Genomic DNA, 109,475 nt, shown 5'->3' with positions numbered 1-109,475 from the left:
TTTAAATATTTTGTCACAGACCGCAATTACATCTTAGTTTATTTTAGAAATAATACAAGGCACGGCAACATTTTCTTAATCTTAAAAAAATAATTGTTTACCATACTGAAAAATGCGTACAGGATTATTTGGATAAACAAAAATACTATTGGACATCTAAAACCTATTTAGTAACATAGTTTCAACAGAACATCTGCGCTTTCGGGTCAATATACAAGCGAGTATAGCGCCACCAGTGTTCAAATCACATAAACTTTCGTTTCAAAGTAGCAATGTTCATACATATACCCAGAACATGTTTGTTTTTTTCAATACAACACAACATATATTTTCATGCCACATTTTTAAGAACTCGCTGACTATAAATATGAATGTTATATAAATAGAAGCACTTATAGAAGCAAAATTATGCCGACTAGCAAAATGATGGTCAGCTAATTTTACTGACTCACTCATAACTGATGGAAAAATTACAATATTGTGCATCTTCATATACAGTGGACCTTATTGCAACAAAATTATTTTTCACGTATTAAAAAGTATTTCTGCTGAGAAACATGTCTTTGTTAAAATACATTGTTGTTGTTGAAATATTAGACACAATGTAAGTAATCAAATTTATAAAAATAATTGGCAACAGTTCAAAATATAATAAATATAGAAATCAAGTTAATCTGCACTTACTAGAGAAATTTAAATTTAAAGCCAATTAAATTTACAAGTTTTTTTTTTCGTCCTGTTATCAACGTGTTGAAATCGATAATTATAGCACTTTTAAAACAAAAAATTGCACAAATTTGTTCACCTATTTCCTTGGTTGTTGATGGTAATGTACCTCAACCCAACCCTTAGAGATGAGGAAATGACCGACATGCAACAAATAACTTCCTCATTTTTCTATTTCATCAAATGATCTTAATCATTGACCCACCATGCAAGATACTCATACTAAATTGACTGGAATCTGCACAGGCATGCCTAAAAAACATTTAACCATATACAGTATAGTAGAAAGGACAAGCAACTCAAGTGATTCTACTGTAATAGGGTGGGCTGGAAAAAAATTAAGCTGATTAACTGACCATTAATATAAACTAAATATTTATTTCAATTTCTCATAAAAGGAATGTTGCAAAGTGCATGTTTTTGTTGATGCAAATCGACTAAGGTACAGTTGTACACTATACTGTCTATGAATTAACTTTGGGACAAAAGTAGCCACCAATTTGGCAACTTAAATAAAATCATAAGCAAATTAATGGGAAGATATAAACTATTCAAATTTGTACTTCAGCTAAATGTGAACAAAATTTGTCAAAGAATGTTCCAGAAATGATATTGGACAAATTGGTCACTATGAATTTTCACTGTGACCAGGGACTTAACAAGTTCAGTTGAATTACTTTCTTGATCCCCACCATTCTTGTATCAAATGTGCCTTTTCTATACATCATCTTTTGTTTCAATAATACAAGATGGTGAACTAAATATACACATCAACGGACAGCAGAAACTAAATTATGCATGTAGGACCCGGTTTTCAAATTATATTTGAAACATGGACCATTAAAGCGGGGGGGTCGTCACCTGCGCATGTGTCAAATGGTGATACATGTAGCATGTGAATGGACACAAACAAGCGTCTACCCATGAGCCTTTGCATTTTTAGCATGTGTTGTCATCGTCGTTTGGGTCTCAATTCTCACACAGATAATGACCCTCTCGCTTTAAATGAAACATTTTAACACAGTACATTTTGGGATTGTCTCAAAAGAAAGGTCACACCCCTGCGAGGATCCCACTATCACATACCAACATGCTTCCTAATATTCTCACAATTTTAAACACACAGACACATAATTTTTTTAAGTTTTTAAATATTTGCTGCAAGAACAATTTATTGAAAATAAAGAATATCCACTTTAGAAAATGGGAAGAATAGGAACTTCCCTAAAGTTTTAAGTAAACATCAATGAAATAAAGATATAGCTCTGTTGACACATGGCAGTACAGAGCGGATATATACGTTATGTCAATAAGATAAATACAATATACTTGTATTGTGGTCCAATGTAGTGAATAGTCGGTACATAAAGTGTCATCATTCCTCCCTTCATTCCCACAGTTGTCAAACATGGAGACGAATTCCTCTTATTTACAGGATACAAACATTACTAATTGTTGCAACAAAAAAACATTACAGCCACTCACGATTTGACTTTATACAATAGAATAATTTTGACCCAAAATAAAAGTTTTACCAGCTTGGCAACTTTTGTAAAGTGTATGCGTGCATTCCTATTGGTTTTATATTGGACACAATCAGTTTGAATATGCTAATTGTCCATCTCCATATTTGGCATATCTTTATATTTAGGCACATCTCCATATTTGGCACTTGTGGGGGTTGTCCATAGATATGCAAAATGTCTATATTATGATGCTACTGTAAATATAATAACCAAGCAATCGGTGATAGTTTGAAGAAAACTGAAGACTCTTGGTGAAACCCTGTCATTCCAACATAATAGTCCAAGTCATTTTCTATGGTTGAAAAAAATTATACAGACAACACAAAAACTGGCAACTGATATCTGCCCATGATTTACTGAGATACAATATATCATTCAGTAAGGTATAAACAAAATTGTAAACAGAAAGATATAGGAAAGTCATCAAAGTTTCTTTAACCTTTGAATTTTTTCATTATTTTGATCTTTGTTAATTTTATACCAAATTGAAATAATTTCCTCCTGGCTACACGCCTAAAGGTTTTTAAAAAATAATTTGAAAAAATTATTATTTTGTGAAGGGTGAAAGGATTTGAAATTTGACCTTTAAAGTGGATTTAGATGTTCATAAATACCCACCCTCATTTATTTTAGCACAATATGAGCATGACACAGAATTTTATTCTGATAAATATGAAAACTTTGTTTTCTAATTGTTGCTCCAAAATGACATTAAACTAGATTTGTCCATCTTTTATCAATTCCAGTTAAAGAATGATTCAGGTATTTCTAACAAAAATGGTAAAAAAAAATCCTGATGAACACAAATTATTTTGACTTTGTGTTTGGGAATTTGCACTAAAGCATCATAGCATATGTTTGCCAACTGATTCAAATAACCACAGCTTCCAAGTATAAGGGTAGAGGTGTGTATCATGGTATTACACAGAGAATGATGTTGGTATTTGCAGATGGGTGAATCGCTGGACTATCTGTACCGACTATTACAAGTCTCAATGTCTATAGACGCGACAATTGATGCCACAGTGTCGACGGCAACATGCTTTCAATCTTGTCGAGTAGGAAGTTGAATGGAGCAGAAATGGTAGACAAGAACTGAAAGTAAAATACAGAGATGCATTAATTAATTTTTGTTTGAGGCACACACTTTTGATTAAATAACTTTGTCAATTGGTAAAAGTTAATAATTTGTATTTTTGTCTAAATACTGTAAGTGTCCACAGCATGCATAATTGAAAATACAAAATGTCTTATCTGTGCCCTAGAGGGAAAAACAAGCAATTGCTAAAGAAATTAAACATTAACTCCTACTCCATCTCACAAACCAAATAAAACAGAAATCATGAAATTTTTTTTGCTATGACATCTGAAGTTTGATGCACATTCTGCGCAAACATTACTTGATACAATCATGTTAAGTCATTGTACAAATTATTTCAAATAAAATTAAACAACAAAACGATCTTACAACACTTCAATGAGAATGATAACAGAATATTTTATTTTGAATAAATTCCTCTCATAAATACACTTACAGTTTTAGCGATCATTCCCATAGGTTCTGGGAATTGGTGTGTCAATAAAGCCAGTAATGCTGTAAAGGAGCACAGTCCGGCAGTGAACAGGATAAAGAATGGCAGCTCCTTCTTTGGATAAACTGATAAATCATGGAAGGCTGAAAACAAACGACAATATTTCAATTTTTTATTTTTATTTGAGATATTGTTCATTAAACTGCTTGGGGATAGAGTACATTCTGGCATTCAGATTCAAATGTAGTATCATTTAAGGGAAGCAGTGTTATATTTCCCATCAACTCTTCTGTACTAGAGTTTATTGTTACAAATAAAGGAAAAACAAAATACATCCAACATCAGTCAATGTATGGGGCACTAATGAACATTAAACATGAATATTACACAAAATTGAATTATGAATGTATGTAATTGTTTAGAAATACTAATGGACAAACCATTATCGCATGCAAACATCAAAGTAAGGAATTACAATATGATTACAGATAGCAATAAGCGTCAAAACTTGCATGGTTTTGTTTCTAAGCTTCTGTTTCTGATTAATTTGAAAAGTAATAATCCAGATATCAACTGACAGGTCTATAACAAGCACGGTACAATTTGAAAATGGGAATTCGTGACTCACAAAAACAAATTTGACAAACGAACAATATAGTATATCAGCATGAAAAATGGCATGCAGTGTTAACTTACATGGAAGAAGTTCTCTGTCAGCACTCTCTGTACAGCTCGGGTATGGATAAAAGAGGTGTCCTTTCTCCAGAGGGTAGGGAATCATACGGAATGTACCCTCCCAAGTACAGTGGAGTAAATTTAATGCACCTTCAACTTTTTTCCAATGTGGTAAGTGGAAGAAGACGTAAGCAATGGCTTCACTATCGCCTCGTTTTAATATGTGTTCTGGTGGCAGTATTAAGCTCTTCATCTCTAAAAGGTACTGTAAACACAATAGTGAAAAGCATTCGTATGAAAAAAACAATTGTATCTTTATTATTATCTTTATTCTGACATGGCAACCAGTAAATAACACTGTCACCTTGCGAAAATGTGATGGACATTGCAAGGAAAGTTGAAAAACAATTTATTTTTTCGGTCACTTAAAATACAACCTGGTTATTGCTCATAACACATGTTCAATATTCCTCAAAACTATACTTAATAGTTTTGACATCAGATCGTCTCCAAATAAAATAAATTCAGTACCGATTCCACCATCCAGATAACCCACGTCTCCCCCATCAAGTTGAGAAACAAGTTAGTCAGCTTTTAAAAATATAGAAGAAATTGTCAATTGCAGCAACATGTATACAACAGAAGGGTAATACTAGTACTTTCACACAATTTTGGATTTTTCGCATATTAAATAACATATGGCACAACCTAGCATGAACAGTGAAAACAAATTAGCACTCAAGTTTATGAATCACTGTCATTGGATGCCTCGGAAAATCTAATCATTCTAGTGGTTCTGATTGGCTATAGACGTAAAAGCCAGAGATCACTTCTAATTCTTTTTTGACAGTCTTACCTTCGCAACATGTGGATTAAACTCCACAGCCCTGTGTATTGCTTCCACAGCATTCATCTCTGCTGTACTTAGCCCTCTTTTTGACGCTACTTCTGGAGAAAATCTATAAGAGACAGCATTGTAAATACATAATTATAACATTTATCATTAATGTTTATGTAGCATTTAAATATTTCGAATTTTCTAATATTATTACCAAAGTAAATATGGTAAAAATTATGCGAATTTATTTCGGAAAGTAGATGCCGTAATGTGTTTTTATGTTCAGCAAGAATTCAAGAAGGCTGCCCTCATGTTGAAAATAACAGTTCAATTCAATAACAATTGATTACAATTATATTACATAACAAAATTTACTCACTTATCGCACACAGCCCTTGCTTTGAGTAAAGCAGCCGTGTAGCAGATTGTAGCTGACTTAGGTAAGCTGATGTCATCATACTTTGCCAAGACAGCTTGCACATCGGCGTAAGCTTGTAACTCTAATAAAGCTTCTATTAGATTCTCATGTATATTCAATACGTTGAATAATGGAAATTCTTTCATTAACTGAAATATAGGATAAGTTGTTCACATTAAAGGTAAGGATAATGATGATATACTCCAATGATTGAGTGATGAGCTATCACATGGATAATGTGCATTACGCTGCGTACCTCCACAGTGCGACTATTACACGACAGATCAGTAATGCATATCACAGTTTGACGTCATATATGCTGAACTTTTTTTCAAATTGTACGTGCTACTAGATAGTTATTCCGAGTTTTCAGTTGTATGGTTTAATTAAAAATTGCTCATGTTGGCAAGCTCAAGCTTTATTTTCAGAATTAGTCACTCAAAACAAAATTGGTTGGAAAATATTCTAGTGTGTGAACTACATGTAAAACACCCATCACATGAACAAAATTAGCAGGATAAGCATACACATTGATATTTACCGTAAAATCTGTATTAGAAGCCGCACTCAATCATTTTGAACAATTGAGACTCAAAAATTAATCATTTCTCATATGTGTAGATGCTCTAATAGAAGCCGCATCCTCTCTGTTGCATTGTACCATTTTAATAGAAGCCGCGGCTTTTAATACAGAGTTTACAGTAGTACTTGGTGTTATTTGATCAATAGTTCCACATTCAACACGTTTACCTTTTTCAAAATGTAAAAATATGCCTATGATAAATAATCCCACAATATTTGCTTTTAGGTTGACGTAAGCAGACACGCAGGATTACCACCAGAGAAGCAACAATACAAAAGTCTGGCGGTAATCCCTTATGTCTACTGACGTCATGCTAAAAGAAAATATGGTGGAATTACATATAATTAGTACATTTTGTTTGATAGTGTGAAAATTGTTTTGCAGCAAATTTTCAACTATTATATAGTATCAACGATGAAGTAAGGTATTATAAGGTGTGTAGATATACAAGAAGACACCATAATGTTTGTCCCAATTATGAGCTCTTTAATCGATGTAACAGAAAGCTTCTCAGCACATGAAATGTGAACAATGTACATAGACAATTTCCACCCTAAGCAATACATTATTTTACTGTGACTTTTCTGTTATTTTTATTAATTACAAAAAAAAATATTGCATACAAAAGACCACGACAGTGTGAAATTCTTCAACATTTGACAGAATATATACAACATATTTGACAGTATATACACCACATTTGACAGAATATATATACCGCATTTGAAAGTATATATACAACATATTTGACAGTATATATACCACATCTGACAGTATATATACAACATATTTGACAGTATATATACAACATTTAGCAGTATATATACAACATTTGACAGTATATACACCACATTTGACAGTATATATACAACATTTAACAGTATATATACAACATTTGACAGTATATACACCACATTTGACAGTATATACACCACATTTGACAGTATATACACCACATTTGACAGTATATACACCACATTTGACAGTATATACACCACATTTGACAGAATATATATACCGCATTTGAAAGTATATATACAACATTTGACAGTATATACACCACATTTGACAGTATATATACAACATATTTGACAGTATATACACCACATTTGACAGAATATATATACCGCATTTGAAAGTATATATACAACATATTTGACAGTATATATACCACATCTGACAGTATATATACAACATATTTGACAGTATATATACAACATTTAGCAGTATATATACAACATTTGACAGTATATACACCACATTTGACAGTATATATACAACATTTAACAGTATATATACAACATTTGACAGTATATACACCACATTTGACAGTATATACACCACATTTGACAGTATATACACCACATTTGACAGTATATACACCACATTTGACAGTATATACACCACATTTGACAGAATATATATACCGCATTTGAAAGTATATATACAACATTTGACAGTATATACACCACATTTGACAGTATATATACAACATTTAACAGTATATATACAACATTTGACAGTATATACACCACATTTGACAGTATATACACCACATTTGACAGAATATATATACCGCATTTGAAAGTATATATACAACATTTGACAGTATATATACCACATTTGACAGTATATATACCACATTGGACAGTATATATACAACATTTGACAGTATATATATACAACATTTGACAGTATATATATACAACATTTGACAGTATATACACCACATTTGACAGTATATACACCACATTTGAAAGTATATAATTGACAGTATATATACATGTACCACATTTGACACTTTTCATTACCTAACTTCAAAGAATATAGCACACTTATACCATTAAAAGCACATGTAAATGTCCCGTTGAGAGCTGTGCAACTTTGGGGCACATAGTACTTTTATAAAAGTACTGAGTGTCTTGATATAACCACTCACTTATATTTACAACCTTCATCACACTTCTGGCCCCTGATAGTTGATTACAGTTCTCAACCTACCAGGTCAATTGAAAAGTGAAGGCCAACTCAGCAAACTCAGCTGATATAAATTAGCTAATAACTAGGTCGGGCATAGATGAAATGGCCTGTGGGTAGGTTATAATCAAACCTCAAAAGTACCGTACATAGGATAGATTTGAGAAATAAATACAGATTTTAACTTCCTTTTAAATCTCTCAACTGCACTGTATACATGACACTATCAGTGTAACATTAATTGAGACAGGACAATGATAGATTCTTGTTGAGAAAAGAATGTTGTTGATCACACAAGACATGTTTTGGGGCTAGTCACATGACCTCATTATATACACAACTCAGAGGTAATAATTCAGGATACTGTAACTGGAATGAGGCAACACTGGGTAGTGATTTTGGCAGCTTATAAGCAGACATGTGACTACATTAACCTTTTCACCACCAGACTTTCTTGCCTAAATTTTTCTGCACTTTTTCACATTTATTCTTCAATATTTCTAGCATCGAACCCTAATTTTGGAGCCAACATACAAGAATTGAGTCAATTTTCAGTTTTTACTCAAACAATTTGGCTATTTTTGTCCTAATCTTCTGAAGGAAAGTGCAGACTATAAACAGAACTATTTTGTGAATTCGTGATGAAAAGAGGAAACTGTTGGTGAAAAGGTTAATTTGTAGCTGAAAACCTTCATATATGTATAATGTAAAAAATATTTGATTACGGTATTTCACAATTTGTCTCTAGGTCAGAATTAACAAAATTTCAGAAAAAAACAAAAAGTATACTTACGTCTCTCATCATCTTAACAGATTCTTTCACACGTCCTAGTTTCCGAGCACACATAGCTAGGCGACGTTTTATGTACACCAAGACATTTGTATCTCTTCCTGAAGAGTGAAACAATATTCATAATTATTACACAAAAGAAATGTGGTTTGTCAAGATATACTTGGAGATGCATACAGGCACGTGTTTATTATTTGTAAATCACTCTTAGGAATATTTAGGATTTGATGTTTTAAGGGTATTCGTGAAAGTTGTTGACACGTTTGTCTCTTCAGAAATTGTAGTGATTTACAGTAGTTGATATATTCATAATATCTTAGCGACCACAGAGAAACTTTTCACTGCCATGAAAAGTATGATTTTCCCAGACTCACAATATTCACAAATATTTCTCTCTTGCGAAATTTATGTGGTTTATCCTTTTCATCACCAGTTCCCTCTTTTCATCACAAATTCACAAAATATTCCTGTCCTTCAGAAGATTGGGACAAAAATTTGAGCGACAAAATCTTGTGGTGAAAAGGTTGAAGTAATATCTGCCAACATGACCCTTCATAAAAAAATATATATGTATTAAACCAGCAGTCTAATTAACGTGCAGGAAATAAGAGCGATCTCAGTTGCTCCGGTGGCACTCCTGTAATGAACAGGAAATTGCTACAGGCTAATCTACTCTTTCATACGCAGTATGCCAATCAATCTCATCTCTGTATGCAAACTTTTTGATATACACAATTTTATAAACTGTTGCACGATTAATACACTGCTTAATGAATTTACCGTTTTATAAACTGCTGGATGGTAATTCACTGTTTAGGTGAATAATTAATGTTAGTGATATGAATAAACTGGTGAAAGCCAAGTTGTTTTTGTGAGACATTTAAAAACATAATGTTAGTTATATTATCAAAGCTTACAGCCGGTAAAACTGACTCAAATATTAACATTTAAAATTTTTAATTTGAAAAATTGTTCAATTTTAAATCGTCAGGAATGGTAATAAAATTAGTGGAGTCAATACTCCTGATAATTCTAACTACTTTTTTATGTAACACTTGCGGCGTTCAACCCTGATGTTAATCCAGTAGTATGTGCACAGTATGGCAATTTGTTCTAAGCATTCGACAGGGACTACCACTGGAATGTATGTATTCACATTATACAAACTAAAGCTAATTAAATCAGCAAAATACGGAGACTCTATAAGCTATGGAAATATGCAAATCACAGTTAAATATCACTGTATCCATACCATCTGGTGAGATTAAGTGATGTAGTATGAACATTGTAGTTGCTGAACTGTGCAGTCTTGGGATTCAACGATAATTGTGGGAAGGATAAAGGTGATCAAACCCTTGAGGTAGCCCATGTCTTTTAGAGACACACTACATGACTTGCATCCTAATATACTCACTGTGTAAAGCTTCATGTTGAGGAGTTTGGTGTTGTAACGACTGACTCTTCTTGTAATTCACTTCGCCAACTTTCAGAGCTTGTTTAAATAGTTTTTCGGCTTCCAATATAGTGGTGGATTCTTCTTCAGCCAGTAGTATATAAGCAGATGCACATCTGTTATGAGATGAAACGACAGAGAGAGGATAAAAGTGAAGTTATTATTTTACTTTAACTGCTACATCTATTTTAGACAATGTCAATCAGACATTGCGTCATGTTTTCCTTCGCAATACAAACAGTGGTTTGCTATTGCCAGATACTTTATTGTTATGGACACCATCTCTTGGGAGAAAGATCCAGCAATCACACCATAAATGGCTAATTATTGGAAATGAGAATTACCACAGGATAATTACAAAACTCAAAACCCACAATCTGATGCTGGGTATAACCATAATGCCACACATCAGTCTAAACAATAACAGTTTCAAATCAATTAAGTGTAAGTGATAATATCCAGTGTTTTTATTTTATTTATTCTTATTTATAATCTTATTTTTATCAATAATCAAAGTTTTACATTGTCAACGTCCATTAAACATATTTCAGAATTAGTAACCCACCAGACAGTTTTATTGCATCAGATCAGAACAATGCCCACCAGTCAGCTATCGTCGGGGGCGGACATCCGGGCATTTTCACCGCCTGGCAACCCGCGGCGGTGAAAACAAAGGCCCAAAACTCGCAGAAAACGGTACTTTGGGATGATTGTTGAGACTCCTCTGAACAGTGCAACAAGATTAGCCCTACGTGTGTAACATATATAAATTTGGTTGTTCGGAATTACTTCAAAGTTGAGTTTGTGTTGTTTTCTCGAATTTTCACCGGCTCGACCGGCGTTCCACAGCAGCGCGCACAGAGCCCATAGAAATGCACGGTACAGTGGTGCTCGTCTTAGCAACGTGGAACGTCTGTGACGTAGCTCCGCCCCCGAGGATACTGCCTCAGATCACAATGCCCACCAGTCAGCTATACTGCATCAGATCACAATGCCCACCAGTCAGCTATACTGCCTCAGATCACAATGCCCACCAGTCAGCTATACTGCCTCAGATCACAATGCCCACCAGTCAGCTATATTTTATCAGATCACAATGCCCACCAGTCAGCTATACTGCCTCAGATCACAATGCCCACCAGTCAGCTATACTGCCTCAGATCACAATGCCCACCAGTCAGCTATATTGCATCAGATCACAATGCCCACCAGTCAGCTATATTGCATCAGATCACAATGCCCACCAGTCAGCTATATTTTAACAGATCACAATGCCCACCAGTCAGCTATATTGCATCAGATCACAATGCCCACCAGTCAGCTATACTGCATCAGATCACAATGCCCACCAGTCAGCTATATTTTATCAGATCACAATGCCCACCAGTCAGCTATATTGCATCAGATCACAATGCCCACCAGTCAGCTATATTGCATCAGATCACAATGCCCACCAGTCAGCTATATTGCATCAGATCACAATGCCCACCAGTCAGCTATACTGCCTCAGATCACAATGCCCACCAGTCAGCTATATTTTATCAGATCACAATGCCCACCAGTCAGCTATATTGCATCAGATCACAATGCCCACCAGTCAGCTATATTTTATCAGATCACAAAATAATACACCAGACCAAACATGCATACATGCACCATTTATCATTAGCAGTTTCACACAAAATTACAAAAACAAAATAATCACTTGGAGACTGAACTGCACAGATAGAAAAATTATCCATCAGCTTGATTGGCCTAACTGTAGCAGAGTACTATAGGCAATCATGAATGCGAGGGTTAAAGTGGAACAGTACAGGAATGTCAGACAGACTGAATAGTAAAAGAGACTATTAGGTAATTATTTCCAATGGAGTGAAATTCACTGACAACAAGGAATATTGTGTTACAGTGAAGGAGAAAAGGTCATGCCTGAATGCAAACAGCCATCATATAAAATACATGACTGCATTATACTCATACCTATTTCTGCAGGGTTATTTAATACACAAGTGCACTGAAACCTCTTCAATTTTGCAAGAGATGCAAATTTCACAGGGCAGGGAAAATTACATTTCAGAGCAGTGAATATTTCACTTCAACAGAAGGAGATTACAGTGAATTTTTCACCAAGGTCTTTAAAAGGTCACAGTGACTTTCACAATTTCATCCTTGTAAAAGCCTTTAAAAAATCAAATTTCCTGAATTTCTAGCCACGAAAACTTAGTGGTTTTCCATCATTTGACATAAAAATTAAGGCTACTTACTCTGAGCTTTTATCTAGAGCTTCATGTGCTTTTGTGAGTCTTAGCTGGGGATTCCTTTCTCTCCACGCTCTCTGCATAACTTTGGAAGAAATTAGAATATTGTTTAATTTAAATGTTAGACAGTGAAATCTAAATCTCAATCGACCTATGCATAAACACATTTTTCCAGGTCCTTTTTTAAAACCTTGGCTTTATATAAATATCTTCTATATTAAAAAAAAAACATCACCACAAGACAAACCATTTTGTTTAATTCCCATTGCGTCAATTATATACAGGTTCCACCATAAGTATAATTTACATAACATTGCAAAATCTTTTAACAATATTTATAAAAACTGAAATTGATAGAAATATTTTTTTTCAAACAATATTTTAGGGAAAATATTTAGTTCATTTTTAAACACCTTGAAATCATGTTTTTATACACAGAAAAATAAACAGAGGCTTGCCGCAGGATAGCCTCATACAGGTAGTGTTTGGTATTACTTTACTTTTTGATTGAAATCAAAAAACCCATAAGTGTATTTGGTTCATATTCAACCTGGGTAATAACACAGGTCTTTTCATGCAGACATCATCAATTCTAACCAGTAACAGGGAACAACAGGCAATAAAGTTCACTCTGGATCACCATCAGGATGAACTAAACCTAACGTTTATCAAATCACACCTACTTACACCAAATATTCACATTATATACAAAGCTAGAACCAATCAAACCTCACTGCTTACTTTCATCTGCAGGTCTGCCTTGATCTGTATCACAAGTGAAAAAAGTCTGGTGATCCTGCGCTGATAAGTTCATATCATAGAACGTCAGCGGATCTTTGCCCGTCACCCACGTAAATCTGTTATACTCAGAACCACGGAGTAAATTCAGAGGATTTCTCCACACTTTACACTCTGTAATCATAAAAAAAAAAAAACTTTATGAGATTGATAAAATGATTAATTAACTGACCACCATATTTGCTCTATTAGTATAGAGTATCTTGTTATCTGGGAAATATGTACAAATTATTTATTTCTAACAAAAATAAAATAACGCCCAGGTTTTTATATTTGTAATGCTTCAGATTGCAGAGTAGTTTGCCGGTGAAACGTAGCGCTGTGTGCAACCTGCATGTCACGTTCTGGGTCGTTTTGTCATTAGAACTATGATTACTTGGAATGCTCTGCGAAACGCTGTGAATTACATCCAGTCACAACAATTTTTCCTCAAATAATTCACCAAATGAAACGTCCTTGCGAGAGAGTTTGACTTTTATTATCCTGTGTCAAATCTCTCCACTTCATGTTTAGTACATTGTAACAGCAGGGTTGAGTGAGTCCACATCTACCATTGGTTGACTGTCGGCATACCTTTGATGGTTCACACAATGTTTCAAAACTGTTTTCTATCTTCCACCGCAGCAATGCTCAACAATATAAATAAGCTATTTGTTTTATGTGTTCCTGTGAACTCTCAGTCGTCACTTTTTTTGCCATTGCAAATTCGCAATCACCTGTTTTTTCGCCATTGCAAACTCACAGCGACGCTCGCAATGGCTGTTTTCCCGTACATTTGCATACCTCTATTAGTATACAGCATTTTGAGTATAATCTGAAAACCGCTTACATCTTAGTCAGATGACATTTGTTTTAATACCAGTTATTCTAATATATTGAGTAATATGAAGCTAATTTGCAAACCAAATCAAAAAGTGTGTTTTTGTGAAAAGTGACACATAATACAATAATGCATCATTCAGACCTTCTAAGGACCATAGGTTTTCCCTCTTGGGGATAGCACACTTTATCCTGTTTCCAAGGTATTATACGAGATGCACAAATCTTATTAACTAAAGTGAAATCATTCAAGATACAAGTACACAAATAAAAACAGCGACATAGGTTCTGCACACACAAGCTGATACAATGTACCAATATCAATTATTCATTTTTGGGGTACTTTGAGTTGAATTCAAATTTTGTCACTACTGAGCAATTCACTGCACATACACGCAATGCATTGTGGGTGATAACTTCTCATTGTATGTATTAAACAAGCAGCCAGTAGGCTGAGATAGCTCCGCTGTTAGCAATGCACATTTCAATTAAAGAACAGAAGATATCATTAGAAAATGAACAATATGTATAGTATCAAAGCAATGGGACTTGCTGTTTTAACAAGAATTCAAAAATATCACTTTTGACCAAAAATAACAAAAATAATCATCAAAATTAGATAATTGAAGATATCACCACGAAATTAACAAATCTGAAAGAGGTCCACATGTGTAGTACCCATATATGTAATAAAACAGCAATCGGACTTGCGGTTTTCAACAAGAAGTCGAAAATATCACTTTTCACCAAAAATGACAAAAATAATCATCAAAATCAGATAATTGAAGATATCACCACGAAATTAACAAATCTGAAAGAGGTCCACATGTAGTACCCATATATGTAATAAAACAGCAATCGGACTTTTGACCAAAAATGACAAAAATAATCATCAAAATTAGATAATTGAAGATATCACCACGAAATTAACAAATCTGAAAGAGGTCCACATGTAGTACCCATATATGTAATAAAACAGCAATCGGACTTTTGACCAAAAATGACAAAAATAATCATCAAAATTAGATAATTGAAGATATCACCACGAAATTAACAAATCTGAAAGAGGTCCACATGTAGTACCCATATATGTAATAAAACAGCAATCGGACTTGCGGTTTTCAACAAGAAGTCGAAAATATCACTTTTCACCAAAAATGACAAAAATAATCATCAAAATTAGATAATTGAAGATATTACCACAAAATTAACAAATCTGAAAGAGGTCCATATGTAGTACCTATATATGTAATATAAAAGCAATTGGACTTGCGGTTTTCAACAAGAAATTGAAAATATCACTTTTTACCAAAAATGACAAAAATATTCATCAAAAATAGAGAATTTGAGATTTTGACATGAAATGAAATGAACAAATCTGAGAAAGAACCATTTAAGGTACTTGCATATCAAGTTGTTTTATTTTAAAAACATTTTTAAGCAATATTGAGAATTTTATCACCAATTCATGTCACCGTGCAAAATATTGAAATGTGAAGAAATAATTTAACTTTTAAAAACTCCTGTATCATAGAAAGTTGTCTGGAGATCCATTATCTTTTCATTTATGGTATCCTGATGGAATGAACACATAATAACCATCAAGTTGGCTTCCTATATGTTACATATTTTTGCAAGCTGAGCTACTTACATAACATTCTATGTTGCTTAGATGTTCACCACTGTACCATGTATTTTAATGAGGTCTGTGTGAGCTGCTGTGGAACGTGAGTCAAAGAGCCGATGAAATCATCTAAAGTCGAGGAGACAGCACAAATTCAACTTTGAAGTAATCCTGAACAACCAAATTTATATATGTTGCAAATTTAGGGGTAATCTTGTTCACTGTTCAGGCGAGTCAACAACTAGCTCAGTTTTCTAAGAGTTTTCGGGCTTTGTTTTCACTGTGATGGTTGCCAGGTGGTGAAAATGCCCGGATGTCTGCCCCTAAGAATAAGCTCAATAAGTTTTTCACTCATTAAGCACCTCATTGAAGGTTATACAGACCATTACCAGCACTACAGACATCTCATTTTATTTTAAAGTGATATACAGTACTGGAGTATCCTGATAGATTTCATGCCTGAAAACACTGCCCTATTAGTCAATTCATTACTGACCAGACATACAGATTGGTACAAGTCTGCACAGTCATCTCAGTCTTTCAAGCTATTAACAGGAAACAACTGAGAAAACATTCTGATAACACTCCTCTGGTATTACACGACATTACAAACTACCGGTATTTCAAAATTGGAATCATTTTGAAATTGAACCTAGGTTTAGAATTTGAATGCTTTGATGGATGAACCAAGCATAAACCTAAACTACTATAGTTTTGTTTTATTTTATTCCATTACATACAATATTTATTTATTATGCCATACTGAAAAAAAAACTGTCAATACAGAAAAGGTTAGCCTAATAAGTAATACAATATTGTAATTGCTCTAGTTAAACATCTCCAATAGAAGCACACGAAATCGAAAATTGCATGCATGGTACACTAGACGAGGGCACGAACTTAAGAGCAGCTCAAAGCGCACAGACTACTATCTCTTGATCCAGGACTACCTACTATTTTTCAAAATTTGTAGCTTAAGAAAACTTCTAGAAATGTTTTGTTACAGATACTAATCTGACCAATATGAGAACGGACTACCCAATATGAGAACGGACTACCCATGTGACAACGTATTACCCAATACGACAGCGGACTGCCCAATACGACAGTGGACTGCCCAATATGACAACAGAGTAGCCAATACGACAGAGGACTGCCCAATACGACAGAGGACTACCCAATATGCCATCAGACTACCCAATATGACAACAGACTGCCCAATATGACAACAGACTACCCAATATGACATCAGACTACCAAATATGCCATCAGACTACCAAATATGCCAAAAGACTACCCAATATGACAACAGACTACCCAATATGACAACAGACTACCCAATATGACATCAGACTACCCAACCTGACATCAGACTACCAAATATGCCATCAGACTACCCAATATGTCAACTTATTGCCAAAAATTACTCACCAATATGATAATGGATTACCAACTTTCCAATATGGCCCAGTCAGGCTACTGAGAATATTGTTTCATTTTGTGCCCTGTATTATTATTTTGACCATAAACATACTGTCATTTACTACATAGAATACTTTATTTTTGCTTGGAATTAATTTTCGCTATTTTCGCTGAAGGAATAATTCAGTGAAAATAAAATCCAGCAAATATACCATTTTTACTATATTTTACATTCAACATTCAACAACAACAATTCCAGCTAAAATTATTTAACAGTACACTAAAACGCATGCATTACTAATAGAGCAAATATGGTACGCGTATTAGAATTTGTTGTTCATACTTAAACAAAAATGATACTTATCCTGTTCTAGAGCACAATGTCTACTGATTACAATCAAAATTACACTCGAAATGAATACATGTAGGTGCATTTATGTGTAATACATTTAACCTGAAAATTGATCAAATTAGGATGGGTACATATCCATTTATCAGCATGGAAAATGTGAAAGTCATTGTGTTTCCATGGTTACATGCTAACTGTCAATTTTCAATGCTTAATTAACATCAGTAATGTTTCATTTACAATAAAAAAACAACTGAAAAAAACACCAAATTTTGGATGCATGTATCTCAAAAAACCTATACATATTATTTATGTAGAGGTTGTTATTTATCAAGACCTTACACTTATTGGATAAATTAATATTATATAAATGAATCACTTCTGAGACAGGATAAGATCAGTTTCATACTGTGTACACTAAACACCAGAAGATGAATTAATCCATGGTTATTACAGCTCACATTGATGCAGACACACACACACCAGACTCAAAATGAACTGGAAATATGCTCGTTATATTGAATTCACATTACTTATTACGTGACATTTTATGAGACATCTTGTAGTTTTCAACACAATGGTTTTAAAACGTACACAAGAGATGACTTGCGTGTGGAAAAAAAGAGAAAGCTGTGGATCACACACTGATATTACCGTACTCGACCGCGTTAGCGCCCAGGGGCCTCAACTCAGAAAATCATGATTTTTTAGGGGTGGGCGCTTACTCGAGCACCCCCCTCGAAAAAGAGTGCAAATGAAAAATTTGATTCATCAAGTAACAGATTACGTCTTTGAGGGAAATCAAATTACGAAATTAGTTGAGTCGTCATTGATTTTCACAATGAAGAAACAGAAATGATCACAAAAAATATGCACATTTTATTACAATAATAATTACGTGCCACCAGAATTTACGAAATTAAAAACATTTGAGTCTGTTGGAACACAGTCGAAGTCAAAGTTGTCATATTATCTCCACTGACGAAGTTGTTGAATCGTACGCAAACTTTCATCACAAATCACTTTCCGCCATGATGCATTTGCAGATTTCACCTGCAGTGGCGTCCTTTGACCTAATGGGTCAAGTTGGTTATTAACCAATCACAATGCTGTGTTGTACTGATGCAATTCTTCGGAAATTCCCGAAGACTTTCCGGTAACGCAATGCGGAAGTGAATTATCGATGTCGAAGTACGATCTGCTGAAATTGATTTCAGCGAATAAACGACATAGTTTTTCCAAAAAACTAGTAACTAGCCATTTTTGAGAGGTAAACTGAATATGGCATGAAATATTTACCGCATTTTACTTGTATTAACAGGTCATTGTCGAAGCGTAGTTTACGCACGGTTACCGTGTTCTACGCATTCACAACATGTTCACAACGGTCGATATCCACGCTGTATCATATAAAAACGATTATCAAGATTCGTTACGCAAGACCAAGTTTTAAATTAGTTGCATTTTGAAAGGGTGGGCGCTTTGCCGAATGTGACCCCGAATATAAAAATTGTGCAAAAGTGGGGGTGGGCGCTTGCCCGGGCATGGGCGCTAATGCGGTCGAGTACGGTAATGAAACATGGTGATTTGAAAGATTGTTTTTTACCTGGGGCAGTCTGCTGTGGTGTGTTGTTAGCGTTCCCGTTAGCACTGCTATTAGTGTCATTACCACCTAGCCATGGAGAGAGATGATTCAAAGATACCTGCTCAATAAACGATGTGCCATATTTACGAAAGTACCACCACTCAAATATCTGAAAAGTAATAGAAAGATACATTTCAGCCTCAATATGCCATGGATAATTACGTTCACTCCAGTAAACACCAGACAGGAAACCAATTACCGGTACACTTTCTTAATTTGCATGCAAGAGCGGAACATTGAACGGTCAAGGATTATCAGCTATGCTTGGTCTATCAACGACCAAATCTCAACTGCGCATTGGTTTATATTAGAAGCACATATTACTTTAATTTCTCAAGACAAATTTCACTAGTCAGACCAAATGCAAAATCGTTGTTAAATTCAGACCAAGTACACATAATTTCTCAGCGCTACATGCAAGATCAAAAGTTTAGAGAAATATGGAATAAATTGGGCAAGTTTATTTTGTAAATGGGGAAGTTCAAAGCACAACAACAAAATCCAATACAGCACAAAACAAACATTTCCAGCCATGGAGATGCAATTCTAACAGAGGAAATAAAATATTCAGATATACAAAACAGAGTACTAAGTAATTTAAAAAAAACACAGATCACATTAACACACCAATAATTTTAATGAAACTGAAATCAGATTTTACAAATTAATGTAGATAATTATATAATAATAAATTGATTGCATCTTTAGAAATAGTTCTCATTGGTTATGAAATGTTAGGTAAGGTGTGGCGAGTTATTGATATTGAAATCACTTACAGTCCCACATAATTCAATTTATTTCCTTAAAATAAAACAGTGCATAATTTTGTGTTCGCTTCTATTACACATGTCTTTGTGATTGAAAGTATCATTTCTAAAAGCCAGGCATGAATAGCAGTCCCCATGCTTAACTGCAATAACTTCATCTCATTTTTCATAATAATCTTATAAACTACTAAATTGGCAGATGAAAGAATCCAATATGAATAGTAGTAATAAACTGGAGTGCGAACAAGACAGCTGAGCTCCCAATTTATCTACACAGCTGCACATCAATACTGAAAACACATCCAAATTCACTCTTCCTTGGCAGTATTAGCTAGGTTCATTACACTTCACTAAAATATTAATAATCCGGAAATGGCGAATAATTGAAAAATTATAACGGTACATCAAATTTTAAGAAAGACAAAAAAAGCAAAACAAAAAAAAATTGATCAGGCCAACTACTAGTTTGAGAAATATATCGACAGGCTAATCTAAAATTGTGAAAATTCATATGTAAGGAGTTAATTGCTACAGGAAGAGATAATTTCATTTCATTTCCTCTTGGAAAGATAGGCGAGAAAGCAGAAACAAGCTTCAAATGACGAGTCCGATTAAGCTGTGACCTCAACGTAATATTTGCTAAACATGTAGGAAAGGCGCTACAAACATTGTATTCTCAAATATGAAATATCCGTTTACTTACCAATATCAATCCTGATATTAGAGATGACGTGCCAGTTAGCGCAACATAAAACTTAGGTGTTAAAGTATTCAGGAACATAGCCACTAAAAATAATAAAAAAATGTATTCATCAGAAAGTACAATATAAATATTGAAGAGAATCACAGCAAGAGCTGATGAATTCCTTTGTCCCGATCTTTCTGGTACCGGTAGTAGTCAATTAACTATTCTTGAGATAAAAAAGCAACAGGTCGATAGTTAATTAACAGCATACTGTCAAATTTTAGATATACCCAGTACATCTACTGTAAGATGCGATGTAGATACTGCACCTGAATCATAATCCCAAAATACGAGACTGAGTGAGAACAGCATGATGGGCGCCTTATATATCAGTCAATATAAAAACACCGACTATAGCATCAATGTAAAATATGGCACCAGAGTATACAGCATGCAGGCAGTACACAGTGTGAGTGTGCTATACCGTATCTTTATTGCACAAGATCTAAATGATCCTTTATCCTCCATATAGTTCCCTAGCAACTAGTGACATCAATTGAGAAACTATAACAATGAACAATGGGGGAGTGCAGATAATGAGGAACTAGTTTTCCTGCAATCATGGGTAATTGGATGGGCTATTGGTTTGAATGACAATATCCTTGTTAATGACTTTGTGTTTAAACACAGATGATGTACTCATTTATATTTTAGTAGCAAATCGTGATTGATAAACAGATGTGATGGTTTGTTTTTTTTTAAAAACGTAGGGAAAATTAAAAGACATCTGCTCATGATGACTTGCAACAATTAGTTTTGGTACACAAGAAGTAATCACCTACTCAGTTTGTCAATTTTTTTTTCTATTTTTTTTTTCCTCATTTCAAAGAATTTTCATCTTAGGCCACACTGATTTAATTTTATGGATGACATCCTCTGAAGACCCAAAAACTAATGCGAGAGGGCGGGGAAAAAAAAAAAATCGGCCAAAAAAAAAAAAATGCTGCTAAATCAACAGAATTACGGAGCTATTATTACGAATTTAACCACAGTGTATCAAAAAACAACAAATCTTTATTTGTAGGAGGCACATGTTGATGTACACATTTCGTACTGTATTACTGTCACAGGTATCATCACCTTTGATTTTGAAAAGGCAAGAAGATAAGGCAGATGTTAGCTTTGCCAAAGGCATACACATCAACTCAATAATAAAGAAAAACTTACTTGTATTGAAAAAAATAATTAATTAAAAATGAACAATAAGTTTGTCAACAGGAACCTGGAAATTAACTTCTTTGACATTCAAATTACAGCTTTTAAAGTGACACTTCAGATAGACTAAGTGTAGACACAAATGCTCTAGAACTACTTCAACTATGTAACAAATTATAAGAGGCTCGATATTGAAAAAATTGAAAAAAAAAAACACCAACGTCACCCCGTAAGGGGACTTCGGCCAAGGAGCTTCTGCTGCTTTCATTGCAGTTTTGTCGACTTCAATGCGGACAAAGCAACTGAACTGATTTGTCGCCTGACCGACTTTTAGGCCACCATACACCTCCACTCTTCTCCCATTTCTCTCATCATTGCAGAAGAAACGCGGGACAGCCACTCTGGACAATATGTTCTCAAAGTTGTCTGGGCGAAACTCGCTTGTCGCTACTACCTCTCGTATAGCTGTGTAAACGTCTCCCTGGCCAACGTCAATTGCGTACCAGTCTACAACAATCCCTCCGTTTCACCTCTGAACTTGTATGCTTACATATTTTGGTGGTGTGGTCGCCATGTTGGATCATTTATGGCAAAATTTGCACGTTTTGAGGCAATCTCTTTTCCATAGGTCTTTGCGCTTTACGTAACGCGCATCTAACTGTGCGGAGTTTGGTTTTGAGGTAGTCCAAAACGAGTTTTACAATAAGTCGGCGTTTTGCGACAATATGAGTCGGCAAGTTCCGGACAGAAAACCGATCTGTGGAGACTCGTCGTCGGAGAATTTTTTTTCTTCTTTTTTTGAGAACAGGCGAAAACTAATGCGCGCGCGGATGTCATCCATAAAATTAAATCGGTGTAGCCTTATTTTAATTTTCTTGGAATACAGGAAAACTCAATTTTGCAAAATTTAAAGATCAAACCAGGGTGACATACTTTTATTTTAAATGACTTAAGACAAATTATTTTAACAATTACATCTGTATTTTAAAAATGCTCATTTGTACGATTTCAGAATACATATATATGTATTTAAAATTAGCCCTGGATGAATCAACGTCAAAATTAAAATTAAAAAACATATCAAAAAACATTGTTGTCATCCCTAACTATACAATTTATAAATGCACATGAAAGAAAACCAATCATGTTCAGTATGATTTAATTATTAACTCCTAAAAAACCGACCGTATTTATTTGCTCTATTAGTAGTACTTACGGTAAATAAATGACAGAGGTACATCTATGGTCAAAATAAGTCACATTTTTTAATGGTCTACTTTACAATGCATGGTTTTTATTGGAGATGCACTTCTAATAGAGAAAACACAGTATTATATTGTTCAATGCAAAATGAGCCAAGAGCCAATGATGGGGAAACTGTTCTTTATTAGTCTGAGAATGATATTAACTAAGAGACGTTAAATTTTGCATAAATGTACATGTCTATGTATGTCGATAGGTGATAATCTATAACTTAGACCAATCAGGTTCACATATAGGTCATGGGGAGACGTTAAAATTTGCATAAACGTACATGTCTATGTACCTCGATAGGTGATAATCTACAACTTAGACCAATCAGGTTCACATATAGGTCATGGGGAGACATTTAAATTTGCATAAACATATATGTACATGTCTGTGTACCACAATATGCAATTATCTACAACTTAGACCAATCAGGTTCACATATAGGTCATGGGGAGACGTTAAAATTTGCATAAACGTACATGTCTGTGTACCACAATATGTGATAATCTACAACTTAGACCAATCAGGTTCACATATAGGTCATGGGCAGACGTTAAAATTTGCATAAACATACATGTCTGTGTACCACAATATGCGATTATCTACAACTTAGACCAATCAGGTTCACATATAGGTTATGGGGAGACGTTAAAATTTGCATAAACGTACACGTCTGTGTACCTCGATAGGTGATAATCTACAACTTAGACCAATCAGGTTCACATATAGGTCATGGGGAGACGTTAAAATTTGCATAAACGTACATGTCCATGTACCTCGATAGATGATAATCTACAACTTAGACCAATCAGGTTCACATATAGGTCATGGGGAGACGTTGAAATTTGCATAAACGTACATGTCTGTGTACCTCAATAGGTGATAATCTACAACTTAGACCAATCAGGTTCACATATAGGTTATGGGGAGACGTTAAAATTTGCATAAACGTACATGTCCATGTACCTCGATAGATGATAATCTACAACTTAGACCAATCAGGTTCACATATAGGTCATGGGGAGACGTTAACATTTGCAATCCTTCACCATTAAATTTTCCACAAATGCATCAACATGTGACCAATTTCGTATAAAATTTTTTTGTAAAATGTTGTTTTGCTGATGCACAATATTTTTGTGGCATATTGTAAGAATCAGCTTTTCACTGCAGTAAACTGGTTACGCATACTGTATTTACTGCAAGCACAAAGGTCATTATACCCATGTTCTTAATTCAATAATTATAAAAAAAATTATGCTACTATAGAATGCTATGCTACATACATGACAATATTTTTTGCAATTGTGTACATCCACTTTATTAAAGAGACGTGTATTCCAAATATAACCCACGCACACAGATAATCTGAATGCACATATGCACCAGCATTTTTTATTATTTCATCAAACGAATGTTGGCTGCCAAAAACATTTTTTATTTCACAATAAATCACATTGTATTATTCTCCTTAAGACCCACATTAACTTTTTATAAATGTCAAATTTAGTAATTATTGACCCATTTGAGAAACAATAGCGAAATCCTTCAAACTGAAGTTTTCACTTAGTTTTATACGATTGAGTTTCAAAATGAACATCATTCCTCATAAGAGAAACAATTCACAAAAATCATGAAAATTCATCATTTTTCATCATTTTTAATTTTTTCAGCTTCATACAAATAAAGGTCACCGAGGTTACCTGTAACAAAATAAATTAATACTACCTTCCACAGGTAGTATACTAATAGCTTTTCTAATAGCTTTTGGCACCTGATGATATTTAACGAGATCATGTGAATGAAAATGAATCTCCTACTACCGGATACATGAAAAGAGCATATGCATAATACAAACTAAATATTATAGAGAGAAACCTTTAGATCATAGTGCATGTAGGTAATAAATACATGACATTTATTCAAAGAATTTCTCCAAATAATTTTATGTTCATTGTAACGTTAAACTTGACATTTATATACGTTCACAGTAAATATCACATGACCTCTTAGTCTAACTACACAAAGGCCAACTGTAATCAGTAACATTTGGAAGTATTATCAACCCCTACTTCTGTATTTGTTATTGTGTATCAAATTGTTATGTCATTTCAATAATAGTGAAAACACAGGCACAACTCAGAGAGTTAAGGATTTTTTTTTCTTTTTAATTGATTCTTGCTGATGAAAAAGCACACAGTGTCTTCAAAGAGTCAGAGTGTGTACATAATATGCTTGAAAGATGATGAACGTCTAACAGACTACAAGAGATAACAATTTATCTCAGTCGTTATTGGATATTAAGGAAGCAGGTAAAATCATGTCAATTCTGAGACTGTTAAATAAATTAAATATAGCAATATCTGTACATCTAAAAGCACTGAAACAGGCGTTAAGATCAGCAATGGTGCTCAATTAGGAATTAGGATATTCTCAGCTTCATGGTTTAAATGAAGGCAATTGGAAATATTTTCGTTCACCTCACAAAAAAATGAAGTGGCGATAATAAGGGAATGTGTAATTATGACTTCTTATCAAATCAATAACACAATACCATGTATACATGGTGATGTGGATATTATTAAAACAAGCATTAAATAAATATACATATTATGATGATGGTGATGATATCAGAGAGGCAGCTAGCACACAAAATGGTATTGTTATATAATGACTACCATACTGCAAACAATGACAGCTTACGAACAAAAAATACGATGATACTAAATATTTACTGAAATTACAAGAATGGGTTCATTAAAAAAAATATAAAGAACAATTAAAAAATAGATTTTACCATTAATCATGATGATAGAAATGTCTCTTCAACCGCCAGTGTGAATAACAGCTTTCCAAATTGTACAGTCTAGAAATCACCTCTTGGAAGGATGAGAGCTACGCGAATTGTTAAAGGTTATTAGACGCACTCATATACAATATGGTGTAGCATAAAATAACCTGAACTGGGGGAAAATGGGGCACAGAAAAGGGAAATCCGAATACACTATGACGTGGATATTTCAATAACAAAAGCAGTAAGGCTGTGACTGAACCATTTGCATAACGGGGGTAGCAGGGTTTGAGATGATGGGCACGTTTACTATGGCCACAGAGTGAGCAGCTGTCTGCACACCATTGTTATATCCGGCAAAGGAAATTTCAAGATGTAAGCTTTACAATTTGTGTAAGTATATTAGCTGTAATAACTTAAAAACACTGTCCTGGCAAATCTAATAACTACAAAAGTTCAAACCTGAGTGAATGCATGTACGGGTCAACTAACCACAACAAATGATTTCTTTTTTCAATGTAGGGCTTCTTTCTGTTTTCTCAGCCGCAGATAGCCATGAAATACTCCTTTCAAATAGTAATAAAAACAAATCCTTGAACAAGACTTGAAACCTGTGAGTTTTTCGCCAGTGAGGGCAGTGTTTATACTTACTGCTGTAAACACTATTTTAGCTGGAATTAATTCATACTGATATTGGCAGTTTTGTATGAAGTTTATTTTCACTAATTTTTGATAGTTGAATATAACATTTAAGAAAAAAAATACTTCGACTGGATTCTATTTTATGCTGATTAACTTCAGCAAAAATAAATTCCAAGAAAAAATGAAGAACTGAGAAAATACAAGAAAGAAAGACTGGAGGGAAAATCATTAATCAAAAGCCTATGCAAAGTATAATGGCAAGAACACAATCCCATGTACTGTACGTGTAATGATACAAATATGAGAAATTTAAAAAAACAATCTTGAAACAAGATAAACTGAACAGAATAATTTTACTTGGTAGTTAATGTGTTCATATCAAAACTGCCTCAATACTTGACTACAATTACAATAAACAAGCAATTGCATTACAACCCTGTGAGTTTTTGTTTGAATAATTCATAGAGTTTGAATATGAACAACATGACCACCAGTCGGCCATTTTGTGTCTGACAGATTTGATTAGCCAATAAGTTCTCAGGTAGTTTTTCTCATTTGCTTTGATGCGGTTATCATTATTAACCTTAGTACGGTAGTCTGAGAGGAGCTGGAACAGGAAGTGTCTTCTTAGGGAGGGGCCCAATAAAACTGTGAAGCACTGCATGAACTTGTGATAGATGCTGGCAATGTTTATGGGCGAACAGTAATACATGTATAAGTCTTACCATGGAGGTACAGAGAGACCTCCAAGGTATTACAAAATTGGCACATGCTGAAGCTGTAGATCCATAGCTCTACTTGCGTCAATTTTTGTCCTTTTTCGCTTTTCTGCGAGATTTGGAAATTTTCACAGAAAAAAGTCTCGCAAATGGGCATAAAGTAGAACTTGCTAGCCACAGCTACACATACTGTTGTCTCGTCTACAATGTTGGACATCTGATAAAAAGGGTAGCCTACATTCTAATGTGATTAAAACAAGATCCCAGTTTGAGCTTTTTTTTAAATATGTTTTTAATATTTTTATCATACACTTTTTTTTTATTTTATTTTATTTCATTTGTATTTATTATTTATTTGCTGGAGTTTTTAAGAGGGAAACCCACAAGGCAATATCTAGCAATAATTACAAATACAAGAAATACAAATTAAGATAACATAATAATAATCAAAGAAAGCTTAGAAAGAACTCACGTGTGCTGAGAGTATTGAAGACACATTAAAAATTAATTAAAAATTACTTGTACTTGAGATATTGTTGGAATAGGTAATGATATGAACAGATTGAGTGATTGAGTATAAAACTAATAAAGCCTGCGTAATGTAATATCTATGTACCAAGTTTCATTGAAATGTGATTAGAACAAAAAAACTATGAATTATTAGAGAATTAATATGAACAAATTTCAACCCAAAATTAATCGGGCCTGTCTATTGTTCTAGAGCATTTATGTACCAAATTTTATTCAAATTATCAGTAGTTGAGATATCAGTGTTAATTAATTATTTTAATTAGGTGATTAATAAGCATAAATATTTACCAAAAACTAATTGGGTCTCTGCATAGTCCTAGGTTCATTGAAATGTGATGATGAATACTCTATAAAAGTTTCAATAAAATCCAATTAGTGGTTCTTTATATATCAGTGGAACATTCATGGAAAAAATTAACTAATTATGCAAATTAGGTAATTAATATCCACAACTATTTACCCTAAAACTAATCAGGTCTCTGCATAGTCCTAGAGGATCTATGTAGCAAGTCTCATTGAAATATGATGATCAGTACTTGAGTTATCAGGCAAAAAGCTGAAAATAACTAATTATGCTAATAAGGTGATTAATATGCACAAATATTTACCCCAAAACTAATCAGGTCTCTGCACAGTGTTTAAGTGTCATGACATCTATGTACCAAGTTTCATTGAAATGTGATGATTACTACTTGAAATATCAAAAGCTGAAAATTAATTAATTATGCAAATTAGGTAATTAATATGTACTGATATTACACTAAAACTATCAGGTCTGTGCAGTGTCCTATGACATCTATGTACCAAGTTTCATTGGAATGTGATGATTAGTACTTGAGATATCAGTGGAAAAGCCAAAAATTGATTAATCATTATGCAAATTAGGTAATTAATATTGCACAGATTTTTACCCAAAACTATCATCTATTTGTCAAGTTTCATCAAAATCCAATGAGTGGTTCTTTAGATATCAGTGGAACAATTATGGAACAGCAAAAAATCAGCTAATTATCATGCAAATTAGATAATTAATATACAAGGATTTTTACCAAAACCTAATCAAATCTGCGCATTGGCCCAGAGCATCTATGCAGCAAGTTTCATCAAAAATCAATGTATGGTTCTTGAGATATCAGTGGAACAGACACTCACACAGACACACTAACTGCAAAGACTCCCTTTTTGTGCTTCGCACACGGGAGTCAAAAATATCTAATAATCAAAGAAAGTTTAGAAAGAACTCTAATTCAAAATTAATTGAACTTGAGATATTGATGGAAATGCAGAAAACTAATTATGCAAATAAGGTAACTAATATGAACAGATTCAAGTGTAAAACTAATAAGGTCTGCACAATGTACCAAGTTTCATTGAAATGTGATTAGAATCAAACAAATTATTAATTATTATGCTAATTAGAGAATTAATATGAACAGATTTTAACCCAAAATTAATCAGGCTGTCTATTGTCCTAGAGCATTATGTACCAAGTTTTATTCAAATGTGATGATCAATACTTGAGATATCAGTATTAATTAATTATGTTAATTAGGTAATTAAGAAGCATAAATATTTACCAAAAACTAATATGGTGTATAGTCCTAGGTTCATTGAAATGTGATGGGTACTCTTTAAAAGTTTCATTAAAATCCAATGAGTGGTTTTTTAGACATCAGTGCAACAGCTATACAACAGCAAAAAATTAACTAATTATGCAAATTAGGTAATTAATATGCACAATTATTTATGCCAAAAATTAATCAGGGCTCTGCATAGTCCTAGAAGATCGATGTCGCAAGTCTCATTGAAATGTGATGATTAGTACTTGAGATATCAGGTGAAAAGCTGAAAATTAACTAATTATGCTAATAAGGTGATTTATATGCACAAATATTTACCCAAAAACTAATTAGGTCTCTGCACAGTCCTAAAGTAACTATGTCCCAAGTTTCATTGAAACGTGATCATTACTACTCGAAATATCAAAAGCTGAAAATTAATTAATTATGCAAATTAGGTAATTAATATGTACTGATATTACCCCAAAAGCATCCATGTGCCAAGCATCAAAATCCAATGAGTGGTTCTTCAAATATCAGTGGAACAGTCATAGAACAGCTTAAAATCAGTTAATTATCATGCAAATTAGGTAATTAATATTCATAGATTTTTACCCAAAAAACTAATCAAATCTGCGCATTAGCTCAGAGCATCCATGTGCCAAGTTTCATCAAAATCCAATGAGTGGTTCTTCAAATATCAGTGGAACAGTCATGGAACAGCCTTAAATCAGTTATTATCATGCAAATTAGGTAATTAATATTCATAGATTTTTACCCAAAACTAATCAAATCTGCGCACTAGTTAAGAGCATCCATGTGCCAAGTTTCATCAAAATCCAATGAGTGGTTCTTCAGATATCAATGGAACAGTCATGGAACAGCTAAAAATCAGCTAATTATCATGCAAATTAGGTAATTAATACTACCAAAACCTAATCAACTCTGCGCATTATTCCAGAGCATCTATGTACCAAGTTTCACCAAAATTTGATTAGTGGTTCTCGAGATAACGTTGGAACAAAAAAAGTGACATACATACATACATACATACAGACATACAGACATACATACATACAGACATACAGACAGGGTAACTGCAAAGACTTCCTTTTGTGCTTCGCACACGGGAGTCAAAAATAAAACAAAATATATATAAATTAAATGGCATACATCAGATTTTAATCAGATTGTCTACGTTTCAATGGTGTATATGTTTGAATAACAAAACAGCAAGTCATGTTGTTGTATGTAAGAAATGAAATGTGATTATGTCACTATGCCTGAAGGGTTTCATTAATAATGTTGAGTTTATGTGTGACATATTGATATAATTTCCCAAATGCTCGTTTAGTTATAATTACTGAGTGCAATCGATGTATAAATTATAAACATTGCAGTGACGACATCCTCTGCTCTGTATTTGAAAAAATAAGAATCCTGTAGTCTAGCATTCACACCAGCATTTCTTACAAGAGGCATAAATATGGCAGGCACTAGATAATGCGTACAATGGTGCTGACTAGTAGATATGCAATTTATCTGTTGACCAAACGTTTCTATCCTTTGTGAACTTTATCATTCAATAATTTCTGGGTATAAATTCATAGTAATATACATACTTGTAAACTTGGTGGACCCATGCATCACATTTCAAGTTTGACAACGTATACAGTTAAATATAACAATATTAACTGTCTGAAAATGACACAAATGCAGATACATATCTTTTGAAATGAGATAAATGTAAATACAGTTGACTATGGTACTCAAATGTAGTTTAGGACACCAACACACAAACACCTGCTGCCAGGGTTATAGCCAGAAAATACAAAGTGCCTGTCTGAAAACTTTATCAAAATAAAAAATAGCATTGCTGGTCTGCAGCCATAGACTTATTGTCTAGTTTTGGTTGATTATTTTGTAATTTATAGAAAACTTGTTAAGATTTTGCCTTTCAAATGACATTTTGTACCTGTCTAAAATATGGAGTGCCTGTCTAAAAATAACAAGCAAAAAGGTGGCTGGCTAAAACCCTGCCTGCTGTGAATGGTCGCTGGTGCTGCCTCCTTCTAGAGAAGCTTAAAATCCACCATATTTAAGCCCCTTTATGTCAGTATAACGTGATCATACTTTTTTCAAGTCAGCACGAGTATTGCGTAATAGATATGCCAGTTCTAATACCTCCTTCCAATGGGGGTTTAAACTTTGCCATATTTAAACCTGTTTATGGTGGTGTTATATGTTCACATCTGTTTCTCTCTTACATAGCCCAAAGAGAAACAAAAAACAGATGTGAACAAGATAAATGTACATTACTTTAGAAATAGAAGAATGTTTTAGAAAATGATTAATGATTATTAAAAGATAATAATAAGTAAACAGAGAAGGTCTGTTTTTTTTTTGTTAAGATGGATAGTTTCCGCCAGATGTTTATTTCACTTGGGCAGGATTTCAATGAAAAAGTCTGCTACACCAAGCATAAAATTTAGCATCAATAAGGAAGTCATTTTACTCAGAATTGTTGGTAGATCTTTCATATTTGAGTATTCTTTTGTTATATATTATTTGTTATACTGTAGAATACTTTATTTACGCTTGGAATTTATTTTCGCTATTTTCGCTGAAAGGATGATTCAGTGAAAATAAAATCCAGCGAATACACTTTTTTTCCTATATTTCAAATTAAACTCATCAAAAATCAGTGAAAATAAATTCCATAAAAAATTTCCAAAAAGGCTTTTCAGCGAAAACTAATTCCAGCAAAGATAAAGTATTCCACAGTATAAATTGTTATATATTCCTGTCTGGTACTTGATTTGAAAATGACAGTCGTCCATATATGAATATTAACAATGTACAAGCGTAGATGCACTGATGAACAGTTTATTATAACGGTGATTTCAATAATACTGGTATCTTACGTATACTTGAATACATTTCCAAAAATTATTACATCTATCATAAATAATCATAGAAAATACATAAATGCAAATAAAACGACAACAACCAAATTAAATTTTTCAACTTCTTGAAAACTACAAGTCTGAATGCTTTGATACTTGGTGTATATGTACCTTGGTTAGACCTCTCAGATTTGTTCATTTCATGATGATAACTTCAATTCTCTAATTTTGGTGAATATTTTTGTCATTTTTGGTAAAAAGTGATATTATTGACTTCATGTTAAAAAACGCAAATCCAATTGCATTGACATGTGGACCTCTCTCAGATTTGTTCATTTCATGATGATATCATCAATTCTCTAATTTATAGTGAATATTTTTTGTCATTTTCGGTAAAAAGTTATATTTTGACTTCTTGTTAAAAACCGCAAGTCCAATTGCTTTGATACTACAGTATATATATTGTTCATTTTCTAATGATATCTTGTTTTTTTATTGAAATGTGCATTGCTAACAGCGGAGCTATCTCAGCCGACAGGCTGCTTGTTTAATATTTATACTACACATAAGATAAAGATAAATCATTAACTAAAAAAGAAAACGAAAAAAAAAAAAACATGCCAAAATCAACTGCCTAAATTCAAGGCACGAGCCAAAATCATACTATCAACAGAGAAAATGTATTGATTATTGAAGTTGTCTATGAAGGCTATGTTGTCCTATGTTGGTAAAACCACAGACCACATCAGTAACCCACTATGACTGATGTCACACTGCCAAGATTAAATGAAATCGATGAATGTGGAAAATTTGATGTTTAACAATCCAAATATTACAAAGTTGACAAGAGAGCAAAGCAAAACCTGTGATGGACTTATTACACTGGAGGAGGCGTATAACGCTCTAAAATCACTTCCGTCAAACAAAACCCCAGGCAATGATGGCATATCAGCTGATTTTTACAAATTGTTTTGGCCAATTGTCGGTACCCAAGTACTCTATAAACTATGCTTTTGAGAAGGGCGAATTTTCAACATCACAGAGACAAGGGATAATAATCCTGTTAGAGAAAAAAGGCAAAGATAGAAGATTTATTAAAAACTGGAGGCAAATATTTTTACTCAATATTGACTATAAAATTGGGACAAAATGTCTTGCCAAGCGTATGGAAAGGGTGTTACCATCTATTATTAACGAGAGCCAGTCTACCTTTGTGAAAAATAGGAACATTGGAGACGTAGTGAGATTGATAGAATGTGTGATGGAATCCACAGACAAACTAAATTTGCCCGGCATTTTACTGACGATTGACTTTGAAAAGGCCTTTTACTCATTGGAGTGGAATTTCTTATTCAAGGCACTGGAGGCATTTAACTTTGGGGTAAATTTTATAAACTAGATCAAAACACTCTATACAAACATTACTAGCTGTGTTATGAACAAGGGCTTCAGCACTGGGTATTTCGCTTTGAATCGGGGGGTAAGGCAGGGTGACTGTGTTTCACCAATGTTGTTCATCCTAGCTCTAGAAATTCTACTTGTCTCGCTGCGCTCCAATGACAATGTAAAAGGGATTAAAATTGGCGACATTGAAGTGAAATATACGGCATTTGCTGCACAACATCTTTTCAAATCTATTAATAAGTTCACTCAAATTTCAGGTCTTAAAATTAATACAGAAAAAAGTGAAGGCATGTGGTTAGGTAAATGTAAGCATAACAAATCTAAACCGTTGGGTATTGTATGGCCAAATGACATAATTAAAATTGTTGGTGTGTTCTTCTCATACAACTCAGGTGCTTCATTGAAATTAAATCTGGCGAATATAACGGAAAATTTGAAGAAAACACTCAATTTCTGGAAATCTAGAACCTTACACTCTTGGGTAAGATCCAAATTATTAAAACTATGACAATTTCAAGACTTCAATACATTATTAACCTAGTGGACATCCCAACCAAATGTCTAAAAAAAATGAACACAATGTTATTTAAATTTCTGTGGAGGGGCCCAGATAAGATTGCAAGGAATACAGTTATAGGTGACATAGACAAAGGTGGTTTTTCAATGCCAGACATCTATGCCTTTTATGCAGCCCAAACAATTAACTGGTTGAGACGACTGAGTGACAATAAAGTGTCACATCCATGGAAAACAATCATTTTAGACAAATTTAAACCAATTGGTGGACTCTCAGTTTTATTGAATTGTAACTTTGACCCTAAACTCCTGCCAGTGCAAACTCCAATAAAAGTTTATAAATACAAAAAAAAAAATGAAATCGGTGAAGGCATGTCTAAGAAACGGTTGATGACATGTTTGAATTTTATGATTTTATTCGTTTTTGTCAAAAATGTGCTTTTCAGTTAAATTTTGATGAAAACAAAAAATAACTGATAACATTTAACTCTATATATCTTGTTTTTGTACAAAATTTAACCCAAAACTGTACAACCTTCTCTGTGAAATAAGCAGTACACTCGTAAAAAAAAAAAAATGGCCACCAGTCAGCCATTTTGAATCAAATCACGAAAAAAAATGACAAGCATCAGTAATCCACCATGACTGATGTCAATGCTAAGTTTGAATGAAATTGGTCAAGGCATGTCAAAGAAACGGTTGATGTCATGTGTAGAACATGCATATCATCTGCTATGTTTGGATAAACAGGGGTGCAATTTTAGTAATATATGCAAATTTGGGTAGCAGCTACCAGCGTGCAATATTATATTTTTTGTTAAAATGCTCCCTTTTGTCATATAGCAACAACCCTATTTATATAAATGATCTTGTCCATAATGTATGTGTAATGCGGTCAGAAAGAGTGGACCATTGGCAACTTCTATGTGTGGCTTGCTTCCATGTTACATGTATAATGAATTTTTTTTTTTTATTCATTACGTGTAGACTTATCAGAAGTTTTATTTGAGGTGTGGCAAATTTGCCAATACCAGTTGAAACATAGTCAATCTATGTGCACTTAGCCTACAGGTATAGTGTCATCTTTTGGATATCTATTGCAACATCGTTAAGCTTAACTTCACTTCATTAGTGAGCTTGTGGGGTTGTTATGGCTGAATTTGTGCAATTTATTTTTTTCACAGCCGTTTCTGATTGTTTTCCAATTGTTGTTGTAGCTGTAGTTAAGCATACAGTACAGTTCTCGCAAAAGCTAGGGCTTCACTTCAGCTTCGCTTCAGCATCGCATCATTATGGCATTGTTATGGCTTCAGCATTGCATCAATGTCGCGACATTAAAAAGTTAGACGATTATCGCTTCGCTTCATTGTGGCCTCATTATTTGTATAATTATTGTTATTTCCCCCAAGGAGAAGACAAGCCGAAGGACCATGAAGCTAAATAGAAGTCCCACGCATGGACTGAGTGAAAGAAAATATTTCTAAAGCTAAAATATAACCTAATATCTCTTTATGTATTTGTCAATTTTGCATATATTTGGTATGACAGTATGTTCGTAAATATCTGGAAAAATCATGTCTTTCGTTAATAATTTCATTTGTTTGAAATGACTATCGACTGTGTCCCAATAATTTGTTTCGAATATCGATCCCTGTTGGTTTCTCCAAACGGTCCCGACATCAGACGTCCGTCGCCCAACACAATCAGCATTTATTTATGGTAATTCATGGGGATCATGTCCCGTAATTTGCGGGCTGTCAAACCAAATAATTAAACAAATACTATTTACTATATATTTGTTTTATCTCGCGAAACACATCGTAGAGTTGTCACGGTGAAACAGTCGCCTTGAAATCGATGGAACTTCAATTATCCATTTCTCACCTTGAAATAAAATAAAAAAATTCGAAGAGCATCGGGGGATATATTATTAACCAGTCTACCAATTGCTAGCTTTATTTTATTCAAATCCATAAAATTCACAAGTTTTTCAACATTTATTGGCAACTTCCGCACTAAATATGGTTGAAAATGTGGGTGTGGTTCTCTCGCAAAGTCCCATTGATAATACGAACAAATACGGTTCTGTGACCCAGGTCGTGCTCCGATCAGGTGACTCTCAGCCAATCAATGATGTTGTAACAATGCATATTTGACGCTAATTTAAGGGTCGTCGTACCATCCAATCTCCGGTGTCGATTCACATAGTTTTTTTGTGCTGTGACAGGCTTCACAATTATTCACTGAAAAACATCGGTATATTTTGACAAACGGCTGGGATTTGACCTCAGTTCAAAAAAAGAAAAAAAAAAACTGGGTTGAGATACAAATCAGTTTTGCAAGTTGGGACATAAGGTAAACCAGATTGGGGTCGATGATATTCAGTATCGAAGGACTTCCGTGTGTATCGCGAGTTTCAAATTGTTCATCGACTGGTCACCAAATATTTACGGCTACAACTAAATGGACACGTTTTTTTCTGAAGCTCAATAAATTATTTCTGCATGTCAAGTGCTATTCAGTTTTTTACAGGGCATGTGGCTTGTTTTTATTCGAAAATTTTTTTGTGAGAATACTTTTAAAGTACGTATAGATCGAGCTCAGGTCACTGATCGTGACTTAATTTTGAAAATTGGATGTAAAATTTTACCAGACCGACGCCACCACAACCATCCAATCATAGTTGGAAATGTACGCACTTGTTTTGAAACTTTGTATCAAGATGGCAGGCGACAACGCCGACGCACCAGGCGGCGTATTAGTAGTCCGGGCATGGGATCGGACTCGGCTAAAACTAAACGAAACACAGAAAAATACCACCGAAATGAGGAATCTGAATCTGTTCTCTTACAAGCAAATAAAATGAACGAAAATAAGGTAATTTTATAACAAGAACAGTTTCATTTCGTATAGCAAATTGTGTTGTATTTGAGCGACGATTGCATCGTGTGATTTAAATTTATCACAATTTTCCTTGCAGTCAATATGACACTCGTCACCTTGCAGATTGCAATGTACTTCACAAAGTTTTTGGTACTCAATACTCGCAACATTAAATAATTAAACAAGATATCTTTTTAAAATGTCATTTTACTCTTGGACATATTATTTTATTCCCCTTACCGCCTTGAATTTCAAATCGATTACATATCGAACTTCTGTACATGTGTTTTTCTCTACTGCCTTTCCGTGTGAAAATAATGACGTCATACTCATGTCACAATACTTTGAAGCTGATGCCATGTTGATGCCATGAGACTGCGAAGCTGATAATGATGCCACAATATAAGCGAGGCAAACACAACTTCAATTTTCAATGACGCGAAGCTTATGCCACAATGATGCAATGCTGAGGCGACAATGAAGCCATGCGTAGACGACAATGATGCCACAAAAGCTTTCGCGAGAACTGTACTGTATGCTATGATGTTATCAATTTCTGTGCAGAAAGTGACATTAGTATTATTACCTGTGCTATATATCTATTGTAGTGCTTGTAGTGTAAACTCATTAGGGTACATTTCTTATATTGAGTTCGAGTAGTTGTGATATCGCTATCATTTTTAATTATGCAGTGTACCCATCTGGGTACTATTGACTGTGGTGTAGCCGTCAACTAATTGAATTTTGCCATGCATCCCTTCTTTCAATACACTGCTGTATGCTATTGTGTGTGAAAAGTTGCACCTCTAGTTGAGATTTTATTTCATTTAACCCTGTCACTCAGATTCTGTTGCATGTCGTCATTGCCTGTGAATACCCACAATCCTACGTGGTTTGTACATATATTTGGTCGGTATAAGCACAGAGACTGAGGTATAAATTTGCTAAATGTCACTCGTTCACAGGCATCTGTGAATAGGCTTTGTGCATTCTGAAATTGTACATATTTTGTTCAAAATGTTTTTCCTTTCTTTTTTTCTCTAAATTGCTGAATAGTTTTTCTAGAGTAAGAGTGTTTTTTATCAACTGTACATCAAACTTAGTTCATAATCATACTATATAATTCTTAGGTAACTAAAGAAAACAACACCTGACTGTCCTCAAATGGATGAAACAAAGAAAATTGCATATTAGCTGCCAGGTGATGAGAGGGAAGACTTACATCAGAGATTACATTAGTCAAAGTTTGAAAGCTTTTTGTAACAATTATATAAATTGTCTTTCACCAGAGTTTGAGGTAAATTTGACATTCTGATCACACATTGCAAAACGTACTTTAGAAAAACAAACACAGCAGACTCCTAAGGAATATTATAGAGTAAAAACAATCAATAACAAGTTTTAGAGAAATCAATGTCCAATGGTATGAATCAGATAATTCTGGATGTAGTGCTATGCGATTTTAGTAGGATAAACAATATTTGTGGGAAAATATTTGTTTTCAAAGTGTGATTATGACTGTCACAAAAGTAAAAAGTAGGTTTACCCATTTTTAAAAAAAATGGATGTACAATATCCAGCTACAACCTTGGGTTTGAAATGCCATTTCCAAATCGCCAAAATATCACATTGTCAATAGTGAAAATTACAGATTTTCCATCGACACAATGATTCATATTGTAATTTTACAAGAACATAGGAATTTTATTTAGCAGATTTCAGTTATCAGTTTTACATTTGAAGTACCGGTAGTTGCAGAAACTGATGTTGATGTCATCAAATGTAAAAAATTGTCATGTAATTCAGTTCATGATGAATATCAGTGAATTAAGTTAAAATGCTACTAGTCAGTTTTTCATGCATATTTTAGCACATATAGCAATGTTTTGTCAGTCTAAAATTAATCGTTTTATTATTAGTCAATAGTATGTGACTTTTTTGGGTCACTCTTAGTTTGTCTAAGAAAAACAGTAAAATAATATGTATAAAATCCTATTTTAGCAGCAGTGTCCATAAACCAGAATGAAAATACATTTCCTATTGTAAATTTTTATATGCAGTTTTCACTATTTTATTCATCGGTTTTCTACAGAGTATGGCGACATCATAAGTAATATTCGCAGAATCATTGTCTGTAACAGACTACTGCTTACTCTATTGGTGTTGACATTTTATTTTGATTCAAACACTGGGGGCGCTATACTCATTTGCATGCTTTCATTGATTTTCAAACTGGCTTATTGAAATAGTTAGCAATAACGTGAAATTTGCTAACCTTTTGAATCTTAGAATGGTTTGTTATATCTTTACTTTTACATGTATTACTTTTTAGTTTTTGTTACCCATATATTTATTGCTAACAATATGATCGAATATTATCTAAAGAAGCAATAAAATATTACTTTTATTATTACTACAGTATTGTATTAACCACAGGGTCAACTGTATATTTCATGGATGATATTTTTGTAGAAATAAAAGATAATAGGACTTACAATAATATTGGTTGTCAGTATCAGTACCCCTACCCATGTATACCAGGATATAATAGACATTATACACTGATTCAACCAGCGCCTTAATGGTTGAAATAGCTCTGTTGTCTGTTGTTTATTTGGTTGTTGTCTTAGCAATTACAATTGTTGTTGCAAATCTCATGGAGGTCAACCCATGGACATTAAGTGCCAAGCATTTGAGCTTGTAGTTTTCAAGGAGAAGTCGAAAATAGATTGTATATAAACAGCTCTGCCTTGTCATCTATGATGACAGCAGTGCTAATAAAGAAGGCACCCAGAATAATTTAAAAGACAAGACTTCATAAAAATGAAAATCATAGCTTGAGTAGTAGTACTGTAACATGTACCTGTATGTAAACATGTGGCCAATACCATGATCACACATTAGTAATGATTTCGAGCTCAATGAAAATCATAATTTATAATCAAATTTCATTAAGCTACATTTTGTATATTCATGAAAGACAAGAGAAAAATGTCTTGCCATCTCCAGATTTTTCTATTTTGAATAAAATTTTAATTTAAATCATAACACCGTGCATGGCAGCATACTGAATATTTGTTGAATCTTTTCCATCTCATTAACCTAGTTTATACGTGTTTGTTTAGGGAGGGCGTCCTATCCATACAAACTTTTGTACCACATACCACTTACCCACTAACTGACTAACAGTATATTCATAACGTAACTTAACATGTAGCTAGCTTTTAAAATCACCATATGCCATATTTATTTGATACCCCGCCTGGGGCAATGTTTAGGAGAATGGGTCATATTTCTGGGTGATCTTTTGGAGCATTTTTTAAACCGATATTTCCACCCATTATAGTCTAAATAAAATAACCATGACAGGGGTTGCAAGATATCAGGAATATTGCCGTCAGTTTTCTATTTTATGCAGCAGGCAAGAATGAAAGATTTCAATTTGTTCTAAAATGTACAAACAGATGGTATTTTAATCTAAAAATGTCGGCATTTCCTCATGATAAAAAATTTTGTTTTTATTGTATTAATATGCATTGGTTAGAAATTATATGAAATGAAATTATACTGTTAAAGACAAATAATGAATTTAAATTTTGCAGAGTAATCTACCTAAATAAAGTTGAATTTATTGATGAAAATTATACTCTTTAAATATTTTATGAGAAGGCATTGCCAGCTGATAGCCTGCTTGTAATGTACATACACAAATGTATAGAGACATAAATGAGGGGGGGGGGGGGTGATTTACACAGCACAAATCTGATATATTTAATTGCTTATTAATTGCAATGAACTAAAATGAAATGCACAATGTCTATTTCAATTAATACATATTATGAAATACATGTTTACTGTAAATGTAAATTAATTATTCAAAACAGTGAAAATAAATGGTTTTACAGCATTTCAGTTACTTATAAATTAATTACACAAAGTCTATTTCAATTAATTATGAAATACAAAAGCTCTTCTTTTAGTTACAGTTGCTAACAAACATCCACACATTAAAATATATTTTGAATACTGTAAATTATTTAATGTTTAATTTTTTATTATTTAAGGCATTCGTCGAGAACAAAATCAGTGGCTGCAATCCCATTCTTTTTAGGACCCCCCCAAAAAAGTTCACAGCTACAAAATGATATTTCCAAAATTAAAGTCATTTACGGCATATTGCTTTCAGCGTGTTCACTACAGGTCATTTTCAGATGACTTTTTGAGTTAAGTATAGCTTAGTTAGCATTTCTGCCTGCAGTGGCATTTTGGAATTACCACCATTGATATCAAAGATGAGCAAAATCATTTACCCAATCACGAGGAAACTTGTTAGATGTTGGAGATAAGTTTATATAAACAACCACTGCACATGTAATTTAATGACAGACATGGTACACAACAAATTCCTAAGGCAGTTTTCTGATTTTTCATACTCATATATCTATGATGCAATAAATAAATACTGTATCATCTTCCACAGTAAAATATTTTATGCCTGCACGAAATACAAGATGTGCAAGAGTTTGTAGGAATAGAAGCATGATTACCACTATACACATCACATGTAATAATTACAATTAAAAGGGAACGAGTCTTGTTCAATTATTTATGGTAGAGCTAGCAAAGAAGGCTGGTTTATCAACTTCTATGTTTTATGCTAATGAGGACATATACATTGGCCCAATCACAGTAAGAGTTTTAAAGTGGGTGATCATTAGCCAATCAGAAAAACCATATGACAAATAGGATCACTTATTCTAGGCTGCCAGAGCTAGCCGCTTTCACAACATTTTAGTTGTGTGGTTTTTGGAGGTTCCCATCATCTACCTCAAAGTTTTATTGCTAAGTGGGATTTAACAAGTAGGTTTAATAAATGTTACGTAATTTCACATTTGAATGACACTTTTACTACTACATCAGCATTATTGTGTACTTTGTTGGTTGCTTTCATAAATGACAATGGTGTATTGTGAATTACTGAATCATTCCTTTAGCGAAGTATTTAACAGTATAGATATATAGTCTATATATCTAGGGTAGGTGAATGGTGGTCTAAATTTTTGTGATCACAATTAGGTACCATCATGCTTGCCAGATTACATAAGCAATTCCTGTTGCAAAATTTCTTCATGAAACACATAAGGGCTAACACATTGTACTAAATGGGGTTGTGTAGACAAATTGGAGGCTATATACTGTCTAAAGTTCATTCTGACAACAGCTATAATATTTTTTGTTCTTCACATAAAACATGGTAGGGGTACACATATTCAGTTACAATTAAAACATGAGAGCGTAACTAAAACTTTCTGGCTACATATCATGTATTTGAAAATATTGCCCTCACGATTTCAAATGGTCAGCCCTTAAATCTGTTTCAAAAGAAATATTTGCTCGTTGTCTGATTCGGTGAACAACGTTTTGCTAACTTGCAAAATGCTTCTCACCAAATTGTGCTCAGCACTTATCCGACCTCAAGTTCTTCTTGTTAAATTAGAATCGTGAATTCGAATACAGAGCTGTTATGGTTGTGCGTATCGATGCGACTGGGACAGTTTGTTACAGTTGCAAAAACACAAACTTAAAAATAATTATTATTTTACAAAACGATGAATTGTTTACGCGTTCTGTCTAATTGAATAAGCTCCACTAATACTGTTATTTTCAAAAAATATTAGCTAACGAACGTTGACATAAATATCAAATTAAACTGTTGATATCATTATACCGCTCTTGAAGTTTGCAACTTTCGACAACTTGGCAAAAAAATAAAACTTCAAACGTAATGTGAATACTTACAGAAATTTACATTTTCAGTCATTTTCAGTGGGACTCTTAAAAAGTAAAGAAGAAAAATCACAAGTAAGAACCAGAAGAACCACAGGTAACTCCAAACCCACCAGACACAAGCCTTCAACTTGTTCATCAAACTAGTCAACAGACCCGCCATGTTGAATACTTTGCTTGCGCATGCGCAACTGCCCTACTTTCAATCAAACTATGAATGAATGACCTTGCTTGTGCTGCTCTGACCCTGGAAAAAACTTCCCAAATAATGGAATTCGATTTTACAAACCAACTATCTCTCGTAGCAGTACTATTTTTGTTTATTGATCTTAAATTTGTTTTTAAGATTGATGATGACAAAAAAGTCATGTATTTTTAGTAATTATAATTATTCATAATGCATCTTAGCCAATCAAAAGGGAGCTTCAAGTTTTTTATAGCCAGGTGCACCACATGACAGCTCACCCAATAACATCTCTGTGTAAAAACAAATGACACTTTATCCAGTTATATACATATATTTACTAAATGCAGGGTCCCATTAATAATGTTTTTAACCATACACTATACTGTCTATGGTTTAAAATGAATGCATTAAAGGATAGGCAATTAGTAATTCAGCACGGAGAAAACACAAAAACACAATTTGATATTCCAAATTGAGGAATGCAAAAAAAAATAATACCATTACATCATCCTCAAAGAAAAATCTAGCTAGGGGTTGACCATTAGAAAGAAGGGTGTGGGGATGTTAACTCGGAATTTGAATAAAAAATCAAAAAAAAATTCCTAGCATCATAAATGAGGAAGAGTAAATTTTTTTTTCACAGCAGCATCATCGTGAAAGATGTTCAAACTTGGGCTAGAATAATGTTTGTACAGTAGCCACCCCCCCCCCCCCACCTTCCACCATGAGTTTTAATGATCAACCAATCAAAACCAAGTGAAGGAAACAGATAATTTACAACATTTGCATAATGCCTTGGCAAGCAGGCTGTGCTGGACTCTCGCTTCAAAGGTAAAATAATTATAAAAATAATTGTGACACACCAATTTCAAGTAACTATTATTCTGAATTATTTTAATAATATAAAAAAATAAAATCATTCCGTCAGAAACCAGTCACTCAATCAAACCAGAATGTAAATACACAAATAAAGATTAATAAAACTTGTTTATTACCAATATATATATTACAAAAGGCACGACACCATCAGTATCTACATAATATTTGCAGTTAAAATCAATACAACCAACATGAAAGTATATCAGGAATGCAATACAAAATGTGATGATCTGCCACGCTGTCAATTTTTGTTAAAAATAATCAACTCTTATTTTAAAAGTGATATTTACATGTTTACGCATGTAAATTACATGTTTACGCATGTCTAATAAGCACATTTTTCAGAAGAATCAAAGTGATATCCTGTAAACTGTTTCATTTCTGCTGCTGGGAATTTTCCTGATTTGAGGATTTTAAATACTTCATGATGACAAATTTTGCAAAAGTTAGCAAAACTTTGTGCCATCTGACCCCAGATTAAAGCAGTTTACGGCAACTATAAAGTGTCACAGTCGCAGCATTTAACAAATCCCATGTGCAAAGGCTACACATGTGAGAATTATGGTACAGTACTTTCATATTCAATGTTTCTTTCCTCTAATGGCATCAGAAATCAAATACAAGTGCAAGTCATACAATGATGATTTTTTTTTAAAAGTTTCAAAATTAAACGTCTTGAAGCCACACATGTGAAAAATCCAAGAAATGGCAAGCATGATTCGTTTTCCCTCTCTCTAACAGAAGGTCAATCATGATCTCTGCATCAAATGCTTGTTTAAGACAGTATACCTATTAAAAGCACATCTCTAAGATATTAGAAGTACACATAAAAGCATATACATTTTTAAGAACATGCACCAATATTAGAGCAGATATAGTATTCCTTAGTTTTCAGTACATCAGACGATTCTTGATCTACTGTAAAGATTTAATGCTTAGATGTATCCCAAACAGTTTCACCATCATTCAGAAAGAAACAAAACGCATCATTGAGCGTATGTAAATGATCAACCCTAATTACCTCAAAATATTCACTTGTATTTCGTTATTATACTATTATCATATATTACATGATTGTACAAGTACAGAGTTGTCTGAAAAAAATTCAACATGAATAATGTATTACATCAAGAATACATCAAATTGCAGTTTGCAGAGAAAATAACGCAATTTTCAGTACAGCCCAAGGTTTCACAAGCTTACATAGGAACTCTGGCCATCAGTTCTAGCTTTCTCATTTCTAAAAAAATACTGTTCTATTACAAACTTATCTTCAACAGAAGCAGATTGCATATTTTATTGCATATACTGAATCATTGACAAGACCACGTGCGCAATAGAGAAAATACTGTAATGTTGTTGTCAATTTCTCATCAATTTAATTAACATACTTTTAGTAAAGATTTCACAATCAAAAACTTAAGACTTTATTTTCAATTGGATTACCTCCAAAACTATATACCAGTTACAAATTAAAGCGGGCGCTAAAAAAAGTATTCATTAAAAGTTCTCTTGCAACATCATAAAAATTGCAGTGCTGGTTGTCATTGTCAATTATACAGTGAAGCAATGTCTCATAATGTTCAACATCTTTCTTTCACTTTCTATCACAACATAAAACGTAGGCTACCATGAAATATTCAAATACTAATTGTACCCAGTATACACCAGTACTTAAATACATTTTGTTTTGGCAAAGTAACTTTCCCCTCATTCAAATGGTTGTGTGAAGGAGTATTTTCCCTTTCCACTAAGTGTCCTTGGGAAAAGTCTAATGGATACCAATATGCAGATAGCAGTTTTTTGCAAGTAGCTTTTACAGCATCTACTGTAATTAATTTTCACACACCACTGGTAGCATGTAATAAACTTAGGTGAGTTAGGTTTATATATTATAAATTCAAAGTTTCAAATATCAAACTTAACTCAATACATCATAATACGCTGTGTTCGAATGGGTAACGTGTACATAAGGTGGGAAATACACTGAGCACATGTTGAACCGTGACTGTAGTGGTGGTGGCTCCACCCTTATGTGGTCAAATCAATTTTAGGGTTAAAGGGCGGTGGTTGTCACATGTGTTCGAATTTCATGTAAATAAACAATGTATTTGACACGTGTTGCGTGTTGTATCGGTCGCTATGAGTCCCATACCGAACAGGACGCTGCGCGACTGCCACCCATTAACTGCTGCTTTTGTGGCAAACAACAAATATACTGGGTGAAATAGTTCAGTTTACAGAGGTGTTTACAGATCAGCTGTTTATGCGGCTCAATTGTAGACACATTATACTGTACATGAAAGACAAAAGCAGAATCAAAACTGTGCAATGACAGCAATCCAATCATAAATATGCAGCTGACACGTTATGTAATTTTCATAAAAATTCATTCAAGTATATACATCATTACATTTTTCATTTTTACATTCCCGAAAAATCATTTTTCAATGAACATCAAAGAGAAATTGAAAAACACAATAAAAATGAGAGGCAATAAAAATAAAATATTTACAGTATCCAACAATCTGCACATTTGTTGTATTTATTTATTTATTTATTTATAAATAAAAACAAACAAAACGTTAAATTATACGTAGGATAAACTACCGAATGATGCATGACATCAATATTTGTCTTCAGCATGTATGTAAAATATCATACATTAATATTAAAACCACTTGTTTGCCTTCTTTTTATATTATGTGTAGTAGCTAACAAGTGATGGCAGCGTGTGCGCAAGAGTCACAGTGGGTGTGTAAGTTTTCGAGGGTTATAATAGCAATCATCCACAGCCAGCCAACAGCCAGTACAAGCATGTTCATTTTAATACTGAACGATACCAGACTTGTACAAGTAACTTCACTTGTAACACAGCTCTTTTGCTCAGGCTGATTGGGTCACTGTTAGAGCATGGTTATTTTGCCAATATAATAATATTGAAAGATAAAATTGTGCACATGATAAACTGTGGATGTCATTTCATACATCGAATATTACAATGTTTATATCTGAAGACCATGGGGTAAAGAGCTTCAACAGCATCATAACTTTGTGTCTCTTATTCTTTAAAATATCAATTTGTCCCTCTAAATAAGGTAGCCTTTTAAGTCCATATAGCAAAGTGAAACGGCCAATTCTTCAATAATCGCATATTTTTACGACATAAGAAGATCGTCATCAATACTGCTCAGTTGGCTGTCCATTGGGGACGATGCTGACAATAATGGATCGTTAGAAATTGGCGACATACTGTCATCCATCATATCATCCAACGTCGAGTTCAAACCCAAGTCAAGGAAGGATGACGACGATGTACTCTCTCTCTCTGGCAGTTCCTCGTTAATTTCAAGATTTAAAGGCGGTTGTTGTTTCAGAAATTCCTGTGTGATATTGGCCGTTGAAGTGTCGTTGCTTAATGGAGTTGGGTTAATACCATGTGCTCTGCAGTGCATTTCCAATTCCTGTGCAAAAAAAAAAAATACATGTAATTATTTATTTATGGATTACCTCCAAAAGGCTAAAAGTATTGGGTTGAGAAAGCAACAACATATGGCACTCTCAAAATGCTCACAAACCTGTATTCTCAACAGCATTTTGCGGTTGATATTTTCTAAAGACCTTGATCGCTCCTGCTCCTGCTTCATCTTTGATGCATCTTTCCGAAGTCTTCGGATGTAGTCAACAGATGATTTGAGAATAGTTCCCTTGTTTATTCTTTGATCCCTAAAATAAGACGCATAACGTATAAATCAATCAATCCTTCAACACGCTAAGCAGCAATAGCAGTACACTAACAGAAATGACTTTAAAGATTACAGATTTACAAAGTGATATTTTTTGCTTTCCTTAAAAAATGTTTTTTTGCAGATTTAATAGTTGAGACAAGTCAGGCTAAGTATGTTGAAGCATTCACTAAGGGGAATTTGAAAACATCAGATTCATTCTAGTTTCACTACAGAAAATATGTATAAATAGGTCAGGGTTTTTCCCAGCACAGCTATATATGTTTTTTTTTTTATCTTCCCATATACAGAGCAGTGATGTGGAAATGAAGCTGACCATTGTACAACGATAAAGACAAAAGCTGTATAATTATTTTGTACTTTTCCATTGAAGCAACTTAAACTGTCTAACTGCCAGAGTATTTTTGAGTTCCAGCTTATCTCTACATTCATACATAATTACCAGATTTACAATCTAAAGAATACAGTAAAATATGTAATCTACACAAATAAATAGCAATATTGCAATACGTACGGGTCTCCATTTGTTGGCAGTAGTGTTCCCAGTTCCTTTATTCTGTCATTTATATTGAAACGCCTCCTTCTCTCAACTAAAGAAGAATGGAAACAATAAAACGTTAATATATTGGATTCACAGGCATATCATCCTATCACACAAGACATTGTGTCGGCATTGTGAAATAAAAAAACAAAAAAACATTAAAATATCAAAACCTGCTAACTTATTTCAAGAAGTAATAAATCACAAAATATTAATCATTCTCAGAAAGCAAAACAATTTATATTTTGGCAAATCATCAAGATTACTACTGTTGCATCAATACTGTTTTGCTTGGCTAGTTGAGTGACCTAACTAATAAACTGAGAGTGACAGCTGGTGAAATGCTGGCGTAAGCCGTGTCATACACAAAAACATACATGTCTGCCTCGTGAATTGACTGAAATAATCAAAACATAATCTGACCTTGAGCTAAATTGTACACAAATGTTTCAAGAAAGTTGGTAAAACAGCTTTAAAATGATGTTTACGTAAAAATAAATAAAATATACAATCAAACATAATTATTTTAAAATACTTACTCATATTGTGGTTATCTTTTTTTTGTCTGTCTTTGACAAAAGCTTTGGCTTGTTCCTCGGTCAAAACAAGTTCATCCCCATATAAGGACATATCTGTAGGACAGGACTGTGATGTTGTTGCTACGGCAATGGGTGTAACATTGCTTGGCGTCAGGTCTAAGAAATTGGTGGTGGGAAGCTGAAAAATATTTGGAACAGAGAGGTGAATAAAACTACATAATGGGAATAGATGAAGACGTGCAATAAAACTAGTTTATCAACTCTGGCTTACAGTATTGAATACAAGACAAACTAAACAACAATGGCCACAGGTTGAAATTTCCAATCAGGGGCCTAACATTTTAAATCATGGGGGTGACAAAAAAATTTGTTTAAAAAAAAAATTTGAAAGGTAGACCCCTAGGGGAAAGAAATGCCATCGCGGTGTTGCAAAGAACAAATGTTCACATATTCAACCAAAATATGTACAGATGAGACATGGCAAAAGAAAATGCACTGATCACACTCTACCACCCCACACCCCTGATTTCAAATGGTTGACTCTTTATACAGGTGATCACATTTTCATCCATTGATACAATGGTTGAGCTAGTTATACAACAGCTGAAAAATGTTATAAACAGTTTATTACTGGGTCTACTTTTCCCACAGTATTTTCTAAATCTATCTCACAACATAATGGCCACAGTACTTAATTGCATTTTATGTATCTCCACAGCAGTGTTTTTTACTTTCAATGACTTTCAGACTTCTCAGTGAAATTGGACAATCTAAGAAACATTCAATAATGTCTTTGTAGGATCACAGCCACACCAAGACAGGATATAACTCTATCTTTTCTCGGGCTCGTTCATTAGACACAACTAGCTGCAAAAATTGAGACCAGAATAGGTTGAAACGATGCTTATCATTTGTCCAAAAGAAAAATTCTCATAAATCCAAGATGATAAACACAGAATTAAGATGAGTAACTTACTGTTGCTGACAGATGTGCAGCTGGATCCAGTGTGTTCACTAGCATGTCATCGCCCAGACTTGATCCAAGACTCAGCACATCTTCCAAGAATTCATCCAACTGCAATGGAAGTGAGTGGGGTGTAAAATATTTGCTATTATGTTGAGCTATAACTGTATCTCATAAATAGATCAGATATCATTGCACTTTCTACATTACTGAACTTAGGCAGCTTGTAAACATATTAAATATCCGTACAAACACATTTACCAGTTTATATAGAAAGCTAATTTATGCTTTTATGGATCGATTACAAACATCAAACAATACGCTTGTGTGTGCCTTGCTCAATAGTGATGTGAGATGGAAGTCTACAAAGGTAGTCTACTGAGTTTAGTATAGTTTTCAAATCTGTATGGTTTGTAATTTTATCTTATTACATATTTGTTTGTATCTTTTTTCTTTATATATGGACTATGTCTGAAATAAAACCATAATAATAATAATTAAAATCGTACAGTTTGAATAATTCTAAAACAAATACTTACATCTGTACTCTGTGCTGACATGCTAAGATTTGTTGATGCTGGACTACCCAGTGGCTTGGTGTTATGAGAAGGAGATATTGGAGGTGTCATTCTGGAGGACTGTATTGTCAGTCGTTGCGGCGATCCCGTATGTGACTGGGATAAAAATTCTTTGACCTGTTGACGCTTTTTTTCTTCAACATGAAAACGAGTTGGATTCGCCAACCGAGTGTTCACCTGAAATGAATCAATGCCACGAATTATACATTTGTACTACCATTCTGCCAAGTATGCAACAATTTGTAAAATACCTCAAGCATGGTAGGGTTGGAAATGATAAAATGGCTATGATATGACTTGACTGGTGAAGATGGAGTATACATAGCAAAATGAACCTATCAATGAATGTTCTTCAAATGCTTAGGTACACTCGTATAGGGCAGTGATTTCAAAGCAAATTCTTGTCTTTATTTAGATAAGCAAATATTTAATGTAGGAATGCTTGCACTTTAATTTCCGCCATGTTATGCCATTAGCAGTAAGCAACTACCAGGTAGTAGTATCACATTTAAATGTTATACATTTCAATTAAATAAATACAAGGTTATCTACTAAATAGGCCCAATATGTACCAAATGTCATTGCACATAACAAGGTATACTGTATATGATGAAATATGCCATAGCACAGCTTGAAATCTATGTAGGTCACAGAGGGCATTGCCCAGATGACTCCAACCTGAAAGTCTTTATGACCTTCACAATATTAAGAAATGTCCTTTACAATATGGTATTTTTAGTTTTATTCTTTAAACAGCTAGGGTGACCTAATACCAGAGGATAAATTGCATCGTAGTTGTCAGGGGAAATTAACAACATGAATAAATCAGTACACGTTTATCTGGGGAACCATGTGGTCCCATTGCCTTGAAAACGTGGCAAGCCGAGTTGCAGGAAGGAAACTGAAAATGAAGATACCAATAGTCAAACAGTCAAACAGGCACTCACATGTAAGACTTGTGCCGGCACTTCTGGTATCGTGGCAAGTGTTGATGGAACTTCAACTGCATTTGTGTGTGATTTAGTTTCTGCAGCCGCTTTCAACACAGCTTGGCGTTCTCGCTCTTCCTGCTGCAGTTGCTGTTGTCGCATAAGCTGCTGCTTCAAATTTGTTCTTGACGTCATTGGATTAAGAGAGGGTTTATCTTCCTTTGGTGAACTGCAATAAAAAAAAAAAGAATAAATTCATTGTCAATAATTAATACATTAGTTTCAAGGTGTGGAAGGGAAACAAGGAATGCAAATTTTTTTGTAGTCCATTGATATACAAATGTACCTACAACCCACTAAGCAAAAAAAAAAAAGAAAAAACATTATGAAACTAAAACAAACTTACACAAGAGGCGAGGATAGATTTACACCCAATGCATGTGGATACAGGACTGTTTTTCGTTAACAACGGCGTTCAACACTACACAAGATTTTTATCTTAGGGAACCACCCACTTTAAGATCTGACAAACCTAAAAAACATACATGTGTCTAATTTTCATAAACTCTGTTCTGAAGTTTGAACAAACTGAACAACTATTTTGGTCTGTGTGTAACAGTTTTTTGCAGGAGATTTACAAATTAATTCTCTAGAAAGTATTTGAAATAAAAGCCATGTCTGCCCTCAGTGACAATATATTGGTCAAAGTCCACCTTGTCCCTAAAACAGTTGACACCATAAGGAGACCAGTACTTTGCAGACAAACAGACTTAGACTTTTACAAGGTTTTTTTTTTTTTGCACATTAACATGTATTGGTTCGTGGGGGATCATAGTTCTTTGACACATAGACGATTCCAGTAATTCTAGCGCGCGAAAGGGGAAGTATCATTTTATAGTTTCATATCGCAATACTCTGAAAAGTATTCGATTTTTCCAAATCTTCGTCACTTGCATAAAAACAAGTACAGTCGGCAACAGTGTATGTTATACTAGTATATGACTACTAGTATACACACGATCATGTACATCAATACTTATGTAATTTAACTTTCGAAAAGCGTGTGCTCCTTCAAATCTCGGTGGAACCGCAATCCCGACCCCCAGCGAGCAGTGTGTAAGTGCGCAAATAGGTGATCCGGTATATTCGTTGCTCAAAAATAAACTACCACAGTATTATTGTTAACCTGAGCACGCCGACAACAGCCGTACGTAGCGTCAGACGACGTGATTGAATAATTAATTCGTACACATACACACAGACAAACATACACGATAATTTCCCTCCCACAGAGATGAACAATTTCGTGGAAACACGTTAAATAGACGCATTGTTTCACTTTTAGAAAACTGAAAGTATGACGCAAGATCTAGAGACGTGCGGGGAATTGTGTACAGCAAACGGAGTCCTGATAGAACGTATGTATAGGGAGAGTCCCAGCCACACAACGACAACCAAATATGGACGGGCGATAAAGCTACAACCCTCATAAACGCATACGCATTTGTCGATGTTATGGCATCGCAAAACAGCGTTCTCGCGCTCAAACATTGCTCTTACAAAGAATGTGAATTTACCTAGGGATGTCTTCCACACTTCGGCTAATCAGTTGGTAAAAAGTGGGTTGCTTTGGCCGGGTAGAATCGGGATCCGAAACAAGCTCGACGTTGTCGGTTCCAGAAATATCCGAGTTCAGAAGGACCTCTATGTCTGACGGTAGTTCGAAGTCGAGGTCAATGCCCGATTCTAGCGTTGAGGCAGACATGAAGAAACAATAATTTAACGATTCTGGGAACAGTAAAACAATCCGCGATCCAGATATATTCTGCTGTTTTAGTCCAGAGACTTTACATTATCACACGAAATCAGAAGAGTGTAAGAGTACAGGCACACAACGAAAACACTTTGATGTAACGACAGATCGTATTGGCCAATGGTTATCACATGTCACAGCTCGTGTCTGGTGATTGGTTGAAGGGGGGGGGGATCTAAATCACATGACTGAAAAATATGACGTGCTGAACTATTTATAGAATGGGAAATAACGTCATTATCGCCGTCTCTATATGAAAGAGTGAGAGTCGTACCCTGGTACGAACAGTGGACAATCATTTCAGTAATGCAGTTGTAGATATCAATCTTGTTTTTTGCTTACTACCTGAAAGACGGTTACGTTTGTTTTACTATTTTGACATATGTGCATATTGTATAGGGGCATATACCAACAAAAACGGCTTAAAATAATTATTTAAATGTTTAAGCAAATCTCATTAGTATCAGGCTCAATGCAGTCTAGGAAAAAATATAAAATACTGTAAAACACTTTGAAATCGCAACATGCTATTATAGCGAATTTGACTCCAATATGCACGAAATTAAAGTGCCAACAACCTCATTGTGAGGACATACATGGACTTTCGTTTGAATTAGCTACATCTTTAATTAACGAAATTAGAGATTAGCTAAATTAGCTAAAATTATAACATACTGGCTAAAAAGACATATTTTACAGTAATATCATGCAACAAGTTGAAGCACTATGTCATGTATGAAAATAGTGAGATACTTTTTTTGCAAATGCTCCAACACTGACAAAACTATTGCCACTCTAGTAGGTGTTCATTTCCCCTGAGCGACCCTGACTGTGTGGCTTTCTTCGTAGATTTTTTTCGTAATAGTCTAGAGAATACACGTTTCCCACATTTTCTGGGAAAGGCGGAAGACTAGGCTCAATATGTCTTTTTTCATTTTGTCAGCGATTTTTTTTTTTTTCATATGTAGTCATAATACCAGTTCAATTAAAGGTTGGATGGATTAGGCTAAATCACTGCACATTTTGTAAAAAGATCAATTAAATTAAAGAAAAACAGATACAAATCGGATACACATGTATTTGTTTCCATGGAAAATGTTATTTTGCGATTTCCCTATAGCGTAAAAGTTTTGGCAGGTATTTTAGATTAAAAAATGAGTACAATTTCAGATTCTGTATAAGATGAAGTCGGTAGTACATATTTTAGTTTAGACAATGCATGTTTTGGGAAGTTTACCGCAAGTTGCGCACCGATTGAGAGCGCCGCCTGTGGCGACATAAGTGGTCTACGTGAGACTGGAAAAGCTCGCTAATAACAAATAAAAAGAGCGAAAAGCTATAATTTCGGGTGACAACAATATTGCTCAACGTAGGTGTTATTTACACTGGTTTCCCACTGAAAACCTTTCCACCATAGTGAGCGTGATCTAACATAGCTTCATTCGGTAAATTCACAATATATTGCAGCGAACTGGAATGTCACGTGTTCCTACTAATCTATCAGGTGGTCAAGGAACACCGAATAACTAGACTAGGTCACCACAGGATTCTAAAACGTTATGATATTATAATGGCTTATTATCATTATATATTTCACATAATCTGCGCAGAATTTAAACAAAATAAATACACATAACGTAACTGTTGCCACTGTGGGCGTTGTGTATGTAACACAAATAAGGGGATATTTATCAGGGAAGAGTTCACGGAGCAAACGACTTGGGTTCAAAGTCCTGAAACGTTGGGAAAAGGAAAAATCTAAATGGACAAAACATGTGTTTTCTACATGCATGATCTGCACTTTCTAAAACATTTTGAAGAAGTCTGGACTACTGTAAAACATGTCATTTTAGCTAATCAGGTAATCTGTAGTTTCGCTAATTTAAAATAAAGTATATTGTAGGCACTTCAGCAAAAGTAAAATTGTGTTAATTCATGCTTTGAGTTAAATTCGCTAAAATGGCAGGTAACTATTTCACCTTGTTTTACAGTATGCTCACGAAGCCAAAAAAGCACAAAAGATTCTTCGTGGAATATTGTGTTTAAGCGTTATAAGTTGCGGTGGCGGTATAATTGAAGTCAAAGCTCAACTCTACTAAGTATATAATATTCACCATACGTTAAATAACACGTAGTACAGTAACATAATAAATCGGCATCGGAACGTAGTACTTGTTATTTACTAGTTGGGATATAAATGAGTATTTACGAGAAACTATGCATGGAGACTAGACAAACCAGTCACAGTTGAAATCATCTGAAAACTATCTATATGTTGGTTAGATTGTGATGCCCCTTAGAAAATTATATTTCGTAACTTTAGCTTTTTCAGTTTTCGTTTTTGTTCAGTGTTCGAATAAATTTTCCTTTATCTCGTCTTGGTTAATACAAGTCTGGGATGTATTTTGAAATTTATTCATATAAGTTACTGTGTTCTCTGCATACTATGGGACAAGCTATAAGTTACTGTGTTCTCTGCATATGGGACAAGCTATAAGTTACTGTGTTCTCTGCATATGGGACAAGCTATAAGTTACTGTGTTCTCTGCATATGGGACAAGCTATAAGTTACTGTGTTCTCTGCATATGGGACAAGCTATAAGTTACTGTGTTCTCTGCATATGGGACAAGCTATAAGTTACTGTGTTCTCTGCATATGGGACAGGCTATAATGGAGTATAATTCATTTTATATTCCCTCTTTTTCACATAGTTCACAAATCATGTTTGCAGTAGGAGATTTGTATTGTGTGCCTACCTGTTTTTTTCAGTTTAAACAATGGTTGCCTTAGTAATCAGGCAATAATTTGGTAAGCTTATTTTCGAATTTCTTTTTCTGTCATATTTAAAATTTACATAGGTTCCTAATTCATTCATGCTATCAGAATATTTCGGTTTTTTATTGTCTATAGTTTTTCCCTATTTTGTGGCGAACTGTTTCTTTAGATTGGTATTTATCTGTCTTATCCCATTGTAATACTTTTTATAATACGAGCTTAATTAGTGTTTGTCAGTGCTTCCATTTAATTGTAGCATTCGGTGTTTATCTATTTGCTTTTTACAGGGTTGTTGACCAACGCCGTTCTATAGGTATGGTTTACACTTCGTAAAAGTTACACCAGCAGCAGCGGTCTCAACACTTAAGCCATGACTCAGGTACCCTTTGTTCGCATGTGACGTCAGTGATGACGTCAATGTGATGACCTTTGGTGCCTTATAGTGACCTAGATATATATACATGAATAGAAATTACCAGGTCAGTTTTGACAAACAGGGTGAAACGTCTCATGTACGGAGTTTTTTTTGTCATATATCATTCGCCATGTTGATATGTCAACAAGAGAAATACGTCATTCTTTATTCCAGACCTCCTCGAAATCAAGGTGTTGTTAGTTTGTCTTCAAATAACTACTGTGTTTGTGCAAACTGTTCTTCCTGTTTCGATCATATTTCGGATGCGGACAATTACGCAAGAATTATGTATGTGCTATTTGAAATCGAACAATGTGACCAACTGACCTCAGTCTGCGACGTATGAGGGGAAAATGAACCACTGACATATGATAACTTTTTTTACGTGGTGCCAACAAGGTATTCCACTCACCACGCCAAAATGACCGCTCGCAATGTTTTATGTCTAACAAAGATTCTATGTTATACAAATAAAACAGTGTAAACACAATAAATAACGTACTTATTTATTTACTTATTTCATAATACAAACAGTCATATTGTATAATTAACTAGCAACATGCTAAAACGGACTATACAACATGGAGTGTGTATTTCAAGTTGTAACGCGATCTTACTATGCACGGCGTCTACATTCGGCATGCTTTCTGTGTTACTGTCCGGTCGTGACCACCTTCGTGATTGCTACAAAACAGACTTGAATGACATTAAAATAGAACAAACAAGAATTCGACTATTGTATGTTCGAGTAACCCAATAATGTGTGACAGGCCCACTAATCATTGCACTGTGTCCCTTTTGTTCGCGTGACCGACGGAGGAACAACCCGCGCTATCGATTCATACTTTTAATGTGTAGGGATTTTCGTATATCATGGCAACTGCTCACATCACAGTTACATGCTAGACATTTAGAATGCAATAAGAGCAGTAGGCGCGGTTACCATGGATACAAACATAAACACAAGATGTGAACTTTGCTCGAGGTTAATGATGTATTTACTTAACTCATACATGCGTTGGTTGTGAGATATGAAACAGTCAACCACTTACTACGTATCAGTTGTACTCGAGAACACATCGTAATAGTATTATTCCCAGCGAGTGGACCAATTATATGCAATAAACTCAGTGTTTCCTTCTTTTGGTGTTTACAATAGCTCAAAACACTGACAGGTACATGTCCAAGTCGACATCAATTGCAAAATTGTTGTACAAAATGGCAAAGGGAATTCCCATCTTATATGTATAACACTGGCTCACCGTATTTTTTCCAGAAATTTGCAGAAATTCCGCAGTATTTGCTCACTTTCAACCATTGTTTTTGTCTCGTCTTCTTCTAGCAAAGCTCTTAGTTGTGGATATTTTTTACTTTGGATTTCTTCCGCATCTACGCGGCTGTTCCGCGAGATCGTGTAGTCGGCGTCGTTGCCTTTGCCGTTAGCGGCGTCGTCTGTAGTCGGCGAATCAACATCATCACTGTAAGGGGATCCATTTTTCATAACCTGTTGCTGTGCGAGTGGTGGTGGGAACCAGGCGGCTGTTTTCGAATTCAGGGGGTTTGGATTCGCCGCCGAATGGTTTGACTGGCTCGTTCTGAGTCACGGTCTTTGTGGGAAGTGACCAGTAGTAGTAAGATTCCGTAATTTCATTCACTAGAATGTTGATCAAAGATAACGAGGTAAATAAAACCGAGCTTTCTAATTGGTTGACTCAACGTTGACGTCAGTCCTTTGATAAGAACTGGCCGAAACCATCTCAGTGCCGAGGGGGAGATATACAATCCAAAGTATGAGATTTCTTTATTTACTACAACTTGCAACATACTTTTTATACCTGACGTCTAATCATTGACAGAGGACTCGGTCAGAAATTCGAATGTTTCAGAAACAGGAAACATTGTTGCCACATCTCCAATCAGTCAGACTATGTCCGTCTGAAGACACCCCCGATGTAATGTGATAATGTCCGGAAGGGAACTCCTTTGCCAGCGTCAAACCCACCAACAAACTACACATTTCAACCAAAATATTAATGTCGAACGTGATGGGTACCCTTGATGTACCAGTCATTATGTAAATATGTACCGTGAACTTCACGGTGTCGCGAAAACGTATCAAATGAAGTGCATACCCGTCTGGAATTTTCCTACTCATGTGCTATAAATAACTTTCACGATTGACGTCACTAGAATCTTGTGTTATGATTCTAAAAATAAGTTCTCCATGGTTTTGTCTGATTACTCATCGTCATATGAGTGCGAAATGCGCATGCGCAGTGTTTCACAATCTATCAGACTGCGAGAAAGGTAAACGACTCACCTTCGCCGAATGACCGGTATATGTTTGCATTCGCCAGGTGACTACACAGGTATTTGGGTCACATATATTTTCACATATCGCTACTGGGCATCTGAAGTAATGTAACAGATATAAACGACGATAAAATATATAATATTCCTGTCCGCTGAGTGGTGTACACGTTGCAAATAGTACACATTTGTGTGTTACTGTTTGAGTAAGCGAGTTGTCTACTAAAATTATACTTGTCACTATTCAGTATTGATTCATATGTTGTGCTCTTGAACTTGTTACAAATTTCGGATTCTTCTACACCATCAAGACAGAACTGACCAACGAGTAAGTTTTCCCTTTTGAATACGGTAGCCACTTTGTAGCCTACATAGTTTTTAGCGCTAGAGTCTATTGGCATTCTTCTCTTAGTTGTTGGACTTGGTTATTTTGAAATTTCCGGTATATCAGTTTGATATACTGTACTGCGCTCGCAATAAATTACCGATCTGATCTGTAGACTGAGTAGATGTATCGATTATGTATCGATCGCATATCCTACAAGTACTTCGATGAACACAAATTCACTATGGGGCTGATCATGATGATCATGCAGTAGAGACACTTCGCTGCGGTCTTTTTGAGTCCAAATACTGAGATACAAACTTTCGCACTCATCATTAATTAATGGTCGGTAATTAAATCACTCACCTCGCCACGAGCAGCATTCCAGTGGCATGCTCAGTAAAAACACTGCAAAAACCAATATTTCAATACTTCAAGCTGTCCGTCATATTTAACAAATCATTAGCATAAATGCCCACTTTCAAGTTTCCTCGCCACTGTGATTCGCTATCAGATCCTCATTTGACGCGGTGTGGTGAGCACTCTCATCGCCCCATACACTCCCGGTCACGGTGATGTCCATAATGGCAGAATTCACGGTGTTCACTGTGTTCATAATACTTGGCAGAATTCACTGTGTTCACTGTGACTCCCACACTGTGTTCTTGGCAATTTGTAGCATGTGACCATGACACAACATCGGGGGGGGGGGGGGCAGGTATCACGTCACTCGACATAATTAATTCAAGCGAGTTAACTATTTCTGACTATAGCAGTTTCTATTGGTAAACTCGTATCCGATTGCAATGCATGCAGCACTATTCATATTTGGATAGTATATCATGTATACTGTTGTACTATTAATTAGTAGCGACCAACAATCTACTGTGTGGTGACGCAACCTTTGACAATTGACCAGATATCATGCAAACAGTTTTCACAGAACACAATGATAAAGCACTGTTTTTAATTTTCGAATCCAGAATTTAAAAAAAAAATAAGACCCTGTCAGCAACACACACACTATATATTTCAAGCAATTTCAAATACTGATTAAATTGTGCTTATGTTGATTGGCCAACAGCAGACACTTAGACAATTCGGAAATCAAACATGTAAATATCTAACACGTGTATTTCTGTGGTGCAGTTCTCGTTTGAAAACTAAAATCATTTATGGTGGTTAAAAATTTAAAATGTATAACAATTTTTTTCCATTTGACATTTGTGAAACTGTCAAATATTGTAAACGTTTACAGTTTTTAAATTAACGTTTGTAATTTTTTAATCTTTTACATTCAACATCTTTTAAAAGCACGTTTGGCATTCTTGAAACCCGGCGTTTGGCTTCCTGGCAAGGGATTGTACGTTCAGTCTTTTTGTAAAATTTGTCATGCAATGCACGTTTGGCATTTTAAAAACCCGACATTGGGTATGGAAAGTCTTACACGTTTGTCATTTTAGGCACAGTGCGTTTGTCATTTTTGAACTTGAAAACCCGACAATACGTTTCGCATGTTAGGCACGTTTGCCATTTTTGAAGCGTTAATATTTTTGAAAATTGTTCATGCTTGAAAGGCACGTTTGGTATTTTTGAAGCCCGACATTGGGTGGAAAAGGCTTGCACGTTTGACCTTTTAGGTACGTTGGTCATTTTTGAAATATTTACATTTTTGAAACTTTAAGATTTTGTATTCAAGAAAATCAAGACAGCAGAATTATACCCTTTCAGCCATAACTCGGAGTAAAAACGTTCCAAAACTGACTAAATGATGCTATTGTTGATTTTGTTTACGTCAATATCCTTATTTATTTAGCTTTAAACACAATGAAACCTGGGTCACGGTATGTGACACTGTATATAGTATTTGTATTTTTGAGTAGCGTACTACCATTGTCGTAGTTTTCTTTTCTTTTTGATCTAGTTGTGTCCTATTCTCTACCCACATTTAAATGGGGTCAAAAAATCTAAAGGCCCGTCCTGGTATAAGAAACCCAGTTGTTAGTCCCAAGAAGGATTCACTGACATGCACCGTGACGACTTACCGGAGTCTTGCACAGCGCCACCAGCGCCAGGATGCCTACCGCATACAGAATATAAGTAGCTGAAATAATATTATAATATCCATAGCTACATTGAACTTGTATAAATATATATAAGGTTACTGTAAGAGTAGTACAAATCATAGAATTTTGCAATATTCGCTAGATCTGAGATGTTACTATTTATGATTGTTAACTAGCAGTTTCTTACGTCTGGAGTATGAAAGCCGTTACTCACAAAGTGTATAAAGCATAACGTATTTGCATCAATATTTTATTGTTTTGTCATAACCATTCTGGTTGGCAGATGAGTACTAAAACGGATAGAACAGGGTTTGGATTACAATTGGGACGAAACTGGGTCATGTTCCGGACCGTTTGAACGCACTTGTCAGACCCAAGTTGCTGCAGGCTAGCTTCCTCCCCTTCGCACATTGATCATCTCGCTGTTGATTGTTGATATAAGGACAACTTCCGAATCGGCAAATTGTGATGTAATGGAGAATTCCGTGGAAAGTTACCCCGACGTATGGGCGCACTTTACTTGGTGAATTGTCTATTCCGGCTCTGAATGACAGCAGAACTGTTGATCATTGCATTTTACAATGATGTATATTTAAAACATGACGATTTCCTGGTACACTGCATGCATGGACGAATTTTGTATGAATTCAATTAGTTTCGGAAAGCGTCATTCATATTAACGTACCTAAAACTGCAACTTGAATAGTCAAGTTGATGTTGGGCTAATTAACAGGGATTTATTCATGATGTTTACATACCAAACATTTATATATATTAGTATATGTAACTTGAAAACCTTGGCATACATGTTCCCCGTGTAACCATTTGGGGTCAAAGGTCACAGTCTCAGTATGAGTTTAATGAAAGTTAGACGACAACAGCTGGGCCTTGAAACTTTACACACATGGGGTATATGTTCGGGATGAAATATCGAAGTCGCAAAATGTGTTCATGTGTGTTCGTAAAAGGTAAAAGGGGAATAGCCAGTAACTTGGCATACGTATTCTGTGATCTTTAATATTTAGGTACATTTTGTGTTTATAGTGTATATACAATGTGTGTATAATTACAATATATCATCAAGGGAAAGATAGTAATTGCATTTAAACTCAAAACACGCGATCCTTACGTGATCCTAGAAATAAAGATTTTAGGTCAAGGGTTGAAGGTCACAGTATATCCGTGTATGCCTGCTCAGGATCAATCTGATTAAAATAAGATCCTGCAACATCAAAAAATAATTAAAATGAATAATAATTATAGTAATTATATAAAAAAAAATACAAAAAAAATTAAGCCAACCAAGATCTTATTTTAATCAGATTGGTTCGGGATATAACTACAAGAGAGCTAGCTCCTTTAAACTTGACACACATAATTTTTATGTGATTCCTAATATTTCAGTTACATTTTAAGATCTCAATTTCAAGGTCACAAAGTCGATGTATGCAGTATATCTCCTAGAGGAAAAATGTATACCACCTTCACGCTTGTATTTTATGATTGAAGAGAATGTCACAGGGTCTTAGAACACATTTCCCGGCGACCATAGACGTTTGTGATGCGAAGTGTTGTAATAGCACAGGTTGAAAACTCCTCTGCTCTGAGTGCTGTCGGGTTAGTTATACTTAGAAATGCTTTCCCCACAAATACACAAATAAACAATAATCGTTTATATTTTCGAGTATTCACGGTATTAATCTGTAATTCGACCATATATATTACAACATCCATATTGAATTCACTGAGCATTTAGGGGAACGCAGAAATGATGCGTTAACAGAGAAAGGGTTATACATGAGTGTCCTAATTAGCATATAATTTAACGTATTATGCTCATTTCATCAGGCTTGCTCAATTATATTTGTAGCAAAAGAATCCATTAGCTGTATTGTCAAAAATACGTTGTCGTAATTAACGATAAGCTCATTTACATATTTATGACCCATGAGAAGAAAGTAATTCATTCAAATGAAATCAACTTGATTTTGGTATCTGTATAATATTGTTCGGATTATTAGTATAACACATTATAAAATATGTATTCTGACGCACCAAATAAAGTAGTCCAAAACTCTTCATATTTTTGCAAAGCTTATTTACGTATATCGTTTTTAAAACTGCTGATTTTTTTTTCAGTTTCCCAAAATAAAATTGGTAACTATACGGCTGTCATGGCACCTATACATTGAACAAATATTTGGGTTATTTTCTTTCAATGTAAACACGGCACAACTTTATTTCAATTCAGTCTCCGAAAATGCCTACCAGCATCAAATGACCGGTCAACGACATCTCAGTATTATGCTGTTCGAACCCTCATAAAATATTCAAAGACTTACTGATGTGTAATGTGATGTGAACAGATTAAATGCAACGTCGTCCCGTTAATTGTCAAATTATCATTTCAGTTTTCCTCCTAATCATGCAAATATCACATACTCAATCTGAGCTGAATTGTTAGCAACCTATAGATAACTCTTGCATATGCCAATTATAAATGGATTGCCTCGGTAATCCCGTTACAACCTACGCATGACCGATAAAGTCCTTTGTTGGTTCATTCAGTGCCGACTTCTCAGTTATTATGCAAATTATAACGGTGACTCAACGATTCTGTTTATTTATTCATGCTATCATTAATTCGCTCATCACAGTCAATTATAATGCATGTTGTTGAACATCTATTCACGAACTAATTAGTACGTATTAATAATTCAATGCGCATGCGTGTACGCTGTTCATTATTTCACCGAAGTACGAATACTATTTTGTACAAAACTGAATTAACGTTTCTAGCTCAAGCGTAGATAAATAATTCGCATACAATACACCCATCAGTTTTTATTACTATGACTTGTTATATTTTTCGAAATTAATGCACTATAAAAAATAATAATATATATAATATGAGGTTATTACGAGGATACCCTAAAGTATGCACGAAGACAGGACAGCAGAAGTATCGACCTCCGCTCATGAGGTATCCTCGTAATAACCTTATTATTATTATTATTATACATCTTTTCCTTCCAAGGATACATCATGGGAATGCCGAAATTCAAAATGTTTAGAACATAATCAGCGAACTTCTTTGTGTGTTAGAGATCTTTAGAGATACAGTCGTTCCATGTGCGTTTACTTGTACAGATCAGGTGGTTTACGATTAATAAAATTTATCCGGCCAAGTCAATTCAAAAGTACATGAACCTGCCAGGATAAGGTTAACCAGTGGGCGATATATCGCTGTTTTTTCAGAAAATAGTCCGTAGTATAATGATACATTCGACCAATTAAATGATCAATTGTATGTGACTTTTCTATTCAGATATTCCACCCTTTTATGCGTGTCATTGTATACTCAAAATAGCAATCTTTTTTTATTGTTATCTGAGCTGTATAGTAACGGTTTTCGCCACGTATGTGGTGCGCATGCTCATCACGACACCTTTAACTTGTATGTCTTCTGACACTTGACATTTGCAGTGTGTGAAACACTGTAACAACCAATATGTCGTCTTGTTCTGTTATAGTTGATTTCCTTACGACATACATGTTGGTTACCAAGTTGAAATTGCCAACGTATATGACACGATTGGAAAAATCAGTAAAATGACCATTCGCATTTAAATCCTACGACGCTTCAAGAAGTCCTATTTTTTTTAATTAAAATTAAATACGAATGCTAATGTACATCTCAGGGGAGTCCCCGTACTGTCGATATTCGATTCAAATACGCTGAAAAAGAACTACGTTGGGCGTTAAAACGCGACAATATCATTATTGTGCTCTTATCAAATGTCAATTATGCAGATGGTGTCTGAATTCTATGCATACTAATACTTCATATCAATACATGGTCGGTGCAGTCTGCTATACATTCAATTTCTATACGGTAAAGCGGTTAGCTCGAAAACGATTTCCCGAGCAAGATTATATTGTACCTCACAGGGTTAATCGTGACGATTTGCTGTGATAATGGCTGGGTGCGATACGGCTGACTTAGTCGGGAAATGGGAATTGGTTCGGCACGAAAACTCGGAGGCTCTCTTTGCCGCCATCGGGGTTCCAGAAGAGCTGAGACAAAAGATGGCGGCCATTAAGAACACGATGGATATACAAGAACAAGATGGAGACTGGGTGATCACGGAAACCACGTTTCCAGGGCAACCCGACCGAGTACAGAAATTTCGTCTCGGCCAAGAGGAAGAGTTGCCCACGCTGTTTGGTAAGCGCAAATGCATCGTCACGTTGGAAGGGGGAAAGTTAATGAATCGCAGTGCAAACCCGGAAGAACCAATTGAGTTTGTTGGATGTCGTGAAGTGATCAATGGTGAACTGGTGGTCAAAGCTATATTACCGAAAAAGGACGTCGTAGGCACGGCTTACTACGCTAAGATTGGTTAATACTTCTCGTCATGTGAGTGGCCCCAGAATATTGTCTCAGCTACAACATAGAAAAGAAGGAAAGTTTGAAGCAAGAAGCAAATGACATTCAAATGACATTCTATCTTTTCGTATTATATTGTATCCTGTTATGGTATTTTATGATCCTTGTTTGTCAGTTGTCATGGCATCATATATTATGATCGATCACTGTTCCGTATATCTCAATATTGTTTTATCATCGCACCCATGGCATGTATGTCTAGACTCAGTATTATTAAAGAAATAAAGACCACCATTGTCATCATGTCTGTCTAGTAGCCTGAACACCATATTCAGTACAATGGGCTTAAAGTATTCAGTTATTTGAATCTTATTGCTGCCAACAATTTTACCTAGATTTGTTTTTTCTTTTATATATTTTTGGTACAATTGTGGTTCAGATCTCATTAGATTTAGAATTAGATCACTCGGGATCAGATTGACAGAAACAGACATTCGCATGAAATGTAACAAAAGGATTAACGTAGTGAAAGGAGTTGTCTGGCCTTTCAATTCAAATAGAGGTCTTGTGTTGAGTAAACATGATTGTGTGCAGATACTATACAAACCTGGAAGGGATGCTCTAAATAAATATTACGCATTTCTGACGTATTTATTTGTTATTTAGTTTAGCATCGGGAACGTATGAAACCAGGAATATTAGTTGTCCCGAATACGTCATGCCATGAATAATGCACTGCTTATGCAAGGTTGTATTGTAGTAGCGGCGTATATCCAATCCGGTGCTGAGAATAACGAGAATATCTTCTAGGAGGCGGCCACCATAATTCAATCATGTACACACGAGCAGATATTTACAATTCAGACCAGATTATCATCTTTTTTTTTAGAAATTTACGGTTGGGAAAATGTTTCGTAAAACCTCCTATTTATACGTATTTTAATCTTGTATGATTTGGCTGGGCGGAATGATAGTTCTCGTAAGAGGAAATTAACGATCAAATCGAAAATTATCGATAATCAGAAATTGAAAGGTCATCACGAAGTGAGAATTATGTTATGTTAATGTTGGTCGTAAGTGACGTCATATCCACGAACGATGCGTATAAAACGCTTCGTCGTTCGTTGACAAACTGACACTCGCTGCCACCGGTACACACGCAGACCCAGAAGATGGCCAGTTTAGCAGAATTCGCAGGCAAGTGGGTCTTTGTGAAGCACGAAAATTCCGAACCTCTCTTTGCCGAGATGGGGATTCCAGACGTTGCCGCTAAGGCAATGGCCGCTGCTAAACCATCCTTGGAGATTTACGAGGATGATGGGTGTTGGGTCTTGAAGGAGGCGTCGCAGTCGTCACCAAAACCTCACTTGGAGAAATTCAAACTTGGCGAACCCACGGATATTCTTACCATGTTCGGGAAACGAAAGATCATCGCCACGCTGGAAGATGGGAAGTTGTACACCCGGGGCACCACTCCCGGTGACGACCTGGTCGCCGTGCGAGAATTAGTTGGAGATCAACTCGTTGCCAAAGTTACCAAGAATAATGTTACCGGAGTTTGTTACTTTTGCCGCGCTTGAGGCAAATCAATTTTACATGGATTGAGTCCGGACTAAATGTTGTGAACATAATATTCGATATTTTGGAATTGGCGTGTTGGTACTTGTAAAACATTATGTCTCTGTATGTCATGTCACGTACTCAACTTGAACTTCTGACTTATTCTAAATGAAAAGTCTTTGGTCCGAGTCGTTTTATATTGTATGCAGTGCTGTGCAAGTTACTATATTCGTCATTGTTTTCTGCATAGAAAAGGATTGAATGAAGCAGAACGTCGTTGAAGTGGAAGCAATTAATGATATCATTTTAGTCGATCGATACAACGTACTGAAAAGACATTCGAACGTTGTTCATTTTCTTCGGGTCAACGTGCGTGTGCGATTACTTCAGTGGACAGCTGGTATCGTAGCATGTGTTATTACGTCAGTGGACCACTGATAAAATATTTACGTTGAGAAGCTAAGACAGAAATGACGTATCAGATATCTCAATCTCAAGGCGTAGGAAGGTAGCATTCCCGTAAGATTTCAAGATCTCGGTTTTATTGTTAGGACTGAAATTGTCTTCAAATTTGCAGCTGGAGTTGACCATCATGATGGGAGGGGAGATGTGCATTTTCCCCTATCACTTGGTTTTGAGCTAGATTTCCTTTTTCTGGGTAAAGTTGATGTATTGTACACCCCAAGTTGTTAATGGTCAACCCCTGATATGCCGATAATGTGATACCCTTCTTTAAGTTGCTCATCTATGTATGTTCTGTCAATTAGCAAATAAAATGCTTGTTTCCGGTGACTTTTTAGCGTATAAACATAGACCTGTATAATCATGTTTTCTAAGTTCTGTGGTATAATACGACACTAGTGCGTGCTCTTATCATCCATGTTTGTAGACTTGCATACAGTCTAGTATTCTGGTGTGTTTTGTTTCAATAAAATAAAATATTATTTTAGTGTATAAATGACGAAAGCGGGGGGGGGGGAAGACTACGAAATATGGTATACCCGACTTTCGCGATAACCCAGCTTTCGCCATTTATACACTCACATAATATTTTATTTTAGTTTATTGAAAAATACCCAAAAAAAATACAAAAAAAAAGATTATATGCAAGTCTACCCAAGGGCGGTAGACAAAAGTGCCTGAGTTAATACAATACTAGAAATAATACATGAACATATCCTTCTTGGCTAAAATAAGTTATTAGTTACATTCTAGAAATTAAAAAAAAAAAAACAGTACTTCGAGCATTGCCATGGTGACATGTTTTGACTCGAACTCGTACATGTATTGGTTTTGCGTCTTTCTCAGACTCTGAGTTTTAGCTTTTCGAACACGTTCGAATGTAGAACGCTTTCACCCAGCTCTTCAGCAGCTCTTCATAATAAATAGACGGGTTATGACACATCTCAAGCTGGCCAATAGGTTTTCGCCATATAGAACACGTGACCTACATTTTTTCATCCAATGCTCGTACCTTTGTTTACGTGCACCCCGTCTATTTTATAGTCCTTTCGCGGAATTTCTCTTTTATAGCCGAACACACATGCGCACGCAATCAATAAGTGAGAGCGCGCACAATACATCGATGGCGGCGCCTTTAAATATTGTTTACAACTCTCCGCCGTTATTGATAACTTACGGCTATCTCAATGTATCCAATACGTGTCAAATCGGTAAAGAAATTAAAAATATAATGGCGCAATATCTAGTTTGTGCGTATATTTATTACGCATATTACTCTATTAATTTCATTTCACTAATAGCTTGTTATACGTGGAACCAAGGGCGTGTAACTAGTGCCCCTACATTACATTTACACTATTCCTCAAAACTTTCAAAGCAGATTGTATCACTGATCCAACACTTTCTTGCCTTACCCCCTTGGTCTACCATGTCCGCTGCCGGGGACGCTTATTCATACATGCGCTCACGTGACTATACTTCAAAACAGTGTATAGTTCTCATTGGACGACATGCTCATTTCTTATCTATTTTCTATCGGACGCCGTGCTGTAGTAGATACATGTACGTCTTATTGAACACATCGCTATAGTACCTACCTCCTATTGGCCCTGCGCAATATCAGGTATGTAATGGCAATCTTGAGCTTCAACCTGAGCTTGCTCAGAGTCAACCTGAGCTCCACCCTGAGCTTCAACTTGAGCTTCAACTTGAGCTCCACCCTGAGCTTCAACTTGAGCTTCAACCTGAGCTTCCTCAGAGTCAACCTGAGCTCCACCCAACTTGAACCCTGGAAATTGTTTACAACAGAAGCTCTAAATTCAAATCAGTTGTGTTGGAGTCACACATTAAAGCAGTTGTTTCACACACATGAAACATTTTTCCTTTTTTTATTCTAATCTTTATTTCTGCAGTTACAGTTTTATTTTATTCTGAAAAGGAAAAATTGACTAATTATTTAAATAATAATAATGTTAATTTAATATTATTTTTCTATCAGTCTACAACAATAAAGTAATAAATGGAAGTTGAGTTGGTTAATAATAAGATAAAGGTAATAGTAAACAAAAGTACCTGAAAGTAATTGTTTTTATTTTCAGTTTTATTATGTAATTCATCTTCAGTTTTATTAGCTCCGCTGTCCACTTTGTCGAGCGGAGCTTATCATATTATGAGTGATTGTCTGTCGTCGTCCGTGTCAATGTTTTACAATTAATGCTTTGATACTTGGTGTACATTGTATATGTACATTGGGTAGACCTCTCAGATTTGTTCATTTCAAACTCAGATTTGAATTTCAGTTAGATCTGAAAATATGTGCGATGCACTAGAATGACATTACAAAACATGCGATCTTCGGGTAAAGACGTGTCAATTAACTACCAGCATATTAGCCATGGCTCACACCTCCTCTCTTACATGCCCCCCAATTCACACATACAATAGGTGTTGCTAGTCTGTTCTATAGTAGTCTGAGGTATAACATAGGCAGAACAAAACACTTTCATCGTTAACACATAAACAATACACATAAACACTAGGTACAATTCCTTGAGTAAAACTGCAGAACAGAAAAGATTGTTCCGTCACCCGCTTGTTTTTTTTTTCTGCTCATCAAAAACGTCAACTGGAAACAAATTAAAAGTACCGATAAAAACATTGTTTAAATAGGTGATATCATAATTTGAAGCTTGGCAGCAGGTAGAGCACTTCCTGTTGTCCAGCCATTTTAACCCTCGTAACAAAAATTAGCATACTTATAAGCACAGGGATATATGTACATATATTGATATTTGAAGGGGGATTTGAGTAAATTTGATTATCTAACCCGAATTAAAAAACAAAATTTTGCAAAGTTTGATGAGTAAAAACCAGGCTTGACTATGCCCTGGTTTGTTTGATCATGGATGTACTATGGTTTGATTACAAGCTACATTAAGACCAAACCAAGGATGTCCATCTTTCATTTTGTCGGTTCATTCTTGGTCTCTCCAAATTCACACCAAAAATGGCTGTTTATGGTGAGCTAGGAAGGTACCCAATTGATTGTTTTATCAAGAAACAACGACTTAAGTATATATATATTCAACCGAGTAACAAACTCTGATAACATATTATTAAGAGAAGCCTACTTAGTAAATAAGAATGTAAAAAGTAAATGGTTTACAAGTGTAGAAACCCTCAAGCAAGATATTGATGTTATTACCATTGTAAACTCAAGATAAATAAGAAAAATTTAGACTTTATTCATAAAAAAATCAAAAAATCATTTGGATTTTTTACATGCATAATGATAATAGAAAACAAACCTTGGCTAAAACAAACTAAGAACATACAGACTTTTTAAACAAGATTTAAAAATTGAAAATTACTTAATGAATATGCAGAACCATGGTCTTAGGAGGTTAATTGCAAAATTCAGGACAAGCAACCATGACCTTAAAATTGAGAAAGGCAGACATAATAATGTGCCACGTACTGGATAAAAGAACATGTGATTTGTGCAGCCAAAATATAATTGAGGATGAGTAGCATTTTGTAATGAAATGTACAGCCCACCATACTCTAGCACCAGCCTTAGCTGTCTTCCTAAAAAACAGCTATGGAACAAAACAGCAACAACTATCAGTGTATTAGGTTACATTTTGTGTTCATTTTATATTCTGTATTCACCATTGGTTGCAAATTGTCTTTATTGTTTATTCATATTTGTTTTTGATTTTTTTTATATTTTTAGAATAGGTTTTTCTTTTTCTTTTTAGATTATAGTTTTTAAATTTCTTTCTGTAAGACCCTTTTATCCTTTCCTAAGGATTTTATGCGTCTAATGAATATTGTTATTATTATTATTATTATTATAAACAAAGCTAGGTCTAACACCTCTCCACCCCAAAACAGACTTTTGATGTGTTCTTTATAAATGTATTGTATTTGACATGTACTTTTGACGTGTACTTATTTTACGCTTGTCTCAACGGAATTTTCTGTTTTTACTTTTTTATTATTATGATTTTTTTCTTTATTGTAATTTTATCTATATTTCAACAGAGATTCGATAACAACAAAGTTATTATTATTATTTGTTTTATTCATTCTATATACCACAGCCTTTCTATATAGGATGGAGCTCAATACTGTGAATAGACACAAGCTGCTAATTATTCTGTGTTGTTGCACTTTAATTTGTTATACTGGTACCCTAAGATTCGATGAGTAAATGACAGATAAAGCCGATTATTAGTGATTTGTTACCTTAGATTGTTCAAACATAAACAACCCTGGTCGAAAAGACCATGGAGCTAAAAAAAAGCTCCATGAATAGACAAAAGATAAAATATATTAGAGACAAAAACATCTTAAAAGCACAACAAAACTACAAATACACTGTATCATAAGTAATATTTTGACAGAAAGGCGAGATTTATTTTCAACATAATGTTTCAAGAATTTATTTCGCTCTTATTGTGCCATCAGAAAGTCTTGGGCGATGACAGAATTGGAAACATGATATTTAACTTCTCTTTTCTACCTCCATGCTTCAACACAGCTGATGTGACCTTGGACTCTCAGGTTGGAGCTCTGTGTAGGCGCCCCAACTTTGTTTGAGCTTCCGTTGTAAACAATATGCCAAGCTCAAGTTAAAACTCAGCGTGGCGCAGCGCTCAGGTTTCATGGAAGGTAGTAAGGGGTTCTTCTATGGTTATTGTAATGATCTTCCACTATTAATACTGGGGTAAAATTATTTCCCGTTTTGGCTTCTACGCCCAGGTCGTATAACGCTCAGTTTTGTTGCCATATTTGCTGATTTCAATAAAAAAAAACTACCATCAATGGGAGACTTCATTTTACAAACCGTGCAATCATTTTCGATGACAAGTTTAAACTATATTTAGAGATATGTGCGTTTTCGCTAGTGAGTGCGTTTATTTCGCTTGCTTTAACGGGTGACTTAAACCGAGCTGATTCGATCTCAGATGCTCAAGTTGGAGCACAGTGTCGGTGCGCCAAATTCGTTTTGAGTTTCTGCTGTAAATCCAAGCAACAATACCCAACTATAATCCAAACAATCAATGACAAAAGTCAATATTTACAAATCATCTCTTTTGTCATAAAGTCTGGTAGAAAGATGACCATTGTTGTCTAATTCAAGGTAAATGTCAAGGTATGAGGCCGAGGAAGCTAATTCTGTAGTTTCTTTAATGTCTAGTTCTGTGGGATATATCAATGGGAGCGAATCACAAAAATTAGGATTGTTGATGGAAAGGACATCATCAATATATCTAAATGTAAAATTAAAAGATTTAGCTTCTTTAAATTGTTTGTTTCTGAAGAAACTCGGTCTCATACAAGAATAAAACCAAGTCGGTCAGCAAGGGAGCACAGTTAAATATATGTCCTCCAAACTTAACAAATATATTATTTATCAAAAATTCAAGCATGAGGACAATGTCTTCTTCACTGTATAAAGTGGTGGCATTAGTTTCATTCTTGACGAAATAAGTGGAATTGTAGTTTAGAACAATATATTTATATCGCCGAGAACCATTCTTATGAAAAAATGATTGATGAACAATATCTAAAATTGAATGTTTTAATAGACTTTATTTCAGATAAAGATCTAGATCAGAGTTTTTCCAAAAGTTCTTTAGAATTGTGCAATATCCACATGTGATTTAAACCAAATTAAATCTACCAAATTATTATGCAGTATTAATTTGTATAGATTTTCACCCAAACTAGATATACTATCCTAAACGTATTGGACAAAAAAGATATTTTATTCAAATGATAAATTAAGATAAATTTGCATGAAAAACTAATCAGTATACTAAATAATTTCCCAAGCTCAAGTTGGGTGGAGCTCAGGTTGACTCTGAGGAAGCTCAGGTTGAAGCTCAGGTTGAAGCTCAGGGTGGAGCTCAGGGTGGAGCTCAGGTTGACTCTGAGCAAGCTCAGGTTGAAGCTCAAGATTGCCATTACATACCTCGCAATATCATCCACCTCCCATTAGACCCTGCTGTGTAGTGCCCACTTCATATTGCCATCGTAATACACTGCACATATCTTATATTGGTCCCTGTGCAATAAAACTTACTTCCTATTGCACCCCGTGCAATAGAACCCACTTCGAATTGGACACCTTGCAATAGAACCTACTTCCTCTTGTACCCCATGCAATAGTACCTACTTCCTCTTGTACCTCGTGTAATAGTACCTACTTCCTACTGGACGCCGTGCAATAGAACCTACTGCCTATTGGACCCCATGCAATAGTACCTACTTCCGATTGGACACCATGCAATAGAACCTACTTCCTCTTGTACCCCGTGCAATAGTACATATTTCCTCTTGTACCCCGTGTAATAGTACCTACTTCCTACTGGACGCCGTGCAATAGAACCTACTTCTTACTGGACGCCGTGCAATAGTACCTACTTCCTATTGGACCCCGTGCAATAGAACATACTTCCTATTGGACACCGTGCAATAGAACCTACTCCCCATTGTACCCCGTGCAATAGAACCTACTTCCTATTGGACCCCGTGCAATAGAACATACTTCCCATTGGACACTGTAGAACCTACTTCCTATTGGACCCCGTGCAATAGAACCTACTTCCCATTGGATCCCGTACAATATAACCTACTTTCTATTGGACACCGTACAATATAACCTACTTCCTATTGGACACCGTACAATAAAACTTACTTCCTATTGGACACCGTACAATAAAACCTACTTCCCATTGGACACGGTGCAATAGAACCTACTTCCCATTGGACACCGTGCAATATAACCTACTTCCCATTGGACACCGTAGAACCTACTTCCTATTGGACCCCGTGCAATAGAACCTACTTCCTATTGGACCTTGTGCAATAGAACCTACTTCCTACTGGACGCCGTGTAATAGTACCTACTTCCCATTGGACCCAGTACAATATAACCAACTTCCTATTGGACACCGTACAATATAACATACTTCCCATTGGACACCGTGCAATAGTGACTACTTCCTATTGGACACCACGCAAGAGAACATACTTCCTATTGGACCCCGTGCAATAGAACCTACTTCCTATTGGACACCATGCAATAGAACCTACTTCCCATTGGACACCGTGCAATATAACCTACTTCCCATTGGACACCGTGCAATAGAACCTACTTCCCATTGGACACCATGCAATAGAACCTACTTCCAACTGGACACCGTACAATATATCCTACCTCCCATTGGACACCATGCAATCGTACCTACTTCCTATTGGACACTGTGCATTATAACCTACTTCCTATTGGACCCTGTACAATATAACCTACTTCCTATTGGACACCGTACAATAAAACTTACTTCCTATTGGACACCGTACAATAAAACCTACTTCCCATTGGACACGGTGCAATAGAACCTACTTCCCATTGGACACCGTGCAATATAACCTACTTTCTATTGGACCCCATGCAATAGAACATACTTCCCATTGGACACCGTACAATATTACCTACTTCCCATTGGACACCATGCAATAGAACCTACTTCCAACTGGACACCGTACAATATATCCTACCTCCCATTGGACACCATGCAATCGTACCTACTTCCTATTGGACACTGTGCATTATAACCTACTTCCTATTGGACCCTGTACAATATAACCTACTTCCTATTGGACACCGTACAATAAAACTTACTTCCTATTGGACACCGTACAATAAAACCTACTTCCCATTGGACACGGTGCAATAGAACCTACTTCCCATTGGACACCGTGCAATATAACCTACTTCCCATTGGACACCGTAGAACCTACTTCCTATTGGACCCCGTGCAATAGAACCTACTTCCTATTGGACCCTGTGCAATAGAACCTACTTCCTACTGGACGCCGTGTAATAGTACCTACTTCCCATTGGACCCAGTACAATATAACCTACTTCCTATTGGACACCGTACAATATAACATACTTCCCATTGGACACCGTGCAATAGTGACTACTTCCTATTGGACACCACGCAAGAGAACATACTTCCTATTGGACCCCGTGCAATAGAACCTACTTCCTATTGGACACCGTGCAATAGAACCTACTTCCCATTGGACACCGTGCAATAGTACCTACTTCCTATTGGACACTGTGCAATATAACCTACTTCCTATTGGACCCCGTGCAATAGAACATACTTCCCATTGGACACCGTGCAATAGTGCCTACTTCCCATTGAACACCGTGCAATAGTGCCTACTTCCCATTGGACACCGCGCAAGAGAACAGACTTCCTATTGGACTCTGTGCAATAGAACCTACTTCCTATTGGACACCGTACAATATTACCTACTTCCCATTGGACACAGTGCAATAGTGCCTACTTCCCATTGGACACCACGCAAGAGAACAGACTTCCTATTGGACTCCGTGCAATAGAACCTACTTCCTATTGGACACCGTGCAATAGAACCTACTTCCCATTGGACACTGTGCAATATAACGTACTTCCCATTGGACACCGTGCAATAGTACCTACTTCCTATTGGACACCGTGCAATAGAACCTACTTCCCATTGGACACCATAGAACCTACTTCCTATTGAACCCCGTGCAATAGAACCTACTTCCCATTGGATCCCGTACAATATAACCTACTTTCTATTGGACACCGTACAATATAACCTACTTCCTATTGGACACCGTACAATAAAACCTACTTCCCATTGGACACGGTGCAATAGAACCTAATTCCCATTGAACCACGTGCAATAGTACCTACTTCCTATTGGACCCTGTGCAATAGAACCTACTTCCTACTGGACGCCGTGCAATAGTACCTACTTCCTATTGGACCCCGTGCAATCGAACCTACTTCCTATTGGGCCCTGTGCAATAGAACCTACTTCCTACTGGATGCCGTGCAATATAACATACTTCCTACTGGATGCCGTGCAATAAAACCTACTTCCCATTGGACACGGTGCAATAGAACCTAATTCCCATTGGACCACGTGCAATAGTACCTAATTCCCATTGGACCCTGTGCAATAGTACCTACTTCCTATTGGACCCTGTGCATTATAACATACTTCCTATTGGACCCCGTGCAATAGAACCTACTTCATATTGGACACAGTGCAATAGAACCTACTTCCTATTGGACCCTGTGCAATAGAACCTACTTCCTATTGGGCACTGTGCATTATAACCTACTTCCTATTGGACACCGTACAATAAAACTTACTTCCTATTGGACACCGTACAATAAAACCTACTTCCCATTGGACACCGTGCAATAGTGCCTACTTCCTAGTGGACACCGCGCAAGAGAACATACTTCCTATTGGACCCCGTGCAATAGAACCTACTTCCTATTGAACACCGTGCAATAGAACCTACTTCCCATTGGATACCGTGCAATAGAACCTACTTCCGACTGGACACCGTACAATATATCCTACTTCCCATTGGACACCGTGCAATCGTACCTACTTCCTATTGGACACCGTGCAATAGAACCTACTTCCCATTGGACCCTGTGCTGTAGTACATATTCCCAATTGGGCCCGTGCAATATACCTCATATCTATTGGACACCATGCTGAATACACATTTCTTATTGGACCCTGTGCAACAGTACCTAGTTTCGTGTGCCACCGATTAATAATTGGATCTCGGTGACATTGAATTACTTCGTTCGTGATATACAAGTATCAATCACCACACGAGAAAGTATTGGTTTACAGATATATTCACAGTTTTGAGTCGAATAAATTGCATGAGCCCGAGGGTGCTGACGAACTTGTTTTACTTCTTGTGATTCGTTGAATCTGGTAGGAAGGTGTAAAACAATAAACCCAGTTCTAAATACAACAACAAAAAATTCAGTTTATAAATACAGTATATCTCCAGTGTGTTTTGTTTAATTTGGCAGTAAGAAAACAAGGTCAATGCAATTTGGGAGGGATCCAATAGAATTCAGGAGGACAGTATGATCTTTGCCCTGACGTCAAAACGGTTGTGCAGTTGTTTGTCGTCTATGATATACTTTGTCTATCAAAAACTGTATTTTTAACGATGTACGACTATAAATCGTAAACATAAACGGTTAGGTTCCTTTCACCCATTTACGTCACAACAGCGCCGTGTCACAAGAGGGCGCGACTTATATCAATTTTTACTCTGGGAGGCGATACAGTATTTCACTTGGTTGAGATTGATAACCTTTCAAACTGAGACCGTCACAAATTTTGCACAAGAATGAAAAACGAAAAAGTAATCTAATAGTACGTCTTTGATTAAGGTCTCATGCCACTAATCAACCATCAATTTAAATGCCTAGCAAGAACCAATGAAATTTTTTTAATATTTTTTTTCTCAGGTGCTCCCTGTTTGAGGGCGTAATCACCTGGGTCAGAGGTGAGACCAACATGTGGTCTTTTGTATACTACTTAGCGGCTGTGTACCTGTGGGTTTATTCTGTGTGTATTTGGATGTTCTAATCTTGGAGTTTTTCCAGTGATTTTTCTTGGTGTAATCCAAATACAGTTTACCTGAGATTTGCAAGAGTTTGAGCTGGCCAACATGTTAGTTTTTTTCATATGGTTGATTACTGGCATGTTGATTTCCCATTTTTGAGCCATATTTTCAACTTTCTTCGTCATTTTCATATAGCAATCTCGTCATATGTTAACATTGTCGTCTATGGAAATTCAATTAGTGGTATGAGCCCTGAAAGTATGTCCAGGCCCCTTCCCCGTTTGATAAGGTGGGAAGCTCAAAGCTTTTCGGCTTCAATAAATACAGCTATTTGACTTGAAGTTGGCGAACTGTCCAAGCGCCCTCTGTGGCAAGTGTTAACAAGTTGTATCGTTGGCAAAACTTATTTGAAATCCTTTCAATTCTGAGCAGCAAATCGACAAAAAATCAAATCCAACTGAAAAAGTCACATACAGTGGCTCTTATGAAAAGTTGGTGGACTGACTTGCCAGTGCTGTTGAAAACAGCACAAGCAACGTGTAGTATATGCACTTAAATAAATGCAACTCTGTGAATAATGGTGTGTTTCTTGACACTAATACATGTGACAGAAAACATGAATAGCAATACCATGGAACTACAAGGGTAGTTTATAATTTACACTAATTAAAAATATATGTTAGGTGTGGTAATTCTATTGAAAATGTAGATTAAAACATGAGAAACATAAAAGTCACACCGACTTTGGTTAACTTTTTTTTTTATATTTTTCACTTTCACCAGAAAATTTTGTTTGTTTTTACGTTCAAATACATTACATAACATTTCTGGAAAAGGTGAAAAAATCTGATGAGTGTCTGCTGAGTAGTATTCGTTTGCTGTTGTTATTTTTTTTTAATTGGTCATGAAATTTTGACGCCCAGGAAATAGGAAAACATCTAAAGATGTTCTAAAACTATTTCATACCTGACTGTGTGATTTGTTAATTATTTAACATACGTGTGAATGTCACACTCTTTTGAGCATGTTCCATTACTACGATACAGCTCTGAAATTTTCATAGAATAATTAGATAACTTTACAGGTATATAAATATAAAAAGATTACTTCGAGCAACATATGCCAAAAAGAAAGCTATATTTGAAGGCACTTTTGCTTTTTAATTGGTGGTTGTATTCCTTAAAGCGGGGGAGTCGTCACCTGCGCATGCGTCAGATGGCCATAGCGTGTCATTGTTTACAGACAAGCGTCTACCTATGAGCCTTTGCGTTTTTAGCGTGTGTTGTTATCGTCGCCTGGGAAGGGGCCGGCGAACGGTTCCTAACAAAGAACGTGAAACCACAGTTAATCTCACCTTGCACGCGTTTGAGTTACCGGCCATTTTAGTTGCCAGAATCGCATAGTTGAGTTGCGTCATAACACATCCTTTACATCCGTATTACCAACGAGAAACACTGTTAGTACGACTTCAAAATATTTCCATATCATAGAGTGCACACGTGATGTTGTAGTACTGTTACTGCATAACCGCAGGCAGACACTGTTTCCCGTATTGGAAAAAAAACAGCAAGCGGCAAATATTTGTTCAAGTTTATAATAAAAAATATAAAGCGAAACAGGTTTAATAGATAGTTTATTACTGACGCTCATCATACAACCTACTGCTCGAAAAATAGGTGGACAACCGAGCGACGACGTTACAAATCTTCTTGGCCCGGCAGAAAACTTGATGGACCCGGGCGACCTGTAATTTCAAACACTGATTAGTAATGTTAAAAAAAAAAAAGTTCCAAACCCTGGAAAATCCTGTATTCAAATAATCGCACTGAAATGAACATAAAAATATTTTAAAAGGTACAGCTATACCAGTTTATTTCTATTTTGACGCGGCGCGTCACGGTGTCAGTGTGGATTTTGCTGATGTGTTCTTCAAAGTTTATATCACGGATATTTAAACTGATTTGATGCCTACTTTATTACATAGCATATCTTAGTACAGTGACGTTATTATCTACAAACAATACACATGGTATACATAAGGACTGTATCATTATATTTTGAAGACTTTTAGGGAAAAGTTTCTTTGCTTAGTTCAGAAAAAAAAAATATCAGGCGTATGAGCGCCCTCAAGTTAACAAAAAAAAAATCCGCAGCATTCATCAACCAACGCTTGTAAAATGATAACCTCTCTAATCAGATAGTAATCAAAACATTTTCCGATATGCCTACATGTCCCATCAACTGACAGGCTGTCTATTTATTGCAAAGTATGAGTATAAGTTTAAGATTGTTTTTTAAGGAAACTGGTTGTACACGTAATCATTAAGATTTCTTTAGTACTTCAATTGCAGTATGTTTTTGTTTGTAATTCGATAATAAATCACTTACTTTTACCCCAAAACCTATTTTTGTGCTGATTTAACTATCTGATCGGAATGTGCGTGGTAAGATGAAATTTATATTTGGCATTATGTGCAATATTTTGTCTGATTTTACGATCCTGTTTTTGTAACGTCACGACGATTTTCGCAAACTCATTAGACACAGTACTGGGGAGATCAGCATGAGTACGGTTACTAAAGCTACGGTTAACAATGCCAAAAGGCACATTGAAGAAACAAGTAAAACATGAAATATAGATACACTGATTAGATATTGCTGCCTTGTAGAACAGTTATATTTAATGAATTTGAAGTTTTCACTAATTGCATTGCTTTCGTTCATTGTCAAAATAAACAGCGAGAACAGTCACCTCGGGGGCGGACATCCGGGCATTTTCACCGCCTGGCAACCCGCGGCGGTGAAAACAAAGGCCCAAAACTCGCAGAAAACGGTACTTTGGGATGATTGTTGAGACTCCTCTGAACAGTGCAACAAGATTAGCCCTACGTGTGTAACATATATAAATTTGGTTGTTCGGAATTACTTCAAAGTTGAGTTTGTGTTGTTTTCTCGAATTTTAACCGGCTCGACCGGCGTTCCACAGCAGCGCGCACAGAGCCCATAGAAATGCATGGTACAGTGGTGTACAGTAGTGCGCGTCTTAGCAACGTGGAACGTCTGTGACGTAGCTCCGCCCCCGAGGATATTCTGAAACACATTTTGATTTCCTGTTTGTTGCGACACCCAAACAAATTATATATAAGAGTTAACTGTTTAAATGTGTAGGACAAGTAAGTACACCATCCATTTTTTTTAAACATGCACTAACATATGTCTGTGTTTCCATGCTTAATAATTGTAGACAGTACGAGTACCTTACGCACCGTTTGATATATCCACAACATATAGGAAACCTGCCACATTCACCAAGGACAGCCAAATTGTTAACATTGCAGTGTGCTCTTATTAACATCCTTAAATAAACATGCTCAATACTTTCTGGATATTTGCGAATTGCTGGTCACATAGTCTCCTTTAGTCCGAGTCGTTTAATAACAGTTTGTGTTGCTGAATAAAGCGCCCTCACCGCCTTAGTCGTTAGGCGAGATTTACCAGGCCAGCATCGTAGACTCAAAAAAAATTCATACGCCCAGATAGTTAATAATGTGTTGGCAGTATTTACTTGGTTTCTTCAAAAATACTATTATTCATATTTTTTTAGAATACTTTTATTTCTACAGACGGCTATTTTTTGTTTCAGCCAAATTTAATTCCGTGGCCCAATTATTAAAAAAATCTGTAGTCGGTTCAGATTTCGCTGTGATTTGATAGCTATGTTTGCCGCATCTTTGGAGGTATTAGTAACGAATGAATACTACGATTCAATCTAATCCAAGAAAAACAACAAATGAACTATTGAAAATAGTTGAGAAAACACTGAAATCACATTTAACCCTCAACATCGAGGGAAAATCGAGTGTGGTTAGTAAAGTGTTACAATGTACTTAGTAAACAGTGCGAGATACTAGTAACCCGTACGAGACACAAAGGTGCCAAGGTACAACTCAAATCCTAGAGCGAAAATGGCTTTGTGGTTCAAATATTACGGAGCCCTAGTGGTTTTTATGGGAATGCCAAAAATAGTTGGTTTGTAAATACGCTGCCCGATAGTAAAGCTAGTGCAATTTTCAAGAGGTTATTGCAGCTGTTTCTACCTAAAGTCAAGTATATTCCAATGAAAAAAAGGAACGTGACTCCTTGCTTATAAACTCAACATTTCTCTCCCGACTTGTATTGATGAATAGAAGAACAATACACCATGTCCAAACTGAGTATGAAAGCACAGTTGTTCAGCCCTTCAAAGTCATTTTCGAATGGTTTTCTTTGATTTTCTTCACCAGTTTCAAGGGTGAAGCGCCCTCTCTGGCCTGAATGGCAAAACTTCCATCCTTTTACGAAGCAGAACACTTTGCTCCTTCCATAACCCCCAGGAGGGGTACCCATGCTGAAGTATAGCTTTTCAATTGCCCCTTTTCAAGTACAGAAATATGAATTGATGAGAATCCTTTTTTCACACAATTTATATATTTTAAAATATTCAACCCTAAACACGGTATACGCGTCATAAATAACACCCCTTTTACTACGCGCGTTTTGTTTACTTCTACTTGCGTACCGTATTTTATTCAGAGAACCATGCGCGGTGATGTGAAATGAACATCTTGCAATCAAACATAGACTACATTAAAATGCATATTTCAAGGACACAGCTCTAATAGGACTGAATCATGTACAACGCAGTGAAGTTTACTCGTGATCTCTCAGCTAGTCCATAACTAAAACAGGGTAGAAAGGTGTCACTAAGCCTTCAAAAATGTGTGCATTTTTATACTAATGTTTTGACAAAAAACGTTCCCATATTTATACCAAAGTACAATTTTGTGAAACCCATGTTTTTACCAAATAAAGACAAGATAACAGTTTGTTGCGCCCCATTCTACTGTGTATATCTACACAGGCTTTATGAAGACGTTGCTGGGGGTAGGTAATGCGAACGATTTAACGATATTTAAACGGAATTCAGGCGGGGATTTAGGTCTTGCATATAGATCAATGTTTATTCCAAAAAAGTACAGTACAGACCAAATATTGCAGATATTTATACCCTTAATTTATACCTATTTGGACCCAATTAAATAGGACCCATATTTATAACTACAATATTGAATAAACCTAAACCTTTTAAATGGCACGTCCCCAATAGGAAATTTCTACATAGCGCCCCCCCCCCCCGATATCAAGAATGGTTTTCATTGTAACATAGGAATAAACCATGGAACTAAAAAAGAGCTCCATGAATAAACCTGCTGGTAGTAACATTTGACAGAGATACTTTGTTACAACTTTGATATGTTAATCAGTGGAAAGTCAAAATGTTGGACACTTTCATGAGGCATTCTGTGCCGACAAAATTATATCAATTTTTCACATTCAATTTCCTTGAGTACCGGGTAACCTGCATGCTATAGTGAAAAAGCCACAATTGTTAAGACATTCAACAATAACACAAGAAGTGAATTTCCAACTTTCCAACAACCAGTTACCTAAAACATAACAGAGTTCACAATCGGTCAGTAAAACATAACAGCAGTTTTATTTAGTTTATTTACATGATAGCAAAATTAGTCACCCACAATATAAGCAACAGCTACACCGATTGGTCAATTTAGAGTAACCAACATCATGATCAGCAACAGCTATACCAATTGGTCAAATAAGTTACACACAACACACCATGTAGAAAACAAGGTTTATTTTATTTCACATGAAAGACCAAAATGTTACATCATATGTTGAAAAGTTACAGAAAAAAAAAACTAAAAGAAAAGAGCGCAGGAGTATTGCTTATCTTTACAGAGATTTGGTAGATCTATCAAAGGTTACATGAATAACTTACAGAAGGTTAAAAATCATTATGCAAAATAAACTGTACTCTTAATATAACTTTAAAAAAAAAAAGAAATTGGTCAGAATTTCACATTGCATAATATATACACCTCAAATACGAATTGCAAAATTAAAAAAAAAAATGCCCCCCTCCCCATCGACACTTTAGCTCAATGGCCAATACAAGTCAAGATTATGTTTGTGTTAAGTGTTACACCAATTTTATTTAATCATGCCATGTTAGACAGTGGCAAGTCCAAATTGCAATGATTTGCATAATCAAATGTTAATGTTTAATGTTAATTTTAAATCAAACATAATTTACAAAGCAGTGTAATGAAAGTGTGTTACGGTATGTTACAAAGAAAAACAAGATTTTATTTTGGTTGATGACAATTTATTCTGAGGACAATATCGTTCCCGAAGGAAATGATAGTGTAAGTTGATGAATTAATTTGATTGTTTCAAATAAGCAAATGAGCTCATTTATATGCAAGGTTGTAGCATTTGCAATTTAATAAATTATGTATGCATATTGCATTGTAATATTACCCAGAGTGTATGAAAATTAGTGGGACAATTTGATAACTCCAGAATATATGCACCCATTATAATTTGCATATTATGTATATGTAGGTAATATTGATATGCATGAATTGTTTAAAAGTCAATACTGTATTTTGTTTTATTTAAAAAAAAAACAGTTATTGAGTTTGATCCTTTTTTTAATGATTTTCAGAAATGGCAGTGACACGGCCTTGTGGAAAAGTTTAAATATGAAAAAAAAATTAAGTACAAAATTATCAATGACTGTATATTTAACCAGATGGCTATTTTTTGGTTCAAATACCAGGAAATGGACATAATCAAAAACACATAGAATCACTTACAGTTTAACCTGTGTTAGTGACCACTTGCCCATAGTAACAATTTTTAGATAGGCTCAAAGAATGTACGAGTAACCTGTGTACACCCTTTTAAGCAAAACTTGGAAATCAAAATAATTGGTCAAACTTATTCAAAAGTGGTTGTTACTATCAACTCAAATGCATTTTTGTTTCAACAGTAACATCTCATTGATTTTCAATGACAAATATTGTGACAAAAATAAGAGTTGGAGATTCATAAAAAAAATAATCCGACCTGAATATACAGACCACGTATCTACGAGTTATTTTGGGTGATTGCTATATACAGATTAGTCCTTTGGGTGGTCGCTATACACAGGTTTGTCCTTTGGGTGGTCGCTATACACAGGTTTGACTGTATTTATATTATACACAGGGGGAGGGTAACACAACATACATATTGTAATAGGGAGGGGCGTTATATTGGCATAAAGACATTATAACTGAAATATATTCATAAAAATAAAGTATAATGAATGGGCTTTGGGTAAAGCAGCTCTCACCTGCACCTGCCGAGTGTTTCTACTTTAATTTGACAAGTAGGATTTCATTGAATGTATTTTTGTGTTGAGGTTTTTGAAAAAAAAACCCATAGCTTGGATATTTGGATTACCACGACTGAGCTCCGATTAAATAAATTTTACAAATTTAGGGGACATTCATCAGCAGATGCAGATTCTGCTCAAAACCATGGTGATGAACAGTTGGTATAAAATTCACGAAATTTGAAAAAATAAAATGTTGCGTCATCCGTGATAGTTAAAACAAGCGCTATGTTTACTATATCTAGTTATGACCAAAATACGGTATGTTTGTGGACATAGAGGGCGTGGTTTACAGACACTACTTCATACACAATGAAATGCATTGTCATTAAAAACAACCGACCACTGCTTTCAGTTCGTAGGCCAACAGTCAAGTAACATTACCATGGCAACCACCACTTCAAGAAACAAATGGAATTAACGACAAATAAATCATTGTGGACGACTAGACGATAGTTTCGCTGGGTAGTTTAAAGTTAGCGGAAGCAACGCTGATGTTTTTCTTTTTCTTTTTTGGAATGTGAAAAAATTCGGCTCCATGGAGGACCAGAGATATGGAAAAAAACCATAATGCAATGCAATGTGAGCACAAAAGATCAGGAAATATTGCAAGTGATAATTTAAGGAAGTCAATTTTATGAAAATTATCACCACTCCCTGTCTAAAGAATCCCGGTGATATTTGAACTGCAATTTTTCCAAAGTGTTACTGTCTACATTTTTCAAAACTGGATAAATATGCTAAACATAGCAAAACAAAATGCATAGCAAGGTTAAATAAATATATATAAGATCCTAAAAATGGATATATTCCATACCCGGAAAGAGTAAGATTTAAAATTGTTTACATACAATTTTTTTTGCATAAAGAAAACTGCGAAGCTAAAATGATTGAACCATTCTATGCACATTCTAAATTATTTACATGACTGTGAACACTTCCCTCAGTGGCATAAATTAGTTGATGTTCTAAATATATATATATATTTATATATGCGGTTTAGAATATTTTTAGCAGTTCAAATTGATATGATTGTTTGTTATTAAAAGTTGCATTTTATTGCATCCCACCACAAAGTTGTACAACAACAGTGACCGTAGTGGAGCAATCACAGTGGGGGAAACAATACTGTTAACTTGGCACTGAGAAATCAATAGAGACCAAGTTGTTACGACACTACACACTTTCCCTTCTTTTTCTTTTTCCCCTTTTTTTGCTGTCGGTTCATTCCCTGTGTCGGAAGTGAGGCCGTTGTGCCATACATGCTACTCCGGTCAACATACATCAGTTTAACTCCGGGGCGACGTGGCACACGGTTAAAGAAATCATCATCATCTGAAGACGAGGAACTACTCGTAGACAATCCCCTTTCCCGTGCATGTCGTCTGTGAAGGTATGTATCCACATCGCTTCCTTCTAACTGAAGTTCTGACCTTGCATTTCGACCTTCCATTGTCTCTCCGGGTGCCCCTCGAAAGTAGATTTCTGGTCGAGAAGTCCTGTTCCTTGGAAATGTTCCATGATGTCCAGAATCATCTGTCTTGTGTTTCCGAGGATATGGATTGCGTATTGGATCATAATCTGGTGGCCGCTCATTTTTCGATTTTGAGGAAGAGGATGACGAGGACGAGGATCCACCTATTGTGTTTGTTTTCGTTAAAAGCTCATTGGTAGACCTAGCTGCAGCGTATGAATGTCTCGCGTGCCGAGGATCAAATCGCTGAGCAAATGGATCTACTTTGTGGTCGAAATGAACATTCAAACTGCGCGTGGAGCCATTTCTCCGCCTACTAACAGACACTAAACTGCTTTTTCGTTTTTCGTTATTATTACTGTTACCATCTTTCCGTAAATCTGGCAGTGAGAACCTGGATAGGTGCTGGCGGCGTGCTTTTCTTTCTCGCTCAGGTTCAACTGGCGGTGGAGGTAAATTATCAAGATTAATGTCACAAAGCGAGATAGGAGTCCTACTGCGACTGTGAGAAGGTAGTTCGGTTATATTTGACGCATACGTTGCCATAGTCACTTCGTTATCTGGAATATTCTCCTTCTCTGCCGAACGCTGTTCCCCTCGGCTACAAGCGCCAGAACAGTATATGAGTCCGTGCTTGGGTAAAAATGGTTTTCCAAGTAAAGATACTCCACAAGTATTGCAACAGAAACATTTGTCTGTAGCGTGCCAATGCTGTCCTTCATGCGTCATCTGACCCTGATCAACTCCAATCGGATCCCCGCACCCATCGCAGTACTGAGCAAACATACTTTCAAAACAGCGACAACAATACGGCCGTCCTTCTCGCATGATGTATCGGTTTCCTCCCAATTGTTCATCGCATTCAAAACAGCAGAAATGTTTCATATGCCAGCTTCTCCCCTCAGCCTCGGTGCATTCGTCAGCAAATATGATCTAAAGTGAACAAAAGATTCAGTTTTAAGTAAATAAATATATAGTTTCTGGAGCAATACATAAACACGAACAGTAGGGGAATTGTAATTGGCAATACAAAATAACAATGACAAAAGAAATGTACGAAAGTTCTGGCACAAATCTAACAGGAAGCGTTATGACCATTTCGACATAAATGAATGGCATAAAAGCTTCAGAAGATAAATTTGGAAAAAAATTCCTCAAGTGGGCATTTCTATTGAGAAAAATTTAGCACTATCAACTTACTTCATCACAGGCTGCACATCGTGGTTTCAGCGTCTCCGCATGATGACGACCGCAGTGCACCTTGCCGTCCTTCCAGAAGTAAATAAGATCCACCAGGAGCTCATCGCAGGCGCAACAAACGAAGCAGGCCGGGTGCCAGCAGACGTTATGACCAGCTCTTGAAGCAAACACGGCAACACTACCACCATCCATATATGATCCACACTGGAGGGAAAAAGAAAATAACATAAACAATAAAGAAACAAACATACACATGTGGATTCATTGAGTGATTATTCCAGCTGGTCGGATTGCACTGCTGAGACCACACTACGTACCACACACGAGAAATTGGAAAACTTGCTCAAAGGGTGTTTGATAGTTGTATCAATATTCTATGTCAGGTCACTGTGATTATTAAAAGGAGGTAGTCGTCGTGCCACACCCTGTTCGATATGGGAATCATAGCGACGTACACACGTGTGAGATACATGAAATTTGAACACGTTCTGCGTGACGACTCCTGCCCTCTAAACTAACAAGGATGAACGAATATTGAATGAGATAATGATTATTATAATAATTTTTCGCAACAATAAATAAATATTTCACATGATTTGTACAATATAAACCATCTTGAGCAATCTATAGCAGACATACAACAGTGCTCAATGAACAACTCAGAAAACAAGCACAAATAAACTACTTCTTCTGTGCATCGTTTTCCCGCAGTATGTTTTTTTTTTTGGGTCTATATTGATCGTCTTACTCAAAAGTAGCCATTATTTGCGGCAATGTTTAATGAATATTCTCAATACTATGGTAACCACATGTTTTGTGTGTAACCAGGCAACCATAGATGACAATTTTTTTTTTTTCGGCAAGATCTCACTCTTTTAGCATGGTGCACCCTACTATATGTGTAGTTGCTATGTAAAATTGTTGCTATAGAGGGAAAACATACAAGATCTGTCATAGCGAACAAAGAATGTCATATTTTTGATACATACATACTCAATGTAAATTTTTGTCAACACTAACACAAGCGCTTTTGCTTTTAACATCATACTTCAAGCTTTCATCTTGAGACCCTTCTGACACAACTGAAGGTACAATATTGACACAACAGAAAACATGACATCAGATACTTTTATCGCAGTTACCACTCTCTTCTATGTCAGCATAAACACAGTGTGAAACATACTTCACGATGGTGATGAAATATCGCCACTAATAGGAACAATGCATAAGCTGCCTCATTTGTACGTTCTCCGTACGCTGCCTCATTTGTACGTTCTCCGTACGCTGCCTCATTTGTACGTTCTCCGTACGCTGCCGCATTTGTACGTTCTCCGTACGCTGCCTCATTCGTACGTCTCCATGTATTGGTAAGTATGCAAATTCCAGTTTGTGACTGGAATTGATGTTGGGAGCTATTATAAATTGTTGTACCCAATTGTTATCAATTATTGCAACACAAACTGATTTAATACTAAGTTCTAGTGTTTGATACATGGTCCATGTGTGGCTGTCGTCACGATACATTAATACGAATAAATAATGAGAATGCTGTTACGCATATTAAATGCTCCCGCAATGATCAGTCAAAAACCTACTTTCTATAGAATTCTGTCAAATGAAAATCTCGGCTGCCACTTGCATGAATTATTCACTCAAATGCTGTCACCATGTTCAAAAGGTTTGTAGCCATTTTGAACAAACATTGTGTCATTTTTTTGTTTTATTTTTTTTTCACAATATAGTAAGTGTGCTTTTTTTTTTATCAAGATGAGTGTTTTTTTTTGGGGGGGGGGGGTGAGTTCCCAATTGTTTTGCTTTTTGCAGCTGTTTCCAATTTTTAGCTTTTCTATTATTCCCATCTTTGAAATTACACCGGATAATATATTATTTTTTATTAGAAATGCATCCCTAATAGAAAATAAACCAACAACTGCATTTGCTGTATACTAAATCATCAAAATATTACTTAATTTTGACCACAGAAAAATCTCTATAATTTAAGTAAGAGGAAGCGCTACTAACAGAGCAAATACAATACTGCTACAATAGTTTTCACTACTTCTGTAATTGTATGCTTTGTCGTCAATGAGATGACTAAGCTTCCTATTTTCTGTTCACCATAGCATGACTTTCTTAGCTCAACACGCAAGACCAAATCCTGTCAAATCTACCATGTTATCCATGTTGTAGTTTGATTATTTTGAGGTATGACTCATAATAAAACAGTGCCCCAATCCAAATTTTTCAATCAGGCGTGAACACCGAATGAGTTCATCTTGACGGAGAAAATGAAATGGTAACAATACTTCTGGTGGTACAAGAGTTGTAGAAGTCATGGAACCAAAATTTTTTTTTTTTTCAATTTTAGATAAATCAATACTAGCTTTTAACCTATCTATGGTAATATACAGTCATGGTTTACTGTAATTGCCCTATTGAAAGTGCACTAACATAAATGGCCTGCTAAAAAGGTTAATATAGCTTGTTGACCATGAGCTTGGCGTACTTTGACGTCTACTGGGGATGCCGTTCTAATAGATCAAATATGGTAGAGGTCAGTATACATAATTATCCAACAATTTTGCATTTTTTTCCAGTTTCAGGAATATACAAAAATGTCATCTGGTTGAACCCAATAAAAGAACCATGTTCTTGTTTTTTACACCGCTGCTTAGCAAAGACAATGTTTTCTGTAACGTTAGAATATTCACAGTTTTAACTGGATTATTACTTACATGATAACACACAGAACCTGATACAGTTATTGGGATACTTCGTACAGTTCCTCTCCCTAGTGCTTCTCGTTTCCTTTGTTGGCTGAACTGTCGTAGCTCACGCTTCTCTTCATCGCTCAACCCATTGCAATAGCGTACCTCGTTGTCATGGGGAGGCAGCTGTTGTAACAGCAACTTTATTCGGTATTTCTCCCCTTCGCTGTTCACATACGGTATTTTATCTTCAGGTAGTGATGTAAAGTAATGATGTACCTGAAATTAAAATGGGATTACATTTCAAAAATTACAGTGTTTTCATCTAGGTAAGTTTGTAAAGGAAGACAGCAAAGTTGAGAGATTCAATTCTAAAGCACAATTGCATGACATACAAGACATGAATGGTATGACCCTGTCATCCGAGGTTAATAAGAAACGACTTTATTCGCCTAGATCTCACGACACCCTCTTAGTAATGATCTATTTATGGCCTGACATTCGCCTCTTTGCTTTCTGGGTGTAACCATAAGGGAAAAAAACATCCATTCTAGTTTTTGTCATTAAAAGTTCTTCTTTATTTACTCTGCATGACTGTGACCAAATTTTCATAAATCTGTCAATGATGGTTTTCCTGGAAAACAACTTTACGGATGCGATGTTGTCAATCACAGAGCTGCGGTCGCTTCTTAGAGTTGAATTGATACATAATTGAGGCAAAGTGGGAACTGTCACTGTTATAGCTTGCAGTTCAATTGAATTCCAACTTCCATGCCAAGCTAGATAGAATTGAGATACGCACGTTTTCATCTCTTAGATGTGTGATATTTATTTTTATGACGAGTGCTGTAAAAAGCACTTTATTAATGCAAGACTTATCTTTTAATATACAACACCCTTCAGAATGAACAATCAGTAGATGCGCGAGCTACTGTCATATCAAATTATGATAATTCAGATTATTTTGAGTCCATAAAGATACCACACACCAACCGCCAGAATTAATAGCCATCACTAAACATAGCGCGTTAAAAATTCAACATTGCAAACATATCACCCTATCATTTTCATGACAGTGACCAATTTGCATAATAAAAAGAAGCAGCATTTACAAAATCAACATCACTCGAGAATTAATCAATCAAGCACTTTATCACTAGTTACAAATAACATACCTGTTCGGGTTTTAGTCCCGGAGGTACCCATGTGTACTCCTCCAGAGCACATCCACTGTCATCATCTGACGTAGAATTCCTTGGGAATTCACCGTACATCATTTTATTCACGGTTTTCTCCTGTTTAGTTCCCAGAATGCAATGGTCTTCCCTCGGACACTTGCAATGGCGGCATATTTTCCTGTAAAAAAATGAAAAGACAGATTTAAATTCATGCACGTCATAGATGTTTGGGTTTACAATCAGAGCATCAAGTAAGACTGTCCCTTATTGGTTGTTCAACCCTTACATCCTACATCTGTAACCATATTGACCAATCAGATAAACTATATTACTATTCTACTATTATATTACTAGTACTATTAAAATTATTAGTCTTCTGAATACAATTCAATTCTATGAAGAATATATCTCCCCAAATATAGCTACATATTATTGTAAACAGAGAAGAAAACTAAGAGAAACTTGATTTGCTTCTTTGAAACAATTACGAAGACGAAATTTTGCTAAAGTCGCTGAAAAAATGGTAAATTTTCAACCCTACAAAATTGCCAGACTTGCGTGTTTCTAGGAAAATGTGGTTTTCCTATTTGACAATGGTCTGCTAACAGTAAACTCAATTTAAAACTGACAGACAATAAGCCGTCTGTTAATGAGTCTTGATTGAAGTTTCCTGAAAAACAGCCAGATATTATATTTTGTAGAAAGTAATAAAAGTTAACGATAGAGCTGAAAGGGTTGATCACAATGTCATTTGACAGAAAAGCAAGAATGACTAAAACCATGGTTACGCCCATACAACCCTTTCACAGCTACCTAACTTAAAAGAATTACGTGATCTGCAAGATTTACCGCATTTCACGGCCGCCAATAGTAATTTTTTTTGTCACTTTAGTAAAAATACCGCTACAAGACATACATTCGGAAAGTATGAATATTCATGAGCACTGGTGAACATCATGACAAAAATAGGAATGAACCAATAAACATGTACATGTGACAACGTGGAACCGAAGAGATAACTTTTTATCTTCCCACATCATTCCAAATCCTAGTCCTCCGTGAGCTTTTGTAGCTTGAAATTTTTGACCGCTGAAAATATCAGTGGTTAATTTACATAACAATAGAACATGTTTATCACCTCAATGTTATGCAAAGTGGCTTATTCAAACCTCGTTAAACAGTACAAGCCATTTATTAATTGGTTCGCTACAAAAGTAAAAGAGTTGGTGATTGGTGCATTTTCAGTCCTGCTGAAAGCACATTGAATTTATGGCAGCTTTCTTGTAGGAGCCATGCCATGGTCATGATTTACGACTATGAATCACCGTAGACAATTTGAACAAAATAAATCATTTGATAAATTTTATTTGGTTTAAATGTCAGTCTTTGTTACATTTTCTTTGTATATCACTATAAAGTCTTTAAATTTTAAGAGGTGGAATTCATTTTCACTCGATACTACAAATTGGAGCAGATACATAAAATAAGTGCCGATATTTTTTACATAAAGTCTAAGAAATGATAAATTTGATATTATTTATTCTTTCATCAGCTGCTGCCATCTACAGTATGGAGTAGACAGTAAATGTTATCAAACTAAAACAGACAGATAGAACGGTCGTTAAGTTACATTCATTTGCATAATCTACTTTCAATCAAATGATGTCCATTGCTGCATCTGAACAGATTGGGGTGAACCACTTTCCTGTGACCCCCCATACCCCAAACTTGCACATCATACATACCATTAACAGATACATAATTCTCAATTGAGTCAACGAGGTGTTATCTGAGTGTCGCCGAAATGAAAACTACACACGTTCAACGAAGGGGCAATAATTGCAAAAAAATACTACAGCACCAATGTAGTGTAAAGCATCAGTGATTGGATTCGCTTTCAATGAAATAACGCCTCTCGGGAGAATGCCCAAGAAGGCTGTAGTGTCCACCACGTACATACGCGGCTTTGTCTGATATGGAAACGACAGTGTTGTTTGAGAAAACACTGGATTTATACAGGAGACTGGCTTTCCTTTTCATCCTGGGGTTCGTTGATTTTATGTTATGTACACAGCCAGAACGCACACTGTGTTCTATCTCAGTACAAAGTACCGACTAATATTGACACACACGTCCGCAATGGTGTCTACATAAATTGTATTATATTATGCTTATTACCTGGTGAGTACTTTTTTTGATACAAAATGTATAACTGATTAAAAATGGCTAAAGTTAGGAAGTTTGCATTTACAGTTTACTGTGAAATACTTTATTTTAGCTGGAATTAATTTTTGCTGAAAATACTTTTTGGGTGTTTTGTATGGAGTTTAATTTCACTGATTTTTGATGAATTGAATGTAAAACGTAGAAAAAAAGGCATATTCGCTGGATTTTATTTTCACTGAATCAATCATCCCTTCAGTGAAAATAAATTACAAGCGAAAATTAAGTATTTCACAGTAATATACAAACAACACAGAATAAGAGGGTTTTTTTGTGAGAAAGTTTTGCTAGCTAACCCTGCATCTATTTTTTTTTTTTCACGTCTCAGACCACACAACATACAATGATGTTTATCTATCTCACACAACTACCAGAGGAAGTTCTTATGATACACTAAGCACACAAAAAAGAACAGATGAGAAAGAATAGTGGTGTTCTCTTTTAATAGGACTGATTAACGGCCATTATTTCAGGTCATTATGGATGAGGTTACCATGCCGACAGCAACAGCAGATGTGCATGATGGACAGTGGGTGAAGTACTGCGAGCAGCTTTCAAATTCAGGGCAATCTACTTAAAATAATTGACAATAAATGAAGAGGTATGCAAACCCATCAGTGAAGAATGCACTGTTTATTGGAATTGTCACATGTCAATAATCATAACAGTGAACTTCAAATAGACCAGAGTTTGTACATGAAATGGCATGTCCTACATACGACTCACTCACTCGATTCATCATCAGATTTATACTCCAGCATATGTTTACAGTTTCCTTATAAAGTTTGTGGTCCTGAATACGGATAAGCAGGTACCAAATCTAATGGTAAAATGATGAATTCCACTGCAGACGCATATCTGTAATGCTAGTGACCTATCACATGCCATGAAAACTAAAAACAGACTGGAGATATAACAGTGATAACTGTCATGCAATACAAAGTGCTCTTTCCAGCATGTCATTAGGGACTAGTGTCTATACAGTGCACATTACAGAACTATGAACATTCACTACATACACGTATGCACATACACACAGTAAATCACAGGGAATAGCACGATTCATTAAACTGTACAATGGTATACATTATTTAAAAATGATTTCACATGCCAGAAAAATAACTGATCAATATTGACAATGAAAGATGTATACCATACAAACCTTCAAGTCATGCTAGATACAGAATAGATATACATTGCAATGCAGTAATAATTCATAACGGGTAGCTCTCAGGCTTTCAATTATTGTTTTAGCAGTGTGATGACCCGCAAGTCACTCAATGCAGTAGACTGTGAGCTAACAACCTTGTCTGCTGGTACTAAATAACCAGCGTGTATTACTCTGATATGTGATCATTCAACCGTTCACAAACTGATAAAACCAAAGAAAGTCCTTGAACGTATTTGTACCAATCAATCTTGTACGTACATATCTTCTTCTTTTTTATTACCCTTTAATCGCGAATTTTATAAATTATTGCTTTCAGGGGAAGAGTTGGAAATCCTCGCTGTAATTACAGAATAACAACTCGATTCATTTTGTCGATCAACAATTCACAATTCCTAAGACGGGGATTTACTCGCACAACCAGCACAGCTGAATCTCAAACTACTAAATTATAGCGCGCAATAACGTTAAAGGTCAATGTTGAGATACGTCAGTCGTTTACTATTTTTAATATCAGTCTATTTTCCCAACTTTCGCTTTTTTTCACTTCTCGGTCATGTACGTGGGAAAAATTTGTATCTAGTCACTCAGCTATGACAAGCATTTTTTAGTATCGTCTTTTCACATGAATAGCTACTCTAGTGAATCAATTGTAATATCATGCATCCCAGTCACAGTAATGAAATTCATACTGATTAGAAGGTCAAAAAGGATTTCTCTGACATCATCTTACATGAGAAATCACGGGTTAACATAAAATGTACTGATATGGCAAGCTGATAGGAATAGAGATGAATTTGTGCAAACATTAGATCATTATCAAGGCCCTCTGATCGTTTGTTTCGATTTGGCGTAAAACAGGACACCATTACGATACTCCAGAGAAGTCAAAGCATGCTGTAGATGATTAGATGATTCTAAACTTCAGCAACAGTGCTAGAAATAAACATTACACATAGAATGTACATTACCAGTATATGTAAACAATTACGGATAAAAATTTATTGCCGGTTCCTTTTAACATAACGATCACAACAAATAATAAATAATCAAGCTATCAGCTGCCTGTATTTACGTTAACTACAACAAAATGTACTATTTCTAAATTCATAAACTTTGACAGTTAAGTAAACAGCGTATCAGGAATCGCTATGTCCGATATGACGGAAAAATACCATGCTCACTAGGACAAATTCAAGTGTGTAAACAAATCTGTTGCCTGCGAGACCCACTGACCTAAGAAACAATTTCATCATGACATCGGTGTGTGGAAAATCCTACTTGGAAAGAATTAATTTTTCGAATCAGCTGGGATTTCATAAATTGATACAGCCGAGAAAGAATCAAAATTGGATTTTGAACACTTTTGTTAGTACTGTGTAGAAAACACAGCCTCCAATTGTGACCTTGTAAAAGCAAGCACTTAGCCTTCGAATCAATCATGCTGTCGCTTGACAGCCGGGGCTGTGTATGTAAGGTAGGCATACAACATCACCTGGCTCCAGGTAAGAACACAAATAGATTGAAAGACACGCTCTCTGATCAACCAGTGGTTTCAAAACAGTCTGAAGGGCATAGCAATCTACTAATTAGTCGTGACTGGGTGGCTGTAGTGGTTGGATTTTTTTCCAATTGAATCAAAGTCAATGTTGAAGAGGGTAGTTCACAATACACAGGGTGCCATAACAACCCAAGAACAAATGCCGGATTGCGATAGGAAAGAAAAGCGCTAATTCCTTATTTCGCATAAATTTAATTATGTTGAAATGGTGTTTTATTTTGAAGTCTCAATGCCAGTATGGAAGTTCAGACAATCGGTAAAGTTAAATATTGAGTGCTCGAGTAATGAAATTTGGACCAACATCTAAACACAGTCGCACCATTGTCTAATTTGCGTTCAAATGTATATACTGTAAATATTTAATTTTGTTGGGGCTGGAATTAATTTTCGCTGAAAAGACTTTTTGAATGATTTTTATGAAATTTATTTACGCTGATTTTTGATTAGTTGAATGTAAATTATGGGGAAAAAACTATATTCGCCGGATTTTATTCTCACTGAATCATTCCTTTAGCGAAAATAAAGTACTGTGGAATACTTTATTTTCGCTGGAATTAATTTTCGCTGAAAAGGCTTTTTGGGCGTTTTGTATGGAACTTATTTTCACTGATTTTTGATGAATTTAATGTGAAATAGAGGAAAAAAAGTATATTCGCTGGATTTTATTTTCACGGAATCATCCATTCAGCGAAAATAGCGAAAATAAATTCCAAGCGAAAATAAAGTATTCTACAGTATTTAACAGTAGCCGTACTACTAGTGCAAACACTAGGAACAGATTAAATATCTGGTACACAGAGAATTAGCTAGGATGTTTTTACTGTCACGTAAGTCTGAAGGTCCTTTCTGTTATCTAGGAATAAATTGTCAACAGTTTTTGTTTTTTTTACACTGAGGTCCTTCATTTATTCAAGGTTTTCAATTGGTAAGTGCATCTTTGAAAGACAACAATGAGATGGGACAAAGAAAGAAAGGTGATTAACCGAGTTCAAATTATAGAAGAACGCTGGGCTCTTATTGGGCATATAAAGTGTTAAGATTTGTTTTGTTTTTAACTTGTGCAACGACATGATTTTCGGTCTGCTTGGTTGCTTATAAACGCGACGCTCGAATCTGGGGCAAACAAAATTAGAATGAAATAGACCATGCATAAAGTATTTTAGTATTGTCAAAACAGCCACCAGTGCCTCGGCAGGTGAAAAGACCAACAAGTGCGTGTCGAAATATTCAAATTTTTAGCATGTACAGGACATCACCAGCCAAATGATGAGACGCGGAGGGCAACTTGGGAAGACACAGAAAGCAGCGATTTGAGGTTCATTCATGCCTGAGATAGGGAGTCAATGCGTGTGCTAAGGAACATCAACATAAACATGAAATGGACACATTAAAATGAAAAGCAACCATGCACCAGTTGTGTTCATGGCAGCTACGTGCGAAATGTACTGGTACAACCATCGTCAGGGTTAAAGGTTTGATCAATGTGCTCTCAGCAGAAAAAAAAACAATTTATGAAAAAAAAAGTTAAACTTCACATACAGATTGTTCAATCACACAACAGCAAATGTAATTTAACATTCCTAGGAAACAAACAACAGTCTTTCTACGTGAAAAAAACAAAACACAATGACCCGTGAGGTCACAGAAACCATATTATTCTTTTTTTTTTGCTCTCTCACTCTCTGTAAGTACGAAAACATAATGGAATTCAAAGCAAGCCAGCCAGCCTCCAGGGTGTAGTTACGCATTTAATATTTAATTAGTTATCCAAATTTATTTCATTTGCTAGCTGATAATTTTATCAAACGAGTCGATAAGGCAGAGTAAGAAATTTCAAATACATGTTTACGTAACTACATGTACAGCATTAATCAAGATTTAATGATAATATTCAAGGAAAAATCTCAAGGAGAATTATTCCCAGCGGGGATAGAGGAAGAAAAGTCGCAGAAGCTAATGTTTTTTCAGTAAAAGTAAATTTATTTAAGAATTACTGAAAAAGGGACAGTCTCTGCTCAAATTGACATAAACCCCAAGCACATTTACAGTACATTCATGCAGACTCTTTTGTTGAAGTGGTACACCCTTTTTACGCCACGATCAATAAAGCCCTCTCACGGGACCCGTTTTTATGTATCTGTATAGCACCAACCTATCAACACCTTGACGGCTGTTAAAAAACTGGTGAAGAAAAAGCTGTTACATCAAGACTCTAAATATGATATATAGGCGTATGGGCAAGTACTAACCATGAAGGTAACCTCGTATTAAAGTACCAGCCACCAGGGAGATTTAGAACATCTGCCATGAACGTGACTGATTCCCATCTTTGTTGCCCGCTGAACTAATGTGTTTCGACTGTGTCAAACAGAACAACACAGGCATTACAAATGAATTGACGTTTGCATTTAAAAAGACACTCGTAATCTAAATTTAATCGTAGTCGGGCTACTCCGCAAGTGTGTCTGGTTTGTGTCACAAAGAAGTAATACTGTGGAAAAAGAAGGCAAGAATTTTTACGTAATTGTTACAGAAACCATCGGGTTGTGAAACGTACGTGTCATGGATATCATTGCATATAACTGTCACTTCGTCGTGGTAAGAGCACATTAGTACAACATGAAGCGAAACATAACTATATAATACAGATAACATATAAGAAATTAAATCTGGTTTCAGACATGTCAGGACTCTTTTTATTATTACAAAAAGGATTAGAGATCGGAAAAATTACACGAATTTGAAAATCAGCATTTTTGAGATTCTCAAATACACATGTGAGAACGTCGTAGCATCCTACTGTTGTTATGTTTGGTTTAGTTGTAACAAACATTGCACGAGACAGCCAGACTTCGTTGTTCACACATGTTATACACGTGGGAAACAGCCTTTGTGTTGTCTGGAGTCAATTAAAAAGGGACACATTGGTACAAAATAAAACTTGTAAAACCATCATGTACCAAGTATATGCACATGTGCACAGAGACTGCCGGTTTCAATCACGATCAACAAACTCAACTTCAACCATAGAACTTCAAAACAATGAAATGAAATTCAAATTCTGTAGTAGCTTGACTTCGAAGAGAGTCTACTAAGCAGGAATGTACACAGGCATTCCTCGCATTTCTAAACTGAACAATTAGCAATAATATTAGTCACAGCTGGAATTTTGCTAAAGAATGAAATAGTAACGGCCACTGTGGAAAATACCATACATCAATTATCGATTATTTTCACTTGGAATTAATTTTCACTGAAGGAAAGATTCAGTAAAAATAAAATCCAGTGAATTTTTTTTTCATATATTTTACATTCAACTTGTCAAATATCAGTGAAAACAAATTCCATACAAATTACCCAATAAGTCTTTACAGCGAAAATTAATTCCAGCTAAAATAAAGTATTTTACAGTAGTTAAGCCACTTGGCAAACTGGATAATCACAATATTATGACAAATTTTTTTAATATTTGAATTGACATTGAAATACACTACTGTTACATGTGCTTAAAATTACATAGGTTTTCCTAAACATGAATTTAGTTTTCTGTGGAAGACGACATAACATGTTCTTAAATGAGGAATAATTCATGGTTTAAAATTAGTGTTAGCCATGAGAGGTAAATGAGTCAATTCATTGTAGCCAAATTTAAAATCAATTCATCATTGGCGAGTGGTAACACAGCCTCATCACAGCCATTTGTAACAGACACGTCACCTCTGCATTAAATTTATTTGACTGTGATTTCCATACCAACGTACTCGTCATTGCAGATGTACCATTTATCCACACTATTTTTTATTATATTGTTCGATGATTACATTTCCATTATATTTTCAATGTAACAATCAGAAATCAATAAAAATAAATTAATCTTTTGAACAATATAATAATAATTAACTTTTACAAATTAAAGGGGTATTTTTTTTTTTTATTTTTCGACAATTTCTCACAATACAAAAAAATGACAGAAAATTACCTAAAAGTGAGCAAAATGTTGGAGTAAATATTTTGGTGGGAAAATTATAAACACAAGACACAACAAATGTAGTTTTCAGTAAAAAAAAAAAAAATACTGTAAAATGACTAATTTTCACTGGGTTTAAATTTCACTGATTTACCATTTCAGGCATATTCAGTGGGTTTTAAATTCACGGTTTTATCATTTAGATAATGTGTTCTATGCTAAATTTTACATATTCACTGGGTTTTAATTTAGCGCATTTTCCAGTCAGCGAAATAAGCTAAATTAAAACCCGGTGAATAATTAACCATATTACAGTATTCTATGGTAGGTGAGTAATGGGGGCAGCTACAGTAGCGTGAGGGAAGCATGGTTGAAAACCCATGAAGAACGAAGACAACAACAAAAAATGCTCAAGGGGAAAGAACAACAACAAGATTTAAGTAATTTATCAAGTGAGATATAAACCAGCCTTTCTTATCACAGTACATTTTTTTTTATTATGGCAGGAGTTTCTGCAAAACGGAATTAAATATTTTTCATAGCATTTTTCATTAAAGGGCGACAATAGCCGCGCCGCGTCCTGTTCGATATGGGACTCATAGCGACGTATTCAACGCGTGTAAAATACATTGTTTATTTATGTGAAATTCGAACACGCGCTGCGTAACGACCACCACGCTTTAAATACAAGCATAGAAGAGTGAACACTTGACGTACAAACTGGATATGTCATGGCATACAGTTTGATTCATAAATCATACAATTGCGTAGGGTGTAGACTAAACCACATTTAGTTTATCAATACTGAGTAGACTTGCACATTCCACCAACTCCACAGGTTTCTACTACGATTGTAAAACGCTATTACGTTTTAATAATACTGAGCTATCAATTTGGATAGTATTTATTTCGGTACTTTAACGACTTATCAATCATGATCCAACTGGAGAATACTTTCAGCCGTACTGTTACAATATTTACGGCAGATCAATTCCATATTTAACGACTTTACTAATTATAACAAAATTTTAATGAAAAAAATCTCTCTCTGCCATCTATCATATAACCAGTTTAGCCACAAGCACTGTGATCTACCTGACAAATGTGAATTATTATTTTTAAGTATCTAATGTTTATTCTCATCACAAGCCTTGAAATTAACACTATCCCAAGGCATTGCATTCTACAGTACCATGACTAGTCCCCGGGCTACCATTTTCACCAAATTAGTAGCCTAAATTGACAACTAGAAATTTACAATAATTATTAATCTTTTTTCATTGCCCTTAATTGCCTTACAAAACTATTGTAATTTTTTTTTTTAAATTTAACAAATTTGGTTCAATTTATGAAATCACCATAAGCACAATAATCCAGGTAAAGCAACAACAATTGTGTTACAAGAATATACCCACGGCTGAACCAAATAAATTTTGAATTAGCAATAATTTAAGGGCAGCGAAACTAGCTAAAATAACATGCTTGCTAAAAAGACTTATCAGACTCTATATGTATTCACAATTACGCAAAGCGTTTTAAGCACTAAAGAACGACAAGACTATCAAATATTACCAACCATAGGCCTATCGACTTTTAAAACTGACAGCATACCGAGAATGCTGTCAAGAATTTTAATTTCGAGCCCCCGTAATTATTATAAATAGGCATTGTGAATTACAAAGGTTCTAGACAATCAAGGCTAGATTAAGCAGACTGTGTGACAGACAACTAACTTCTACATTTTAGGAAAATTATACGACGATCAGGGAAAGTGAGACTGCAGTAACTTTAATTTTAGTAAGTGCATATTTATGTACACCGATGTCTTCTTACTACAAACCCTAATTAGAATAGAAGCGGATGAACGTAATGAAATTTGACTGCGATTATCCACATAAATGAATAAAGAAGACGGGTCTGTTACGCGAGACTACTGTGTTACACTATTGTATTGGTTTTGTGCCATGCATTGCAATGTACATGCATTTCGAAACTGTAATATTTGCCACTTTGGGTGTAAATATTCACAATTCGATCATTTGAGGGTTTTTTAAAGGGTCAAGATTGTGCGAAATCCACTCTTGAATTCAGTATTTTTAAATTACGGATCCAAATAAAATGTTCATTCCTACAAAATTTTGTCTCAAAAATTTATCTCTTACGAAATTTAAGTAGTTAATGGTATTTGTCTTTTGTAGGTCACATGCTTGAATATTTGTCTACTGTTAGATTAATATTTTCAATTTGCTAGTAATTTAGCTGAAATGTTGATGTCACTGCAGTTTTTTTGTGCAAATTATTTTTGCAGACATACATGTATATTAGTTTATGTAAAGCTACCGGTATGTAAATGTCTTTCTTTCACAAGATTTGCACTAAAAGCGCATGTTCTAATACTGTTAATTTTGCTGAAAAGATTTTATCGGTGTTATGTCTGGAGTTTATTTTCACTGATTTTTGATTAGTTGATTGTAAAATATAGGAAAAAAACAAAATATAATCACCACGTTTTATTTTTACTGAATCACACCCTAGAGCGAAAACAAATTTCAAGCAAAAATAAAGTTTTCTACAGTATTACAATGAATGATTCAGGAGATGGGATAATTAGGTCATTAAAAAAAATACACCTCTGCCCATTGAGGTCACGTTTCAAAAAATAAATTGTTCACTAATTTAATTAAAATGAAATAATTAAAAACACCAACCAGTACCTGTGATTAATTAATCTAAATCCTAGCTTCAATCATTATTACAATTTTTAGTTTAAAAACAACAAAAACTGCTTTTGAGGGACTGATGGACTGTGGAATGTGTTTTTGACCTGTTCGCTACTATCTATAATATTAAATGTAATTTATACTTCAGTAATATTTTTAGAATCTCTGTGATGTGTTTTCACTCAATTGAAAATGTCAGACATTAAAACCAGCATATCAATTGTTTCAAGAATGAAACCTTGCCGGCAGCCACAAATAATAATCAAACACTTCAGTAACAAAGTGATGTGGCTGTATATAATTAGAGTTATTTCCTTGTACACCCCAAGGTTATGTGTACATGTCCTGCCAACACAGATAACTATATTAGTATGTTGACAATTTTAAATTACATCTAAATGTCTCAATAAGTTTTTTGAACTTATTTCTGGCTTGTTTTGGTGCTCAAACAAGTTTTTCCCGAGCTGTTGACGAGATTGAGCACTTCGCAGCAGAGTTTACTTAACCAACGCCTTGAGGGTCAAACACGTCTCTGACGTTATCTGCCATGTTTGTCTTGAATAGCCTGGCGAAAGAGTGCACATTAACGAAACGCGGCTCTGCTCCGATGAATATACAAAAGGTGTTGACGACAATACACGATGATTATTTGAGAATGCTTTTCATGTGGGGAAAAAAATACTTGAAAACAATACCAACACCACTCCCGTGTTGTTGAACACAGCGGGGATTTTTTTTAAACAATAAATGGGCCGATGGTAGGGAAGATCCAAGTTCATTGAATAAGACGTATCTTGTTTGTTATGGGTCAACGAATGTTTTTTTGTTTTGTTTTTTTTTTGAAAACACATCGTGTCTCTTTAGCGCACCACATGGGCAAATGATGTTAGCGATTTTTTTAATATGAGAAAAATACAATTTAATTGGGGTCGCTATTCTAGAATGACCCTGACTTAGTAGCAGGGCAATGGATATGTTTGATCTGAATTGAAAATTATCGCCAAAGAGCTGCCTGCTTTAATTCACCGCGGCATGTGGTAGAAGCACAGGTCGGTTTACGAAGTTAACAAGTATAGTGTTTCGGATGGTGAAAATATCGTGTAGTCGCCGTGGGGAAACTTTGCTTTTATACCACGTTTAATATATAAAAAAACACAACACCGATGACTGACGAAAATGTATAGTTTTGCATGTCGTCAAATCAATTAAAAGATGGGCAGAGTCGAACACGAATAAACAGAGAACACTATATTTTTAAAGTACGTCTACTTAAAAAAAAAGAAACCCCTCAAGAGACACCTACCTCCAGTAATGCAACGCGAAGCCAGGACATTGGTCTCCGCACTTCAGACACGGCGTCCCCTTGTCCATGTCGTGCGTTAGAAAACTCTGAAAATCAAAATAACAAAATTAGAGTTGAGCTTGTGACAGGAATCCGTGTCGTACTGGGTTTCAATCGGCCGGATGTGTGCCGGGAAAGCGTGACATTCCAGCAATGAATGTAGAACATTCGCGTCTCGAATGGTTACGCGATTGCCTCGACTACGAGAAATGTTTACACTTTACCGGAACACGTCTTTGCTTTCCATTTGCGGTAGTCACGGGTTGTGATGACATGAATGCGTCCGATCTCATTCAATTAATGAACGAGTTATGATCCAGTACTAGTTTGATCGAAGAAAACGAGGTTACGTCGTCATCGAGCCGTCATAAAGAGTCAATTCTGTAATTCATCCTCTAATCGCCATGTTGGAAAACACCAAAGTGACCCCAAGACCCAACCCCGTGCGCAGCACGCATATAATTCCGCGGCATGCAGAAAGTAGTTCTCAGCATTAATACACTACTAACGAGTATGAAATCCCATAACGCCCCAGTTATGCTGGGATACATATGCACTTCTCCAAAATTTGACCCAAAACATAGTGGCATCCATTAAAATGGAAAAAAATGACCCTAACTGTACAAATACGCTCATATATATCCGTTAATGAGAAGTAAAGAGGCTTCATTGACCCACCTCTTCTTATGCAAATTACATTTACAACCTGACAAAAGCGCATCACTCACAAATGAATTAGACACAAATACCGACACAAGCTGAGGTATAAATACTATTAAATTAGAAGTGGAATCTTAAACGGATGTGGTCAATATTTCATAGTTTTAATTGGAGTGACAACCTTGCTTACATCCCTGACAGAATATTTTTATCTCACTGTAGATGACATACCACAATGACACTTACATTACAAAAATAAATGGCCCGTGTCCAGCCCCCAAACTGTTGACCTTTAATCTCGACTGGTTTCCCTATTGTGTGGCCACTGTATTGTCAATTCCCCGCCAAATCTGTGCCACGGAAACTGAGATTATTGACATATACCCAAATAGTCATAATTACATGAAAATCGGGAACATTGTTTAGTTTTGAACCAAACTTTTCGAAACTTTACATTAACAAATTTATCAATAAATTGACCCGTAGAGATCTTTTCCACGTAAATGAATCTGTGTTTATAATTTTGTGTGATTAAAAAGTTAGTATATAATTAGTATATAATATTAGGTAGTATATAAATTGTTTTTAACATAGCGATCTTTTTTTAATGTCGTTGTTTACATAGAACAGTTTTCGTATTTGTATGAGTATTGTTATTTTCGCCGGAAAAAATATTGTGATATTATTATTATTATAATAAAGGTGAATAACTCTTCTATATTCATAGACATTATACAGGAATGCTCATCGGATTAACGTCGCGTGTGAGCGACAACCAAAGACACTAGAAAATATAATATTAGTTTGCGTAAACAGTCGAAAGAATATACAAGATAATTAATGATATTATATATGTTCTGCCGATGTTTTGACACTCCTATTTGGTTCAGAAAAAAAATCATAAAAACAATAGGCGATTGTTATGTAACAACGTCAGTGTATTTACACCGTAAGGTACTTCCTGCTTAGTGTGTCTAAGTGTTATGTAAACAGTTTCCTATGTGTTGTGGAAGAGAAAAGAATGGTGACGTCACTAGCATCAAATTAAACAGACGTCAAATGCCCTTCAATGCAAACATGCTATTGTCTTTTTGAACAGGAAGCTAATCCCTATTATGTTTAGACAGAGAAGATGCATCATGGGAGTAATAAAAGCGCATTTGTATTTAAACTTAGTACAAAAGTACATATCATTTTAGTAGTAATTTTAATTGATATATATAATTATATTTATTATTATTATTATTATTATTATTATTATTATTATTATTATTATTATTATTATTATTATTATTATTATTATTGTTGTTGTTATTATTATTATTATATATTTATTATTATGTTTTCAGGACGCAGTCGCTTATAGGCATAAACTTATTACGGTGTTGTCGCCAATGAAACTACTTATTGTCAGTGTTCCACCATCGATTTTATATTTTATTGATTTGACTTAAAAGTCGATTGTGATTCCATCATATCTTCCATAGTGATTCAAAGAGGAATGTGGAAAGTTATTCACGACATAAGTTCAGTTTTGGTTAATAAGCCCCCTAATATTTTTTAAATTCCGTATGCAGATATCCGTATATTAATTGATAGCAAATAAATATACCTCGACCATAGAGAGTGATGCTACACCTTCCACGTCTCGGTGTACTGCACACTCTCATATGCTTCCATCTCGCGCTTCGAGGTGTAATTCAGGAGTGCAATTTAGTCTATAATATGAAGGCAAATACCGCCTGAGCACGAGCGCCCGCTTCGAGCACTAGCACATTGCGAGCACACTTACATATATATATACGATTTGGCGCTGTACGGTAACATTTTATAAACGCGTATCGTACTAGCTGGAATGGCATTGCGATGTGAATCACGCATACGAGAGTAAAATACGAAACATTTCCCGCGATTATTCCCCCATTTTGAAACATTTTGATGACAAACAAACTCCATTGCACATTGTGTTTTTTAGATCGATATGGAACAATCGGGCCTTCCGATGAAAAAATTGCGAGCAGGACTTGCGTGTTTCCGTCACACTCGTAACCAAAAACATGTTTGTCGGAGAATGATACACACTGTATGGAGTTCAAACAACGATTGGTTGCCGGGATAAGACATTAAAAACAACCGCATTGAATGAAATGAAATACACTATAAGTATACTGACGTCATGCGTGATCGGGCTCACCTCTTTCAGAATTGCCGTCGATGTTGGCGCGGATACATCCGAACGATGATGTCCCCGTATTCTGTGGTGCATGGCTGCTTTAAAATCCATTACTAAATTCTAGAATATCGTGGAAATAAGTCCACGGGCGTCGCTGAACATCGTTCACATTGATACAAAGTGCGATGGCGGAAATTTTCGTCCTTTTTGTTAGTACAACTGTCGTATCGTTTTGCATGTGAATAACACAGGGACGAGCGCTGCTGATTGGTCAACGGGTGATGAAATGGCGATGTATCTTTTGTGATCGTGGATTGTAAAGGAGATGGAAGCGCTATGATACCTTGTTGATATTGATACGTCTGTGCGTGGTTTAACGAGACTTTTATTGCGATTGAACGCAAATAACTTAACGGCGTGTGTTTATTTTTCAACAAGTTCAAGGTCCCGCCTCGTTTCGCATAATTGAAAAAGGCGAGTAATTGTTAAATTTATACAGCGCGCTGAAACCAAGACACTAATGTCTTTGCTGGAACCCAGCAACATCGACCGGATCGTAAATACGGGCTTCAAGGAACACGCCCACATACTACTTGGAAACATTATACTTGTTTACCGTACTGGCTAGATTATATTCTGCGAATGGATGTCAATTGCTGTCAACTCGTATATTATCGTATAACTATAATTATGTTTTTTTTTTACTGGCAACACTTGGTGTATATATATATATAACATAATAGGCAAACAAGTAAAGGTACGATGTGAAACCTGACGTAGAGGGCAATATTCACGACACAAACGAAACTTGTTAGCCACCTGTTGCTATACGTGTACATGTATATGTGTGTGAAGGCACACGTGGGTTGTTGTAAAGCGCCTCTGAAGCTAACCCTTTTTATCTGTACATTCTTAGAATACAACCAAAAAAATGCGATTAATTTCAATGGCGGTAAATATTACGAAGGTGTTTTTTCTTGATTCAAAACTAGTTCCAAGATTAAAGAATTTGCCATTAGGTTATTGTCAATAATTTATTTAGTTGAATTGCCCAACAATGTCGATGTGCATGATGTTTGTTACGCCGAACTTTGAACTTTTTTAAAGTTTGCTCCATAAATAAGTGTTTTTTCTTTACGTGAAAATAAGCACTGGTTACCGAGGATTATTAAATAAAAGTGCCGTCCAATTAAATTTTGTTACTGAAGTAAACATAATCGGTATATATATACCATGATAAGATACTATCCAAATTTTACAAGCAATATTTCACCCCTTAAAATTATAATGCGTTATTTGTTTTGATTAACTTTTGGAAATATCATGCTTTAAAATATCACATTTGTTACCACCAACAGGTACAGTGCCTCTTTTAATCAAAAGTACCAGAAAATCATAATCGCCAAAAAGTGTTCAAGCCATGAAAAATTGCTAATTCTGGTAGAAAACGTCTCTTGTAATTCATAATCCATGTCCCCCCCAAAAAAAAAACTGAGAAGAGTACTAGTATACATTTCGCAGAATTGTTCGAGAGAGGGTATCCAAATTCGTATTTTGGTCAAGTTTAAAATGTCTCCGGAATCTTAAAACTATTTAACTTGTGTGAGAATCCGTGCCCATTTGTAAATATTATTGGCCGATAGCCTTCGATTGAATAAAAACACACACAGCACATGAACAAATATGAGACATTCCTTCAAGTTTGTGAATGATTATAAATTTGATTATTGATTGATTGATTGGAAGATAGATATGACTAATATACGCTTTTCCCAGATA

At 35.3% G+C, this 109,475-nt stretch overlaps 5 protein-coding genes across 9 annotated transcripts; 2 read left to right on the top strand and 3 right to left on the bottom strand.

Annotated features, from left to right (window-relative positions):
• Positions 1 to 1,859: 1,859 nt before the first annotated feature.
• On the bottom strand, positions 1,860 to 57,758 carry LOC100375765 (suppressor of tumorigenicity 7 protein homolog). Of its 3 annotated transcripts, none has more exons than XM_085496940.1 (12): positions 57,719 to 57,758; positions 20,904 to 20,986; positions 19,395 to 19,542; positions 13,518 to 13,688; positions 12,783 to 12,861; positions 10,480 to 10,634; positions 9,069 to 9,166; positions 5,677 to 5,864; positions 5,316 to 5,418; positions 4,481 to 4,724; positions 3,788 to 3,927; positions 1,860 to 3,347 (listed from the first exon to the last, which is right to left on the bottom strand). In XM_085496940.1, exons 2-12 carry the CDS (start codon positions 20,979 to 20,981, stop codon positions 3,252 to 3,254), a joined length of 1,500 nt encoding a protein of 499 aa, XP_085353066.1. In that variant the 5' UTR covers positions 20,982 to 20,986; positions 57,719 to 57,758; the 3' UTR covers positions 1,860 to 3,251. The 3 variants fall into 3 exon arrangements, with proteins under 3 accessions (XP_085353066.1, XP_085353064.1, XP_085353065.1); XM_085496938.1 differs by lacking the exon at positions 57,719 to 57,758 and adding an exon at positions 43,102 to 43,252; XM_085496939.1 differs by lacking the exon at positions 57,719 to 57,758 and adding an exon at positions 26,149 to 26,300.
• LOC100313655 (microphthalmia-associated transcription factor) lies at positions 44,245 to 57,712 on the bottom strand. 2 transcript variants are annotated; one of them, XM_085496489.1, is made up of 8 exons: positions 57,509 to 57,712; positions 51,471 to 51,681; positions 50,485 to 50,700; positions 49,958 to 50,056; positions 48,982 to 49,159; positions 48,416 to 48,491; positions 47,734 to 47,881; positions 44,245 to 47,619 (listed from the first exon to the last, which is right to left on the bottom strand). In XM_085496489.1, the coding sequence occupies exons 2-8, from the start codon at positions 51,645 to 51,647 to the stop codon at positions 47,314 to 47,316; spliced, it is 1,200 nt and encodes a 399-aa protein (XP_085352615.1). In that variant the 5' UTR covers positions 51,648 to 51,681; positions 57,509 to 57,712; the 3' UTR covers positions 44,245 to 47,313. The 2 variants fall into 2 exon arrangements, with proteins under 2 accessions (XP_085352615.1, NP_001161587.1); NM_001168115.1 differs by lacking the exon at positions 57,509 to 57,712 and adding an exon at positions 53,030 to 53,359 and having other exon boundaries at positions 46,666 to 47,619.
• Positions 57,759 to 64,980: 7,222 nt separating the features above from the next.
• LOC102806161 (fatty acid-binding protein, liver-like) lies at positions 64,981 to 65,850 on the top strand. Its single transcript, XM_006816331.2, has one exon. The coding sequence runs from the start codon at positions 65,136 to 65,138 to the stop codon at positions 65,562 to 65,564; it is 429 nt and encodes a 142-aa protein (XP_006816394.1). The 5' UTR covers positions 64,981 to 65,135; the 3' UTR covers positions 65,565 to 65,850.
• An 869-nt stretch (positions 65,851 to 66,719) lies between these two features.
• Positions 66,720 to 67,127, top strand: LOC102806046 (fatty acid-binding protein homolog 5-like). Its single transcript, XM_006816330.1, has one exon. It carries the CDS (start codon positions 66,720 to 66,722, stop codon positions 67,125 to 67,127), a length of 408 nt encoding a protein of 135 aa, XP_006816393.1.
• Positions 67,128 to 86,329: 19,202 nt separating this feature from the next.
• Positions 86,330 to 107,911, bottom strand: LOC100329052 (prickle2-like protein). 2 transcript variants are annotated; one of them, XM_002734597.4, is made up of 6 exons: positions 107,718 to 107,911; positions 104,825 to 104,910; positions 91,880 to 92,060; positions 90,732 to 90,983; positions 87,997 to 88,200; positions 86,330 to 87,729 (listed from the first exon to the last, which is right to left on the bottom strand). In XM_002734597.4, exons 1-6 carry the CDS (start codon positions 107,805 to 107,807, stop codon positions 86,491 to 86,493), a joined length of 2,052 nt encoding a protein of 683 aa, XP_002734643.1. In that variant the 5' UTR covers positions 107,808 to 107,911; the 3' UTR covers positions 86,330 to 86,490. The 2 variants fall into 2 exon arrangements, with proteins under 2 accessions (XP_002734643.1, XP_085353063.1); XM_085496937.1 differs by lacking the exon at positions 107,718 to 107,911 and adding an exon at positions 105,088 to 105,253.
• Positions 107,912 to 109,475: the final 1,564 nt, after the last annotated feature.

Source organism: Saccoglossus kowalevskii, chromosome 3, assembly GCF_978046115.1.
Source record: "Saccoglossus kowalevskii chromosome 3, keSacKowa6.1, whole genome shotgun sequence".
Classification (NCBI taxonomy): domain Eukaryota; kingdom Metazoa; phylum Hemichordata; class Enteropneusta; family Harrimaniidae; genus Saccoglossus; species Saccoglossus kowalevskii.
The sequence above is the reverse complement of the archived record's forward strand: the minus strand, read 5'-3'. Positions and strand labels throughout refer to the sequence as shown.

Coding starts and splice junctions, on each gene's coding strand:
- LOC100375765 (XM_085496938.1), bottom strand. CDS start 43,252: ATGGCGGGTCTGTTGACTAGTTTGATGAACAAGTTGAAGGCTTGTGTC. Junction 13,689..19,394: donor ACCACAGCAGACTGCCCCAG/GTAAAAAACAAT, acceptor TTATGATTACAG/AGTGTAAAGTGTGGAGAAAT. Junction 4,725..5,315: donor TTAATCCACATGTTGCGAAG/GTAAGACTGTCA, acceptor TTGTGTTTACAG/TACCTTTTAGAGATGAAGAG.
- LOC100313655 (NM_001168115.1), bottom strand. CDS start 53,217: ATGTCTGCCTCAACGCTAGAATCGGGCATTGACCTCGACTTCGAACTA. Junction 51,682..53,029: donor AGTGTGGAAGACATCCCTAG/GTAAATTCACAT, acceptor TTTTTATTGCAG/TTCACCAAAGGAAGATAAAC. Junction 49,160..49,957: donor CTGCACATCTGTCAGCAACA/GTAAGTTACTCA, acceptor AATATTTTTCAG/CTTCCCACCACCAATTTCTT.
- LOC102806161 (XM_006816331.2), top strand. CDS start 65,136: ATGGCTGGGTGCGATACGGCTGACTTAGTCGGGAAATGGGAATTGGTT.
- LOC102806046 (XM_006816330.1), top strand. CDS start 66,720: ATGGCCAGTTTAGCAGAATTCGCAGGCAAGTGGGTCTTTGTGAAGCAC.
- LOC100329052 (XM_002734597.4), bottom strand. CDS start 107,807: ATGGATTTTAAAGCAGCCATGCACCACAGAATACGGGGACATCATCGT. Junction 92,061..104,824: donor TTCGCGTTGCATTACTGGAG/GTAGGTGTCTCT, acceptor ATTTTTTTACAG/GAAAATATGCCGCCATTGCA. Junction 88,201..90,731: donor CAGGTTCTGTGTGTTATCAT/GTAAGTAATAAT, acceptor TTTTCCCTCCAG/TGTGGATCATATATGGATGG.